The following is a 121,896-nucleotide window of genomic DNA, read 5'->3' as shown; positions in this document are numbered from 1 at the left end:
AGACTCGGGTCTGTCCCGGGGCATCGTCCCCCCGCGCCCCGCCTCGCCCCGTGTGAACGCGTTTCCCCAGCCGAGGGGCGCACACGGGGCTCTGACAGCCCGATCGCTGCAGCGGGAGCATCGCTCGGAAGCGCGGGGCCGCGAGCCGCGGTGCGGGCGTCTGTGTCCGGCCCCGCAAGTGGCGGGCCCCGGGTCTCTGGGAGCGGGGCGGGGCGGGGACGGGACAGCGGCATTGGAGAAGCGCAGGGGGGTGACCGGGCGCGCCCAGGGGGGAACTGGGGCCTGGCAGAGCTGCAGGCAGGAGCGGCTGCGGCTGGAGCGACAGTTCCGGGGATTTTAGCAAAACGCCCCCGCGGCCGCCGGGCCCCGCGCCCGTATCCCGGGGGTTCACCCGCTTCGGGGAGCTGGGGGCGCAGAGAGAATTCGTGTTTCCCGCCCCCCCGCACTCTGATTGGAGGAGAGCTCGCTCCGCCCCCGGCTTTCCCTTCCCTGCCGCTGAGAGCGGGTCCCGGTCAGGCAGCACCGGAGCGTCTCCTCTCCAGCCAGGTTGCGAGAGCCGCGCGCCAGGTGAGAGCGCCGGGGGAGAGTGCCCAGGTTGGCGGGGGTCTGAGCCATAACCGGGCTGCTCAGGCTGGGGTGGGAGCTGGGCCCGGACCCCGCCGGGCTGGGTCCGGGTCCGGGTCCCATGGAGCCCGCAGACAAGCAGAGCTCCCGGGACACGGGGGGATCCTCCTTCCTTCTGCTGCACCGGGCGCCCGCAGGTGGGGGGCTGGTGTGTGTGTTTGGGGGTGGGGGGAGGGAGCGATTTGGCCCGGATGCTGCGAGGGAGCCCCGTGTAGATGCAGACTGGAGAGCGGGTGGCGGGTGCATTCGGGCTGGAACTGGGGGCGTCGCTGCCCCCCCCCCCCTTGAAGTGGTTCCCATCCCAGCCAGGTATCAGGGGGTAGCCGTGTTAGTCTGTATCTACAAAAACAACAAGGAGTCTGGTAAAAAGCAACAGAGGGTCTTGTGGCACCTTTAAGACTAACAGATTTATTTGGGCATAAGCTTTCGTGTGTAAAAAGGTTTTTACCCACGAAAGCTTATGCTCCAATACATCTGTTAGTCTTAAAGGTGCCACAAGACCCTCTGTTGCTTTTTACCAGACTCCTTGTTGTTTTTATCCCAGCCAGGGTTTGCTGTTTGGTTCAATTGCTCTCAGTGCCCCTGGGCGGGTGGGGTTGGGAGATCACGGGGGCTCTCAGCTCTGAGGCTGGGGTCCCTGTGCAGTGAGGTGGGTTGCAGGGGTGCCATGAGGGACGGTATGGGGGATGGGAGAGCATCAACTTGGCAAGTGGCTGCCCTTAAGGGGGCCCCCCCCCAGGAGGTGGTGGGGACCTACTGAGTCATAGGGGGAGGGATAGCTCAGTGGTTTGAGCATTGGCCTGCTAAACCCAGGGTTGTGAGTTCAACCCTTGAGGGGGCCACTTGGGGATCTGGGGCAAAATCAGTACTTGGTCCTGCTAGTGAAGGCAGGGGGCTGGACTTGATGACCTTTCAAGGTCCCTTCCAGTTCTAGGAGATGGGATATCTCCATTAATTTAATTTAATTTATTTATTTATAGTGCGGATGCTCTGGGGTAGCCCCGGGTGAATCGGGTGTTGGGGGGGGGGGGTGAGTTGGTGAGACTGAGAGTCATGGCCTGGGGTCTGTGGGGAAACCACAAAGTGGTTTCAATAAAAAGTGTCCCAGACAAGCTTTGGCCCCCAATCTATTGTCAGGACAGACAACAAGGGAATCTTCTCCTCATCCCGCAGGAATAGTCTGCCCCTTGGCACAAAAATCCTGTATAAACCCTCATCCAGCACATGGACACTGCTGGGTCCAGATATCCCCCCCCCCTCCCCCTCCCTGACGCTATCATGTTAATAGAGAACAAGTGTTGTGCTGGTCTGAGACCATCAGAAAGGGGGTGGGGGAGGGGGAAGGGCGCAGAACATCACAAAAAGCAACATCCCCATAGCAGGATCCAGCCAACTTCTGGCCGTGACCCTCCTGCCAATTCTCCTGTCTCATGGGATAAGAAATATGACCACACGCAGTGCGCCCTCCAGCGCCAGACCCTGGCTCTCGTTGGCCGTATCCAGCTGTCTTATATTTCAACCACGTGTATGAGACTCCAAAGAGGCTGTTTGTTCTATTGCATTCAGTGGCAACAGGCTGGGGGGGGGGGGGGGAAGAGATCTTATTTAACAATAATAATACAAAGTGGTGGGGATTTTTTAATCCCAAACTAAAATTTACAATTGCAAATTTCCTTCTGGAAAGTTTTGTAAAAATGACACTTTCCTACCCCAACCCCCCCCCCCCCAAAAACAAAAATACATTAATTTTGGACCATTTCGATCATTTTTTGGCTGGGAAACACAGTGATCAAAAATATGTCAAGCCGTTCTACTGGAGTGGGTGTTTGGGCCAGTGGGCTGTGCATTGAGGGAAGTCGTCTCTGCAGCTGTCGTCTCTGGGTTGTGTTTTCCTGGGGGAGCGCTCCTTGCCCTAAGGGAAGGGCTGTCGGGGGGGGGGTGAGGGGGGTTGTGCATTTTGAAAGCAGCTTTTGAGTAAGCTAGTAAGGAGTTAAGAGAAGTCACTGCATGTGTGGCCTCTTTCCAGTTTATTTGCTCCCTTGTCTACACTGGCACTTACAGCGCTGCAACTTTCTGTGAAACCGCACCTCCCCGATGGATGCTATTCCCCTTGTGGAAGTGGGGTGTTTTTTTTTTTTATATATAGCACTGGGACACGTCTCTGCCAGGGTTGGTGCCACGACTACACAGCCACGTTAAAGCAAAAGATTGTTACTGCTCATAGAAAGTTCTCTTTTTAGAATCTGGCCACATATTTCCTTTCCAGTCCTGGGAATTGCAGCTGTGTAGAAGAACTTAATAGCTAGTTAGTGGATGGGAGGGGGGCATGAGATGAGAAGACTCAGTAGCATTGTTGAAGGCAATGTGTGTGTGTGTGGGGGAGGGGGCTGGGAATGCATGGGGGGGCGGGGGTTGTATGCAGGGGGCTCCCGTGTTGAAGAGAATAGGGCTGTGCACAGGGCAAGGGTCCGAAGTGGGGAGCTTAGTCCCACTACGCGGAGGCATGTTTAAAGGCTACATGACACACTGAGGCAGCACTGATGGGGAAACTGAGGCAGGAGTGCAAGGAAAGCCTGGTGCTTTGGGTCTGGTGTCCTTCCCTGCTGTGCCCCTTTCTGGGCACCAGGTCTCCCCAAAACAATCCTCCTAGCCCCAAAGCTCCCCCCACAGCCTCCCTTCCCTTTCCCACCAGAAGTGTGTGTGTGCGGGGAAGGAGAGAACTGGCTGTGTGAGGGCATGAGGGGAGGGAATATGAGGGGACTAGGGCAGGCCTGGTGGGGAGAAGGGCTGTGCTTGGAGAAAGTGCTGGGATACTATGCAAAGGGAGAATCTGCACCTGGGGAGCCCAGTTAAAGCCCCCATATGCTCCTGCCTCAGTTTCCCCTGCCAGTACGTCTGAGGCAGCCATGTCTTGGGGAGCAGTTTCAACCTAGCATGTGGCCTCAGAACCTTTTAAAGAGAGGGGAAAGTCCGGTCTAGTAATCTACCAATGGGAACTTCCCATGCCCCATGTCCCAGGTCTATAGCAGCGATGACTCCACGACCCACCTAGTGGATCCACAGAAACTGCCCTTTACATGTTCCGGCTGTTCCCTCTTGCATTGCAGAACAGCCAGGTTGGGAGCCAGGAATCTCTCCAGCCCACCAGGACTGAATCCGGTAGCGAGAAAGCGAGGAGTCCGGCGTGTGCCCACATGTCCCGTCGAGACGGGAGAAAGGAATGGATCCCGCTGGGTCTGTGGCTTCTCCTGATATCCCTGGAAACCCCGAGAGCAGAGCGGAGCCAGGTAACTGAAGCCTGGTTCTGACCACTTAAATGGTGTCTCTAGTGTCATCGTTTGTAAAGCCAAAAGGGACCAGTGTGATCACCGGTTCTGACACCCACCCTCTGCCCACCCCATCCCCACTGCCGCACAGCACAGGCCATTGAATCTCACCCACTGCATCCAGCCCACACCTGCTGGGGGGAAGTTAGCGCTTGTAAAAAAAAAAAAGTGCAAACCTCTGGCTCTGTACAGATGGGGCTCTGCAAATACCAAAGAGCGAGTGTAGGAGGAGTCTCACCTTTCAGAGACTGTAACACCTGTGGGGGTGGGGGAAATTGCTGGGCCATCTGCTTTGCATTAAACTCGACTGTGGAAAATGCTGGCTAAGGACATGTGGGGAGACTGAAACTGTTCTCTCAGCCCCAGAGGGCCTGGTGCCCTGGGTTTATTCCCTCTGGGTAAGCAGTTTGCCCAGATGCCAGGCCATCCAGCTCCCCCCAAATCAGGAGGTTGTTCAGGAGTGTGTGTGTGCGTGTAGGGTTAGGGGCATGGGGAGAGCAGGGTCCCTGGTGTCAGATGTGAGACCTTGCATCCACCCGCCCCATTGCAAGCCTTAAGAAGCTGGTCTGCCTCCAGCAAGCTACAGCTAGATGCTCATCAAACCCTCTCTTATCCCTTTCGACTTTAGCGACTTGCCAAAAATGTGGTGTCTTGCAGTTATGAGGAGAAACAGACAGTGGGGTCTGGTCCCCTTTCATATAGTCTGGCTTATTTACAAAGTACAAAGTTGTGTTACCCCAAAGATGGGAGGAGTCAAATGATGGGAGACAGTTTCCTTGCTCATAGTTCCCAGCCTCTTTCAGCCAGCACTGTGCCCAAAAGCGCTCTCAAGGTTTCTTCTCAGGATCCCATTGCCAGTGCTTCTGTGTCTGGCTTTCTGGCTGCCTGCTCCCTCAGCTTCTCTGGTGTTTTCTTTTTTCTGTCTTGTGCACACGTACACACACACATCTACTCACAAACAATACCCAGGCAAGCCCCTCTCCTACATAGCTCAAACTCCCGAGTAGCCCACGTGTGCCTCTGTGTTCGGATAGGGGCTTTGTAGTTTCATAAAGGAGCTTAGCTATAAGAAAGAATTATTGTAAAGGAAGGGTGGTGGTTACACCCAGCAGCTTCAACAACAACACAACAACCACCTATAACACGATAAAGTCTCTTTGGGAGTCTGCTGAGCCTACCAAGGCTGCTTGTTAGTGATGGTTGTCACAGGACAAGCCAGGCCCGTGTTGCCAAGGTGTTAGAAGAAGCCCGCCCCCAGGTGCCTGTCAGAGGTGGGTATGCCCCACCCAGGATGGGGTCACATGGGTTGAGCCCCTGTACTCCGTTACCGTTGCTGTCATTCCTGTTCCGGTGGCAGGTCGCTCTGTACGATGTCTCCAGGGTCAGCCTTGGTTTTTCCTTGATGCTTTTCAATTAGACTTATTATGGTTGGAGACAACATCTGTCACTCCCTGATATGTGGGACGTTGCAATGGAAAATAACCTGTGTCACATCTAGTTCACAGTCTCCCCACTCCAGGGAATCCGCTCAGGTTTGTGGAGGGGTGTGTGCTGTAGGGATAGGGTTGGGTTTTTGTTGTTGTGTTTTTCTGTTGGGGATTTTGTACCACACCCAAAGCCGTGGTCCCTGGTTTTTAGGATCTAAGGCATAAATTAGCAAAACAGGATGTTTTCACTGAGATAGGTGTGGAAATTGTCAGTTAAGCTGTTTTTTAACCTAAAATAACTGAAACAGTCATTGTATTTCCCACTTCACTAGCTCAAAGCTCGCATGAGTTATGTTTTCCAGTGGCACACAAACAGAGTTAGGTAACCAGGGTAGGTGGCAAGGAGACTAAGGTGTATTTTTTAGGGCTGGGCTGCATGGAAAACATATAGGGAATAACTTCCCACGTGGACATTCTTATTCTGCAGTAAGTGGCTTTTTTGGTTTAGCTTTAACTCCTTGATTTAAATTTCCCATATAGACAAGCCTTTATACTCCAGTGGATGGCGACCGGTGGTCTGAAGTTTGTGGCTGTCTCCCTGGGTAGGAAGAGTGGGGTAAAACTGGATTGGAGGAGACTTCTGGGTGTCAGACAAAATCTGCCCTCTGCGCTCCTAGTTGGCTTTAGATGAGCAGGCAAAGACCAGAGCCACCTAAGGGATGATCTGAAGCACCATGAAGGGGCCTGATGCTCATTAGGACTGGAATTTGGGAAAGAAATAAAAAGAACCTAAGACAATTGCCTGGGGAGGTTGTAGAATCTCCATCACTGGAGATTTTTAAGAGCAGGTTAGACAAACACCTGTCAGGGATGGTCTATATTGCTTAGTCCTGCCATGAGTGCAGGGGCCTGGACTAGATGATCTCTTGAGGTCCCTTCCAATCCTATTATTCTGTGAAAAGAGACAGACACCGCAAGCCACCAAAAAGCAAAGCCCAGCACCGCCCCTCTGGACCCTTTTGTGACTTGTACTCTCAGCCCACGCCCGGTTACTGGACTTGGCAGAGTTTTCCAGGCTCTTTTAGCCCAATCGTCTTAACTCAAAAATTCAACCACCTCAGGGAGCCTGAAATATGTCAACAACCTTTCAGTTTTCCCAGCATGCTTAGCGGGACTTGGGCTAAGTGACTTCAAGCCCCTCCTCCAAATTCCAAGCTAATACGCCATGTTCCAGAGGCCTCCAATCCATTGGGGTCTTTTTCACTCTCTCCTAGAGGCAGAAGCCACTGAAACAGAGGCTGTTCATGGTGATAATCCCCAGCTCTGACAGCACTTGTCATCAGGAGATCTCAGAGCACTTTACCAGGGGAAGCCAGTATCGCTCTCCCTGTGTCAGAGAGGGAAACTGAGTCCCAGAGAGGGGACATGACTTGCCCAAAGTCAGGCAGTAGCAGAGTTGAGAACAGAACCCAGACCCCCAGTATCCCAGGGCAGTGAGCCGACTTAAACAGGTTGCCCCTAGTGAAGCATGGGGGATGGGCGGGTGTAGGCCCCTGCCCACAGCCTAAGGGGAGGAGCACTGAACCCAGGCTTTCAGCTAGTCACTGGGGGATAACAAATGAAAAAACAGGGATGGGAGTGAGGGTCACAGATTGAAAATCAGGGATTCAGAGGGGGGCACCGAGAAAAGAACCCAGGACAGCGTCCATTGCTCCTCACTGGTGTCCTGGGACCCGGTGGACATGGTGCAGAGGAACTCTGTCCAGAGACATGGCTTCAGGAAGCAGCAGGTTGCAGGTGGGGTGACATGCTGAGATTTTAAAGGCCTGCCAGAGAGCTAGATTTCCTCCATTGTGCCCCCTCCCTACAATTCCCTTCTCCATTCCCCTCCCCCCTGACCGCTTTTTTCCTGCTCCACTCCATCCGCCCCCCCAATTCCATGCTCTCCCCCGGAGACCCCTCCAGAAGAGCAAACATCTGTGTGCACCTGAGCAGGGCTGCAGAAGTGGGGTGCAGGGGCTGGAAAGGGGCTCTAGTGGGGGGCAGCCAAGCAGGGAGCTGCCCTGAATTTCACCATCCAGCAGATGAAGCCAAAACCCACCTTTCACCACCTCACTGTCAAGTCAGGATCTGGGGTTTTTTTTAATTTTTTTTTTTTTAAGTTTCTAACTCGTGACAGTTGCCAAATAAAACTAACTCGAATGATTTGAATAGTAGTTTAAGAGGAGAGAGGAGGGGAATTTATTAGCTGCCCACTGATTGCAAATGTACTGTAAGTGCCCTATTCTGACTGACAGTAATCAGTGTTTGGGGTTTTTAATTGGGTTTTTTTAAGTGATTAATTTGCTAAATCAAAACAGGTCACTGCTCTTAACATGTAAACTAGGATGGTCACCACCCAGACTTGGCAGAGAGCCAACACAACGCGAGGGGGGAACTGAAAGCCACGTGGGTGCAAGTGTGCGTGTCGACCAGTCCCCGACTCTGCAAATGCCCCAGCTTCTGTTTAAGGGACTGTCCATGCTGCAGCCGGGGGCGTGTCTGCAGACCTGAGCCAGCTTTGCTTTAGTGAGTGGCACCAAAAACAGCAGCGGGGCAGTGGCCCGGCTTTCAGCCTGGGCGGTGTGAGCCCCTCCAACCCCCCACGTATGTACCAAAGCCTGCACTGACGCTGCTACGCTGCCAGTTTTTAGTGACGCTCGCTAGATCCAGGCTGGCTCGGGCACGTCCACCCGAGCTGCAGTCACAGCTGCCGACTGCAGTGTAGACGTCACCTGGTCCCCTCCACGCCGAGTTCCGGCTGATGCTGGAGGAGGGTGACTGAGCAGCGGGAGGGATGGAGGGCAGGGAGGATGCAGCGGCAGGTGGGGGAAGGGGTCAGCAGCCAGAGGATGAGCCATGGTTAGGACGGGAAGGGGTCAGCTGTGGGTGGGAGAAATGGAGGGCAGGAAGCGGCAGTGGTGGGAAGGGAGGGGAGGAAGCAGCGGGGTGAGACAGGAAACCAGCAGTAATGGGGAAGGGTGTATGGGAGGGGAAGGGGCCAGCAATGGGAGGGAGGGGGGATGATGGAGCCGCAGTGGTGGGGAGTGGGCTGTGGCTGTGGGGGAAGCAGGGGGCTGCAGTGCTCAGTGGAGGAGGATTCAGACCGTTAGCAGCCAGGAAGGGGATGTGGTAGGAACAGTAGTGTCGTAGTGTGTCGTAAATCCGCTGTCGTGCATGGAAAATGAGGGCAGCTGGCATTTGCCTCATGGAGACTCTGAACAGCGTCAATGCCGGCTGCTTCCTTTTGGCATTAAGTCTTTCCATGGCAGGCGGCTGAGTGACGCAGACTGGAAACCCCTGAGCAGCGTGACTGGCGTGTAAAGTGATCTCAGGATGTCACACGGTCCCCGGGGCCGATGTCCTACAGGAGCGTTGGAGCAGTTCCTCACTTCCGACTCAGTATTTGCAGCATCTCGGTCCCTGTGTGGATGTCGACGCAGGCGGCGGTTAGCTGGGCTCTGGGGCTGTGTCACTCGGACAGCCTGGGAAAGCAGGGAAGAGCTGAGATACGGCAGCCCCTTGACCGCCCTGGAGAGCCAGGCAGCGAAGGGGAACCGGCTCGCTGGAGCGTCCCTGGCTGGAGAGAGGCTGCGGCTTGCACAGGGGGGGTTGTATTTTCAGTGTTGGCTGTAAATGGACAGGCCCTGTGGGGGAGCAGCAGGGAGCTGATCACGGTTAGGAGCAGGGCAGCCGGTTTGCACTCGCAGCTGCTGTATCCTGTGCCTGCATCCGGGATCAAGGCCGTGCCCTGGGGGATGGGGGGACTTGGCAATAGCCCCTTGTCTCCCTTTATTCTCCTGCCTTCCCTGTCCTCTTCCTTCTGTTGGTGAGGGTGAGATTTCACAGGTGCATCCACCCCAATGGGCTCCTACAGGCCTGAACCACCAGCTGGGATTCTGACTGGGGTGTGTGTGGGGGGGGAGATATATCCTGGGGGGCCTCATACTGCACCCCCATTTGAAGATCTGCCCATCTCTCTCCCTTCACCACCTCATGTTCCTTTTTCCTGCTGTTCTTTGAGGCCAGTTTTTCCCTGTACGTGTGTGGACACAGATGGTCCTGCCTCAGGTTTCCCGTTCCCACATGTTACGAACCCCCCTGTGTGATCCCCACCATCCTGCACAGCTGCTGGGCTGGGACTGCAGCTCCCTCAGCTCAGTGCGCACACCTGAGTCTTTGTCGCTGTGACTCACATTGACTGGGGGGATTTTTCCCATTCACCCCGGCACTGACTGCTGGGGGAAGGGTGGTCTAGTGGTTTGGGGGCTAGGCCAGGCGTTGGAAGATCTGGGTTTGATTCCCTGTGTGACCCTGGACAAGTGTTAATCTCTCTCTGCCTCAGTTTCCCATCTGTACAATGGTCAGACCAGTAATTCCCTCTCTCACAAGGCTGCTGGGCGGGTAAATTCATTAACAGGCTGTGAGGTGTTCACATATTGTGGAGATGGGGGCCAGAGAAGATCTTACCTAGATAGGACAGGAGATTTTTTTTATATGTTGGGGGGCTGATCTACTTCCCCCAGACCTCAGGCCTCCTCTCCCCCAGGGGCTGCCTGGGTTCATTCCGTCCATATCTGAGATCATCATGAATCATCAGTGAGCAAAGATTCAAAAATCCTTCAGAGGAAATGAGTAAAGCTGGTGGGAACATTTTCCATCAAAATATGTAGCTTCATTGAAGCTAAAATGTTTTGCATAGTTGTATTGATTTTGATGGGAAGGTTTCTGAGGTCCACAGCTCTCTGGTCACTTCTGAAGAGAGAGAGGAGCATATGTCTACACTGCGGGGAAAAAGTGTATCCTCAACCCGGATTAGCTCACTTGGGTGAAAATAGCAGCGAAGACACAGCAACTCGGGCTAGCAGCTCACATTAAAGCCTGAAATGGAGTCTCGGGTTGAACTGGGGGGGGGGGAGGGGGGCTAACCCCAGTTGTCTTAAAGGTCTTTGCTGCCATTTTAATACAGAGTAGCCAACCCGACTTCAGAACATCCCTTTTTCTTTGCAGTGTGGACGTACACAGAAAAAGGCTCTTTTGAAAAATTTGTGGTTTGAACTAAAACATATGAGAACTAATTCCCAAACTGAGAAAACTATCACAAAAAGGAATTGGCATCAGCTCGCCAGCCTAAGATAGGTTTCTTGTGTGAAGAAAAATACTCATTACTGTCTCTAGAGTAGCCCAGCCTCTTGGGCATAGCTAGGCATGCAAGCTTAGTGTCTGGGAGAGGGCACAGGCTGGGTAGGGGGCACAGACTGCCAAGTGAGGGTGAGTCCCACACTCCTATCCCTTCTTCCATGTTAGCTTGGAGCCAGTCGCCCTTGGGACATTGTGTGTGTCAGCTCTGGGAGAGTCTGGGAAGGAGCAAAGAGTGGTATTAACAGCCCCATTCATCATGTGGCACAGGTCTGGCAGCTGGGTTAAGTAAGCCACCATCTCTGCAGTCATCCCTCATGCAATCAATGAAACTGTTCCATGCAAATTGAGAATACAGTAAGGATGGTGATTGGTTGAGTTACCTCTGACATCACAATAGTCTAGGCCAGGGGTTCGCGACCTTTTTCTTTCCGAGGCTGTGTCTACACTGCCCCTTTCGGCGCTAAAACTTCAGTCGTTCAGGGATGTGGAAAAAACAAACAAATCCTGAGCAACAAAAGTTTTAGTGCTGAAAAGTGCCAGTATAGACAGCGCTTTATTGTCAGGAGCCACGCCTCATTCAGGGTGGTTATTTTTTATCGCCAGGAGAGCTCGCCCCCCGGCGATAAAGTGTGACTACACTGCCCACACTGCAGCGCTGCCGCGGCCGTGCTCTAACACGGGCAGTGTAGACATGCCCTGAGGCCTCCCCAACATGCTATAAAAACTCCATGGCCCACAAGTGTTAAAGCCAGGGCTGGCGTTAGAGGGTAGCAAGCAGGGTGGCTGCCCGGGCCCCAAACCACAGGGGTCCCCTAGGCCACGTTGCTCAGGTTTCAGCTTCAGCCCCAGGTGGCAGGGCTCAGGGCCACAGGCCTCAGCCCTGCACAGCGGCGTTTCGGCTTTCGGCCCTGGGTCCCAGCAAGTGTAACACTGGCCATGCTTGGCGGACTCCTGAAACCTGCTTGCGCCTCCCAGGGGGCCCCGTACCATTGGTTGAGAACTGCTGGTCTAGGCTTTGAGCATGGCATAGATCTATCCCTTACTGTAGCTGCACACTGCATGGGTGTAAGCTGTAAAGTCTGAATGGCTGAGAACTTAAAAATTGGGCGGTAACAGGCCGGGGATGTCAGTGGTGAATGAACCTGGTGATATTCTGAACAAAAAGAGCTTTCGGCCATTTTAGTAGCTACTTCCATTGCTTCCCAGTGACTCTGCAGACATTGTAGGCTCCAGAGCGACACAGACAGACTGACACTGCTGGGGTCCTATTCCATAGATAGATAACGGCAGCTGTTCAGCACAATGCTCCTTGCACCAACGCAGCTCAGACCCTGGTGCAGCTACTGACTCTGGGTACCCCACTCTCAGGAGAATTAAGGGCTTTTTCTCTTTCAGGGAATGTCTCTAGCTGCAAGCTCAGGAAACATGCTGCATGTACAGTCGCAGTGAGCGTTGTACTTGTCATTCTGATTGTTGCTGTTGTTGTTCTGGCAGGTGAGTGGCTGATCCCAGTGTCTGTGTGTTCCATTTACATGGAGCTGGCCACGTTGCTCAGGGCTGTGAAAAATTCCGTGCCCGGAGCACCACAGTTAGGTCAACCCAACCCCCGGTGTAGACATGGCTGGATCGACAGAAGGGTCCTTCCATCGACCTAGCTACCGCCTCTCTGAGAGGTGGATTAACTACCGCGATGGGAAAAACCCTTCTGTTGATGTAGGAAGTTTCTACGCTCCGGCACTACTGTGGAATGGCTGCAGCAACATAGCAGTGCCATTGTCGTGCAGACATACCCAGAGTCACAGGCTGTCTCCTCTCGGGCATCAGCCGTGGGGGCCAGGAACACATCTCCAGGAGGGAGAGTCTGAAGTCTTGTTTGCAATGACAAAACTGGCCCTTTAAACTGTCTTCCTGGGCAAGTGTGTATCATTGCAATGAAAGGAAGAAACGTCAGTTCCTGAGATAATACAAACAGGAAAGGAATTTCTCCTCCAAAGAGCGTACAGTCTCGCGGATGTCTGCGCTACGGAGACTACACTGACATAGCTGTGTTGCTCTGGCTATGCCGGCATAACACCATAGTATAGACTCAGCCTACGCGGACAAAGATTTTTCCTTCGGTGTTGGAACACCGCCTCCCTGAGCAATGGTACCCACGTCAACACCAGCCTTCTTCCGTCAGCATAGCTGCGTCTAAACTAGAGGTTATGTCGGTTTGGCTATGTCACTCGGGTGTGTGTGTGTGTGTATTTTTTCATACCCCTGACCTATCTCTTAAGCATAGACCAACCCGCAGTAGACGAAACAAACTGTTACCGAGGGCAGGAGAAAGAGAAACAGTGAATAAAGTGGCCTTATGGAGACCGTTAGGTGGATGTGGCCAAAGCTCTTATAAGTTTTAATGCATACGGAAATGTGGCTCTGTAGATATTACTAAACATTGTACAACCACATCATAATAGTTAGTAGCTGTTATCCAGAGGAGCTGTATTTCTGCCAAATTCACCGTTGTGAAAAACACGTCACGGACTGTGAAATCTGGTCTTTTGTGTACTTTTACTCTATGCTTTAAAAGTACCCTATACTATATGGTAAAAGTATACAGAAGAACACAGCGTTTTTCAAACTGGGGGTCCCAAGCCAAAAGGAGGTTGTAAGCCTATTGTGGGGGGGTGGTCACGGAATTGCCACCCTTACTTCTGTGCTGCACCTGGCCAGCAGCCGCTGATCTCCGGCCACCCAGCTCTGAAGGCAGCGCAGAAGTAAGAGTGGCCAGTAGCATAATCTCCCTACAATAGCCTTGTTAACCCCTTTTGGGTCGGGACCAAGGCCGGCTCCAGCTTTTTTGCCGCTCCAAGCAGTGAAGAAAAAAGCCACACAAAAAAAAAGCCGCGATCGGCGGCAGCTCTACCGCGCCGCTTCATTCTTTGGTGGCAATTCGACGGCCGGTCCTTCTCTCCGAGAGGAACTGAGGGACCTGCCGCCGAAGACCCGGACGTGCTGCCCCTTCCCATTGGCCATTCCAAGCACCTGCTTCCTGCGCTGGTGCCTGGAGTCGGCCCCAGTTGGGAACCCCAGTTTGTGAAACGCTGAGTCTTAAGGACTTTACGTGTTTATATTTTGCCATTTTTAAATACATATTCATGTTTTGTTGCAACACCGTGAAATATAAGATTTAAATATCTGAAACCGTGAAATTCAAGATTTTTAAAATGCCGTGACCATGAAATTTAGGGAAATGAATTGTGAATTTGGTAGGGCCCTAATCATAACTGATACACATAAAAAGGAAGGAGCAGGAAACCAGGGTTAAGGTTGCACTTTGGAGCCTTTCCTCATTTCTGTCTGGTGGGTATTTGCATCTGCGGGAGCAGGGGAGGGAAAGGATGGGCTCTGACCCTTCTGTTGCTCTCTCAATTTCAGTGCTGGTACTTAAAGCACAGCCCCAATTCATGGCCTGGTGCCCGGACAGCTGGATCGGATACCGAGGGAAATGCTACTATTTCTCTGAGGCTGAAGAGAACTGGAACAACAGCCGGAGCAACTGCTCTGTACTTGGCGCTTCCCTGGCTGTGATTGACAGCGAGCAGGACCTGGTGAGAAGGAAAACAGACCCATTCTGGGGGCAATAGGCTATGCTAGAGTTATGGTCAAGGTCTTCAAGGCGCTCCGTGGCCTAGGCCCAGGGTGTCTATAAGAGCCTAAAGCTCCAGGATGAAGACCTTGGTTGACATCTCTGCTCCTCTGGCACCATTTAAGGGCAAAACTTCTCAGTGAGGGAGATGAAGTTTCCTTGGTGACTGGTCCTCGCTTGGGGAATGGACTGCCCCAGGAACTAAGGACTGTCCAGAACCTCACCACCTTCTGCTCCGAGAGTGAGGTGCACTTTGAGCAGTCTTCTCGGATATCCATGTAACCCACTGGTGAGCGTGTCACTGGTTACACTCTGTGCTCATCCACAGAGGATCTGTGCTGACTGGAGAGGGTTGCTCCGTTAGCTCCAGCTGGCGTGACTTGGGCTTTTTCATTATGGAGGTTCCTAGTGTGTCAGCCAAGATGGCCGCCTTCCCATAAACACGTAGCGTATGCACTTCAAATAACAAAACCCTACCAAAACAAACTGCTCCACTACACACACACGACTCTCCCCCTTGGGAGAGAGAACGAATCACATGTAACGGGTTAATCACGTCACTTAATTCATGAGTGGAAGATGCTCAACTACAAGGGTGATGGGGTAAGACCCCATGTAGAATAGTGTAGGCACATGCGATGATGCATATTGTTAAAATTGCCTACGCCACTGGTCCCCAAACTATGGGGTGTGGTCTCCCCCAGGGAGGCGCAGAGGAATGTTTGGGGGGGGGGGCGCGTCTGGCAGGGCCCGAGCCAGCCCCCATAGGGGGCAGGGAGGGAGCCACAGCCCAGCTCTGGCCCTAGCTGCAGCTCCTCTCCATCTACCAACCTAGCTCTGGCCCCCCAGCCACAGCTCTGCCCACCCCAGCTCCAGCCCCAGCTGCAGCACTGCCACCCCCTCCCTCAGGCCAGCTCCTCCCCCATCCCCAGCTCCGCCTTCCGCTCAAGCTCCTCTTCTGACCGATTCCGCTACTGGTAAGTGGGGACATGACAGGAAAAGTTTGGGCACCACTGGTCTGAGCATTTCCATTTTTCAGTTGCTTATAACTGTGCCCCGGGTTTTCCTTTTGTGTTCTTTGCAGGGGGTTTTCTCTGAACTTTACTCTCTCAAGGGGAGGTTTTTTCCTGAAAGTTTCAGCAAATCCACTTGATTATTTCTCTCGTGGTAGCACCTAGGAACTCCAGCCCAGAATTTTTCAGTGAATTTACAAGTTGCCAAAAACTTGCCCAGCTCTAACTGGAAATAAGTCAAAGTTCCCAAGTGCCACCTCAACTCTGGTTTTCCTTCTCCTTCCCTTTGGTGTGGATCAGTTATGATCCAATCTTTAGTTATGTGGCCCCCTGCTGTGTTTTCCGCAGGACCCCTGCCTCATTCAGCGCCCAAAGAATGGGGCAAGGCTGTGTGATGAATTCGTCTGGGGTCCGCAGCTTCCGGCCACGTTCGCTGCACTGGTTGTACGGGGCGCTGTGGCTGAGGCGGGGCTGAAGGGATGGTCTGAGGTTAAGGCACTAAAGTGGAACCCAGGAGCTGTAGTTTCAGTTCCACACTTTGCTTTAACTAACTCAGGAACATTTCTGTATAACATGACTCTGTCCTGCCCGGAGCCCTGTGAGCAGCGCACGGGGAATCGAACTCTTTCCTTTTTTTGTGTTACAGGTTTTCATGATGCGATACAAAGGCGCCTCCGAGCACTGGATCGGCCTCAGGAGAGAGCAGGAGGAACAGCCCTGGAAATGGGTGAATGGCTCTGATTTCAACAGCTTGTGAGTCCTTTTTCTGTCTGTTTCGGTTCTGAACACTAGGTTGTGGGACTGAATTCAGATGGAGCCAACGTTCACCATGTAAACCCCGAAATACTGGCGGGGAGTGAGGGAAATCTGTATTGTCTCCGGGATTTGGGGCTCACTCCCGCTGCTGAGACATGGATCAAGCGAAGCAAGGGATGCTGCGCTGTTAGGGGGATGGTAACACTCGGGTTGTTGAGAACTTTTCATTGAAACTGTTTATTGGTGGAAAATTGGGGTTTTGATAAGATTTTTTCATAAAATGTCTTTTAATGGAAAAATTTGACTTTTTTTAATCAAACCATCCCCTCCTCCCCCCACCCCCCAAAAAAACCCACAACGACCAAAAACTGAAATATTTCAGTCCAAAGTGCTGCCCATATACCTCATAGGAGTTGTTGTTTGGTTTCCTCATATTCCCAATCTCCCCCTTTATGGGCTGAGTTCCCCAACTGGACTACAACTCCCATGGTGCAGCATGGCCAAGGGACTCCATGATGCAACACCTCCCCTCGCCAAGCGAGATCTGGGGCACCATGGGAGATGTAGTTTGGACATGGAGCTCGGCCTATAGCAAAGAATGGGAGTATGAGGCAGTTGCACAGCATCTCCCATGATGTATTGCCTCCTCTTGACCAGTAGTGCGACCATAGTGCACTCTGGGAGATGTAGTTTGAATGGGGAACCTGGTCTCTAGAGGAAAAGGGGAGCACGAAGCACCATGGCAGTTTTTCCAAATTGAAATATTTTAAGTTGTGATTTTTTTGGAGGGGGGGTCAAACTTATCTGGGCCGAATCAACCCACCTCATCTCCTCTGACTCAGACTCCAGTCCCTGGGGAGCTGCAGGCCCGATGCCTTTGGGGAGTCGGAGGCTAGAGAAAAGGGGTGATACCTGGTCCGGGGCTGAACGTTTGACACCCATGTCTTAGACTGAGACAACGTCAAAAAGGGGGAACAGAGTTTGCATGTGTGTCAGCGGCCACCTGTCTCCACAGACAGCGGAGTCCTTTGAGATTCAAGGGAAAGCAAAAGGCACCACAGTGAGTCAGTTCCACCACAGCTAACAGACTTCACGGTTTGAGTTATTCACACAACAGCAACTGTCAGTATGAAAGGGGCCGCAGAGAAACCCTCGTGAGTGGAGACTGACTCCCCTGCTCACTGCCATCCGGGGCCACCTTCAGGAATTGGGTTCCTCAGTGCAGCCCGGCTAGGCCAGGTCCTACATGAGCCTGTCACGTAGCCAGGAGCACAGGAAGGCCCAGGCTGGTTCTGACCCAAGGTCCATCTAGACCCGTTGCCTGTCTTTGCCAGTGGCCAGTGCCAGCTGCACCAGAGGAAGGTGTAAGAACTAGAGCTGTCGGTATGAGCGATTTTGCCATTCGCTGGCTGAACTGAAAATTGGGAGCAGAAGAACCTGGATCAACCAGAAAGAAACATTTTCAGTTTTCTGGGCAAAACAAAAGAGCCAAAGTTTTTACTTTCACGTCAAATGAATTTTCTTTTGTTCAACCCGAAATGAAATGTTTCCTTTCAGTTTCAGGCATTTTTAAACTGCCGCTTTTTTTTTCTTTAAATTAAAAGCAAAGGAAATTTGTAAGCACCAGGCACAAACCCAATGGTGGTGTCCGTCCTCTGTCCCCTGACCCCCGTACTCCCTAGCCCCTGGTTAGGGCACTCGACCTGGGTCTCCTGTATCCCAAATCAAGTCCTCGCCCTGTCTGATTCGGAGTAGGGACTTGAACCTGCGCTTTCCTCATCCCAGATAAGCAGGCTAATGACCCGGTGGCTATCGGGTTTACCACTCCTCTTTCTCCAGTTTTGTGAAGGGCTCACAAGTCCCCTTGTCAGTCTGGCCTAAAGAAAAAATTAATTTAGGCCCAAATGTTTCAGGCGACCTAAAATTGCATTTTTCGGTGACTAAACTCTTCATCTGAAACACGTCCCCTGGCTCTAGTTAGAAAATCCTTCCCACACGCACCTGCAATAGTAGAGGTGAGCTCATTTGGCCCCCCTCACACATGAGGGAGAGATACAGTGATCCAGACTGGAGGTGTTAGATCAGCAGTTCCCAAACTGGGGGTCGCGCCATCAGCAGACGGGGTTGCAGTGACCCCTAGTGTGCAGAGGGTGCCACTTTGCTCCACCCGGCACCGCCTCACCTCTACGGTTCCTGTGAGGGCACCGTGCGCAGAGGACTCCATTTTGCTCTACAAAGTAGCATCCTCCACACGGCATGACTTTGCATGACCTAGGCATGAGGTCACGTTGTGGGGCGGATGCCATTTTGTAGAGCAAAATGGCGTCCTCTGTGTGGCATGACTCAAAATGGTGCACAGGAGACAACGCTCTGCCATAGATGCCGACTTACTTAGATCCCGGGGGTGCTCGACCACTGCTCTGCCCCAGGCCCTGCCCCCGCACACTCCTTGCTCCTCCCCCCAGCCCACCTCTTCCTGCCCTGCCCCATTCCAGCCCCTCCCATGCCTCTTCCTGCCACTGCTCTTCCCCCTCCCTCCAGTGCATCCTGCATGCTGATGAACAGCTGATCCGTGGTGGGTGGGAGGCGCGGGAGCTGATCTACGGGGTGGCCGGCGGGCAGGAGGCGCTGCAGGGGAGAGCGAGGTGCTGATCTGCAGGTGGCTGGTGGGGGCTGAGCACCCACTATTTTTTTTTTCCCCCCCATGTGTGCTCCAGCCCCAGAGCACCCACCGAGTCAGTGCCTATGCGCTGGGTGGAGGACGCCATTTTGCTCTACACAATGGCGCCCTCCTTGCTGCCTGGGGTCCTGGGAGGAAATAATTCATTAACATGGGGTCCTGCTGGCAAAGAGTTTGGGAGCCCCTGCGTCAGGCGCATTCTCCCACTGGCAGTAACAGGACAGGCCCAGCTGCTGGCTGACGATGGCTTTATCGTTTGTTGCAGGTTCCCGATAAGAGGAGGAGGTAACTGCGCGTACCTGAATGACCACGGCGTCAGCGCTTCAAGGTGCATCACCGAGAGACACTGGGTCTGCAACAAACCTGATGCGTATACAAGCCAGAAAAACGCGACGCAGAGGATAAGGAGCTGACAAAGGCTCACAACGGGCTACTAGAGAAACTGCCTCTTGCACAACTCATCTACAGCCAAGTTTATAAACAAGGGCTGAGGAATAAAATAGCAAAATTTGCACTGGACGCTGGATTATTAGGTTAATTAAACTGAAAAACAACAGGAGGAACTTCAGCAGGATCTGGCCACGTGAGAAGAACGGGCCACCCACCGGCAAATGAAACAGTGTGACAAATACACAGAGGGTCCAGTGGAGGAACAACTGAGGGTTGCTCAGCCATCTTCCTAGCTACTAACATCACCACAACAGCTCAGGAGAAGGAGCCAGGGTGACGTGCTGACCCCATTAAAATCTATGCACATTTTCCCATTCAATTCAGTGAGGCCAGCATCTCACCCAGGGGTGTCATCATAGATCACCCAGCGCTGACCTCGGCTGAGTGTGCAGCAGCTGATGACAAAGCAAACGAGATGTTGGGGTATATAAGGAACGCACGAGGTGACAATACAGAAAATGCTCGGATGTCATTATATGAATCAAAGGGACACCCTGATGGGGAACACTGTGTGCAGTACGGGTCACCCATCTCCAAAAGGACACTGCAGAACTAGAGGAGGTTCAGACACCGGTAAGAAGAATGATGGGAGACCAGGTGGGACTTTCGTCAGAGAATAAGGGGACGTGAACAAGGGAGATTAGGGTGCTGCTATTCAATCCATCTCTTGCTACAAGACCAATGGGGCCGCATAACAGAATTGAAAAATCAACAAATTTGAAACTGATCGAAGGACCATGTTTTCCCACAACGCACAGTTAGCCTGCGGAACTCACTGCTACAGGGTGTGATTGAAGCCAAGAGCTTGGCAGGATTTATTTTTAAAAGGACTGGGACATTGGATACTGTTGTTCACACAAGAGAGGAAATGGACAGGAGTTTGGGAAGGGATCCAAACCTTCCTTCTTCAGGGCATGAACCACCATCTAAGTAGTGAAGATCAGGAGGAACCTTCTTCTGAAGCTGCTGGGGCGGGCCCCAAACGCACTACAGCTCTGAATTAGTCTGGCAGTTACTATGTAAATTGCCTCTACCCAGTGACCTCATCCTTTGATAACCGATGGCACTTCCTGAGCCAAAGACGAGTCCTGCTGCTTTTAGAAATGAATTGAGCCTTAGTTTTGCTTCCTGGGGCAGGACCCGGCTGGGCCGTGTGGATTTTTGTCGAGCAGTGCGGCTGGATAGCAGCAGATCTCCAAGATGTCCTGAACCGACCTTCCAGCCCTGGGGCTCCTTTTCAGTGGAGCAATTTCCCAGCTGGAGCTGCCCAGTGCTTGGGAAGGAGCATTTAAGAGCGTGCTCCTAGGCTGTATGGAATTGTATCCACATGGAATTGCTTCGTTTGATCTCATTTATCTTATTTATTATTAGGATGACAGTTCTCAATAGCTGATAAGTCGGCTGCTAGCTGCTATTAAAACAACCTGCTCTCCTTCTCCAAAAGGGGGTGCGGACAGGGGGCTCTGACACTATTAATACAGCCCAAAGAAGTGGGAAACCGGCTTGACTGAACTCGGCCAGTTCTCTCCTGATCAGAGCTTAAATCCCTTGGACAAATGACCCAACCATGAAAACGCCATAGGTCGCAGTGTCAGGAATGTCTCCCAGCTGCGATGCTACTTTTACACCCGTCCTGACTGGGCCAGTTTGAAACTGATGTGAGGAGGATTAGACAAAGCAGAGCAGCTAAAGGACTAAGGGAACGATCTTGATTTAAAAATCCATTTAAACCCAGGCTCGGTAATTAAAAACATAACACGAATGCAGTCACAAAACCAAAACAGCCCCACACTCCACATCCAGCAACTTGTCAGGAAATCTTGTCACAGATTGAATCAGTCCCCGCCAGGGCCGCCCAGGGTGGGGGCAAGTGGGGCAATTTGCCCTGGGCCCCGTGAGCATCTCTTTCCTGGCTAGAGGCGCCTCACCCGGCGGCAGTCCAGGACTTCGGTGGCGGGGGGGGCCCTTCAATTGCTCCGGGTCTGCAGCAGCATTTTGGCTGCGGGGGGCCCTTCAGTGCTGCCGCAGACGCGGAGCGCCGCCCGGTGAGTACAAGCGCCGCAGTGGGTGGTGCCTTTTTTTAGGTCCGCTCCCCCGCTTTGCCCCAGGCCCCTGAATCCTCGGGGTGGCTCTGGTCCCCGCCACTCCTCACCTCCCTTAAAGCAGCTGTTCCCCTCCACCCCCAATGCCAGCTCACACCGATGGGGCTTTGCAGCATAGCCCAGTTTGATTCAGCCTATTTCACAGCTTGGGGGCGTGAAGGAGCGAATTCCAGACACAAAGGATGGAGGAATAGCTGGACTTGAAGCAGCCCTGACTGAGGCAGAAGTAGATGAGTGATCCTAAGAGCAATGGGGCTTAGGGGTTTTCCATGTACTGCTGTCGGCACTGGAGTAGGAAACTCCCCAAAGGCCTGTATGAAACTGCCACCCCCAAATTCTCCAAGTCCCCAGAAGGCACATGGTTTGGTAGCCTCCAAAATTCCCGCACTAGCACCACATCGACTAGTCTGGTGCGAATCCCATGGGCAAGAACCTGTTCCTTTTAAGACAGTTGAGTTACCAGAAGCCCAGTTCAGTCTCTGTTCTCATCTGGCCCTGATGCTTTAGTAGCTGAACGCCGCCCAGTCATTAAGGGATCTTCTCATCAGAGCAGGTGGGGAGTCAGGGGCTGGGACTAGATGACCTTTTGAGGTCCCTTCCAGGCCCACAATTCTATGACATGTTAATCTCAGTAACAAAGCACAAGGTGAATTAATTGACTTGCCTAAGATCACAGAGGAAATCTAAAACTGCGAATTGCATCCAAGTCTTCCTACTCCCCGTCTAATGCCCGTTCCACTAGACCATTCAGAATGAAGCAGTGACTGTGCCTTGCTAAGGGTCACAAGAGACCCCTACATTTTAAGATGCCCCATGACAATTGACAAGGCAGCGGGGAATCCTCAGACTGGCCCAGGGAACGACTTGTTACTCATGACCTAGAAGAGAACATAAACCAGCCACACAACAGTTTGCACATGGAGCAATGTACCAAGGCTCGTGGTGGATTCTCCATCACTGACAATTTTTAAATCAAGATTGGATGTTTTTTGAAAAGATTTGCTCTAGGGCTTGTGATGGGGGACGTTCTCTGGCCTATGTTATCCAGGAGGTCAGACAAGCTGATCACAATTGTCCCTTCTGGCCTTGCAATCTATGAACCTTAGTCCTGACTTAAAATCTGAACTCCAGAGAACCTGGCTGTCTAGAGCCACACAACACAACTGCATTAAACGTCTTAACGGTGGAATTTTTAAAAGCACCACAGTTACTTGAGTTGTGCTGGAAAATAGAGGTAGTTGGGTATTTTTCGACAAGCTGTTTTTCACTGAAAAATGCCAAGTTGTCAAAAATTAGATGGTTAGGAAAACAGGGTTGGTTTCACTGAATCTCTTGACTCCAAATTTATTGGAGGAAAAATATTTTCAAGTTTTTTTTAAACAAAATGTTTTGACATATTCAAACCAGAATGTTTTGGGGCTTTTGAGCCGGAACAACGTTTTCAGGAATGTTAAACGTGAAAAAAGTCACAATCAAAACATTTTTAAATTATCGAAGCCAACGGTTTCATTGGATGCAGAATGAATTTTTTGGTTCGGTTTATTGACTCTTGACAATTTTCTAGAGTTTGACTCTTCATCTTGATTTGGGACGGGATAAAATTTTGAAATCTCCCAAATTCTCATGGATGGGAAAGGAGTTTCCCACCTAGCTCCACTCCAAAGCCACACAGACGCTTTTGAAAATCACATCCTCTGGGCCCACTTGTGTAGAACGAAGCATCTCCAAGCTCTGCCTATACACCAGCTCAGCTGAGTCTCCAGGGTTGGCAACTCCTGCAATTTTTTGGCACTGGATTTGTTGCTTTTCGGCAAACCCCGGTTCTTGGAATGAGCTGATCTGAGATCCTCCGCTTTCTGCTGTGTTATTTTTTTAAGCAAGTTTCTAGCCCCCAGTTTCATGGCGTAAAGCTTAAAATTGTGACTCAAGTTCTCCTGAAAGACTCACAAACCAGAAGGCAACGAGAAAGAACCCAACATTTTTAAAACACATTTCATTTCTTTCATGATTTTTGTACATCTGGAGTTGACAGTAGTGGGTCTCGGGCTGTCATAGACTTGTAGATTCCAAGACCAGAAGGGATCTCTGTGAGAATCTCAGCTGACCTGTATAACACAAGCCGTAGGACTGCCCTGGATTAATCCCTGTTCGAACCAGAGCAGATCTTCTAGAAAAACATCCAATCTTGATATTAAAAATTGCCCGTGATGGAGAATCCACCACGACCCTTTGTAAATTGTTCCAATGGTTAATTATCCTCAGTTAGAAATTTACACTATTTCTAGACAGAGTCTGTTACCTGTTTACATGTATTTATTGCACTATCTACTCGTTTGATTACAAGGTGTAAGAAGTAGGTAACAAGCTTACTAGTATGCAAATGTTAGTTAGTGTTCATATCCTTTATCTGTAGTCCTACATGTGTCTTTGCCTCACTGTATATTCCTGGGTATTTCCATTAGTTGCCTCTTTGAAATTAAATACAATTTAATCCTCTTGTTCAAAATGGACTGGGGAGTTGTGAATAAAGCAGATTTCACTGTCACACTGACTCCACTTGGACTGCCTCTGCACCTCTGTCATTATCATAATTGGGCTGAACCATTTTTTGCCTTTGCTCAGACTTCACCAAAAAAAATTCACCTTTAGGCAAGAGCTCAGACATGACAGTTTTCAGCCCAAAAGGAAGAGTTCAGTAGGTGGTGAGCTCGAGGAGTCAGTGATCTTCTCATGAACTCCGTCAACAAAAATGAACTCTGCCCATTCTGCATGCCACAATGAGAAGCCACTCTCAGGAGCTGGTGCACATGTTCAAAAGGTGATGATGTCATGTATGGTCCCTGGATTTAGATAAAACAAGTTTATTATAGAAAACTATATTTTAAGTGATTACAAGTACTGAGGCATAAAAGTCAGAATTGGTTACAAAGAAAGTAAAAAGATAAACCACCTGCTAATACTTAACTCAACAAGCTAAATGAACTTAAAAGCAAAACATTTCTCTCACCATAAGCTTCCAGCAGTCTGGCTGGATTGCTTCAGCCAGGACCACCCACACTGTCCAATGATGCTTCCTTTGTCTTTCAAACATTGTAGCTGTGAGGAGGGGAGAGAAGTAATTTGTGTTGTGTGTGTTCTCTATTTTTTTTAAACAATTCTCCCTTCTTTGAGGATTATCTCCAGCTGGGGTTCAGGCGACAGCCAGTCTGTTTACACAGGACGTCCAGCTATTTCCGTTGCCAATATGTAAAGTTCTTGCTCACATCCTTCTTCCTGCCAAAGAGTGGCCGCTTAACTAGGTGATAGTCCATGATAGTTCATTTGATTATGCTGATATCTGCCTGGGGCACCAGTGTGTCTTTTTCTCTGAAGAACAGGTTTGGGCTGGATTTTCTAACTCTGGAATATGTCACAGCAATGCTATACAGTAGAATCTTATACATATACAAACAATGATACTGCAAATGTTTTACCCAGACAATAATGTTCAGCAGATTACGAGTTCTCAAATGATACCTCACAAGGCATACTTTGTACAAAAATTATCGTTAGCTTGTAAAAAGGATGAACATAGGGGTACAGTCTGTCCCACCCACGATTAAGCTGGCTGCACCAGATCAATAATCATCCTGTGACTCTCTCAGACTCCTGGAACAAAGCCATACACTGTGGTCATGGACATTCAGCACTATGGACCTCCGCCATCTAAATGTATTGTTGTTGTTGTCAATGTCTGCCTGGAAAATCCAGAGCCCAGCCAGCTTCCAGGTATTATTATGTATATTAGTATAAACCCAGAGACCCCAGTAAAGGGCTGGGTCCCATTGGGCCGGGCGCTGCACAGACACACAGTGAGACAATCCCTGCCCCAGCTGAGATCAGGGTTCCATTGTGCTGAGTTGCACAGACACATGGAGACACAACCACAGTCCCATCCTCCTGCATACGCACCCACATATGAGCTTTCTAATTCCCAAAAGGTTAACATGCTTTGAGCTGTAGATAACACAGAGCTGTGTTGCAATTGGACTTTATTTTCCCATTTAATGCTAGTTTATGGCATTACATTTTCCCATTTGTATAGAGAAAGGCAAGTCCTGTTGTGTTTGTGAGAGCAGTGACATCTGGTGGCTATGCCAGGTACTACAATGTATAAAATGCAGTAAAATAAGTTTTTATTTGCTAATTTGCTGCGTTGTGATGTAAAGGGCTTGGCAGTTAAAAAAATTTTTGTTTTGCTCTTTTAGATCAGTAATATCAATTTTTATAATTGTTAAGTTTTATTTGGTCAATATTTTTGAAAACGTAAGTTGGTTTGTTTGGGCATTTTTGACCAGAAAAATCCCCCTTTTCTCAACAGCAATATTTTTCATTTAGAATAATCTCTTTTTAAACTTTACCACTATTTTTACCGAATTTTCCCTTGAACATTTGTTGTTTATCGCTTTCCTTTTGTAAACTAATTTTTTAAAAAATATGAAATAATTAAATAAAAATGCACCATGTGACTAAGCTGCCAAAAAACATTAAAATATCCTTATTGTGAAAATGAAAGATGATAAACTGCACAAAATGACAATTGATTAAAAATGGGAAATGAAGAGCAGTGGTTAGGAATTACAAATGATGCAAAATTCACAAGAATACGAGAAATGCGTCGGCGTGGTTAGCAATGTTCTGATTTGTTTGGTCAGAAAAAGCCAACTCATTAAAATGGAAACTGTTCAAGAGCCATTGTCAGCTTTCATGAAACACCTGATTTGAAGAACATTGGGTTAAAAAAGTTCCAAGGTTGTCAAGGAGATGCTGAAGGAGGAATAGTCAGAAAAGCAGGAGAAGACCCGGGAGAGCAGAGGAGATGGCAGAGAGACCAGATCCAGGAGAACAAGGATGTGAAAGTGTCCCTCCCACTCAGCTAGGTGGAGAACAAGGGAACTGAAGTATTGGGCGAGAGAGGCAGAAAGCAGAAGGGGGAGGGGGGGGTGAAGAGAAGGGCGTGAAGGAGCCAGGGAATCAATGATGGTGGAAGGGGATACAGGGGGAGGAAGAGGCGTGTTCTTGCTGGACCAGAGTCAGTGATGCAGTGTTTACATCCATGAGATGTGCCTTTGCCCTTGGGCCTGATTTGCACATGCATTTACCCGAGTTGAAGACACAAATAGCTAGTTTGAGGATGCACGTATGTCTCCACAGGCACATCCGCTCCTGGAAGTCTGGCCCGAAGACTGAAACCCAAGGCAGTGTACTGGTCTGTTACAGGAATGAATGTCTCTAATGCCACTGTTTATAGCGACATGGCTTCCTTCTCGCAAATCCATTTGAATTCAGCACTGCAGGTTTCAGAGTGAATCCGATTCCCTTTTATCACCCCGCAGCTGTTCACGTCAGCAGGACCCGTTACTGGGAACCTGTAAAACAGGAGAAAGGAAGTCAATGAGCCAAATTCAGACCCTCAGTAACTCTGCTGAAATCAATGGAGTTGATTACATCAGGGACAAATTTGTCCTTAATGTGCTTAGATTAAATGAAAGGAACCTAGAGTAGTTGGGTCTTCGTTCTAATCCAATGGGCAGTTTGAATTCTTTCCTGAGCTCTGTGTAGCACATGCTAGCACAGGGTAGCTCTTTGTCCCCATCTAGTGGCTACACCATAGATAGAGGTTTATGAAGCTGCTACTGGAACTAAGCAAATACTTGATTTTTTTTCAGTTTTGGCGCTAAACTGACGAAAAAAATTGTTTGGTTCAAACCAAAACTGATTTTTTCCCCCTAGGTTTCTCTTTCTGGAATGAAAAACTAAACAGGAAAAAAAAACATTACGAGTCAAAAAACATCCCTACATTAAATGAAATGCATATATATATTATGTTTTGTTTTGGAAACTTTTACATCTTTTTTTAATACACCGCTAAATTTTGAAACAAAGCATCATTTCCAAATGAAAAGTTTCAACACTGCATTTCAAACAGTCAAGTAAACCATTTTATCTTTTTGGTGGGGAAAAATTGGCAGCCAAAATTATTTGCTAATTTGAGATGACTTCACAAATAGTTTAATTGCCCCCCAAAATACATTATTTTTTCCAATGAATTTACTGGTCACTGACAAAAATTCACCGTTGTAGTTGCCAGAGTCTCTGCATTCACAGAGCAGGCCCTGGAGCTGAAGCAATCTTGCAGTTTGGGTTGTTTAGATACACGGCTACATGTGTTCAAGGCCTATGAATAGCTAAACCAGAGGGGGCCATTACATATGCTTAAAAAAAAAAAAAAAAAAAAACAACCACCAGGCAACACTCACAGAGTTTGGTCTAACACGGAGCTGTCCACCCAGGTCCAGTTCTTCTCTGCAGATGTAACACTGAGCCCGAGCCAGACATGATATTTACCATGTGTGACGTTCTGTATGAACTCCTGTTGGGTGAAGACAAAGGGTGAGTACAACCTGCTAGACCTTGAGGATTCTTTGCTTCAGCCAGCAAACTTGACAGACTGTTCTCAAAACAGGCACTTGAGTATTTAGGACTTGTCTACACTAGAATTTCTTTTGTTCTTATAAAGTCCCAGCATTTCTACCATCTGTGTAGCAGCACCAGTGGGAGCGCTCATGTAAACGGGGCTCAGGGCTAGATGGCACAGGGTGGGAGTGCCAAGTGTCTAGGGGAATTAGGAGCAGAAGTAACAGTGACAGTCACTTGTCACCCCATTGACAGGGACTTATGCTCCTAACTCCCTTTTGAGCTTCTGAAAATCACACCCAGAGCGGTTAATATACCTCTCTGCCTCCTGCCCTGCTGTTCCTGTGCTGATGGGGAAGGGGCATCCATCAGCATGAGGCAGGAGGAGGAATAAGCAGAGGCAGTGGGGACAGACGGGGTCGGGGCTCTCCCGGCTTTCCCATCCCCCCCGTTGTTGGGGAACAAAGCGTGTGGGAGCTACGCCAGCCGTTATGCCGCATTAGCATCCTCAGGAAGAAATTTCCTTCACCTCTTCACATCTGGGACCATGTAAACAGTGACCCCCTCCAGCAGAAGTCTCACCCCCTCTGTTTTACTTTACCATCCCCTCCTGGTCTTGGATCACTAGCTTTCGAGAGCTCTTCGCGGAGCAGTCATCACAGCTCTCCTTCCAGTTTTTGCTGTCTTTGGAAAACCAGTAACACTTTCCCCTGTGTGACAGCCAGTCCATGGGGCAGAGTTTGCAGCCGGAGCCGTCTGGAGAGAGATGTGGCGAGACACAGCAGTAATGATTGTTTGCCCCAGGGAACGTGCTTACAACAGCTCAGAGAGGGAACAAATCCCACTGAGTCAGGCACTATCGGTGATCCCATCCGGAGCCTCTCTCAATGTTTAACAATGAGACCTGGTCAGAACATTTTCCTCAAAACTGTTCCAGTAGAAAAGCTGTTTCAACAAAATGCTCTCATGAAACTGTGTCAATTTTGACACATTCTCACAGAAAAAGAAGTTCCAGAATAATAAGGTTTTTTATTGTGGAAAATGTTCTGTTCCGAACATTTCAAAATTTCACTTTGAATTTTATTTTATGGATTCTTTGTATAGGATTGGTGTTATTTTTACATTGTTTCATGACGTGTCATAATACGTTGAAAGATTCTGTGGTTTAATTTTATAATTCATTAAGGGCAGTTGCTACTTGGTGCTGATCAAAACTAATGTTGATAAACTGCAGAGGGTTCAGAGAAGAGCCACGAGAATGATTGAAGGATTAGAAAACCTGTTGTACAGCGAGAGACTCAAAGCGCTAGAGCCATTTAGCTGAACAAAGAGAAGGATCAGGGGTGACTTGATCACAGTCTGTAATTATCTATGTGGGAAACAAATATTTCATAATGGGCTCTTTGGTCAAGCGGAGAAGTATAACGTGATCCAATGGCTGGAAGTTGAAGCTAGACAAATTCAGATTAGAAATAAGGTGTACATTTTTACCAGTGAGGGTACTTAACCATTGCAACAACTTACCAAGGGGCGTGGTGGATTCTCCATCACTGACAATTTTTAAATCAAGATGGGATGTTTTTTGGAAAGATCTGCTCTAGGAATTATTTTGGGCAGTTCTCTGGCCTGTGTCCTACAGGAGGTCAGACTAGCTCAGTGGTTCTCAAACTTCATTGCACTGCGACCCCCTTCTGACAACAAAAATTACTACACGACCCCAGGGGTGGGACCAAAGCCTGAGCCCTTCCCAGCCTCACTGCCCTTGGGGGTGGGGGCACAAAGCCTGAGACCCATCACCCAGGGCTGAAATCCTCAGGCTTTGGCCCCGGGCAGTGGGGTTTGGCCTTCGGCCCTGGGCCCCAGCAAGTCTAACGCCAGCCCTGGCAACCCCATTACAATGGGGTTGCGACCACTTCAGGGTTCGGACCCCCAGTTTGAGAACCGCTGGACTAGATGATGACAATGGTCCCTTCTGGCCTTGGAATCTACGAATCTATGCTTGAAACATCTGGTCGACTTTTCTTTTCTAGATCAACACGTCTCCGGTTTGTGTTGTAATGAAACAGTCTGGCACTTTGGGTCAAACTCTTTTCACTGCATGGCAAGGAGGAGACACTTTGATCTCTGTGTCAAACTCTTTCATTGTTTAATTATGACACAAAGTGGCACAGTTTCAACAGGAGAGATTTCCCCTACAGGACTCAATAGCCCAGGGTTGGGGGCACTCCCTTGTGAGAGCTGGGTGCAATCCCCAGGTCCAGATCAGGCAGAATTCAAGCCTGGATTTCCCACGTCTGGGCGGAGGGCTGTAGCTAGTGGGTATAATAGAGACGCGCTACCAGCCAAAATCCTGCTCTGTGCAGCCCCAGCTGTCCTTGATGTTAGACGCCTACAGAGTTAAGTGGCCGCTGGGAGGGGGTGCTGAGGATCCCAGCAGTATCGAAACATTGGACTTAGGCTCCTCAAGTGGCAGTTAATCATCCAAGTCCCTTTGTGGATCTAGCCCCAGGGTCCTCACTCAGCGTCACCCACTGTCACTATCGCTGCATCCTCGAGCGTCACCCAGAACCACCCAGGCATTGTCAGCCACAGGCATCAGCCAGAACTAGCTCGGCACACCCAGCCTCAGCCATACACGGCTACCTCCGTGCTGCCCCTGATCTCCGCTCCTCCCGCAGGCCAGAGCAAAACCGGCATGACGCCCTCAGCCTGACAAAACAGAGCCACTTGCTTCCCAAACGCACGGGCCGTGTGACAGGCAGACGTGCTGCTGGTGTTACAAGAGAGCGTCTGAGGTCACTGCTCAGGTTTCTGTGTGAGAGTTGGGTGAAGTTGGATGCCTAGTGCTTCCTGGTACCCGTTGGAGGTGGGAGTGAAGGCCTTAGAGAGCACTGGAGTGTGTTACTGACAGTGCCGTAGCAACATGACTGTGCCTTTGGGGGGATGGCTACGGGGTACCCTGATGAAATCTGAACTATCACTAAATAGGGTCTTTGGGGAGTTCATTGAACTAGTATCTTAGACCAACCTGACCTGCTCACTAGAGCCCGGGGGGAATTCAGCACATAGTAAATTTGCCAAATAATGCATTATTTTGCACTCAAGCTGTTCAAAATTTTGGGTTGAATTCCACAAATCGTTTTGGCCCCAACTTTGGGTTTTTTTCTGGAAAAAGACAAAATGGTTCATTTCAGCCATAACAAAAGGTGTCATTTCGACTTCTCATTTTGAAACAGTATTTCAACTTCCAGTCTGGCTTTTCTAAAAATAAATTTTAAAAGGGAAAAATACCCCTGAAAAATGTAAAAAAAAAAAGTTTTAGGTTGTCAAAATGAAGCCACAATGAAGGTTTTTCATTTTTTTCAATACATTGAAAATTTTCCAAAAATAAAATAAAATATCCAGTTTTGGTTTGAACTGAACTGTATTTTTTCTCCCCCCTGCCTCCCTTAATCCTTTTTTTTGGTTCAGCCCCTGAAATGAAAAATCAATTATTTGCTCAGCTATTCCCTCACCCTGACAATTGCCCAGACTGACCACTGGAGGTCACTGTGCCCCACAATCCCCACAGAGACGTGTCTGCCATTGGTGCTAGTTGGCCAGCAAATATTGTCCAAATAAGATCACAAACGTATTTGCTTGTCTGTCTGTAGCCAGCACTTCCTCCCTTCCCCTGATGCCACCAGACTAGGAATTCAGGCACCCAATGTCTGCCCTACCTCCAGCCGCTGCTAGGACTGGGGAGGCTTGGAAAGAAATTTCCTTCCTCTGAGCCTACTTGGATGGGGCAGGTTGGATATGGCCGTGTCTCCTACCCCTGGCCAGAGCTTTCTCTGATGGCCTGGCCTCTGCTGGGATCTGGTGCCAAATGCTAATATCCATGTTTCTGCTCCACCTCCATGATCCACCTCTGGCCTCCCTCCCATTGGTGGGGATGGGGAAAAATGCCCCAGGCTCATCTTCTCCTGGCCTGAGGTTGGAGGAAAGACTCTCCCAGCAGCACCACTTCTCACAGACTCATAGAAATGTCGGACTGGACGGGACCTTGAGAGGTCATAAAGTCCAGTCTCCTGCGCTGAGCACGACCACGTAAACCTAAACCGTGCCTGACAGGTGTTTGTCCAAACTGATCTTAAAAACCTCCAATGACGGGGACTCCACAATCTTCCTTGGAAGCCTGTTCCAGAGCTCAGTTACCCTCAGAGTTAGAAAGTTCTTCCCAATATCTAACCTGAATCTCCCTTGCTGCAGATGAAGCCCGTTACTTCTTGTCCTGCCTTCAGTGGCCATGGAGAACAACTGATCCCCGTTGTCTTTATAACAGTCCTTAACGTATTTGTTATGCTTGGAGGAAATATGGGAGAAGATCCCCTTCTTGCCTCCCCCATTCACAGTGCCCCCCCTCTGTCCTCACTGAGTGAGAGAAAATCTCCAGGGCCCCCCCGAGGACTGGAATGGGAGGAGGAAAGAGGCTAGCAGGCTGATCTGCCCATGGCCTGCCTCCTTCAAACAGGCTCCCCTCTGCCTGTGCGGTGCATGGAACATGCCGAGGGGCTCAGAGCCACAGTGAGATGCGGTTACCTGCTGAGGGGCTCTGGGCTGAGTGACACAGACCCTGCTTCAGGCGAGACACCAAGTCCTCCAGGCTCCTGTTGCATTCTCTGCCGGGGGAGTGTCTCTGGGCAACACTGCCATTCTCGGGGACCGATGAGACTGCGCCAGTGTCCGTCTGAAGGGAGCGGCCCTGGAAAACTTCCAAGCAGCAGACAAGTGAGTGGTTGTTACTGTTATGGCTTCAGGAGCTCGGGTTGTGCACTTTAGGGGTCACTAATGTAGAAGCTCCCAGGGGCCCCTGGGGTCCCAGGGCTTTCCCAAGGTCCTTTGTGCTGCACAGCAGCTGCCCCTAAGGAGGGCTAATGGCCAGGGCACCTGTCCAGACCATACAGTCCTAGGGGAGCGGCTTGGACTATGGGGGTTTCCCTAGGGCCAAAGCAGGAACAAGGAACAGGGTGAGAGTGCAAGAGCCACAGAGGATACCTGCTTCTTGGTGACTGGCACTGGGGCTTCTGCAAGGGGGTGTTGCCAGGGAGCAGTTTATGACCAGGAACCAAGATATCTATCTACAGTATCCCCATGCACACCCTCCCTACCCATCTATCTATCCCCACGCACACCCTCCCTCCCTTATCTATCTATCCCCATCCACCCTATCTATCATCTAGTAAATAAACAAATTGCACTAGAAAATACCCTGGGATCTGCATTACCAATCTCTCCTCCACACAGGAAACTGACCTGCCAGACCCTGAAATCTGCCAGCGGCCAGCAAAGGGGTAAGGAATTGGAATGATCACCACTATTTAGGGATCTGAACAGTGAGAATGTGATGATGTGAAAAATCACCAAGGAGCATCTGTTGACCCTGGTAGGGACAGAGGTGATGGGAGTGTGGCAGGAAGGAAGGAAGAGCTTTGTTCCTGATGAATATTCTAATCCATTCCATGTTTTCCTTCATATTGTGATGTTGAAAGTTCTCATCCAGGGGGTGTTTGACCCAAGGACAATCACTGCCTAATGAAAGCCAGTGGGAGCCAAGCAACCTCCTTTAACCTCAACAAAAGGAGCAATTAAGCCCCCTTATATGGCAGAGACAGCTGCAGACAGCGGAGGTTACCACCCACTGCAACAGGCCACGTGGCAGATCAGAGCTAAGCCAGGTGAGTGGAGAGGTTTCCTGGTTGGAAACACAGGGGCTAGGTTATTGGTTGTAGCCTGTGTGTGTTGGAGGGAAGAAGCCAGGAGAAGCAGTTGTGAGCATGAGAGGAAGCACAGGGACAGAACTTCTTGGGCACAGCACTCAGTGGGGAGGCAGGCTTGGGGATTTCTGAGCAAGAAGACTTCCTGCTGTTTGTTTCTCCTGTGATCAGAGAAACAGGACTTTGTGCATGTTTTTTGTAAATAAACAAGATGACACTAAGAACAGACCTGACTCATACTGATTTCTCCGAATGGCAACAGCCCTGCAAGGCCATGAACAGCAGCGAACCATTCGGACCAAAGGGGCAATGATATTTGACAAAGATGACGTTTCCACCCAACTGGATGACCTGAGTTTCAGGAACCAACTCAGACTGGACAACACTTTGCCCTGGCCATGATGATGCATCCAGTCATCTGCTGCCAAGTGGAGCAAAATTTCGAGGGAACTATGCCGGGACAGGAGAATTGGGGCTACGTCACTGAAGAGTTAGTTAGCGAACGGATTCTCCATTTCCAACATTTAGACATTTGTTTTCATTCTGAATTGGAATGAAAAGTCAAAATTTTGACCTTTCCCACAAAATGAAAACTCTAGAAAAAAAAATTCTGTTCAAAAACATTGAACCAGTTGTTTCGATAATGTCAAAAGGTTTCACTGTGATAAGGTAAAGAGGCATTTCGTTACGACAAGTCAAAACATTTTCATATCATATTCAATGTGATGTTAAATGTGTAACATTCGGAACTATAAATATATCATTAACATTTTGCTTTTTATAGACTATAAATGTAGAAACAAAATGAATCAAAATGGGAAAGTCAAAACAAAACTTTGTACCTTGTCAAAATGAAACATTTTGACCTTACTGAAACAAAATAAGTCAAAACGAAACACGTTTACCTCATCAAAACAAAACATTTTAACATTATTGAAACTCAATGAGAAAATTTGAAGATTTGTTTGGATGTTTTTCTGGTGACAATTGTATAGACAGTGACACATTCCCCCGAAACTTTCTTTCTGATGAAACTGCATTTTCCAATGGAAAACCGTCCCGTTGAAAATTTCCCAACCAGCTGCAGTCACTAGGGACCCGTTCCAATGAACAGCAGGCCTTGAGCTACTCACCCTGAATGCCCAGTGCAATTATCGCTGTAGCCAGGATCACGTTGCCAGCCAAAGCAATCCACAGAATGGACCCGTGCCGGCGTGCAAATCCCCGGAGATCTGTGAGATGCAATATTTAGTGAAGCGCTTTCTGTAGCTACTTCAGGACGTGTTAAACAAAGAGGCATATGTGCTTATCTACACTGCAAACAAAAACACGCAGTGCCCAATCGCAGAGCCTGAATCGATTGACTCGGGGTCATGGGGCTTGGGCTGCGGGATCAAAAACAACAGTGTAGATGCTCTGGCTGGAACTCAGGCTCTGAGACCCTCACAGGATTTCAGAGCCTGGGGTCCAGTCCAAATCTGGACGTCTACACTGCAATTTTTAGACCTGCAGCCTGAATCACTTGGTCTGGGCTCTGACACTCAGTGCCAGTGGTGTTTCTTTGCAGTGTAGACATACTCCTGACATTAAAAGGCAGTGTGCTACTGGAGCCAGTTGTAAAGCTGTCAGATAGGGATACACTAGTCTTAGGAGTTCCCCATTGACTGGCTGGCCAGAGTGTTCAACTGTTATTTCTGGAGCAATGTGAAACTATTGAAAAAGTAGATCAGATTTGAGCAGTGATTTTAATCTTTCTGTCCCTGCTGCAGTCCTGTCCAATCAGCCCATGAGAAAAGCCGCCAGCCCCAGGAGTGATTGGGGGCTATAGACCAAATGGACATATAATGGGTCATTTGAATTGTATCTAAACATACTGTTCCTGTCTTGTGCTCAGCGTCCTGCTTGTTGGCTTAGCCCCTGCTTTCAGCGCTGGGCCACGAAGCAGAACCCTTCAACATCTGTTCAGACCCCTCGTGTCCTTCTCTTTGCTATGTGCTGGCGTGACTTGCGAACGCTGGTGATGTTGAACATCACTTGGTTCAGAGGTGAGATCTGTGCTGGCAAGTATGATAGGTACCCCTCGGGCTGCGCCTCCTACACAGTCATCGGGGTAAATTCGTTGTGAGGTTTTGACAGTTTCTGGTGGTGTGAACCCTGATGGAAATTCTGCTGTGGGAACAGGTGGCAGCTGCACAAAACATCCTCCCCCACCAATGCGAAGGGTTGAGTATGTACACACACACACACACACACACACACACACACAATGGGCTTAGCTGGCAGGGAGAGATACACTTTAGAATTCCCTGCACCAACAGTGATGAATTTGGCCCATTGTTTGCCCTATAATTAACGTGCTCCGGATTTTCTTTGAGCCTTTGAGTTGGGAGACCTAAACAGTTTCTAAATCCAGTGACATTTCACTTGCTAGTAAAAGGGAAGAGAAACATTTCTCGTCAGCCGGTTCAGCTGTGAACACATCTAATGGCAGCCACTGGGATAACCTCACTTTGTCCTTCTGTCCCTTCCACCCTTCTATACAACTTCCATCCATCCCCGCCCCCGTCGGCCTCCCTAGCTAGTTTCATTTGCAGCCCCAAAGCCTGTCTCTGCTGCGCTCGCCCTGCATCACCTTGTTCTGGCTTCTGATTCTCATCTCCGTGGCACTCCCAGAATTCAGAACGAGAAGTGAGAGCAGAACCTGGGCCTGAGTCCGAAAACTGCAGTGGGGTCACCGGGTTTACACTGGGCTCACCAACATCAGGAACTGGGCTCCTCCCTCCAAATCCAATAATCAAATGCTGCTCACTGAGTCTCCCAGGGTGTTCGTGCTCTATTGCCACCCTGAACTTACCCCTTCCTTCTTTTCTCACTCCCAGCTAATGTGAATCAGCCAGAGCTCCATGGGAGTCAGTGGGCCAGATCCCCAGCGGTGGTATCACTGTAACTTACTGAAATCCCCCAGAAGATGGATAAAAGCTGCTATTACATTTTACTGCCCTGGCATGTGAGTGTAAAGGTTGTTCCCAGCTGCAAAGATTCCAGTAATATTTATACACTCATGGGGCTGTAAAGAGAAACCAAGTGTTCTGTGTTATGCCAAAGACTGGCAGATACTGGGACAAGCTTTTCCTAGGGCGCTGAGCGGCGCCTGGTAGCTAGAGAATTGTTCGCTGAACTCTGCCAGCTAAACTTTAACAAATACATGTGTGGAAAGCGGAATCCCAAAATTAGGGGGAGAATAAAATCAAATACACTTACCGTGGTGCTTAAGGGGAGAGGGTTGGCTGGTGGGGGACCCGTCTTCCAGAACGTTTATATCAGCGTAGATAATTTCCTCAGTCATGGTCCAGACAGCAAAAGAAGGCAGCACCCAGCAAGGGACGCTGTGTGGAAGGGCAGCCGCTGAGATGTACGTGCAATCCAAAGCGAGCAGTGCCTCCAAAATCAGGAAGTAGCACCTGTCAGGGGCTAGTGAATTTCCTTCCTATCTCAGCGCTGGGGTTTTCCTTCATTAGCAGGTCTCACATCCTTACCCAAGAGCAATTGACACCAGAGGCAGGGGCAGTCCAAGCACCTCTGGGGCGCTGACAGAAAGCTGTCCTGTTGGGCAGCGAGCCCCTGACATGAGAAATTCTGCCTTCAAAATGGCCGGGACAATAAAGCGTTCAACGGTTCAGTGGCAGTTTCCTGCTGGAGTCGGCCATCTTGAATCCAGACACGTTGCCCTTTCTTTCTTATCCAACTACAGAAGCAGTTTCTCCTCCCTTGGTGTTCACACCTCAACTGCTAGCAGAGCACCTCACCCTCCCTGCTTGAACTAATCTCGTTATCTCCATACTGATTTATACCTGCCTCTGGAGATTTCCATTACTTGCATCTGAAGAAGTGAGGTTCTTACCCACGAAAGCTTATGCTCCCAATACTTCTGTTAGTCTCAAAGGTGCCACAGGACCCTCTGTTGCTTTTTACAGATTCAGACTAACATGGCTACCCCTCTGATACTTTCTTTCCCAAGGAGTTTGGCCTGGCCAGGCCCATGCGTTGATGCTCCCACGTCTACACAACTGGTGCGGTCGATGGACGCTGGGCGTGAATCCCCCTTTCACGGGAGCGGTTGCTCTGCTGCAGCGAGGTGAACTTGAGTGTGAGTCACAGCCGTGTAGAAGCAGGTGTTAAATCACCGGGTTCCCACAAGCAGCGGGGGCTGAGTTTTGAGGGGTCCTTCTCGCCTTTATACGCCCCCGAGGGCCCTGCAGCCGTCCCCGCTCATGTCAGCATTGTGACAGGCGACTCGATGGCCACCCAAAAACAGCGGGGGTGGAAGTTCAAGTTAAGTTTCTGTTACACCCAACCCAGCCACCGCTCTGCTGCCGCTGGGCCAAAGTGTGGCTTGGACGTGAAGAGGCCAACGACTGGGCCCGTCCTGTGGGGAGAACAATCGTTATTTCATTTCCCCCCCCCCCGAGCCCTGGCACTTGGCGCTCTCCAGAAACGAGCCAGGCCCCTGCCTGCCAGCACTGGCCTCGTACGCTCAGCTCTGAGACACCAAGTGAGGGTCGCCCACAGGCCCAGGCAAGAGGAAGGATGAGGGTAACACTAACAGGTTCTCACGGTTGTTCAGTGTATGTGTGAAGGTCGTTGCTTATGCAGATGACAGCCCAGTGAGCTGTTAGGAAGGCTTAGAATGAGGCATGGGTGGCGACCTAGTGACAGGGTTTGGCAACCATGCCCCAGGCATAAGGGGCAGCATGGGAGATGGTATATTTGGGGCCACTCACCTCCCTGCTAACTCAGTGTCCCAAATTTACCCTGCTGTGGGAGCGGCTCATGTTCACAACTACGGGCCTCGGCCAACCCCTTCTCTGCTCAGCTCCTGGACCTGCCCGCACCCGGGTGCTGCTGGAGACCCCTCCACAGCTCTCGAGGAGAGGGGAGTGTGGACGAAACGAGCAAGAAAAGACAAGAAGGATGGAAAGGCAGGAAGGAGAGAGAGCAAAGACGACTCCAGACTCATTGGTGATCCGCTGTTCCGTTTCCAGCCTGCAGGGGAGCCCCAGTTTGCGACAAGCGTGCTTGGGAAGGGGGTGCCCCAGAAATGGGAGTGTCCCGGAACAAGAAGAACTCTGGAGCGCAGCACAAGCTCATCAATCCGTGCAGACCGCGTTCGCTCCACAGGGGTAGGTAACTCCCTGGGAAAGAAAACTACGCGCAGAACATGAATGGCGTCACCAGCTCTCCCAGTGGCAGGACCGGACTGAGGCGCACTGGCAGAAATGTGGGTGAGATGACCCAAGGCTGAGGCATCGGGGGCCCTGTGCATTGGGATTGATGGGCGTGGCAAAGCTACATTTGTATGGGAGAAGCTAGCGTGGCATCTGCCAGCTCCCTAGACTTGGCTCTACTCAGGCCCTGAGTGAATTCACTCACATGAACATTTTAAGAATAAAATGCAGATTCTTTCAGAGGCAGCACTGCCAGTCACTGGCCAACAGGAACTGTGGCATCGACAGCCCTGATTCTCTCGCTTATCAGCCAAAACTCATTCTGCTTTCCATGGGAGGAAAGGCGCTGATCCAGGACACAAGGGATCGAGGTACCCACCTCTGCCACAGGCTCTCTTTGTGCCCTTGGGTGAGACACTTAAAGTGGGCTGTTTCCCTTTAAGAACATAAGAACGACCATCTGGGTCAAACCAAAGGTCCATCTGGCCCAGTATCCGGTCTTCCGACAGTGGCCAATGCCAGGTGCCCCAGAGGGAATGGGCAGAACAGGTAATCAAGTGATCCATCCCCTGTCGCCCATTTCCAGCTTCTGGCAAACAGAGGCTAGGGACAGCATCCCTGCCCTTTGATGGGCCTATCCTCCATGAACTTATTTAGTTCTTTTTTGAACTTGTTATAGACTTGGCCTTCTCAACATCCTCTGGCAAGGAGTTCCATGGGTTGACTCTGGCAGCATCAGAAAAAACCCCACAACCTTCGTGCCTCAGTTTCTCTTCTGTAGACTGGTCCTCCTGTTGAGAGAAAGTGTGGCCTGGTGGCTACTGGAGAGGGAATCAGGAGGCCTCAGTTCTGCCAGCTGGGTGACGTTGGGCGCCGCTCTGTGACTCAGTTTCCCCATCTGTAAAATATGGATAACAACACTGGCGTTCCTTTGTGAAGCGCTTGGTGCTCTATGGATGAAAAGTGCTAGCTAGGAGCTAGGGATTATCATCAGTCTATCTGAGGGGCTCAGATAGTACAGTGAGGAGGGACTGAGTCTGTTCTTGCACCTTTGGCCTGGCAATATGCCTCCATACTAGTCATTTACCTAGTGCTAAAATCAGGCAGTATTTTTAGAACAGACTCAACTACTCTGCTTCAAGGCCTGTTTCTATGCAGGTATTGGTCAGTGAGAGCTGCAATCTGACTGGAAATTACCTTACCACACATGTTGCACAACAGCGATCAACCCCGGCTAACCCACAAATAACCTTATGGGTTTGCTTTTTTAACTCCTGTGTGGGCTCTGCGCACCATTCTTCTGCTTGCCATAGGTGATGAAAGATGTTGTCTCTCAGATCTAGCTTGTGATGGCAGCCCCCTGTCTTGCACCCTCTTGATATGTGGACCCGCCTCAGAATGTTGTTACACAGTGTCCTCACTCGACAGCCGCCCCTAGGGGTGAAGACTGGTGCTGGAAAATGGTTTTCTTTTTCCTCTGTGGAAACGTCAGGTTGGTGAAAAAAAAAAAAAAAAAAATCAAACCCCGAAATATTTAAGAGAGTCCCAAATGTCACTGCAGTGCCTCAAGGGGCCTGTAGTTCCCCAAACTTCATTGATTGCAAAACCAGAAGGGACCACTGATCATCTATACCTCAGGTATAGCAAACACCATGGAACTTCCCCACAATCATTCTGATCTGAACTAGAACAGGTCTTTTAGGACTAGTCTACACTAGAAGCACTACAGCAGTGCAGCTGTATGTATGCTCTCCCGTCGGCATAATAAAACCACCTCCACGAGAGGCAGTAGCTATGCCGGTGGGAGAAGCACTGTCATACACGGGTGCTTAGGGCTGGTGTAATTTACATCATTCGGGGCGGGGGGGTGGCTTATTCACAGCCCTGAGCAACATAAATTATACTGACATAACCTGTAGTGTAGACAAGCCCTTAGAAAAACATCCAATCTTGATTTAAAAATTGGTAGTGATGGAGAATCCACCACAGTCCGTGCTAAATTGTTCCAATGATTAATTACACTCACTGTTAAATATCTTGCACCTTATTTCCAGTCTGAATTTGTCTAGCTTCAACTTCCAACCACGGGATCTTGTTAGATCTTTTTGCCTGCTAGATTGAAAAGCCCATCATCAAATATTTTCCCCCAGGTAGATACTCACAACCTTCTATTTGTTAAGCTAAATAGATTGACCTCCTTAATATGACCCAGTTGCAACTATGTGGATGAAACCAGACAGACAATCACTACGTTCTTCAATGAACTCACAGGAAAAATGATAAAAAACAAAACACCCTGTCACCTGTGAATGAACACTTTTCACAGAAGAATCACTCCATATCTGACCTCTCAGTGCTCCTCCTCAAAGGAATCCTGCACAACACCTTCAAAAACTGAGCCTAGGAGCTTAAATTCATTGCTCTGCTAGGCTATGTCTACACTACCGCAGTAAGCTGACCTAAATTATGCTACTCCAGCTATGTGAATAATGTAGCTGGAGTCGACGTAGCTTAGGTTGACTTACTGTGGTGTCTACACCGCACTGGGTAGACGGGAGACATTCTCTCATTGATTTACCTTATTCTTCTCATTCGGGGTGGAGTACTGGGGTCAACTGTAGAGCGATCTGCAGTCGATTTGGCGGGTCTTCACTAGACCTGCTAACTCGACCCCTGGTGCATCGATCACCAAAGCGTCGATCTGGCTGTAGTGTAGACATAGCCTAGACGCTAAAAATCCTGGACTGAACAGAGACAGCGGATTTATGATTTATTACAACAATCGGTAACCCGCTAACCCCACAACTGCCTTTTTGTCCTGTGACTGCAGAGGTGTTAATGGGCCATTCCACCTTGAATGGTCCCTTTCAATGTGTGCTAACTAGTTATGCTACTTACAGGCAACAAAATGACAGATGAAATTCAATGTTGGTAAATGCAAAGTAATGCCTATTGGGAAACATAATCCCAACTATACATACAAAATTATGGGGTCTAAATGAGCTGTTACCACTCAAGAAAGATCTTGGAGTCATTGTGGATAGGTCTCTGAAAACAGCCACTCAATGTGCAGCGGCAGTCAAAAAAGCTAACAGAATGTTTGGAATCCTTAGGAAAGAAATAGAGAATAAGACAGAAAATATCACATTGCCTCTATATAAATCCATGGTATGCCCATATCTTGAATACTGTGCAGATCTGGTCACCCCATCTCAAAAAGATATACTGGAATTGGAAAAGGTTCAGAAAATGGCAGCAAAAATTATCAGGCGCATGGAACAGCTTCCATATAAGGAGAGATTAATAAGATTGGGACTTTTCAGCTTGGAAAAGAGACGACTAAGAGAGGATATGATAGAAGTCTATAAAATCATGACTGGTGGAGAAAGTAAATAAGGAAGTTTTATATGCTCCTTCTCATAACACAAGAACTAGGGGTCACCAAATGAAATTAATAGGCAGCAGGCTTAAAACAAACAAACAAAAGAAACACTATTTCACTAGGAGGGTGGTGAAGCACTCGAATGCGTTACCTAGGGAGGTGGTGGAGTCTCCTTCCTTGGAGATTTTTAAGGCCCGGCTTGACAAAGCCCTTCCTGGGATGATTTAGTTGGGAATTGGTCCTGCTTTGAGCAGGGGGTTGGACTAGATGACCTCTTGAGGTCCCTTCCAACCCTGATATTCTATGATTCTATGATTCTAAATATTTCTTCACACAACACACAGTTGACCTGTGTTAGTCTTTGCCGGAAGATGTTGTGAAGGCCAGTAGCGTAGCTAGGGGGGTTCAGGGGAAGCAGCCGCTTCCCCTCAGTACATTTTTCAAAAGCGGTGCCTGCCGGGCTGCTGCTGGGCTCCTGCAGGCAAGGGTGGGGGGCAGCACAGTTGGACTCCGGAGGAGCCATGGCGGGGGGGGGGGGGGGAGGCGGGCGCCGCCAGAGGAGCGAACGAGCCGGCTCCTCGGCCATCGCACCCCACACTCAGCGCGGCCCCAACATCGCCGCCGCGGCCACCTCCTGCGGCGGCTCAGGGCTCGGCGGCCGAGCGCTCCGCAGCTGGTGGGCAGATCCCCTCTCCCTGGCAGCTTCCGGGCCGAGGGAAGCAGGAAGCTGCCGGGGAGAGGGGATCTGCCCACCAGCTGTGGAGCGCTCGGCTGCCGAGCCCTGAACCGCCGCAGGAGGCGGCCGCGCTGAGAGTGGGGTGCAGCTGAACCGCCGCTCCTTCGGCCACGCCCGCCGCCCCCCCAAATGGCTCCTCTGGAGTCTGGCCATGCTGCCCCCCACCCTTGCCTGCAGGAGCCCAGCGGCGGCCCAGCAGCTCCACTTTTGAAAAGAAATGCTGGGCTGCCCGGGTGAGGGAACTAGGAAGCTGCCGGGGAGAGGGGATTTGCCCACCAGCTGCTGCCTGCCCCACTGCTCCGCTCCCCCCAGCCCCAGGGAGAAGCGAGCAGCGCCCACCCGCCACCCCTTCCCCTGCACCCCCCCCCCATGAGCCCCTCCGAGGGGGCGCAGCATGGCCGCAGCATGGCTGGAGGAGCCAAGGGGGGGGGCACAGAGCGGCCGGAGGAGGAGCCAAGGGGGGGCGCCTTTTTTATGGTTGCTCCCCCTGCACTGAGAAGCTGGATATGCCACTGGTGAAGGCCCAGACTATAACAGGGTTCAAAAAGGAACTAGATAAGTTCATGGAGGATGGGTCCATCAATGGCTATTAGCCTGGATAGGCAGGGATGCAAAACCCTGCTCTGAAGTGTCGCTGGCCTCTTTTTGCCAGAAACTGGGAATGAGTGACAGAGGATGGATCACTTGATGATTCCCTGTTCTGTTCATTCCCTCTAAAGCAACCTGGCATTGGCCACTGTCAGAAGACAGGATACTGAGCTAGATGGACCTTTGGTCTGACCCAGTATGGCCACTCTTACGTTCTTAATCTGTTGCATCGTGCGTTTTGCTGGGAGAACCTCTCCTAGCCCTGAAGAAGGGGTGCCTCAAAAGCTTGTCTCTCCCCCACCAGAAGTTGTTCCAATAAAAAATATCAGCTCACCCAGCTTGTCTCTGTCACTCTCAGGCAGGTTTTCTAATCCTTTAATCTTTCTTCTGAATCTTCTCTGACCCCTCTGCAAGGTATCAACGCCCTTCGGGAATTGTGGGCGCCAGCACTGGACACAGGATTCCAGCAGCAACAGCACCAGTGCCGAATCCAGAGGTAAAACCATCTTCTACTCCTACTCACGATTCCCCTGTTTATGCATCCAGGCATCACAGCGGGAGCTCGCATTCAGCTCCCCAGGACTTTTTCAGAGTTCCAGGCTAGAGCCCCCAGCCTATCGGCATGGCCTGATTTCTTTGTTCCTACCCGGATGGCTTTACATTTTTGAAGCATCATCATTAAGGGATTGAGCGGCAGGTTGGAATAGGACATTCCCTTTGATCTCTAAGCCCTGTGGTACGTGGGCAGTGTTAATATTAGCACTACAGGCAGCCTGTAAATTGTATCAGCATTTGAATATAGGCTAGATGCAGGAAGCAGTGGGTGTATCACTACTGCTACCGCTGCCTGTCATACTAACTAATATTGTCTCATTTTCTTGTAAACCTCCCCCCTCCCCCAATCTGTCTGTATCCCCCTCTTATCGCTTGTCTTAGAATCAGAAGGGACCCCAAGGGTTATCTAGTCCAGCGGCTCTCAACCTTTCCCGACTACTGTACCCCCTGTCCGGAGACTGATTTGTCTTGTGTGCCCCCAAGTTTCACCTCACTCAAAAACAACTTGCTTACAAAACCAGCCAAAACAATACAAAAAAGTGTCACAGCCACTGTGACTGAAAAATTGCTGCCGTTCTCATTTTTACCATGTAGAATGATAAAATAAATCGATTGGAATATAAATATTGTACTGACATTTCAATGTGTAGCCTATAGAGCAGTATAAACAAGTCATGGTGTGAAATTTTAGTTTGTACGGACGTTGCTGGTGCTTTTTATGTAGCCTGTTGTAAAAGTAGGCAAATATCTAGAGGAGTTGATGTGCCCCCTGGAAGACCTCTGCGTACCCCCAGGGGTATGTGTACCCCTATGTGGCAATGCGGAACTCACCCCTGCAGCACCTCCTGCTGGTCTCTTCCAGGGATTAGCTCTGCCAGCCTTGGAGCGCCCTCTGCAGGCCGGTGTCTCCCTACTGCTTGGCCCCCCATGTCCCTTCCTGGACTCCGGTGCCCCATTATCTGGGGTGTTGCTCTCTGCCATACACCCCTCAGTCTCAAGGTCTCCCCTCCCCAGGGAACCCCCACCCCCTATCCCCACCCCACCTCAGTGGTAGGTTACTGCCAGTCACTAACTAGCCCCCTCTCCCTGGGGCAGACTGCAGTATAAGCCACTCATCACAGGCAAGGGGCGTTTGGATCTGCTGCCTTTCTCCACAACCCAGTACCTCTATGGGGCCTTGGACAAGGCCCTGCAGCTTGGGGAGTTGCCAGCCTGGAGCTCTCCAGCCCCTCTGGCCTTTCCCCAGCCCTGCCTTACTCTAGGTACCCTGAGCTTCCCAGCAGCCAGGCCCAGGCCCAGGCCCAGGCCCCTGCCCCTCGCTCTCTCTCTGAAAGCAGAAAGAAACTGTATGTCTGTTTGTGGCTTCCCTGGCCTTTATAGGGCCAGCTGGGTCCGGTTGCGGTATGGCCACAGCTGAGGCTGCCTCCCCAATCAGCCCAGCCTAAGGCTCCCAGCCCCAGTCCTCTCCAAGGGCTGTTGTTAACCCTTCCAGGCAGGAGTGGGTGACCACCCTGCTACACCCTAGTTGAGACCCACTGAACTAGTCCTGCCAAGAAAGCTGCAGGATTTGTTGTGTCTATTCCATCCAAGACGGATTGTCAGCTTTTGGGGGCAGGGACTGTCTTTTCACTCTTCATTTGTACAGAGTTTAGTACAACAGTGTCCTGGGACATGTCCCTACGATGATGCTAAATAATAATAACAAATCTCTGGCAGTGGAGCCTAGTGGGTCAAGCACAGGACTGGGACTCAGGAGACCTGGGTTCCATTCCCTGCTCTGCCACTGGCCTGCTGGGTGACCTTGGGCACGTCACACCTCTCTGTGCCTCAGTTTCTTCATCTGTAAAATAAGGATACTGCCTGCGTTTGTAAAGTGCTTTGAGCTCTGCTGCTGCAACGCACTAGAGAAGAGTGAGGTGTTATTCTCCAGGAGGTCTGACTCAGTACTGCCAACCTCAAACGTCCAAAAATCCTGAGTCAGACACTAAAACAATCTCAGGAGATCGGTTACGATTCGTTAATAAAGTCGCCGCGTTCATCTCGCCCAAAGCAGGAGTCCAGACTCTTAGCTGGCAGCGTTTGCTTTGATTAAAGACAGGCAGCAGGGCTGGAAGATCAAGGGAAGTTGCTCTCAGGGCTTGTTTACACAGTGAGATGATACGCGCTTACGGGGGTGTGACTTCTGAAGCTCACTAAATCGCTAACTAGTCCACGTAGGCCCTGCAGGTGCACGCTAGTTTCCGTGGTGTGTTTTAAGGTTGTGTTGACTACATTAAAGCACACTAGGGAACCTTTAATGCACCAGCCGGGCCTACACAGATCAGTTAGTGCGTTACACGTTAGCAGGGGCGGCGGGCATCACAGGCCGGGGGAGGCTGAGCTTCCCCAACCAGCACACGAGGCCCCGCCCATGCTCCACCCCCTGGCCCCATCTTCCCTGCTTCTAGTTCCCGCTCTTCCCCCGTGGCCAGGCCAGGGCTGGGGGCAGAGCTGGGGCAGACTGGCCTGCAGTCAGGACTCTGGGCGGCTGGTGCTGGTGCTTGCATCCCCTGGCGATGGGGGCTGCATCACCCTCCTGGCACTCTGTGCTGGGGCGTACCGCCCTCCTGGTGCTCCGGGACTGCGCCACCTGCCCGGCGCTGTGGGGTTAGGGGGGCTGGGTCTGGAATCGCACCACCTGCCCAGGGCTGGGGCCTCGCCGACCACCTGGTGCTCCAGGACTGGGGGTGCTCATTTTGATATTTCGATTTGAAATGACTTTTTGTTTAAAAATGTCTCAGTGTTATAAAAATAATGTGAAACCCCCTTAAAATAGCTCAGAATCAAAACAATTGTTTTCATTATTATTATTATTTGGAACTGTCCCAGAACCCAAAACTCAGTTATTCCCCCAGCTCTATTCCTAGGTCACTTAGGTGCTTCTTGAAAATTCCACCCACTTAATAAAGATCTAGTCAGGGCTTAATTTGTAATGAAAGAGGTGCCGGGGCTCAAGCAATTTTTTTACATCCATAACTGATGCAGCAAGTCCAGAGGTGCCGGGCTCTGAACTGCCGAGCCTAGAGGTGCCGGGCTCCAAACTGCCAGGCCCAGAGGTGCCGGGCTCCGAACTGCCAAGCCCAGAGGTGCCGGGCTCTGAACTTCCAGGCCCAGAGGTGCCGGGCTCTGAACTTCCAGGCCCAGAGGTGCCGGGCTCTGAACTGCCAAGCCCAGAGGCGCCGGGGCTATGGACTGCCAAGCCCAGAGGTGCCGGGCTCCGAACTGCCAGGCCCAGAGGTGCCGGGGCTATGGACTGCCAGGCCCGGAGGTGCCGGGCTCCGAACTGCCAAGCCCAGAGGCGCCGGGGCTATGGACTGCCGAGCCTAGAGGTGCTGGGCTCCGAATTGCCAAGCCCAGAGGTGCTGGGCTATGAACTGCTTGGCCCAGAGGCGCCGGGGCTATGGACTGCCGAGCCTAGAGGTGCCGGGGCTCTGAACTGCCAAGCCCAGAGGTGCCGGGGCTCTGAACTGCCGAGCCTGGAGGTGCCGGGCTCTGAACTGCCAGGCCCAGAGGCGCCGGGGCTATGAACTGCCAGGCCCAGAGATGCCAGGGCTCAGCCCTGGCACAAATTAAGCCCTGGTTTTAGGGTCATTTTTGTCCTGCAGTCAATCTTTCAATTCATTTTTGTCTTCCACCTCACAAAACCAACTCTACTCCATTTTACAGAGCTGAGAGGTCCAGTTTAACAGCAGTAGCTCTCGCTCTTTCTGTCACCCTACGTGTGTGGCCATCCTTTGAGCTTCCTGTGTGGTTTCAGTCAGAACCTTTGAGGAGCTCTGTGGGCTCCAGCCCTAAACCGAACCAGGCATGTGACCAGTCGGAGCTGTTTGCTTTTCCTGTTCTTAAATCTTTTAGAAAAGAAAAGAAAAGAAAAGAAAAGAAAAGAAAAGAAAAGAAAAGAAAAGAAAAGAAAAGAAAAGACAAGACTCTGGGTGAGCTTTGGATGGTGCAGGATGAAGAACGATTCATGGTGATGAATTTCTGATGGATGAGGAAGAACCCAAAACACCTGTCTCAAGGTGAGACCCTAGGGCAGAGGTCCCCAAACTGTGGGGCAAGGCCCCCTAGGGAGGTGGGGAGGAACGTTCCAGGGGGTGGTGGCAGGGCCTAGGCCAGCACCCACAGGGGGCAGGGAGGGAGCAGCACCCACCCCTGCTCCACTCCCGCCTCTGCTCCGGCCCTGCCCCCAGCCACATGCCTGGCCCTGCGTCCAGCCTCAGCCCTTGAACCGCAGCCCGGCCATGCCCTTGGCTCCAGCCCCACCCCTAGCCTCGGCCCTTAGCCACGGCTCTGTTCCCAGCCCCAGGCCTGCCCCCAGATGTGGCCCCAGCCTCAGACCCCTTATCCCTGTCTGTGTCTCCCCCACCCCAGGAGCTGCAGCCCCGCTCGGGGGAGTGGGGCACAGACAGGGGTAAGGGGAGGGTGCAACCCTGGAAAATGTGGGGACCACTGCCCTAAGGACTAATTTCAACCCACTTCACGGTGTTTTTAGTAGCAGTGCAGGAACGTTCTGAAGGGGTGTGGAAATCTTTCTCTGAGGGTATGTCTACACTACAGCTGGACGTGTAAATCCAGTTCAAGTAGACATACCTGAGCTAGCATCAATCAAGCTAGGGCACTAAAAGTAGAAGTTGTAATAACTGTGACCACACATTTAGCCTAATTTATCCACAGCTGTAAAAAGTTTATAAAATGTCACAATAACCTGTAACAACAAATGATGGGTAAAGGTACACAAGAGGAAAAGAAAGCCTAAATTAGTCCAAACAAAAAGGCCTCCTGATATAATTCAAGGCATAGACACAGACTTCCCCTCTACCTAGGGGATGCTTGACCCCCTCCCCAGACCCTGCCCCCACTCTACCCCTTCCCTGAAGACCCCACCCTGCCTGTTTCCGCCCCAGGCCCTGCCCCCACTCCACCCCTTCCCCCAAATCCCAACACTCGCCTCTTCCCATCCAGATCCGTCCCTCCCCCGATCACACCCCATCCCCGCTCCTTCCCCTCGCCCGCAGAGAGAGGGAGCCAGGGGACATGACAACCTTCACCAGCTCTGGCTAAATCCTGAATACCACCTGGGATACAAGACTTTGTCATCCCCTTTTCCCCCTGTGCCCTTTTCCTTCCTTACCTTTTTTCTTTCCTCTCCCCTCCCTCTTCTGTTGCTTTCTGTGTAAGATCCCCCAGCTGGTGTCAATTGGCCGTAGCTTCATTGGGGTCAATGTGGCCAGATCCCCCAGCTGGTGTCAACTGTCCGTAGCTGCGTTGGACTCAATGGGGCCAGATCCAGCTGGTATGAATCAATGAAGCTTCGTTGACTTCAGAAGAGCTATACCAATTTCCACCACCAGGGGACTGGGCCCGTGACGTTGTTTATTGCATGTTTAGAGATGTGTTTCTTATCGCTGAGAGGCGCAGCAGGGCGTGGGGATGGACTCAAGAATAACCCCCCAGTGCCTTGGCTGTTCTCGATCCTGCCTGTAGCTTGCAACTTCCCTGCGACTTATTTCAGGGCAGGAGGTTCAGTTTTGCCCTGTGATTGCTCCCTTTACGTGCTCCCCCACATAGCGTTATGTTCTGAGCCACATTCTAATCCTCTTGCCCTTTCACAGTGCCAGGCCCTGCAGCTCGCTAGCAGGTTGGCCGGCCTCTTGCATCTGAGTCACCTCTGTGGTTTGACAGCTCGAGGTGGGGCTAGCGCTTCCTCTGCAGCCTTGAGCCCGCAGTCAGACAGGGTGAGTCTGTGGAGGGTCGTTGGTTTCTTCTCTTCTCATCATTTTCTGGGCAAGCCTGGAAGATGGAGGATGAAGAAGGTTACACGGTATTAAACTTCCGACGCCAGGAGAAAACCACCACCAGCCCGTCACCCGGGAGGATCCAAGGTATGGACGTTAGAAAGTTTTGCTTCATGAGCATGTCGCAGGGAGAGAATGAGTGAAGAGCACAAGTGCAGAGCACCATTATTCTGATGTGTCAGACAGGCTTTTCTTTGACCCCGTGACCAGACCTTCCCTGTTCCTGTTCAGAAATGGATATTTGCACTTGAAGGTTGAGATTTTCAACGCTGCCTAAGAGATGTGGACACCCAGATGGAATCAAAATCAATGGGATTTGGACATTCAATTCCCATAGGCTCTGTTTTCAAAGGTCTCTACATTTGAGCACCCAGAATCACCTGTCCCTTTTTAAAATCTTATTTTTAGGGCTGGCTGGAAACAGGAATTCCATTTTGTGAAAAATGTAGCTGTCTCGACATTTGTTTTAATTCTGCAGCAGAACAAAAATAAGATCCTTGGATATAGCAGGGACATGAGCCTGGCTCCCCTACATCCCAGGGGAAATGCCATAACCACCCCTGAACCTGAACAAACTTTGCTGGAACTGATACACTTCCATGAGAAGTTTTGATGAATCGGCATTTTCCAACAAAAACAGTTTTGTAGACAAATTCCCGACCAGCTGAACGTGAGCTCCCAGTGTGGGGCTCCAACCGAACGCTAATGTGATTCTTGGAGCCATAAACAGGAGAATATTGAGTAGGAGTAGAGTGGGGTTTTTTACCTCTGTATGTGGCATTGATGTGACTGCTGCTAGAATACTGTGTCCAGTTCCGATATCTACAATTCAAGAAGGATCTTGATAAACTGCAGAGAGTTCAGCGGGCGGGAGCTCAGTGCTTTCTGAAAATCAGGCCCCTTTAAGGTCTCTAAATTTGAGCACCCAGAATCACTTGCCACTTTTGAAAATCTTCACCCATAACTTGAAAAATTGCTGCAGCATTTTCTTCACTTGACTTTAGTAGATTTCATTGAGGCTTAAAAAAAAAAAAAAAAAAAAAAATCAAGCCAAGACTGGCTATCATAGATTTAATCATAGAGTCAGAAGGACCTCAGGAGGTCATCTAGTCCAATCCCCTACTCAAAGCAGGACCAATCCCCAAATAGATTTTTGCCCCAGATCCCTAAACGGCCCCCTCATGGATTGAGCTCACCATCCTGGGTTTAGTAGGCCAATGCTCAAACCATTGAGCTATCCCTCCCCCCTATGCAACTTTACTGTAAATTACCACATGTAGGGATGGATAAGAAAGTTCAGTTTGTATTGCATTATGGATATTATCTAACAATGCCTAATGACATAACATGAGAACAGATTTTAAAAGGCAAAGATAAGGTTGAAGGAGTCTCACCAAACTTTGCGTGTTTTACAGATTCTCCTTTGAGTTCCCAGCGCTGTAAACACATGCTAGGGATTTTGGGAGCTGTTTGCATCATTCTGACAGTAGCCGTGATCATTCTGACTATCCTGGGTAAGTGTCTGGATCCCGTCTGTTTTGTAAATACGCAGGTGGTGAAATTTCTTATGCCTTAGTAATTCAGCTTAGCTATTTTCTATTTATTGACCGGGATTCTCAATTTTTTCCATTGCACAGTCCGCCTGTGAAGATCCATCTACATTGCACACTCTTTTTGGCAGTGTGCAGAGCACATACACCATATGTCCCCCCCAACTTGGGTGTAAATGGCAGTGTAGATGGTGAGGCCCTGCTTACGTGAATAGGGTTAAGATACACTGAACACTGTGGGTACGTACTCAGATATGCACCCTACACAGCTCTCTACTCACCCAAGCAGTGTCTCTCCCAGCTACACTTCTATTTTACAGTGTAGTGTCCCACTGCCAGAGTCTTTCCCCGCCAAAGGGGAAGCTTCAGAAGTGAGGAAAGACTCTGGCAATGGGAAGTCAGCGGTGAAAGGCTCCAGCAGCTCCCTGCATTGGAGCCTTTACCCGTTGCAGGGAAAGACTCCAGCAGTGGGGAAAGTCTCTGGCAATTCCCTGTTACCGAGCCTCACCTCACTGCCTCTCCCGGCCAGAACCTTTCCCTGACACATGTAGCTGTGCACCACAGCGTGGACCAGTGGTGGGCAACCTGCAGCCCACGGGCCATACGCAGCCCATCAGGGTAATCTGCTGGTGGGCCGCGAGACAGTTAGTTTACATTGGCCACGTCTACACTACCCGCCAGATTGGCGGGTAGTAATCAATCTATCGGGGATCGATTTATCACGTCTCATCTAGACGCGATAAATCGATCCCCGAATCGACGCCCGTACTCCACCTCGGCAGGAGGAGTAAATGGAGTCGACGGGGGAGCCGTGGCGATCGACTTGCCACCGTGAGGACGGCCAGATAAGTTGAACTAAGATACTTGGACTTCAGCTACGCAAATAGCTATGTGGCCAGCTTTTACTACCAACAAGTGCTCTCTGGTTCATCATGGGTTACAGTTTGAGAACTGCTGTCCTATACTCAGATACCACAGCATTAGTAACGTCAGGAAGAAAAGGCCCCTGAGCAGGAAATGGACAGGCCCCAGTTCAGGTAAACACATATGTTCGTTTTTAAAATTAAGGATGTGCTTCAGTGGTTTCCTGATTAGGGTCCTTAAAGAGACCATCACCGTTAAATCTAGTCAATTTAAAAACAGAAAAACAAGCTAAAAGTATCACTGCTACTGGGTTCTCTTGACTGTCAGATCATTTACAATTAAAGCTGGTCAAAATCCACTGTGTAGATTTTGATTGGCGCAGGTTGTAATATGTTGGCACAAGGTGTTTTTAATCTGACTCCTTGATACAATGAATGTGCTGGTCAATTCTTGATACTCTCCTGTTGTGTCTCACACAAGAGGCTCTGTGGTTTTCAAAACCCAGGAAAAATGTATAAAACAAAATATGTCTAGTGTGAAAACAGATAGTTTTTATATTTTTGAAATTTTTAATAAAAAAGAAAATTTTCGACCAGCTCTATTTACAATCCCATTTTCCTACATTTTTAAGAGTGTTTTTCCTCCCCTGTGAGGCCCTAGACCACACTTTTCAGAAGTAATTAGTGAATTTGGGCAATGGAGTGGAGCGTCTGCTGATAAATTTTGCAGATGACACCACACTGAGAGGGGTTGAAAGCACTTTGGAGACAGCATCAGAATTCAAAACGACCTTGACAAATTGGAGAATTGGTCTGAAATTGACATGATGAAATTCAGTAAAGACAAGTTTCAGAGTAGCAGCCGTGTTAGTCTGTATCCGCAAAAAGAACAGGAGTACTTGTGGCACCTTAGAGACTTATGCTTATGCTCAAATTTGTTAGTCTCTAAGGTACCACACGTACTCCTGTTCTTTTTAGTAAAGACAAGTGCACATTGCTTTATTTAGGAAGAAAAAATCAAATGCACAGCTACAAACTGGGGAATAAGTATCAAGTCCAGCCCTCTGCAATGAGGCAGGACCAAATACACCTAGACCATCCCTGACAGGTGTTTATCCAACCCAGGGCCGGCTCCAGCATTTCTGCCGCCCCAAGCAAAAAAAAAAAAAAAAAAAGCCGCGATCGGCGGCGGCAGTTCAGCGGCAGGTCCTTCGCTCCTAGAGGGAGTGAGGGACCGGCCGCCCCCGAATTGCCGCAGGTGCCGCCCTTCTCCCTTGGCCACCCCGAGCACCTGCTTGTTAAGCTGGTGCTTGGAGCCGGTCCTGATCCAACCTGTCCTTAAACTCCTCCAGTGATGAGGATTTCACAACCTCTCTTGGAAGCCTGGTCCAGAGTTTAATTTCTCTCACAGTTAGAAAGTTCTTCCTAATATTGAACCCGAATCGCCCTTGCTACAGATTCAGCCCATTACTTCTCCTCCTGCCTTCAGTGGATATGGAGAACAATTGATCACCCTCCCAGGGGTTTTCCTAGACCCCCCGTGAATTTCCCCAACACTCGTCCCCCCCACCCTTACATGCAGTGTTGCCAATTTAGTTGTTGGTTGGAAATTTTAATTGAAATTCAAACATTAATACTCACTTTAAAAGTTACACAGTATATGAGAAAACATTTGTACCTGAGAAAGCACAATGGGTTTGAAAAGTCTGAACAAAGACCAGCTTCCTCACACAGCTGTTATTTATGACAATGTCGGCACATTCGTTTTGGCTATATAGGCCTACCTTATAATTTAAAATGATGATTTGGAAGCAAGGTCTGACTGAGCTCTCCCCTGACAGCTAGTGATGAGCCGGGGAGGGGTGAAGGCTTCAGACCAGATTGTATTTACATGAACACACCTACTCTGCCGAGGTATCCAGCAGACAGAGCTGTGCTGCACAAGCGATCGATTTTGGCTGGTGTTGGGTTACAAATCACTTGAAGTATTAAATGTGGGGTCATGAAATGTTGTTCTCCTGATTGTCTGAGTAAAGGGCAGCAGAACTTTACTTAGCCTGACTGAATGAGGGGGTCTCCCTCAGTGCTTAATTTGTGCTGCGCCCCGGCACCTCCAGGCTCGGCATTTCAGAGCCCTGGAACCTCTGGGCTGGTCACATCAGTTATGATAGTAACAAACTTGCTTGAGCACCAGCACCACTTTCGTTACAAATTAAGCTCTGGTCACTCTCAACTGAACTGCATTCGCTAAGCAGGAGGTTTGGATGCCAGATCCTAGCACAGAGAGAGAGGGTGGGGCACAGGTGTTTTGCTTGGTGCTGTGGGCTCTGCCTAAGAGTCAGGGGCACTATTTGACCTGCCCCTCTCTCCTGTTTAGAGAGAGATGATTAGGCTTCATAGTGAGTTTTTTGGTTTGTTAAGTGACCACTAGAGCTGAAATCACTGATAACCAGGTCCAAGTGCTTAGACCTGCTGCAGGACAGCACTTCTGTGGAAGAGACGGCCCAGCCTGCACTAACACCGAGGTTCCCCCACTGAGAGCTGAAATCACTGAGTACTGGTGGAACCTCGAGGGACCGACTCAGAGGTCACAATGGCAGGTGGCAGCAGAAGATGACAGTGCAGGGCCATTGGAGACGGAGCGGTAGAGTGAACGGCGGCACAACAAACAACAACAGCCAGAGCATTGGATTATGTTTTAGTAACTTTGCTCCAGGATGCTAGATTTGTGACTGGGAAACTTAGATAAATATACATTTCCTAGTAGGCCAAGATTTTGAAATGCATTATTTGCCAAGGTCATTATCTCACTTAGTCGCTATCTCAAGAGGTCATTATCTTGAAGAGTTTATGTACTAAACTTTTTGATTATTATAATTATTTTTTATATAAGAATGGCATATTGGGTCAGACCAATGGTCCATTTATCCCAGTATCCTGTCTTCCGACAGTGACGATTCCATGTGCTGCAGTGGGAATGAACAGAACAGGGAATCATCGAGCGATCCATCCCCTGTTGTCCACTCCCAGCTTCTGGCGAACAGAGACTAGGGACACTCAGAGCATGATGTTGCATCCCTGCCCATCCTGGCTACTAGCCATTGATGGACCCATCCTCCATGAACTTATCTAGTTCTTTTTTGAACCCTGTTATAATTTTGGCTTTCACAACATCCCTGGCAAAAAGTTCCACGGGTGACTGTGCGTTGTGTAGAGAAATATTTGCTGCCTATTCATTTCATTGGGTGACCCCTGCTTCTTGTGTTAAATGTGAAGGGGTAAATAACACTTCCTTATTCATTTTCTCCACAATGGCCAAGATTTTATAAGCCTCTAGCATATCCCCTCTTAGTCGGCTCTTTTCAAAAGCTGAAAAGTCCCAGTCTTTTTAATCTCTCCTCATATGGAATCTGTTCCATGCCCCTAAGCATTTTTGTTGCCCTTCTCTGAACCTTTTCCAATTCCAATATATCTTTTTTGAGATGAGGTGACCAGAACTGCACGCAGTATTCGAGATGTGGGCATGTCATGGATTTATATAGTAAAAGTGGAGGCGCTTGGTTTGCCAGACTGATTAGCTAAGCCAATACTGACAACCTATATGAAAAGGCTGCAAAACACCCTGCCTCTGGACTGCGTCAGCATGCAGAAAGCTTTATAAGCCAGTCACTGGCAAAGCCAATTTTAGAAGAACTTAATGAGGCTGTTAAGAATGCTGGAGACATAACTCAGTTTATGTGAACCAACATGGCTATTGCACCATATTTTCTATTTAAGTGTAAGCAGAGTCAGGATGAGCTCTCCCTGACATCTGGTGGTGAATTATGGCGAGTGTGGAAAAGAACTCCAGGGGCTGATCTTGTTTGCATAGGCACACCCACTCGCCTGGCATGAAACAACAGCAACTGAAAGTGGTTACTTTGGATGGGGTGGGATCCCCAGTTTCTCTGTTATTGGGGCAGGAGGAATAAAGTGTTGTTACCCTGATTATGTGAATCAAGGACAATGAAACTGTTTTATGACAGAGGGTCTCACCATCACCTAAATAGCTCTCGCTAGACAAGGGACATGGGTTCCACAACCCAGTAAATTGAGAGAAGTTGGGGACAAGTATTTGTACCTGGGGTCCCTCCCTCTTTGAGAGCCTGAAACACCAATTGCTCCTCTCTCTCCACTGTTGAATGTCAGAGCTAACTTCGGCCCTGGGGAAACCCCCATAGTCCAAGCTGCTCCCCTAGGACTGCATGGTCTGGACAGGTGTCCTGGCCATTAGCCCTCCTTAGGGGCAGCTGCTGTGCAGCACAAGGGACCTCAGAAAAGCCCTGGGACCTTATACATCAGTGACTCCTAAAGTGCACAACCCAAGCTCCTGTGGCCATAACAGTAACAACAACTCACTTGTCTGCTGCTTGGAAGTTTTCCAGGGCCGCTCCCTGCAGATGGACACTGGCGCAGTCTCATCGGTCCCTGAGAGCAGTGGTGTCTCCCAGAGACACTCCCCCGGCAGAGAATGCAACAGGAGCCTGGAGGACTTGGTGTCTCGCCTGAAGCAGAGTCTGTGTCACTCAGCCCAGAGCCCCTCAGCAGGTAACCGCATCTCGCTGTGGCTCTGAGCCCCTCAGTATGTTCCATGCATCGCACAGGCGGAGTGGGGCCTGTTTGAAGAAGGCAGGCCATGGGCAGACCAGCCTGCTAGCCTCTTTCCTCCTCCCATTCCAGTCCTCGGGGGGGGGCCTGGAGATTTTCTCTCACTCAGTGAGGACAGAGGCCGGGCACTGTGGATGGGGGAGGCAAGAAGGGGATCTTCTCCCATATTTCCTCCAAGGATAACAAATACGTTAAGGGCTGTTATAAAGACAATGGGGATCAGTTGTTCTCCATGGCCACTGAAGGCAGGACGAGAAGTAACAGGCTTCATCTGCAGCAAGGGAGATTCAGGTTAGATATTGGGAAGAACTTTCTAACTCTGAGGGTAATTGAGCTCTGGAACAGGCTTCCAAGGAAGATTGTGGAATCCCGTCATTGGAGGTTTTTAAGATCAGTTTGGACAAACACCTGTCAGGCACGGTTTAGGTTTACTTGGTCCTGCCTCAGCGAAGGGGGCTGGGCTTTATGACCTCTCAAGGTCCCGTCCAGCCCGACATTTCTATGAGTCTGTGAGAAGTGGTGCTGCTGAGAGAGTCTCCTTCCTCCAACCTCAGGCTAGGAGAAGATGAACCTGGGGCATCTTTCCCCATCCCCACCAATGGGAGGGAGGCCGGGGGGGATCAGGAAGGTTGAGCAGAAACATGGATATGGATATTAGCATCTGGGACCAGATCCCAGCAGAGGCCAGGCCATCAGAGAAAGCCCTGGCCAGGGGTAGGAGACACGGCCATATCCGACCTCCCCCATCCAAGTGGGCTCAGAGGAAGGAAATTTCTTTCCAAGCCTCCCCAGTCCTAGCAGTGGCTGGAGGAAGGGCAGACATTGGGTGCTTGAATTCCTAGTCTGGTGGCATCAGGGGAAGGGGGGAAGTGCTGGCTACGGACAGAAAAACAAATACTTTTGTGATCTAACTTGGACAATGTTTGCCGGCCAACTAGCACCAATGGCAGACACGTCTCCATGGGGATTGTGGGGCACAGTGACCTCCAGTGGTCAGTGAGGGCAATTGAGCAGAATTGCTGAGCGAATAATGGATTTTTTGGTTCAGGCGTTGAACCAAAAAAAGGGGCAAAGGGAGGCGGGGGGAGAAAAAATAAACAACAGTTCAGTTCAAACCAAAACTGGATTTTTTTGGAAAATTTTCAATGTATTGGAAAAAATGAAAAACTTCATTTTGGCTTCATTTTGTCAACCTAAAACTTTTTTTTTTTTTTACATTTTTCAGAGGTCTTTCACCCTTTTAAAATGTATTTATTTTTATAATAGCCAGACTGGAAGTTGAAATACTGTTTCAAAAATGAGAGATCAAAATGACACATTTTGATATGGCTGAAATGAACCATTTTGTCTTTTTCCAGGGAAAAAAAACAAAGTTGGGGCCAAAACGATATGTGGAATTCAACCCAATATTGTGAATAGCTTGAGTGCAAAAAAAATGTATTTTTTGGCAAATTTACTATGTGCTGAATTCCCCCCGGGCTCTAGTGAGCAGGTCAGGTTGGTCTAAGATACTAGTTCAATGAACTCCCCAAAGACCGTATTTAGTGATAGTTCAAATTTCATCAGGGTACCCCGTAGCCATCCCCCCAAAGGCACAGTCATGTTGCTACGGCACTGTCAGTAACACACTCCAGTGCTCTCTAAGGCCTTCACTCCCACCTCCAACGGGTACCAGAAAGCACTAGGCATCCAACTTCACCCAACTCTCACACAGAAACCTGAGCAGTGACCTCAGACACTCTCTGGTAACACCAGCAGCACGTCTGCCTGTCACACGGCCCGTGCGTTTGGGAAGCAAGTGGCTCTGTTTTGTCAGGCTGAGGGCGTCATGCTGGTTTTGCTCTGGCCTGCGGGAGAAGCGGAGATCAGGGGCAGCGCGGAGGTAGCTGTGTATGGCTGAGTGTGCCGAGCTAGTTCTGGCTGATGCCTGTGGCTGACAATGCCCGGGTGGTTCTGGGTGACGCTCGAGGGTGCAGCGATAGTGACAGTGGGTGACGCTGAGTGAGGACCCTGGGGCTAGATCCACAAAGGGACTTGGATGATTAACTGCCACTTGAGGAGCCTAAGTCCAACATTTCGATACTGCTGGATAAGAATCCATAAAATAAAATTCAAAGTGAAATTTTGAAAATAAAAAACAATAAAAAAACTTGTTATTCTGGAACTTCTTTTTCTGTGAGAATATGTGTCAAAACTGACACGGTTTTATAAGAACATTTTGTTGAAACAGCTTTTCTACTGGAAAACAGTTTTGAAGAAAATGTTCTGACCAGATCTCCTTGTTAAACATAGAGAAAAGCTCCGGATGGGATCACCGATAGTGCTGATATAAAATTATTCTACTTAACTGCCAGGGGGCAAATTTGTCACGTACACACAGGGTCAGCTATAGGTTGTGTCCGTCTCTCCTTATTCCTCAGCTGGAACGGACAGGAATTTCTACGACAGTGCCTAACCCTCTCTGAGCTGTTGTAAGCACGTTCCCTGGGACCAAGAATCATTACTGCTGTGTCTCGCCACATCTCTCTCCAGACGGCTCCGGCTGCAAATTCTGCCCTATGGACTGGCTGTCACACAGGGGAAAGTGTTACTGGTTTTCCAAAGACAGCAAAAACTGGAAGGAGAGCTGTGATGACTGCTCCGCGAAGAGCTCTCGAAAGCTAGTGATCCAAGACCAGGAGGAGATGGTAAAGTAAAACAGAGGGGGCGAGACTTCTGCTGGAGGGGGTCACTGCTTACATGGTCCCAGATGTGAAGAGGCGAAGGACATTTCTTCCTGAGGATGCTAATGCGGCATAACGGCTGGCGTTGCTCCCACACGCTTTGCTCCCCATCAACAGGGGGATGGGAGAGCCCCAACCCCATCTGTCCCCACTGCCTCTGCTTATTCCTCCTCCTGCCTCATGCTGATGGATGCCCCTTCCCCATCAGCATCCAAGCACGGGAACAGCCGGGCAGGAGGCAGAGAGGTATATTAACCGCTCTGGGTGTGATTTTCAGAAGCTCAAAAGGGAGTTAGGAGCATAAGTCCCTGTCAATGGGGTGACAAGTGACTGTCACTGTTGCTTCTGCTCCTAATTCCCCTAGACACTTGGCACTCCCACCCTGTGTCATCTAGCCCTAGCAGGTTGTACTCACCCTCTGTCTTCACCCCACAGGAGTTCATACAGAACGTCACACATGGTAAATATCATGTCTGGCTCGGGCTCAGTGTTACATCTGCAGAGAAGAACTGGATGTGGGTGGACAGCTCCGTGTTAGACCAAACTCTGTGAGTGTTGCCTGGTGGTTGCTATTTTTTTTTAAGCATATGTCATGGCCCCCTCTGGTTTAGCTATTCATAGGCCTTGAACACATGTAGCCGTGTATCTAAACAACCCAAACAGCAAGATTGCTTCAGCTCCAGGCCCTGCTCTGTGAATGCAGAGACTCTAGCAACTACAACGGTGAATTTTTGTCAGTGACCAGTAAATTCATTGGAAAAAATAATGTATTTTGGGGGGCAATTAAACTATTTGTGAAGTCATCTCAAATTAGCAAATAGTTTTGGCTGCCAATTTTTCCCCACCAAAAAGATAAAATGGTTTGCCTGACTGTTTGAAATGCAGTGTTGAAACTTTTCATTTGGAAATGATGCTTTGTTTCAAAATTTAGCGGTGTATTAAAAAAGATGTAAAAATTCCCAAAACAAAACATAATATATATATGCATTTCATTTAATGTAGGGATGTTTTTTGTCTCGTAATGTTTTTTTTTCCTGTTTAGTTTTTCATTCCAGAAAGAGAAACCTAGGGGAAAAAATCAGTTTTGGTTTGAACCAAACAATTTTTTTCGTCAGTTTAGCGCCAAAACTGAAAAAAAATCAAGTATTTGCTTAGCTCCAGTAGCAGCTTCATAAACCTCTATCTATGGTGTAGCCACTAGATGGGGACAAAGAGCTACCCTGTGCTAGCATGTGTTACACAGAGCTCAGGAAAGAATTCAAACTGCCCATTGGATTAGAACGAAGACCCAACTACTCTAGGTTCCTTTCATTTAATCTAAGCACATTAAGGACAAATTTGTCCCTGATGTAATCAACTCCATTGATTTCAGCAGAGTTACTGAGGGTCTGAATTTGGCTCATTGACTTCCTTTCTCCTGTTTTACAGGTTCCCAGTAACGGGTCCTGCTGACGTGTACAGCTGCGGGGTGATAAAAGGGAATCGGATTCACTCTGAAACCTGCAGTGCTGAATTCAAATGGATTTGCGAGAAGGAAGCCATGCCGCTATAAACAGTGGCATTAGAGACACTCATTCCTGTAACAGACCAGTACACTGCCTTGGGTTTCAGTCTTCGGGCCAGACTTCCAGGAGCGGATGTGCCTGTGGAGACGTACGTGCATCCTCAAACTAGCTATTTGTGTCTTCAACTTGGGTAAATGCATGTGCAAATCAGGCCCAAGGGCAAAGGCACATCTCATGGATGTAAACACTGCATCACTGACTCGGGTCCAGCAAGAACACACCTCTTCCTCCCCCTGTATCCCCTTCCACCATCATTGATTCCCTGGCTCCTTCACGCCCTTCTCTTCACACCCCCCCCCCACCTTCTGTTTTCTGCCTCTCACGCCCAATACTTCAGTTCCCTTGTTCTCCACCTAGCTGAGTGGGAGGGACACTTTCACATCCTTGTTCTCCTGGATCTGGTCTCTCTGCCATCTCCTCTGCTCTCCCGGGTCTTCTCCTGCTTTTCTGACTATTCCTCCTTCAGCATCTCCTTGACAACCTTGGAACTTTTTTAACCCAATGTTCTTCAAATCAGGTGGTTCATGAAAGCTGACAATGGCTCTTGAACAGTTTCCGTTTTAATGAGTTGGCTTTTTCTGACCAAACAAATCAGAACATTGCTAACCACGCCGACGCGGTTCTCGTATTCTTGTGACTTTTGCATCATTTGTGATTTCGAACCACTGCTCTTCATTTCCCTTTTTTAATCAATTGTCATTTTGTGCAGTTTATCATCTTTCATTTTCACAATAAGGATATTTTAATGTTTTTGGCAGCTTAGTCACATGGTGCATTTTTATTTAATTATTTCATATTTTTTAAAAAATTAGTTTACAAAAGGAAAGTGATAAACAACAAATGTTCAAGGGAAAATTTGCTAACAATAATGGTAAAGTTTAAAAAGAAATTTTAAATGAAAAATACTGATGTTGAGAAAAGGGCAATTTGATCAAAAATATTCCCCAAACAAACCAACTTATGTTTTCAAAAATATTGACCAAATAAAACTTGTTAAAAGTATAAAAATTGATATTATTGATCTAAGAAGGGGAGGGGGAGAGACTGCCAAGCCCTTTACACCACAAAGCAGCAAATTAGCAAATAAAAAAGACTTATTTTACTGCATTTTCTATAGTGTAGTACCTGGCATGGCCACCGGATGTCACTGCTCTCACAAACACAACAGGACTTGCATTTCTCTATACAAATGGGAAAATGTATTGCCATAAACTAGCATTACATGGGAAAATAAAGTCCAATTGCAACACAGCTCTGTGTTATCTACAGCTCAAAGCATGTTAACCTTTTGGGAATTAGAAAGCTCATATGTGGGTGCTGTATGCAGGAGGATGGGACTGTGGTTGTGTCTTCGTGTGTCTGTGCAACCCAGCACAATGGGACCCTGATCTCAGCTGGGGCAGGAACTGTCTCACTGTGTGTCTGTGCAGCGCCCGGCACAATGGGACCCTGATCTCAGCTGGAGCAGGGACTGTCTCACTGTGTGTCTGTGCAGCGCCCGGCACAATGGGACCCAGACCTTTACTGGGGTCTGTGGGTTTATACTAATATACATAATAATACCTGGAAGCTGGCTGGGCTCTGGATTTTCCAGGCAGACACTGATCACAACAACAATACATTTAGATGGCGGAGGTCCATAGTGCTGAATGTCCATGACCACAGTGTATGGCTTTGTTCCAGGAGTCTGAGAGAGTCACAGGATGATTATTGATCTGGTGCAGCCAGATAGGACAGACTGTACCCCTATGTTCATCCTTTCTACAAGCTAATGATAATTTTTGTACAAAGTATGCCTTGTAAGGTATCATTTGAGAACTCGTAATCTGCTGAACATTATTGTCTGGGTAAAATATTTGCAGTATCATTGTTTGTATATGTATAAGATTCTACTGTATAGCATTGCTGTGACATATTCCAGAGTTAGAAAATCCAGCCCAAACCTGTTCTTCAGACAGAAAGACACACTGGTGCCCCAGGCAGATATCAGCATAATCAAATGAACTATCATGGACTATCACCTAGTTAAGCGGCCACTCTTTGGCAGGAAGAAGGATGTGAGCAAGAACTTTACATATTGGCAACGGAAACAGTTGGACGTCCTGTGTAAACAGACTGGCTGTCCTCTGAACCCCAGCTGGAGATAATCCTCAAAGAAGGGAGAATTGTTTAAAAATAGAGAACGCACCCAACACAAATTACTTCTCTCCCCTCCTCACAGCTACAATGTTTGAAAGACAAAGGAAGCATCATTGAACAGTGTGGGAGGTCCTGGCTGAAGCAATCCAGCCAGACTGCTGGAAGCTTATGGTGAGAGAAATGTTTTTGCTTTTAAGTTCATTTAGCTTGTTGAGTTAAGTATTAGCAGGTGGTTTATCTTTTTACTTTCTTTGTAACCAATGCTGACTTTTATGCCTCATTACTTGTAATCACTTAAAATATAGTTTTCTATAATAAACTTGTTTTATCTAAACCCAGGGATCATGCATGACATGATCACCTTTTGAACATGTGCACCAGCTCCTGAGAGTGGCTTCTCATTCTGGCACGCGGAATGGGCAGAGTTCATTTTTGTTGACGGAGTTCATGAGAAGATCACTGACTCCTCGAGCTCATCACCTACTGAACTCTTCCTTTATGGGCTGAAAACTGTCATGTCTGAGCTCTTGCCTAAAGGTGAATTTTGTTTTGGTGAAGTCTAAGCAAAGGCAAAAAATGGTTCAGCCCAATTATGATAATGACAGAGGTGCAGAGGCAGTCCAAGTGGAGTCAGTCTGACAGTGAAATCTGCTTTATTCACAACTCCTCAGTCCATTTTGAACAAGAGGATTAAATTGTATTTAATTTCAAAGAGGCAACTAATGGAAATACCCATGAACATACAGTGCGGCAAAGACACATGTAGGACTACAGATAAAGGATATGAACAGTAACTAACATTTGCATACTAGTAAGCTTGTTACCTACTTCTTATACCTTGTAATCAAACGAGTATATAGTGCAATAAATACGTGTAAACAGGTAACAGACTGTCTAGAAATAGTGTAAATTTCTAACTGAGGATAATTAAGCATTGGAACAATTTACAAAGGGTCGTGGTGGATTCTCCATCACGGGCAATTTTTAATATCAAGATTGGATGTTTTTCTAGAAGATCTGCTCTGGTTCGAACAGGGATTAATGCAGGGCAGTCCTACGGCTTGTGTTATACAGGTCAGCTGAGATTCTCACAGAGATCCCTTCTGGTCTTGGAATCTACAAGTCTATGACAGCCCGAGACCCACTACTGTCAACTCCAGATGTACAAAAATCATGAAAGAAATGAAATGTGCTTAAAAAATGTTGGGTTCTTTCTTGTTGCCCTCTGGTTTGTGAGTCTTTCGGGAGAACTTGAGTCACAATTTTAAGCTTTACGCCATGAAACGGTGGGCTAGAAACTTGCTTATAAAAATATCACAGCAGAAAGCTGAGGATCTCAGATCAGCTCATTCAAAGAACTGGGGTTTGCCGAAAAGCAACAAATCCAGTGCCAAAAAATTGCAGGAGTTGCCAACCCTGGAGACTCAGCTGAGCTGGTGTATAGGCAGAGCTTGGAGATGCTTCGTTCTACACAAGTGGGCCCAGAGGATGTGATTTTCAAAAGCGTCTGGGTGGCTTTGGAGTGGAGCTAGGTGGGAAACTCCTTTCCCATCCATGACAATTTGGGAGATTTCAAAATTTTATCCCATCCCAAATCAAGATGAAGAGTCAAACTCTAGAAAATTGTCAAGAGTCAATAAACCAAACCAAAAATTCATTCTGCATCCAATGAAACCGTTGGCTTCAATAATTTCAAAATGTTTTGATTGTGACTTTTTTCACGTTTAACACATTCCTGAAAACGTTGTTCCGGCTCAAAAGCCCCAAAACGTTCTGGTTTGAATGTGTCAAAACATTTTGTTTAAAAAATTTGAAAATATTTTTCCTCCAATAAATTTGGAGTCAAGAGATTCACTGAAACCAACCCTGTTTTCCTAACTGTCTAATTTTTGACAACTTGGCATTTTTCAGTGAAAAACAGCTTGTCGAAAAATACCCACCTACCTCTATGTTCCAGCACAACTCAAGTAACTGTGGTGCTTTTAAAAATTCCACCATTAAGACGTTTAATGCAGGTCGTTCCCTGGGCCAGTCTGAGGATTCCCCGATGCCTTGTCAATTGTCTAGGGGCATCTTAAAATGTAGGGGTCTCTTGTGACCCTTAGTAAGGCACAGTCACTGCTTCATTCTGAATGGTCTAGTGGAACGGGCATTAGACGGGGAATAGGAAGACTTGGGTGCAATTCGCAGTTTTAGATTTCCTCTGTGATCTTAGGCAAGTCAATTAATTCACCTTGTGCTTTGTTACCGAGATTAACATGTCATAGAATTGTGGGCCTGGAAGAGACCTCAAAAGGTCATCTAGTCCCAGCCCCTGACTCCCCACCTGCTCTGATGAGAAGATCCCTTAATGACTGGGCGGCGTTCAGCTACTAAAGCGTCAGGGCCAGATGCGAACATAGACTCAACTGGGCTTCTGGTAACTCAACTGTCTTAAAAGAAACAGCTTCTCGCCCATGGGATTCGCACCAGACTAGTTGATGTGGTGCTAGTGTGGGAATTTTGGAGGCTACCAAACCATGTGTCTTCTGGGGACTTGGAGAATTTGGGGGTGGCAGTTTCATACAGGCCTTTGGGGAGTTTCCTACTCCAGTGCCAACAGCAGTACTTGGAAAACCCCTAAGCCCCATTGCTCTTAGGATCACTCATCTACTTCTGCCTCAGTCAGGGCTGCTTCAAGTCCAGCTATTCCTCCATCCTTTGTGTCTGGAATTCGCTCCTTCCTGCCCCCAAGCTGTGAAATAGGCTGAATCAAACTCGGGCTATGCTGCAAAGCCCCATCGGTGTGAGCTGGCATTGAGGGTGGAGAGGAACAGCTGATTTAAGGGAGGTGAGGAGTGGCGGGGACCAGAGCCGCCCCGAGGATTCAGGGGGCCTGGGGCAAAGCGGGGGAGCGGACCTAAAAAAAGGTGCCACCCACTGCGGCGCTTGTACTCACCGGGCGGCGCTCCGCATCTTCGGCAGCACTGAAGGGCCCCCCTGCAGCCAAAATGCTGCCGCAGACCCGGAGCAATTGAAGGGCCCCCCCCCGCCACCGAAGTCCTGGACTGCCACCGGGTGAGGCGCCTCTAGCCAGGAAAGAGATGCTCGCGGGGCCCAGGGCAAATTGCCCCACTTGCCCCACCTCTGGGCAGCCCTGGCGGGGACTGATTCAATCTGTGACAGGATTTCCTGACGAGTTGCTGGATGTGGAGTGTGGGGCTGTTTTGGTTTTGTGACTGCATTCGTGTTATGTTTTTAATTACCGAGCCTGGGTTTAAATGGATTTTTACATTAAGTTCGTTCCCTTAGTCCTTTAGCTGCTCTGCTTTGTCTAATCCTCCTCATCAGTTTCAAACTGGCCCAGTCAGGACGGGTGTAAAAGTAGCATCGCAGCTGGGAGACATTCCTGACACTGCGACCTATGGCGTTTTCATGGTTGGGTCATTTGTCCAAGGGATTTAAGCTCTGATCAGGAGAGAACTGGCCGAGTTCAGTCAAGCCGGTTTCCCAGTTCTCTGGGCTGTATTAATAGTGTCAGAGCCCCCTTTCCATACCGCCTTTTGGAGAAGGAGAGCAGGAGAGAAGGTTGTTTTAATAGCAGCTAGCAGCCGACTTATCAGCTATTGAGAACTGTCATCCTAATAATAAATAAGATAAATGAGATCAAACGAAGCAATTCCATACAGCCTAGGAGCGCTCTCTTAAATGCTCCTTCCCAAGCACTGGGCAGCTCGAGCAGGGAAATTGCTCCACTGAAAAGGAGCCCCAGGGCTGGAAGGTCGGTTCAGGACATCTTGGAGATCTGCTGCTATCCAGCCGCACTGCTCGGCAAAAATCCACACGGCCCAGCCGGGTCCTGCCCCAGGAAGCAAAACTAAGGCTGAATTCATTTCTAAAAGCAGCAGGACTCGTCTTTGGCTCAGGAAGAGCCATCGGTTATCAAAGGACGAGGTCACTGGGTAGAGGCAATTTACATAGTAACTGCCAGACTAATTCAGAGCTGTAGTGCGTTTGGGGCCCGCCCCAGCAGCTTCAGAAGACAGGTCAAGAGACATCTTAGTGGACAGTGTCGGAATAACCAACCAAATGGAGAAATTTCCTCCTGATCTTCATTACTTAGATGGTGGTTCATGCCCTGAAGAAGGAAGGTTTGGATCCCTTCCCAAACTCCTGTCCATTTCCTCTCTTGTGTGAACAACAGTATCCAATGTCCCAGTCCTTTTAAAAACAAATCCTGCCAAGCTCTTGGCTTCAATGACACCCTGTAGCAGTGAGTTCCGCAGGCTAACTGTGTGTTGTAGGAAAACATGGTCCTTCGATCAGTTTCAAATTTGCTGATTTTTTCAATTCTGTTATGCGGCCCCATTGGTCTTGTAGCAAGAGATGGATTGAAAAGCAGCTCCCCAATCTACCTTCCCCCTCCCAGTTTTGTTTTTCTCCCCTTGTTCACGTCCCCTTATTCTCTGACAAGAACAGCTCCAATCTCGGCACACAAAAGTCCCACGTGACCTCCCATCATTCTTGTTACCAGTCTCTGAATCTCCTCTAGTTCTGCAGCGTCCTTTGAGATGGGTGACTGTACTGCACACGGTGTTCCCCATCAGGGTGTCCCTTTGATTCATATGACATCAGAGAATTTTCTGTATTATCACCCTGTACATTCCTTATATACCCCAACATCTCGTTTGCTTTGTCATCAGCTGCTGCACACTCAGCCGAGGTCAGCGCTGGGTGATCTACAATGACACCCCTGGGGGAGATGCTGGCCTCACTGAATTGAATGGGAAAATGTGCATAGATTTTAATGGGGTCAGCACGTCACCCCGGCTCCTTCTCCTGAGCTGTTGTGGTGATGTTAGTAGCTAGGAAGATGGCTGAGCAACCCTCAGTTGTTCCTCCACTGGACCCTCTGTGTATTTGTCACACTGTTTCATTTGCCGGTGAGTGGCCTGTTCCTCTCACGTGGCCAGATCCTGCTGAAGTTCCTCCTGTTGTTTTTCAGTTTAATTAACCTAATAATCCAGCGTCCAGTGCAAATTTTGCTATTTTATTCCTCAGCCCTTGTTTATAAACTTGGCTGTAGACGAGTTGTGCAAGAGGCAGTTTCTCTAGTAGCCCGTTGTGAGCCTTTGTCAGCTCCTTATCCTCTGCGTCGCGTTTTTCTGGCTTGTATACGCATCAGGTTTGTTGCAGACCCAGTTTCTCTCGGTGATGCACCTTGAAGCGCTGACGCTGTTGTCATTCAGGTACGCGCAGTTACCTCCTCCTCTTATCGGGAACCTGCAACAAACGATAAAGCCATCGTCAGCCAGCAGCTGGGCCTGTCCTGTTACTGCCAGTGGGAGAATGCGCCTGACGCAGGGGCTCCCAAACTCTTTGCCAGCAGGACCCCATGTTAATGAATTATTTCCTCCCAGGACCCCAGGCAGCATGGAGGGCGCCATTGTGTAGAGCAAAATGGCGTCCTCCACCCAGCGCATAGGCACTGACTCGGTGGGTGCTCTGGGGCTGGAGCACACATGGGGGGGGGGGAAATAGTGGGTGCTCAGCCCCCACCAGCCACCTGCAGATCAGCACCTCGCTCTCCCCTGCAGCGCCTCCTGCCCGCCGGTGCCCCGTGGATCAGCTCCAGCGCCTCCCACCCACCACGGATCAGCTGTTCATCAGCATGCAGGATGCACTGGAGGGAGGGGGAAGAGCAGTGGCAGGAAGAGGTAGGGGAGGGGCTGGAATGGGGCAGGGCACGAAGAGGCAGGCTGGGGGTTTGGGGGAAGGGTTGAGCAGGGCCAGGGCCAGGGCGTGGGGCACAGCAGGGGCAGGAAGAAATATGGGTGGGGAGAGTTGGAGGCAGGGGAGGAGCGGGGGCAGGGCCTGGGGCAAAGCAGTGGTCGAGCACCCCCGGGATCTAAGTAAGTCGGCATCTATGGCGGAGCGTGGTCTCCTGTGCACCATTTTGTGCAGAGTCACGCCGCACAGAGGACGCCATTTTGCTCTACAAAATGGCATCCGCCCCACAACGTGACCTCATGCCTAGGTCATGCAAAGTCATGCTGTGTGGAGGATGCTACTTTGTTGAGCAAAATGGAGTCCTCCGCACACGGTGCCCTCGCGGGAACCGTACATGCGAGGTGGTGCCAGGTGGAGCAAAGTGGCACCCTCTGCACACTAGGGGTGACTGCCACCCCGTCTGTTGATGGTGCGACCCCCAGTTTGGGAACAGCTGATCTAACACCTCCAGTCTGGATCACTGTATCTCTCCCTCATGTGTGAGGGGGGCCAAATGAGCTCACCTCTACTATTGCAGGTGCGTGTGGGAAGGATTTTCTAGCTAGAGCCAGGGGACGTGTTTCAGATGAAGAGTTTAGTCACCGAAAAATGCAATTTTAGGTCGCCTGAAACATTTGGGCCTAAATTAATTTTTTCTTCAGGCTAGACTGACAAGGGGACTTGGGTGCCCTTCACAAAACTGGAGAAAGAGGAGTGGTAAACCCGATAGCCACCGGGTCATTAGCCTGCTTATCTGGGATGAGGAAAGCGCAGGTTCAAGTCCCTACTCCTAATCAGGCAGGGTGAGGACTTGATTTGGGATACAGGAGACCCAGGTTGAGTGCCCTAACCAGGGGCTAGGGAGTACGGGGGTCAGGGGACGGAGGACGGACACCACCATTGGGTTTGTGCCTGGTGCTTACAAATTTCCTTTGCTTTTAATTAAAAAAAAAAAAAAGAAGAAGAAGCAAAAAGTGGTTTAAAAATGCCTGAAACTGAAAGGAAACATTTTGTTTCGGGTTGAACAAAAATGTTTCATTTGACGTGAAAGTAAAAATGTTGGCTCTTTGTTTTGACCAGAAAACTGAAAATGTTTCATTTCTGGTTGACCACTCTCAATTTTCAGTTCAGCCAGCGAACGGCAATATCGCTCATTCCGACAGCTCTAGTTCTTACACCTTCCTCTGGGGCAGCTGGCGCTGGCCACTGGCAGAGACAAGAGATTGGGCCAAATGGACCTTAGGTCAGAACCAGCCTGGGCCTTCCTATGCTCCTGGGTATGTGACAAGCTCATGTAGGACCTGGCCTAGCTGGGCTGCACCGAGGAACCCAATTCCTGAAGGTGGCCCCATGTGGCAGTGAGCAGGGGAGTCAGTCTCCACTCAGGAGGGTTTGTCTGTGGCCCCTTTCGTACTGACTCTCACTGCGGTGTGAATAACTCAAACCGTGAGGTCTGTTAGGGTTACCATATTTCCACAAACAAAAAAGAGGACACTGGGGGGTGGAGGGGGAAGCCCCGCCCTAGCCCCGCCCCGCCCCATCCACTCCCTCCCACTTCCCACCCCCTGACTGCTCCCCTCAGAACCCCAACCCCCCCTGCTTCTTGTCCCCTGACTGCCCCCTGCTGAGAACCCCCTACCCTAACTGCCCCCCAGGACCCTACCTGTCCCCTGACTGCCCTGACCCTTATCCACTCGCATGGGTGGCAGGGTTGTAGAAATTTTGGTGGTGCCCAGAACCCCCCACCCCACCTGCCTAAGGCTCTGGGAGGGGGGTTGGGTGGGGGGGGAGGAGGTCTGGGTTCAGGTCCTGGGCTGGGGATTAGGGTGCAGGAGGGGTGCAGGTTCTGGGATAGAGTTTGAGTGCTGGGTGCAGGCTCCGGGCTGGGGCAGGGGGTGGGTGTGCAGGAGGGGGTGAGGGGTGCAGGCTCTGGGATGGAGTTTGGGGGTGAGAGGCGGTGCAAAGGGAGGGGGTGCAGGCTTTAGGAGGAAGTTTGAGGGCAGGAGGGGGTGTGTGGGAAGAGGGAGGGGGATTGGGAGGGAGTTTGGGGATAGGAGGGGATGCAGGGGTGAGGGCTGTGGGTCTGGGGATGAGGGGTTCATGATGCAGGAGGGGGCTCAGGGATGGAGCAGAGGATTAGGGTGTGTGGGGATGAGGGCTGGGGCTGGGGGGTTTGGGGTGTTGGAGAGGCTCAGGGCTAGGGTGGAAGGGCAGGGTAAGGGCAGCCTGTCTTCCCATTAATGGATGGGGGCACTAGGACCCGGGGGCAGCAGACAGCAGTTGCTGCTGGCTCTGGCAGTACACGCAGACAAGGGAGAGGCAGACAGGGAGGGGGAACCCGCGGAGGGGGGGTGGCAGGTGGAGGCTGGGGACCCATGCAACACTGCCCCGCTCCCTGACTGCCCCCCCGGACTCCTCTTACCATTCTGGCTCCACGTGGGTCGGTTTGTGTGTTACACAGGACTACAGACAGAGGGAGGGGGGAGCAGGGGAGGGCTCTGGCTGCTGGAGGCCAATGGGAGTGGGTCAATCGGCCTAGCCGCCCAATCAGCAGCCACACTCTGCATGGAAGGGAGGGAGGGAGGCGAGGGAGAAAAAAAACCTGGACATTTTAACCTTGTTACCAATTCCTCCCGGACGGCTATTTAGAGACGCAAAAGCCGGACATGTCCGGGGAAATACGGACGGATAGTAACCCTAGGTCTGTTAGCTGTGGTGGAACTGACACACTCTGGTGCCTTTTGCTTTCCCTTGAATCTCAAAGGACTCCACCATCTGTGGAGACTTTGTATTCAGTCATCCTGACGCACATGTAAACTCTGCTCCTTCTTTTTGATGTTGTTTCAGTCTAAGACATGGGTGATAAACGTACAGCCCCGGACCAGGTATCACCCCTTTCCTTCAGCCTCCAACTCCCTCTAGACTCTCCAAAGCAACTGGCCTGCAGCTCTCCAGGGACTGGAGTCTGAGTGGGAGGAGCTGAGGTGAGTGGATTCGGCCCGGACAAGTTTGACAACAAAAAAATCACAACTTAAAATATTCAATTTGGAAAGGCTGCCGTGGGGCCTCATGTGAGCTGTAGTTCAGGTGCCTTGTGCTCCCCTTCTCTTCTATAGACCAGGTTCCCCGTTCAGACTACATATCACAGAGTGCACCATGGTCTCACTACTGGTCAAGAAGAGGCAATACATCATGGGAGATGCAGTGGAACTGCCTCATACTCCCATTCTTCTCTATAAGCCGAGCTCCATGTTCAAACTACATTTCCCATGGTGCCCCGTATCTCTACTGGTGAGGGGAGGTGGTGCATCATGGAGTCCCTTGGCCATCCTGCACCATGGGACATGTAGTCCGGTTCAGGAGCCCAGCCCATAAAGGGGAAGATTGGGGATCTGAGGAAACCAAGCTACAACTCCCATGAGGTATATGGGCAGCATTTTGGGCTGAAATATTTCAGTTTTCGGTGGTGTGAGGGGCTTGGGGGGGGGAAGAGGTTGATAAAAAAGTCAAAATTTTCCATGAAAAGACATTTTGTGAGAAGATTTTAATCAAAACCCCAATTTTCCATGATAAAACAGCTTCAATGGAAAGTTCTCAACAACCCTAGTGTTAGCATCCCCCTAACAGCGCAGCATCCCTTGCTTCGCTTGATCCATGTCTCAGCAGTGGGAGTGAGCCCCAAATCCCGGAGACAATACAGATTTCCCTCACTCCCCGCCAGTATTTCGGGGTTTACATGGTGAACGTTGGCTCCATCTGAATTCAGTCCCACAACCTAGTGTTCAGAACCGAAACAGACAGAAAAAGGACTCACAAGTTGTTGAAAACAGAGCCATTCACCCATTTCCAGCGCTGTCCCTCCTGCTCTCTCCTGAGGCCGATCCAGTGCTCGGAGATGCCTTTGTATCGCAGCATGAAAGCCTGTAACAGAGAAAAAGGAAAGAGTTTGATTCCACGTGTGCTGCTCACAGGGCTCCGGGCAGCACAGAGTCACGTTATACAGACATGTTCCTGAGTTAGTTAAAGCAGAGGCTGTAATTTAAACTACAGCTCCTGGGTTCCACTTCAGTGCCTTAACCTCAGACCATCCCTTCAGCCCCGCCTCAGTCACAGCGCCCCGTACAACCAGTGCAGCGAACGTGGCCGGAAGCTGCGGACCCCAGAGGAATTCATCACACACCCCTGCCCCATTCTCTTGGCGCTGAATGAGGCAGGGGTCCTGCGGAAAACACAGCAGGGGGCCACAGAACTAAAGATTGGATCATAACTGATCCACACCAAAGGGAAGGAGAAGGAAAACCAGAGTTAAGGTGGCACTTGGGAGCTTTGACTTATTTCCAGTTAGAGCTGGGCAAGTTTTTGGCAACTTGTAAATTCACTGAAAATTTCTGGGCTGGAGATCCTAGGTGCTACCACGAGAGAAATAATCAAGTGGATTTGCTGAAACTTTCAGGAAAAAACCTCCCCTTGAGAGAGTAAAGTTTAGACAACCCCTCCCTCCCTCCCCTGAAAGAACACAAAAGGAAAACCTGGGGGCAGTTATGAGCAACTGAAAAATGGAAATGCTCAGACCAGTGGTGCCCAAACGTTTCCTGTCGTGTCCCCACTTACCAGTAACGGAATCGGTCAGAAGAGGAGCTTGAGCGGAAGGCGGAGCTGGGGCTGGGGGAGAAGCTGGGGCTAGAGGCAGAGTTGGGGGAGGGGTGGAGCTGCAGATGGGACCGAAGCTGGGCTGGGGGTGGAGCTGGCCTGGGGGCGGAGAGGGAATGAGGGCAGAGCTAGGCTGAGGGCAGAGCTGCATCTGGGGCTGGAGCAGGGGGTGGGACACAGCTGGGGCTGTGGGGTCCGAACTAGGGTGGGAGGCACAGAGGAGCTGCGGCTGGGGCCAGAGCTGAGCTGTGGGTGGGGCTCCCTCCCCACCCCCTATGGGGGCTGGCTCGGACCCCGCCATATGCCCCTCCCCAATTGTTCCTCCGCGCCTCCCTAGGGGAGGCCACACCCCATAGTTTGGGGACCAATGGCTTAGGCAATTTTAACAATATGCATCATCGCATGTGCCTACATTATCCTACGTGGGGTCTTACCCCATCCCCCTTGTAGTTGAGCATCTTCCACTCATGAATTAAGTGACGTGATTAACCCGTTACATGTGATTCGTTCTCTCTCCCAAGGGGGAGAGTCATGTGTGTGTAGTGGAGCAGTTTGTTTTGGTAGGGTTTTGTTATTTGAAGTGCATACACTACATGTTTATGGGAAGGCGGCCATCTTGGCTGACACACTGGGAACCTCCATAATGAAAAAGCCCAAGTCACGCCAGCTGGAGCTAATGAAGCAACCCTCTCCAGTCAGCACAGATCCTCTGTGGACGAGCACAGAGTGTAACCAGTGACATGCTCACCAGTTGTTTACACTGATATCCAGTGGTGAGCTGGAGCCGGTTCCCACCAGTTCGCAGGAACTGGTTGTAAATTTAGAAGTCCTTTTAGAACCGGTTGTCCCGCACAGGGCAACTGATTCTAAAAGGGCTTTTAAATTTAACAACTGGCAAAGCTCCGGCATCTGTCCGCCCCTGGCCCCAGCTCACCTCCCCCTCCTCCCCTGAACGCTCCGCCCCCTTCTCCTCCCCCTCCCCTGCTTCCCGCGAATCAGATGTTCACGCGGGAAGCCTGGAAACAAGCAGCGGGAGGTAAGCTGGGGCAGGGCGGCGGCGCAAGGAGGGCTCCAGGGAGGCGCGGCGTGGCCCAGTCCGGCTCCGGCCAAGCGGCTCCCTCCGGCCTGGCCCCGCGGCTCCCTCTGGCACGGCCCCGCGGCTCCCTCTGGCCCGGCCCCGCGGCTCCAGCCCGGGCGGCGTGGCTCCGACCCGGGCCCGGGCCCCGACTCTGGCTGGGCGGTGTGGCTCTGGTGGGGGTAAGCGGCATGGTAAGAGTCCGGGGCTGGGGGGGGATTGGATAAGGCAGGGGCAGGGAGTCCCAGGGACAGAGAGTGGGTGGGGGGGGTTAGATCGGGCAGAGGTTCTGGGGGGGCAGTCAGGGGATGGGGAATGGGGTGGTGGTTGGGTAGGCATGGCAGTTCCGGGGGTCTGTCGGGGTGGTGGTGGATGGGGTCAGGGCAGTCAGGGGACAGGGAGCAGGGCAAGTTGGGTAGGGAGTGGGGTCCTGCGAGGCACTTAGGGTGGGGGGTCTTGGGAAGGAGCGGTCAGGGGACAAGGAGCGGGATGGTAGTGATGGGTTAAGGTTTCTGAGGAGGGCAGTCAGGGGCAGGACATGGGTGGGGGTTGGATGCGGGGGTGAGAGATGTACTCACCGGGTGGTTCCGTACCGGGTCTTCGGCGGCGGGTCCTTCACCCACCGGAGCCGTGCCACTGAAGACCCGGTAGGGAACTGGTTCCTAAGATTTTGGCAGCTCATCACTGCTGATATTCGAGAAGACTGCTCAAAGTGCACCTCACTCTTGGAGCAGAAGGTGGTGAGGTTTTGGACGGGCCTTAGTTCCTGGGAGAGTCCATTCCCCAAGCTAGGACCAGCCAACGAGGAAGCTGCATCTCCCTCACTGAGAAGTTTTGCCCTTAAATGGTGCTAGGGGAGCAGATATGTCAACCAAGGTCTTCATCCTGGAGCCTTAGGCTCTTTTAGACACCCAGGGCCTATGCCACGGAGCGCCTAGAAGACCTTGAGCATAACTCTAGAATAGCCTATTGCCCCCAGAATGGGTCCGTTTTTCTTCTCACCAGGTCCTGCTCGCTGTCAATCATAGCCAGGGAGGCGCTGAGTGCAGAGCAGAGTCTCTGGCTGTTGTTCCAGTTCTCTTGAGCCTCGGAGAAATAGTAGCATTTCCCTCGGTATCCGATCCAACCGTCTGGGCACCAGGCCATGCACTGGGGCTGTGCTTTAAGTACCTGCACTGAAATTGAGAGAGCAACAGAAGGGTCAGAGCCCATCCTTTCCCTCCCCTGCTCCCCCAGATGCAAATACCCACCAGATGAAAATGAGGAAAGGCTCCAAAGTGCGACCTTAACCTGTGGTTTGTCCCATGCTTGGGGGTTACCAGAAATACAGCTCCTCTGGATGACTACAAGTAACTAACTATTATGATGTGGTTGTACAATGTTTAGTAATATCTACAGAGCCACATTTCCGTATGCGTTAAAACGTGTAAGAGCTTTGGACACATCCAGCTAATCATCTCCGTAAGGCCACTTTATTCACTGTTTCTCTTTCTCCTGCCCTCGGTCTCAGTTTGTTTAGTCTATTGAGGGTTGGTCTACACTTAAGAGTTAGGTTGACATAGCTACCTCGGTCAGGGGTGTGAAAAAACACACACACACCCCCCGAGTGACATAGCTAAACCGACATAACCTCTAGTGTAGACGCAGCTATGCTGACGGAAGAAGGCTGGTGTTGACGTGGGTAACATTGCTCAGGGAGGTGGTGTTCCAACACCGAAGGAAAAATCTTTGTCAGCGTAGGCTGCGTCTATACTATGGCGTTATGCCAGCATAGCCAGAGTGACGCAGCTATGCCAGTGTAGTCTCCGTAGCGCAGACATCCCCGAGACTGTACGCTCTTTGGAGGAGAAATTCCTTTCCTGTTGGTATTATCTCAGGAACTGACGTTTCTTCCTTTCATTACAATGATACATACTTACCCAGGAAGACAGTTTAAAGGGCCAGTTTTGTCATCACAAACAAGGCTCAAGAAGGGAGCAGGAGGGAGAGTCTGAAGATGTGTTCCTGGCCCCCACGGCTGATAACCAAGAGGAGACAGCCTGTGACTCTGGGTATGTCTGCACGACAATGGCACTGCTACACAGCTACAGCCGTGCCATGATAGTGCTGGAGCGTAGAAACTTCCTACATCAACAGAAGGGTTTTTCCCATCGCTGTAGTTAATCCACCTCTCCGAGAGGCGGTAGCTAGGTCGATGGAAGGACCCTTCTGTTGATCCAGCCGGGGGCTGGGTTGACCTAACTGTGGTGCTCCGGGCATGGAATTTTTCACAGCCCTGAGCAGCGTGGCCAGCTCCATGTAAATGGAACACACAGACACTGGGATCAGCCACTCACCTGCCAGAACAACAACAGCAACAATCAGAATGACAAGTACAACGCTCACTGCGACTGTACATGCAGCATGTTTCCTGAGCCTGCAGCTATGGCCGTTACCTGAAAGAGAAAAAGCCCTTAATTCTCCTGAGAGTGGGGTACCCAGAGTCAGTAGCTGCACCAGGGTCTGAGCTGCGTTGGTGCAAGAAGCATTGTGCTGAATGGCTGCCGTTATCTATCTATGGAATAGGACCCCAGCAGTGTCAGTCTGTCTGTGTCGCTCTGGAGCCTACAATGTCTGCAGAGTCACTGGGAAGCAATGGAAGTAGCTACTAATATGGCCGAAAGCTCTTTTTGTTCGGAATATCACCAGGTTCATTCACCACTGACATCCCCGGCCTGTTACCGCCCAATTTTTAAGTTCTCAGCCATTCAGACTTTACAGATTACACCCATGCAGTGTGCAGCTACAGTAAGGGATAGATCTATGCCATGCCCAGAGCCTAGACCAGCGGTTCTCAACCAGGGATACGGGGCCCCTGGGGGACACAAGCAGGTTTCAGGGGTCCGCCAAGCACGGCCAGTGTTACACTTGCTGGGACCCAGGGCAGAAAGCCGAAACGCCGCTGTGCAGGGCTGAGGCCTGTGGCCCTGAGCCCTGCCACCTGGGGCTGAAGCTGAAACCTGAGCAACGTGGCCTGGGGGACCCCTGTGGTTTGGGGCCCGGGCAGCCACCCTGCTTGCTACCCTCTAACGCCAGCCCTGGCTTTTATATGCAGAAAAACAGTTGTTGTGGCACTGGTGGGCCATGGAGTTTTTATAGCATGTTGTGGGGGGGGGCCTCAGGGAATGTCTAAACTGCCCACGTTAGAGCTGTCTATACTGGCACTTTTCAGCACTAATATTTTTGTCACTTGGGGGGGGGGGGGGGTTTCACACCTCTGAATGACTAAAGTTTTAGCGCTGAAAGGGGCAGTGTAGACACAGCCTCCGAAAGAAAAAGGTTGAGAACCCCTGGCCTAGACCATTGTGATGTCAGAGGTAACGCAGCCAATCAACATCTTTACTCTAGACCCAATTTGCATGCAACAATTTCATTGGTTGCATGAGGGATGACTGCACAGATAGTGGCTTACTTAGCCCAGCTGCCAGACCTGTGCCACATGATGAATGGGGCTGTTTAATTCCACTCTTTGCTCCTTACCAGACTCTCCCAGAGCTGGCACACAGAATGTCCCAAGGGTGACTGGCTCCAAGCTAACATGGAAGAAGGGAAAGGAGTGTGGGACTCACCCTCACTTGGCAGTCTGTGCCCCCTGCCCAGCCTGTGCCCTCTCCCAGACACTAAGTCTGCATGCCTAGCTATGCCCAAGAGACTGGGCTGTTCCAGAGTATCTGTCTTCACACACACAAGAAACCTACCCACAAATTTTTCTAAAGTACTTTTTTTTTTCTCCCCAGTGTAGACCTACAGAGGAAAAAAAAGGGTGTTCTGAACTCAGGACAGCTAACCTGTATTAGCTAACTTGGGTTAAAAAGGCAGTAAAGACCTTTAAAGCAACTGGGGTTAGTCCCCCAAGTTAGGCTTTAATGTGAGCTGCTAGCCCGAGTTGCCGAGTCTTCACTGCTATTTTCACGCAAGAGAGCTAATGCGGGTCACCCACCCCAGTTGAGAACACACCTTTTCCCGCAGTGTAGACATATGTTCCCCTCTCTCTCTTCAGAAGTGACCAGAGAGTCGTGGACCTCAGAAACCTTCCTGTCAAAATTGATACAACTGCGCAAAACATTTTCGCTGATATGAAACCACATACTGTGATGGAAAATGTTCCCACCAGCTTTCCTCATTTCCTCTGAAGGATTTTTGAATCTTCGCTCACTAATGATTCATGATGATCTCAGATATGGACGGAATGAACCCAGCAGCCCATGGGGGAGAGGAGTCCTGTGGTCTGGGGGAACTAGATCAGCCCCCAACATAAAAGAATCTCCTGTCCTATCTAGGTAAGGTCTTTTCTGGCCCCCATCTCCACAATATGTGAACACCTCACAGCCTGTTAATGAATTTACCCGCCCAGCAGCCTTGTGAGAGAGGGAATTACTGGTCTCACCATTGTACAGATGGGAAACTGAGGCAAAGAGAGATTAACACTTGCCCAGGGTCACACAGGGACTCAAACCCAGATCTTCCAACGCCTGGCCTAGCCCCCAAACCACTAGACCACCCTTCCCCCCAGCAGTCAGTGCCGGGGTGAATGGGAAAAATCCCCCCAGTCAATGTGACTCACAGCGACAAAGACTCAGGTGTGTGCACTGAGCTGAGGGAGCTGCAGTCCCACCCAGCAGCTGGGCAGGACGGTGGGGTTCACACAGGGGGGTTCATAACACGTGGGAACCGGAAACCTGAGGCAGGACCATCTGTGTCCACACACGTACAGGGAAAAACTGGCCCCAAAGAACAGCAGGAAAAAGGAACATGAGGTGGTGAAGGGAGAGAGACAGGGCAGATCTTCAAATGGGGGTGCAGTATGAGTCCCCCCCAGGATATATCTCCCCCCCCCACACACACCACAGTCAGAATCCCAGCTGGTGGTTCAAGCCTGTAGGAGCCCATTGGGGTGGATGCACCTGTGAAATCTCACCCTCACCAACAGAAGGAAGGGGACAGGGAAGGCAGGAGAATAAAGGGAGACAAGGGGCTATTGTCATCTCCCAGGACACGGCCTTGATCCCGGATGCAGGCACAGGATACAGCAGCTGCGAGTGCAAACCGGCTGCCCTGCTCATAACCGTGATCAGCTCCCTGCTGCTCCCCCACAGGGTCTGGCCATTTACAGCCAACACTGAAAATACAACCCCCCCTGTGCAAGCCGCAGCCTCTCTCCAGCCAGGGACGCTCCAGCGAGCCGGTTCCCCTTCGCTGCCTGGCTCTCCAGGGCGGTCAAGGGGCTGCCGTATCTCAGCTCTTCCCCGCTTTCCCAGGCTGTCCGAGTGACACAGCCCCAGAGCCCAGCTAACCGCCGCCTGCGTCAACATCCACACAGGGACCGAGATGCTGCAAATACTGAGTCGGAAGCGAGGAACTCGTCAAACGCTCCTGTAGGACATCGGCCCCGGGGACCGTGTGACAACCTGTGATCACTTTACATACCAGTGATGCTGCTCAGGGGTTCCCAGACTCTATTGCTCACAGGTTGAGAGCGCCGGAAGGAAGCAAAAGGAAGCAGCCGGCATCGACGCTGTTCAGAGTCTCCATAAAGCGAATGCCGGCTGCCCTCATTTTCCATGCATGACAGCGGATTTACGACACACTGCAACGCTACTGTTCTTACCACATCCCCTTCCTGGCTGCTCACGGTCTGAATCCTCCTCCACTGAGCACTGCAGCCCCCTGCTTTCCCCACAGCCACAGCCCACTCCCCACCACTGCGGCTCCATCATCCCCCCCCCCATTGCTGGCCCCTTCCCCTCCCATACACCCTTCCCCGTTACTGCTGGTTTCCTGTCTCACCCCGCTGCTTCCTCCCCTCCCTTCCCACCGCTGCCGCTTCCTGCCCTCCATTTCTCCCACCCACAGCTGACCCCTTCCCGTCCTAATCATGGCTCATCCTCTGGCTGCTGACCCCTTCCCCCACCTGCCGCTGCATCCTCCCTGCCCTCCATCCCTCCCGCTGCTCAGTCACCCTCCTCCAGCGTCAGCCGGAACTCGGCGTGGAGGGGACCAGGTGACGTCTACACTGCAGTCAGCAGCTGTGACTGCAGCTCGGGTGGACGTGCCCGAGCCAGCCTGGATCTAGCGAGCGTCACTAAAAACTGGCAGCGAAGCAGTGTCAGTGCAGGCTTTGGTACATACGTGGGGGGTCGGAGGGGCTCACACCGCCCAGGCTGAAAGCCGGGCCACTGCCCCGCTACTGTTTTTAGTGCCACTCACTAAAGCAAAGCTGGCTCAGGTCTGCAGACACGCCCCCGGCTGCAGCATGGACAGTCCCTTAAACAGAAGCTGGGGCATTTGCAGAGTCGGGGACTGGTCGACACGCACACTTGCACCCACGTGGCTTTCAGTCCCCCCCCTCCCCACCCGCGTTGTGTTGGCTCTCTGCCAAGTCTGGGCGGTGACCATCCTAGTGTAGATGTTAAGAGCAGTGACCTGTTTCAATTTAGCAAATTAATCACTTAAAAAGAACCCCCAAACACTGATTACCGTCAGTCAGAATAGGGCACTTACAGTACATTTGCAATCAGCGGGCGGGTAATCAATTCCCCTCCTCTCTCCTCTTAAACTACTATTCAAATCATTCAAATTAGTTTTATTTGGCGACGGTCACGAGTTAGAAACTTTAAAAAAAAAAATTAAAAAAATCGCAGATCCTGACTTGACAGTGAGGTGGTGAAAGGTCGGTTTTGGCTTCATCTGCTAGATGGTGAAATTCAGGGCAACTCCCTGCTTGGCTGCCCCCCACTAGAGCCCCTTTCCAGCCCCTGCACCCCACTTCTGCAGTCCTGCTCAGGCGCACACAGATGTTTGCTCTTCTGGAGGGGTCTGCAGAGGAGAGCATGGAATTGGGGGGGTGGATGGAGTGGAGCAGGAAAAAAGCGGTCAGAGGGGGAGGGGAATGGAGAAGGGAATTGTAGGGACGGGGCACAATGGAGGAAATCTAGCTCTCTGGCAGGCCTTTAAAATCTCAGCATGTCACCCCACCTGCAACCTGCTCCCTCCTGAAGCCACGTCTCTGGACAGAGACCCTCTGTGCCGTGTCCACTGGCTCCCAGGACACCAGTGAGGAGCAACGGACGCTGTCCTGGGTATTTTTCTCGGTGCCCCCCTCTGAATCCCTGATTTTCAATCTGTGACCCTCACTCCCATCCCTGTTTTTTCATTTGTTGTCCCCCAGTGACTAGCTGAAAGCCTGGGTTCAGTGCTCCTCCCCTTAGGCTGTGGGCAGGGGCCTACACCCGCCCATCCCCCATGCTTCACTAGGGGCAACCTGTTTAAGTCGGCTCACTGCCCTGGGATACTGGGGTCCTGGGTTCTGTTCTCAACTCTGCTACTGCCTGACTTTGGGCAAGTCATGTCCCCTCTCTGGGACTCAGTTTCCCTCTCTGACATAGGGAGAGCGATACTGGCTTCCCCTGGTAAAGTGCTCTGAGATCTCCTGAGGACAAGTGCTGTCAGAGCTGGGGATTATCACCATGAACAGCCTCTGTTTCAGTGGCTCCTGCCTCTAGGAGAGAGTGAAAAAGACCCCAATGGATTGGAGGCCTCTGGAACATGGCGTATTAGCGTGGAATTTGGAGGAGGGGCTTGAAGTCACTTAGCCCAAGTCCCGCTAAGCATGCTGGGAAAACTGAAAGGCTGTTGACATATTTCAGGCTCCCTGAGGTGGTTGAATTTTCGAGTTAAGACAATTGGGCTAAAAGAGCCTGGTAAACTCTGCCAAGTCCAGTAACCGGGCGTGGGCTGAGAGTACAAGTCACAAAAGAGTCCAGAGGGGCGGTGCTGGGCTTTGCTTTTTGGTGGCTTGCGGTGTCTGTCTCTTTTCACAGAATAATAGGATTGGAAGGGACCTCAAGAGATCATCTAGTCCAGGCCCCTGCACTCATGGCAGGACTAAGCAATATAGACCATCCCTGACAGGTGTTTGTCTAACCTGCTCTTAAAAATCTCCAGTGACGGAGATTCTACAACCTCCCCAGGCAATTGTCTTAGGTTCTTTTTATTTCTTTCCCAAATTCCAGTCCTAATGAGCATCAGGCCCCTTCATGGTGCTTCAGATCATCCCTTAGGTGGCTCTGGTCTTTGCCTGCTCATCTAAAGCCAACTAGGAGCGCAGAGGGCAGATTTTGTCTGACACCCAGAAGTCTCCTCCAATCCGGTTTTACCCCACTCTTCCTACCCAGGGAGACAGCCACAAACTTCAGACCACCGGTCGCCATCCACTGGAGTATAAAGGCTTGTCTATATGGGAAAGTGATCCCAGTATAAGCCCAGGTGGAAATTTAAACCAAGGAGTTAAAGCTAAACCAAAAAAGCCACTTACTGCAGAATAAGAATGTCCACGTGGGAAGTTATTCCCTGTATGTTTCCCATGCATACCAGCCCTAAAAAACACACCTTAGTCTCCTTGCCACCTACCCTGGTTACCTAACTCTGTCTGTGTGCCACTGGAAAACATAACTCATGCGAGCTTTGAGATAGTGAAGTGGGAAATACAATGACTGTTTCAGTCATTTTAAGTTAAAAAACAGCTTAACTGACAATTTCCACACCTATTCTTAGTGAAAACATCCTGTTTTGCTAATTTACACCTTAGATCCTAAAAACCATGGACCACGACTCTGGGTGTGGTACAAAATCCCCAACAGAAAAACACAACAACAAAAACCTAACCCTATCCCTACAGCACACACCCCTCCACAAACCTGAGCGGGTTCCCTGGAGTGCTGTATAGAGAGGGGAGACTGTGGACTAGATGTGACACAGGTTATTTTCCATTGCAACGTCCCACATATCAGGGAGTGACAGACGTTGTCTCCAACCATAATAAGTCTCATTGAAAAGCATCAAGGAAAAACCAAGGCTGACCCTGGAGACATCGTACAGAGTGACCTGCCACCGGAACAGGAATGACAGCAACGGTAACGGGGTACAGGGGGTCAAGCCCAAATGCTGCATGTGAACCCGTCCTGGGTGGGGCATACCTGCCTCTGACAGACACCTGGGGACGGGCTTCTTCTAACACCTTGGCAACACGGGCCTGGCTTGTCCTGTGACAACCATCACTAACAAGCAGCCTTGGTAGGCTCAGCAGACTCCCAAAGAGACTTTATCGTGTTGTAGGTGGTTGTTGTGTTGTTGTTGAAGCTGCTGGGTGTAACCATCACCCTTCCTTTACAATAATTCTTTCTTATAGCTAAGCTCCTTTATGAAACTACAAAGCCCCTATCCGAACACAGAGGCACACGTGGGCTACTCGGGAGTTTGAGCTATGTAGGAGAGGGGCTTGCCTGGGTGGTGTGTGTGTGTGTGTGTGTGTGCGTGCAAGACAGAGAAGAAAAAACACCAGAGAAGCTGAGGGAGCAGGCAGCCAGAAAGCCAGACACAGAAGCACTGGCAATGGAATCCTGAGAAGAAACCTGGAGAGCGCTTTTGGGCACAGTGCTGGCTGAAAGAGGCTGGGAACTATGAGCAAGGAAACTGTCTCCCATCATTTGACTCCTCCCGTCTTTGGGGTAACACAACTTTGTACTTTGTAAATAAGCCAGACTATATGAAAGGGGACCAGACCCCACTGTCTGTTTCTCCTCGTAACTGCAAGACACCACATTTTTGGCAAGTCGCTCAAGTCGAAAGGGATAAGAGAGGGTTTGATGAGCATCTAGCTGTAGCTTGCTGGGGGCAGACCAGTTTCTTAAGGCTTGCAATGGGGCGGGTGGATGCAAGGTCTCACATCTGACACCAGGGACCCTGCTCTCCCCATGCCCCTAACCCCACATGCACACACACACTCCTGAACAACCTCCTGATCTGGGGGGAGCTGGATGGCCTGGCATCCGGGCAAACTGCTTATCCTCGGGGAATAAACCCAGGCCACCAGGCCCTCTGGGGCTGAGAGAACGGTTTCTGTCTCCCCACGTGTCCTTAGCCAGCATTTTCCACAGTCCTGTTTAAGGCACAGCCAACACCCCAGCAATCTCCCCACCCCCACTGGTATTACAGTCACAGGCACTGAAAGGTGAGACTCCTCCTACACTCGCTCTTTGGTATTTGCAGAGCCCCATCTGTACAGAGCCAGAGGTTTGCACTTTTTTTTTTTTTTTTTTTTTTACAAGCGCTAACTTCCCCCCAGCAGGTGTGGGCTGGAAGCAGGGGGCAGTGGGTGAGATTCAATGGCCTGTGCTGTGCAGCAGTGGGGATGGGGTGGACGGAGGGTGGGTGTCAGAACAGGTGATCACACTGGTCCCTTTTGGCTTTACAAACGATGACACTAGAGACACCATTTAAGTGCTCAGAACCAGGCTTCAGTTACCTGGCTCCGCTCCGCTCTCGGGGTTTCCAGGGATATCAGGAGAAGCCACAGACCCAGCGGGATCCATTCTTTTCTCTCGTCTCAGCGGGACACGTGGGCACACGCCGGACTCCTCGCTTTCTCGCTACCGGATTCAGCCCTGGTGGGCTGGAGAGATTCCTGGCTCCCGACGTGGCTGTTCTGCAATACAAGAGGGAAGAGCCGAAACACGTAAAGGGCAGTTTCTGTGGATCCACTAGGTGGGTCGTGGAGTCATCGCTGCTATAGACCTGGGACATGGGAAGTTCCCATTGGTAGATTACTAGACCTGACTTTCCCCGCTCTTTAAAAGGTTCTGAGGCCACATGCTAGGTTGAAACTGCTCCCCAAGACACGGCTGCCTCAGACACACTGGCAGGGGAAACTGAGGCAGGAGCATATGGGGGGCTTTAACTGGGCTCCCCAGGTGCAGATTCTCCCTTTGCATAGTATCCCAGCACTTTCTCCAAGCACAGCCCTTCTCCCCACCAGGCCTGCCCTAGCCCCCTCATATTCCCTCCCCTCATGCCCTCACACAGCCAGTTCTCTCCTTCCCCCCCCCACACACACTTCTGGTGGGAAAGGGAAGGAAGGCTGTGGGGGGGGGGAGCTTTGGGGCTAGGAGGATTGTTTTGGGGAGACCTGGTGCCCAGAAAGGGGCACAGCAGGGAAGGACACCAGACCCAAAGCACCAGGCTTTCCTTGCACTCCTGCCACAGTTTCCCCATCAGTGCTGCCTCAGTGTGTCATGTAGCCTTTAAGCATGCCTCCGCGTAGTGGGACTAAGCTCCCCACTTCGGACCCTTGCCCTGTGCACAGCCCTATTCTCTTCAACACGGGAGCCGCCTGCACACAACCCCCGCCCCCCCATGCATTCCCAGCCCCCTCCCCCACACACACACATTGCCTTCAACAATGCTACTGAGTCTTCTCATCTCATGCCCCCCTCCCATCCACTAACTAGCTATTAAGTTCTTCTACACAGCTGCAATTCCCAGGACTGGAAAGGAAATATGTGGCCAGATTCTAAAAAGAGAATCTTCTATGAGCAGTAACAATCTTTTGCTTTAATGTGGCTGTGTAGTCGTGGCACCAACCCTGGCAGAGACGTGTCCCAGTGCTATCTATCTCTCTCTATATATATATTAAAAAAAAAACACTTCCACAAGGGGAATAGCATCCATCGGGGAGGTGCGTTTTCACAGAAAGTTGCAGCGCTGTAAGTGCCAGTGTAGACAAGGGAGCAAATAAACTGGAAAGAGGCCACACATGCAGTGACTTCTCTTAACTCCTTACTGGCTTACTCAAAAGCTACTTTCAAAATGCACAACCCCCCTCACCCGCCCCCCGACAGCCCTTCCCTTAGGGCAAGGAGAGCTCCCCCAGGAAAACACAACCCAGAGACGACAGCTGCAGAGACGACTTCCCTCAATGCACAGCCCACTGGCCCAAACACCCACTCCAGTAGAACGGCTTGACATATTTTTGATCACTGTGTTTCCCAGCCAAAAAATGATCGAAATGGTCCAAAATTAATGTATTTTTGTTTTTTGGGGGGGGGGGGGGTTGGGGTAGGAAAGTGTCATTTTTACAAAACTTTCCAGAAGGAAATTTGCAATTGTAAATTTTAGTTTGGGATTAAAAAATCACCACCACTTTGTATTATTATTGTTAAATAAGATCTCTTCCCCCCCCCCCCCCCCCCGCATTTGTTGCCACTGAATGCAATAGAACAAACAGCCTCTTTGGAGTCTCATACACGTGGTTGAAATATAAGACAGCTGGATACAGCCAACGAGAGCCAGGGTCTGGCGCTGGAGGGTGCACTGCGTGCGGTCATATTTCTTATCCCATGAGACAGGAGAATTGGCAGGAGGTTCACGGCCAGAAGTTGGCTGGATCCTGCTATGGGGATGTTGCTTTTTGTGATGTTCTGCGCCCTTCCCCCTCCCCCACCCCCTTTCTGATGGTCTCAGACCAGCACAACACTTGTTCTCTATTAACAGGATAGCGTCAGGGAGGGGGATGTGGGGATCTGGACCCAGCAGTGTCCATGTGCTGGATGAGGGTTTATACAGGATTTTTGTGCCAAGAGGCAGACTATTCCTGCGGGATGAGGAGAAGATTCCCTTGTTGTCGGTCCTGACAATAGATTGGGGGCCAAAGCTTGTCTGGGACACTTTTTATTGAAACCACTTTGTGGTTTCCCCGCAGACCCCAGGCCATGACTCACAGTCTCACCAACTCACCCCCCCACAACACCCGCTACCCCAGAGCATCCGCACTATGACTCAGTAGGTCCCCACCACCTCCTGGGGGGCCCCCTTAAGGGCAGCCACTTGCCAAGTCGATGCTCTCCCGTCCCCCATACTGTCCCTCATGGCACCCCTGCAACCCACCTCACTGCACAGGGACCCCAGCCTCAGAGTTGAGAGCCCCGTGATCTCCCCACCCCACCCGCCCAGGGGCGCTGAGAGCAATTGAACCAAACAGCAAACCCTGGCTGGGATAAAAACAACAAGGAGTCTGGTAAAAAGCAACAGAGGGTCTTGTGGCACCTTTAAGACTAACAGATGTATTGGAGCATAAGCTTTCCTGGGTAAAAACCTTTTTACACACGAAAGCTTACGCCCAAATAAATCTGTTAGTCTTTAAGGTGCCACCAGACTCCTTGTTGTTTTTGTAGATACAGACTAACACGGCTACCCCCCACCCCATACCTGGCTGGGATGGGAACCACTTCAAGGGCGGGGGGGGGGGCCAGCGGCGCACCCAGTTCCAGCCCGAATGCACCCGCCACCCACTCTCCAGTCTGCATCTACACGGGGCTCCCTCGCAGCATCCGGGCCAAATCGCTCCCTCCCCCCACCCCCAAACACACACACCAGCCCCCCACCTGCGGGCGCCCGGTGCAGCAGAAGGAAGGAGGATCCCCCCCGTGTCCCGGGAGCTCTGCTTGTCCGCAGGCTCCATGAGACCCGGCCCCAGCCCGGCGGGGTCCTGGCCCTAGCTGCCTGCCCCCAGCCTGAGCAGCCCGGTTATGGCTCAGACCCCCGCCAACCTGGGCACTCTCCCCCGGCGCTCTCACCTGGCGCGCGGCTCTCGCAACCTGGCTGGAGAGGAGACGCTCCGGTGCTGCCTGACCGGGACCCGCTCTCAGCGGCAGGGAAGGGAAAGCCGGGGGGCGGAGCGAGCTCTCCTCCAATCAGAGTGCGGGGGGCGGGAAACACGAATTCTCTCTGCGCCCCCAGCTCCCCGAAGCGGGTGAACCCCCGGGATACGGGCGCGGGGCCCGGCGGCCGCGGGGGCGTTTTGCTAAAATCCCCGGAACTGTCGCTCCAGCCGCAGCCGCTCCTGCCTGCAGCTCTGCCAGGCCCCAGTTCCCCCCTGGGCGCGCCCGGTCACCCCCCTGCGCTTCTCCAATGCCGCTGTCCCGTCCCCGCCCCGCTCCCAGAGACCCGGGGCCCGCCACTTGCGGGGCCGGACACAGACGCCCGCACCGCGGCTCGCGGCCCCGCGCTTCCGAGCGATGCTCCCGCTGCAGCGATCGGGCTGTCAGAGCCCCGTGTGCGCCCCTCGGCTGGGGAAACGCGTTCACACGGGGCGAGGGGGGCGCGGGGGGACGATGCCCCGGGACAGACCCGAGTCTCACGGCCACTGATCGGAAAGCCCTGGGGGCGGGACTGTGGTTTTGTTCTGGGTTCGGGCAGTGCCTAGGAGGGTTCACACAGATGAGATGTTTGCAGCGAGACCCATTACAATGAGACACTAGAGCTGGTTACAAGGTATTTACCTGCCAGAAACGCTAAACATCCGTGTGCCCCTTTGTGCTTCGGGTTAACCCCCGCTCGGTTTCGTTCGCAGCTCAGCACGAGTGGAAGGAATTTAACCCAAACCGGCTTTAGAATCCCTTTGAAATTGCCTCTGTGTGCAGATAATAACGCGTATCCGGATTAGGGTGACCAGATGTCCCGATTTTATAGGGACAGTCCTGATATTTGGGGCTTAGTCTTATATAGCTGCCAATTACCCCCCACCCCCTGTCTTGATTTTTCACACTTGCTATCTAGTCACACTAATCCGGATTCACTCTCAACCAATCGTGTGGCCCAGCTCCGAGGTGGGTTGGGAATAAGAGAACAATTGCTGCCGATGTGACAAGCAGGGAAATTCTGCCACCCTCAGGCGGTGTGGGCGGCTCGATCCTAAATTTGTCACTCGGACCCATCCACATTGTAGTGACTAGGCTGGGGGAGGAAAGGGGAGCGCATGTGCCGATCTCTAACAAACTGACATCATAAATCCCGCGCGCTGCCCTCGCTCCTTTCAACAGAAAAGCCCCGTCCAAAAAATCCAGGCTCCTTTGATTCTAATTTCAGATTCCTGCTTTGTTTCTATGTAACCCTTCGTCACGTGGCGCTCTCAGCTCACATCCGCCCAGCCCCTGCCCAGCAATTAATCCTACCCACCAACCTACAAATCAACCCGCTCCTCCCAGCTCCCTATCAGTTCTGCCCCGAGATCAGTGCAGCTCCCTCGCCCCCAACATTTGCCGTGCCCCCAAATCTATCCTGCCCCCCACATCCACCCTGCCCCTTCAGCCCCTAGATCAGTGCTGCCCCCTCATCTGCCCTGCCCCCCAAGATCAGTGCTGCCTCCCCTGCATATGCCCTGCCCCCACAGCCCCTAGATTAGTGCTGCCCCTCACATATGCCCGGCCCCACCCATCCCAACCTCTGCTTCTCCTACACCTCCTGGAGTTCTTCATACACACCCAGGCAGGTGGGGGGACTGCAACAGGGTCCCCATCCCCGGCCCCAGTCTGGGTGCTGCAGAGGGGAACAGGGAGGACTGTGGACATTAGAGAGGGAAGGGAGGAAACCTAGTGGAGAGGGTGTAGGAAAAGGCTGAGGAAAGGGCAGCAAGGTTTAAGATGGTGCACACCTCCTTGCTGCTGATTAGAGGTTCCCTGAGCTGGAATCTGGAGGAGAGGGTGGGTCCGGGTTCCCCTGCCTGCCACTGGGGAAGTGGCACTGCCTGGGCAATGAATTAGAAGGCTCCAGAGCAAAAGTGGGCAAACTATGGCCCGGGGGCCACATCCGGCCCTTCAGACATTTTAATCCGGCCCTCAAGCTCCAGCCAGGGAGCAGGGTGGGGGCTTGCCCTGGTTCACGCATGCTGGGGCTCCACATGGCTCCCGGAAGCAGCGGCACATCCCCCCTCTGTCTCCTACGGGGAGGGGCAGCTGGGGGCTCCACACACTGCCCCCTCAGCTCCCATTGGCCGGCAACCGCAGCCAATGGGTGCTGCAGGGGCAGCGCACGTGGACGGGGCAGCACGCAGAGCCTTCTGGCCTTGCCTCTGCATAGGAGCCGGAGGGAGGACATGCCACTGCTTCCAGGAGCTGTTTGAGGTAAGCGCAGCCCACCCCCTCCTGCGCCCCAACCCCCTGCCCCAGCCCTGCTCCCACGCCCACCCTCTGAACCCCTCAGTCCCAGCCCGGAGCAGCCTCCTGCACCCCAACCCCTCATCCTCAACCCCACCCCAGAGCCTGCACCCCCAGCTGAAGCCCTCGCCCCCTCCCACACCCCAACCCCCAATTTTGTGAGCATTCATGGCCCGCCATACAATTTCCATACCCAGGTGTGGCCCACCCCAGCTCCATAGGAACTATCTCAGGCAAAGACTTCGATGTCCCGGGAACAGTGCCCTGGCCGGAGGGCCGAGCCAGGAAGGGAGAGCACCCGGTATCTCAGAGAGTGAGGGAGAGAGGGGGCAAGGTGCACAAGCAGCGGCAGAAGGGAACATCGGACCTGGAAAGAGCTAATCCCCAGAGCAGCCAGGAGGAAGCCCCTTAGCAGTAATTAACCTGACAATCGCTGACTATTTAGAACAGAAATCAGAACCCCCACAACGCACACTGACCTGCCAGATGTGTGTAACATGGGCAACATCAAAAAAGAAACCCGGCAGCCACCACATGCAAAACAGGACCCTGGAGACAGAGTCACAATGTACAGAAAACCCACCAATGAAAGCAGCAGAGATCCAAATTCCAGGGGTCCTGCCCTGTGAGAACACAAGCCAGAATCGGCTCCAGAGGCTGACTGCTTGTCTGTATTCCAGGGCTTTGGAGCTGTGCTCCGGCTCCGCTCCAGCTCCAGGCAAAAACTTGCAGCTCCACTGCTCTGGAGCTGCTCCAGGCTCCGCTCCAAAGCCCTCCTATGTTCTGAGTTGCACAGATGTAACTAAATCCTTGCCTACATGAGACAGGGTACGTCTACACTGCAGTGGTGCAGCTGCTGTATTGGCACTATAGCAATGGAAGTGGTTCTTCTGTAGCTGTAGAGAATCCACCTCCCCGAGAGGTGGTAGCTAGGGTATTCTCCTGTTGACATAGGGCTGTCTACACCTGAAGTAAGGTTGGCTTAACTACGTATCTCTGGGGGGTGAATTTTTCACACCTCTGAGCGAAATAGCTACATCGACTTAATTCTCTAGTGGAGACCAACCCAAAGTTGCACCTATCTTAAATCGCTTTTTAAACTGATTTGGTTAACACACAACTCCAACCCCACCCCACATGGACACTGGTTTGGAGTTTAAGGACAGTTCATTCCGGTTTAGCTTAAATTTATTCCTAACTGACCTGAGACAAACTGGAACAAGCCACTCAAACTCTAAAAAGAGCAAGTAAAAACGTGTTTTAGTTTAGTTAACCTGGAGTCATTTTTAATCCGATTTCAGTTGAACTTTCTCACGTAGATAAGCCCCACGGCATCTTTATTATTATTTAAATTGCAGCAGCAGGTAGGAGTCGCAGCCATGGACCAAGATCCCCTTGTGCCAGGTGCTGGACAAACACAGAACAAGGATGGTCCATGTTTCTAATTTAAGTATGAAACAAGACAATGGGCGGGTGCAGGCAGACGGCCGGGGAGTACAAAGGAAAAGTGAAACAATACTAGTCATTTACTGCTGTGCATCTAGTCATCTCTGTACCGCTATTACACAGCTCTGTAACCTGCTTCTAGCATTTACTCATAATTTATTAACCGTTTATAGATAGAATCATTAGCTAAGAAGTGTGACTGTTTCATGTACCTCCTCCAACCCGAAACAACACTGGGGATAAAGCGGCTTCAAATCCCCCCTTTCAACACACACCTGGAGATGTCACAACCCACCCAAGAGACAGGCTCTATGTTCTACCCTCTCGGCCAGCAGCACCGCTCACAGAGACTCTCTTCTCTATTAGCCATGAGACCAGCCGTTAATTTCGGATCGTATCTCTCACCTACTCATGGAGAGAGACCGGAATGACCGATCCATCTCCTACAGACCAGAGACTCCCTGTCCGTCAATTAGACACGATCCCAGCAGCAAGCTCAGGATGAAACTCAACCAGTCTCTGGTACGAAGCGTCCCGCTCAGGCATTGCCACATCCCTGCCCTGGGAAAGCTACACAGCTCCGGGCATCTGGAAGCAGGAGGTTCTGATGGCAACTGGTTTGTAAGTTTAACTACAGCAGCTGCTCCTGCTACCACCCCCAAACCCCAGGGATGATGCTGAAGGGAGCTCACTCACCAGGTTATCTTCTGCTGGGACCAACAGAGCCTGCCTCTGAGCCGAGCCTCAAGAGAAAGACGAAACATCCTCTAAAGAATCAATGGGACTGAACTGTGGGGGTTGGGTCAGTTTCACTGGGAAAATGGGATAATTATCTAAGTCAGAGTCACACTCCGTCAGGCAGCCAAGCCACACGGGCTGGGAATTGTCTAAAAAGAACAGCGATAGAGAGGAAAGACCCTGACTAGTCAGGACATTGTTACTAATCTCTGTCAATCCCCCATCCCAGCTGTGCTAATAGCCCCTCAATCTCCCTACTGTCCCAGCCCTGGACTTTCCCTCGGTCAGTGCCCTTCAACCCCGACCCATAGTCCCCCTCCCCCCACCGCTATCCCAGCCCTGGGCTTTCCCCACCACCACCCCACAGCTCTGCTGGTGCCCCACAGTCCCCTGTTATGCCAGCTCTGGGATCTCCCTCTGTCAATGCCCCTCAATCCTGACCCAGAGCCGTCCTGTTACCCCAGCCCTGGGTTTGCCCTCCTCCTCCTCCCCCCAACTTTGTCAATGCCCTTCAATCCCAAACCCATAGCCCGGCCCCCTCTGCCAATGCCCTGTAATCCCGACCCGCTGTCCCCTGCTCTGCCAACTCCGCGATCCCCCCCCCCAAGGAGGGGGACTTCACGCACACACCCAGCTCTGCCTCAGTAGATCAATTCATCCTGATAATCCCATTCCTCAGCTTGTAGCCAGCATCAGACACAGCAGCGAGGACTGGGTGGAGTTAGAGGGGAACCCCTCCCCCCAAGACCCCATCGAGAGGAGCGGTTCTCAAATGTCTGTGATCGCACCCCCATTCCGTGTGTCTGGAGTAGTTTGTGTCCCCTCCGTGACGTCACACACGTACCTATACCGACACAAACACACAACTCTCCTTAGGGTATGTCTACACTACGAAATTAGTTCGAATTTATAGAAGCCGGTTTTATTGAAATCGGTTGTATACAGCCGATTGTGTATGTCCACACAATAAAATGCTCTAGGTGCTCTAGTCGGCAGACCGCGTCCACAGTACGAGGCTAGCGTCGACTTCCGGAGCATTGCACTATGGGTAGCTATCCCACAGCTATCCCACAGTTCCCGCAGTCTCCGCCGCCCCTTGGAATTCTGGGTTGAGATCCCAATGCCCGGATGATGCAAAACAGTGTCGCGGGCGGTTCTGGGTACATGTCGTCAGGCCCCTCCCTCCCCCGTCACAGCAACGGCAGACAATAGATTCGCGCCTTTTTACCTGGGTTACCTGGGTTACCTGTGCAGACAACATGGAGCCCGCTCAGCACAGCTGAGCTCACCGTCACCATATGTCCTCTGGGTGCCGGCAGACGTGGGACTGCATTGCTACACAGCAGCAGCTGCTAACTGCCTTTTGGCGGTAGACGGTGCAGTAGACTGGTAGCCTTCATCGGCGATCTGGGTGCTGGCAGCCGTGGGGCTTGCCTTTTGGCAGTAGATGGTGTATTACGACTGTTAACCGGCCTATTACAAGTCGGGTCATCGTACGTTAGCAGAGTCTTCCCTGAGCAGCAGCTCGTGCAATAGGCCTGAAGACCATCGTCATACACCGCCCCGTATTTGCTGCCAAGCACCCAGAAAGATGCCGAGGGCTATCAGTCACGCTGCACCGTCGTCTTAAGATGTAAAAAATAGATTTGCTCTGTATTCATTTGCTTCCCCCTCCCTCCGTCAAATCAACGGCCTGCTAAACCCAGGGTTTTCAGTTTAATCTTTGGGGGGGACCAGTCTGTGACAGTTGTTTGTGTCTCTCCCTGATGCACAGCCACCGTTCTTTATTTTAATTCCCTGTGCCTGTACGCCATGTCGTCACTCGGCCCCCCTCCCTCCTTCCCCTAGGCCGTCAGATACTACGTTTGCGCCACAGCTCGAGCCGAGAAGCGGTTCGCACCTTTTCTTTGAATTCTGGGTTGAGATCCCAATGCCCGGATGATGCAAAACAGTGTCGCGGGCGGTTCTGGGTACATGTCGTCAGGCCCCTCCCCCCTCCGTCAGAGCAACGGCAGACAATAGATTCGCGCCTTTTTACCTGGGTTACCTGTGCAGACAACATACCACGGCAAGCATGGAGCCCGCTCAGCTCAGCTGAGCTCACCGTCACCATATGTCCTCTGGGTGCCGGCAGACGTGGGACTGCATTGCTACACAGCAGCAGCTGCTAACTGCCTTTTGGCGGTAGGCGGTGTAGCATGAGTGATAGCCGTGGGGCTGGCAGCCGTAGGGCTGCATTGCACCAGCCCCTTGCAGGCGATGGTATATTATGACTGGTACCCGTCGTCGTCGTACTGGAGTGGCTGTCAATCATGGCCACCTGGGCAGACATGCTACTGTCTCGATGATGACGGTTACCAGTCATAATATACTATTTTCTGCCAATTGCCCAATATTGTCTGCTAAGCACCCAGAAGAGGCCGAGGGCGATGCTGGGTGCTGGCGGACGTGGGGCTGGCAGACGTGGGGCTGCATTGCTACACAGCAGCAGCCCCTTGCCTTTTGGCAGATGATGGCATATTATGATTGGTATCCATCATCATCGTACTGGTATGGCTGTCACTCATGCTGCAGCGTCGGCTGCCACCTTAAGATGTAAAAAATAGATTTGTTCTGTGTTCATTTGCTTCCCCTTCCTCCGTGAAATCAACGGCCTGCTAAGCCCAGGGTTTCCAGTTTAATCTTTGGGGGGACCATTCTGTGTGACAGTTGTTTGTGTTTCTCCCTGTTCCTGTACCTGTACGCCATGTCGTCACTCGGCCCTCCCTCCGTCCCGCCCTCCTTCTCCTGGTCCATCAGATACTACTTTCGCGCCTTTTTTCTGACCAGGCGCCATAGCTAGCACTGGGATCATGGAGCCCACTCAGATCACCGCGGCAATTATGAGCACTATGAACACCACGCGCATTGTCCTGGAGTATATGCAGAGCCAGAACATGCCAAGGCGAAACCCGGACCAGGCGAGGAGGCGATTGCAGCGCGGCGACGAGAGTGATGAGGAAATTGACATGGCCATAGACCTCTCACAAGGCACAGGCCCCAGCAATGTGGAAATCATGGTGTTACTGGGGCAGGTTGATACCGTGGAACGCCGATTCTGGGCCCGGGAAACAAGCACAGACTGGTGGGACCGCATCGTGCTGCAGGTATGGGATGATTCCCAGTGGCTGCGAAACTTTCGCATGCGTAAGGGCACTTTCATGGAACTTTGTGACTTGCTTTCCCCTGCCCTGAAACGCCAGGATACCAAGATGAGAGCAGCCCTCACAGTTGAGAAGCGAGTGGCTATAGCCCTGTGGAAGCTTGCAACGCCAGACAGCTACCGGTCAGTCGGGAATCAATTTGGAGTGGGCAAATCTACTGTGGGGGCTGCTGTGATCCAATTTGCCAGGGCAATGAAAGACCTGGTGATAGCAAGGGTAGTGACTCTGGGCAACGTGCAGTCAATAGTGGATGGTTTTGCTGAAATGGGATTCCCAAACTGTGGCGGGGCCATAGACGGAACCCATATCCCTATCTTGTCACCGGAGCACCAAGCCACCGACTACGTAAACCGCAAGGGGTACTTTTCAATGCTGCTGCAAGCCCTGGTGGATCACAAGGGACGTTTCACCAACATCAACGTGGGATGGCCGGGAAAGGTACATGATGCTCGCGTCTTCAGGAACTCTGCTCTGTTTCGAAAGCTGGAGGAAGGGACTTTCTTCCCGGACCAGAAAGTGACCATTGGGGATGTTGAAATGCCTATCGTGATCCTTGGGGACCCAGCCTACCCCTTAATGCCATGGCTCATGAAGCCATACACAGGCAGCCTGGACAGGAGTCAGGACCTGTTCAACTACAGGCTGAGCAAGTGCCGAATGGTGGTGGAATGTGCATTTGGACGTTTAAAAGCGCGCTGGCGCAGCTTACTGACTCGCTCAGACCTCAGCGAAAAGAATATCCCCATTGTTATTGCTGCTTGCTGTGCGCTCCACAATATCTGTGAGAGTAAGGGGGAGACATTTATGGCGGGGTGGGAGGTTGAGGCAACTCGCCTGGCCGCTGATTACGCGCAGCCAGACACCAGGGCGGTTAGAGGAGCACAGCAGGGCGCGGTGCGCATCAGAGAAGCTTTGAAAACGAGTTTTGTGACTGGCCAGGCTACTGTGTGAAACTTCTGTTTGTTTCTCCTTGATGAACCCTCCAACCCCCCCCCCCGACCCGGTTCACTCTACTTCCCTGTAAACCAACCAACCCACCCCACCCCACCCTCCCCTCCCCTCCCGCTTGCAGAGGCAATAAAGTCATTGTTTTTTCACATTCATGCATTCTTTATTAGTTCCTTACAGAGGTAGGGGGATAATTGCCAAGGTAGCTGGGATGGGTGGGGGAGGAGGGATGGAAAAGGACACACTGCATTTTAAAACTTTAACTCTTATTGAAGCCCAGCCTTCTGATGCTTGGGCGATCATCTGGGGTGGAGTGACTGGGTGGACGGAGGCCCCCCCACCGTGTTCTTGGGCGTCTGGGTGAGGAGGCTATGGAACTTGGGGAGGAGGGCTGTTGGTTACACAGGGGCTGTAGCGGCGGTCTCTGCTCCTGCTGCCTTTCCTGCAACTCAACCATACGCTCGAGCTCCTGCTGCCTTTCCTGCAACTCAACCATACGCTCGAGCATATCACTTTGATGCTCCAGCAGACGGAGCATTGCCTCTTGCCGTCTGTCTGCAAGCTGACGCCACCTATCGTCTTCAGCCCGCCACCTCTCCTCTCGTTCATGTTGGGCTTTTCTCATCTCCGACATTGACTGCCTCCACGCATTCTGCTGTGCTCTATCAGCGTGGGAGGACATCTGCAGCTCCGTGAACATCTCGTCCCTCGTCTTACGTTTTCTCTTTCTAATGTTCACAAGCCTCTGCGAAGGAGAAACATTTGCAGCTGGTGGAGGAGAAGGGAGAGGTGGTTAAAAAAGACACATTTTAGGGAACAATGGGTACACTCTTTCATTACAAGGTCGCATATTTCGGCTTGCAGGCAGCCATCGTAGGCCACAGTGTTTTGGCTTATTTAACCTTCTTAACATGCGGGAAAGGTTGCAAACAGCAGCGCATTTCCCATATCAAGGATGAATTGGGTTGTCCATTTAAAATGGGGTTTCAATGTAAAAGGAGGGGGCTGCGGTTTCCCGGTTAACATGCGGCACAAACACAAGTAAACCCCCCCCTCCCCCCCCACACACACACACGATTCTCTGGGATGATCACTTCACCCCCCCCCCCCCCCCCACCGCGTGGTTAACAGCGGGGAACATTTCTGGTCCGAATAGCAGGAACGGGCGCCTCTGAATGTCCCCCTTAATAAAATCACCCCATTTCAACCAGGAGAGCTTTCTGGAGATGTCCCTGGAGGATTTCCGCTCCATCCCCATACACGTTAACAGACTTGCTTGCTTTTTTTTTGTAATGTTTACAAATATTTACAAAGTTACACTCACCAGAGGTCTCCTGTGTGCCCTGAGGGTCTTGGGTGAGTTCGGGGGTTACTGGTTCCAGGTCCAGTGTCACAAACATATCCTGGCTGTTGGGGAAACCGGTTTCTCCGCTTCCTTGCTGCTGTGAGCTACCTACAGTACCTCCATCGTCATCTTCCTCGTTCCCCGAACCGTCTTCCCTGTGTATTTCTCCAGTGAGAGAGTCATAGCACACGGTTGGGGTAGTGGTGGCTGCACCCCCTAGGATCGCATGCAGCTCCGCGTAGTAGCGGCAAGTTTGCGGCTCTGCCCCGGACCTTCCGTTTGCTTCTCTGGCTTTGTGGTAGGCTTGCCGTAGCTCCTTAATTTTCACGCGGCACTGCTGTGTGTCCCTGTTATGGCCTCGGTCCTTCATGGCCTTGGAGATCTTTTCTAATACTTTTCCATTTCTTTTACTGCTACGGAGTTCAGCTATCACTGCTTCATCTCCCCATATGGCGAGCAGATCTCGTACCTCCCGTTCGGTCCATGCTGGAGCTCTTTTGCGATCCTGGGAGGACTCCATGACGGTTACCTGTGCTGATGAGCTCTGCGTGGTCACCTGTGCTCTCCACGCTGGGCAAACAGGAAATGAAATTCAAACCTTCGCGGGTCTTTTCCTGTCTACCTGGTCAGTGCATCTGAGTTGAGAGCACTGTCCAGAGCGGTCACAATGAAGCACTGTGGGATAGCTCCCGGAGGCCAATAACATCGAATTCCGTCCACACTACCCCAATTCCGACCCGCAAAGGCCGGTTTTATCGCTAATCCCCTCGTCGGAGGTGGTGTAAAGAAACCGGTTTAAAGGGCCCTTTAAGTCGAAAGAAAGGGCCTCGTTGTGTGGACGTGTCCAGGCTTAATTCGGTTTAACGCTGCTAAAGTCGACCTAAACCCGTAGTGTAGACCTGGCCTTAGAGTCAAACGGGCCGCGGCTGCATCGCAGCACAGGGATTACTGTCCAGACGGCCGGGGCCATGTATAACGCTCTGCAAACGGGACAGAAATCCATCCCAATGCACAGCGCCGTCAGAGTCACACGGACCGCGCCACCGGAGGAGCTGACACGTCTGGAGGAATCAGCTTTGCTAGTTTTTCCCTGCTGGGGATAACATGTGCGCGATACGTCCCTCCCCCCCTTCTCTCGCCCTCCCGCTCCATACATTCTGCACCCCCCAGTTTGAGAACCTCTGGTCTAGAGAACAAGGCAAGATGACTCCTCATGGTCCTTCCCCCCCCCGGGCTTCATCCTGGGAAAAGTTTAATCCTTCCAGGTCCCTGCCAGTTTGCTGCATCCCTTGGAGGGGAGGGAAATGAGGCTCCCGCACCTAGACTATCAAAGGGACACAGGGGAGGAGGGGAGTCAAATGGGGGGAGGGAGGAACATGAGAACTACACGTGAGCAAAAGAATATAGTGGGGGGTGGATGGCAGGAGGGGTTCTTATAACAATCCACTCCCGAGCTTCTCCCCCACACCTACCCATCTCCATTCCCAAATAGCCACGCTACCCTCCACATACCTGATCTCCAACCCCCAATAGCCATAAACTAACACACACACACACAAATCCCTATCTACCTAATCTCCACCCCCAAATAGCTACACTACCCTCCACACACACCCCTAATCTCCATGCCCAGATAGCCACATTACCACCCACACACCCACACTAAATCAGTTCTCACCTGCATCCCAGGGCCAGCAGCCGCAGTGCAGGTGGGGGCAAAGCACCTGCTCTCCCATGACTGCTGCAGCCTTTCCCTTCTTTACTGTCTGTGCAGCGCTGGGTGTTTGAAGCCAACAGTTCCCATTGGCTGCCCAGCTGAGAAGGAAACATCCCAGGAGCTCTTTGGCTGGCTGGCTTTGAGGGGACGACTTGCTTTCCTCCTGCCCCTTAGCTTTGGGCACTGGGAGCCTCACAGAGACTCTCGTGTTTCTCAACCCCTGTGTCCCATTTGGGATGTTGCAAAACTTCCGCCTGTGATCCTCTGTTGCCCACTTGTTGCATTTTCACACAAACCCCTCGAGGCTTTCCCCCACCTTTGGGAGGAGCTCAGCGCTTAGCCCTGGCACGTCCTCTGCCCGTGGCGTGCAAGGCATGACCTCGCACGTCTGGCGTGTGCGAGCTCACACTTGGCAGAGGGCACCATCATCAACTGCTTCAGCACCCAGTCCCTCTTCTTTTAACAAACGAAGCCCTAGAAGAGCTCCCTGTAAAAATCTGCAAAACGAACTCAGTATCCACCTTCAAGTCTCTCCTTCAAACTCTCTTGTGCCGTGATGCCCACAGCAAACTTGACAATGGTCAGTCTGCTGGTGTGCTGCGACCACGGTCGAGCGTGCTGACCACTCTTGTGTCACTGTTTCCTTGTGCTCCCCCGGCGATCTGTATCTATCTATTGTCTCTGAGATTGTCAGCTCTCTGGGGCAGAGACCCTAGAGCCCGTCTAGCCAAGTTTTTATATTTTCCTTTAAATTGGAATACAGGTCTGTCTCATCTTACGCTGGGGTTACTTTCCGCAGTCAGCGCCTAAAGCGAAAATCGCGTATAGTCAAAATTACATTGAGTGTAATGGCGGGCGGAATCGCCCGCACTACAGAAACAGTATTTAAATTGTTATTTTTCTCTCTCTTTTTTTTTTTTTTTTTTGGTTTTGTTTTTGCCGACCGCGTAAAGCTGAAATCGCGCATGTTAAATGCGCCTAAGATGCGACAGACCTGTAAATACAAGATACCGAAATAGAGATCACCAAAATCCATGGGGAAAAATGCAAATCCAGGGGTCAGAGTGAAGGGTGTCGTGATGCAATATGCATTTCTCTGTTCTTTGTAACAGCAACGTCTCTGTTATGTGGGCAAGTTAGGATTGGCAGGGTCCTTAACTATTCATTTCCTTGATTTCAAGGGCTGGGGTAGACGGCAATGGTATGATTGCTTAGCTGGTTTTGAATGAAGTTTAAGACAAAAAAAATAATAATCAATGAGTTTTCTGGGCAGTTTGGCACCAAATTCTCCACTTCTAGCCTCATGCAAGGCAATGACCTGCAGGACTATTGGTGACTGTTGGCCAAGAAATAACAATAGTGGGGGGAAAGAGTGTACACAGAACGCCTGGCAGAGGGAAGAAGGGGGCCCTGCTATGGAAGAGAAGGGGGAATGAAGGGCGTACACAGGTTCTGGCCTGGGGGGTTGGGTGGCAGGCAGAGCCCCTGGCATGGGGAGGAGAATTGGGGATGCTGGAGAATAGAGGGAAAATGCGGGGGCAGTGCTGGCATGGGGTGTGGGAGGGAATGAGGGAGAACACAGAGTCCCTTTGTGATGCGGAGTAGACCCCCTTGGCAGAAGGCAGGGGGGTGCACAGAGTATGGGGGAGGGGAGAATGGGGGGCACACAGAGACCCTGACTTTGGGGAAGGTTTCAGGGAGTCCTGAAGTAGAGGAAGTAGGAGGATGGCTCACAAGGGATGCACCGCGCTCCGTCCAGAGGAATGACACAGTGTCACTTGCCGTACAAAATGTTGAAACAAGAGATTCTTCTTAGAACATCCTCACGTCCTACGGTTTTTAGAATATCCTTATGTCCCGCAGTTCTAGGCCTGGTATTTATTGGCCTTCCCTGCAGAACCTACTAGAAACTCTGTCACAGGAGCCTCAGCAACAGAGTGACCACATCCTGCGCCTACCCCTGTTTCCTCCCTGCAGAGACTCGAACTCTCGTCATGCTGTGGTTCTAACGGGGGCAAAGACACTGCCCGAGCCACTTCAGAGCCACGGTCCCCTTTTCCAAAGTGACCCAGGAGCCTGCAAGTCAACGGGATGGAGGGGGCAGATTTCCAAAGGGGTTTAGATACTTAAAGATGCAGAGAGGGGCCTAGTGAGGTTTTCAAAAGTATCTAAATCCATTAGGTACTCCTGACCCACAGCTCTCCCCCATGCCATCTCAGCCCTGGGCTCACCCCCCCCCCCCGTCCCCAGCTCTGCTGGTGCCCCTCAGTCTCGATCCACAACCCCCCTGTTATCCCACCCATCAGCTCCCCCCACAGCTCTGCCAATGCCCCCATTCCCAGCCCACAACCCCCTACTGCTCCAGCCCTGGGATTCCCTCCATGCCCAGCTCTGTCAGAGCCCCTCAATTGTAACCTCCAGTCTCCTGCTACCGCAGCCCTGGGCCTCCCTTATGCACACAGCTCTGCCGGTGCCCCTCCGCCTGACCAACGCGGAAGCAGAGCTGTAACTTTGAATTTTAGCACCCTGGGTGAGGAAGCATATTTGCACCCCTACCATTTCCCCCCCATCATTTTTCCACCCCAATTTTCCATCCTTGCAGCTTTGTGCCCTGGGTGGCCGCTCTGTTTGCCCCAGATACAGCCCTGCATGGAAGCATTATCTGAACATTATGGTTGCAATATTCAAACCCATCAAGGGTTTTAAACACATTCTAGGCAACTTTGAAAAACTCACCCAATGCATGTAGCCAGTGGTTAGGTTACTAATACACCACACGAAAGATAGATCAGTCATTTAGCAAAGTCTTCCCCATCCAAAACCCAAAATGAACTTTGGCAAGATACATAGTGTCCGGGAATCGTACCGATCTTTTCAAATCCACTGCGCAATTGTAGGAAACGCAACGTTCCTTAAGAGGCCCCAGTCCTGCAAACGTTTATGCACGTGGCTAACTTTAAGCACATAACTAGCCCTACTGACTCTTTGCGTTATGGCCCAGTCATAATCTGGCTCCATTGTGTTGGGTGCTGTCCAAAGAAACATCAGTAGAAGACAGCCACAAAGAGCTCACAGTCCAAGCAGTCACGGCAAACAACTCACATGTGCTAAGCAAATGCTTCCGTGTTTGCAAGATCAGGGTCTAACACCGTCACGTTCATCACTGTGTTTTCAAACCAACATTTCTGGGGGGCAGATCCCCCAGCTGGTGTCAATCGGCTGTATCTCCATTGGACTCAATGGGGCCAGAACCCCCAGCTGGGGTGAATCAGTGAAGCTTCGTTAACTTCAGAAGAGCTATACCAATTTCCACCACCAGGGGACTGGGCCTGTGACATTGTTTATTGCATGTTTAGAGATGTGTTTCTTATCACTGATGGGCACAGCAGGGCGTGGGGACGGACTGAAGAATAACCCCTCAGTGCCTTGTCTGCTCTCGGTTCTGCCTGCAGCTTGCAAATTCCCTGCGCCTTATTTCAGAGCATTGAGTCCAGTTTTGCCCTGTGATTGCTCCCTTTACATGCTCCTCTACTGAGTGTTATGTTCTGACCCAGGCTCTAATCCTCTTGCCTTTTCAAAGTGCCAAGCTGTGCAGCTCGCTAGCAGGTTGGCCGGCCTCTTGCATCTGAGCAGATCTTGTGGTTTGACAGCTCGAGGTGGGGCTAGCGCTTCCTCTGCAGCCTTGAGACCTCAGTTGGACAGGGCGAGTCTGTGGAGGGTCATTTGTTTCTTCTCTTCTCGTCGTTTTCTGGGCAAGCCTGGAAGATGCAGGATGAAGAAGGTTACATGGTATTAAACCGCCGACGCCAGGAGAAAACCACCACCCGCCCGTCACCTGGGAGGATCCAAGGTACGGACGTTAGAAAGTTTTGCTTCATGAGCATGTCGCAGGGAGAGAATGAGTGAAGAGCACAAGTGCAGAGCGCCATTATTCTGATGTGTCAGACAGGCTTTTCTTTGACCCCGTGACCAGACCTTCCCTGTTCCTGTTCAGAAATGGATATTTGCACTTGAAGGTTGAGATTTTCAATGCTGCCTAAGAGATTTGGACACCCAAATCAAATCAAAATAAATGGGATTTGGACATTCAATTCCCATAGGCTCTGATTTTCAAAGGTCTCTACATTTGAGCACCCAGAATCACTTGTCGCTTTTGAAAATCTTATTTTTAGGGCTGGCTGGACAACAGGAATTCCATTTTTTGAAAAATGTAGCTGTCTCGACAATTGTTTTAATTCTGCAGCAGAACAAAAATAAGATCCCTGGATATAGCAGGGACATGAGCCTGGCTCCCCTACATACCAGGGGAAATGCCATAAGCACCCCTGAACCTGAACAAACTTTGCTGGAACTGATACACTTCCATGAGAAGTTTTGATGAATCGGCATTTTCCAACAAAAACATGTTTGTTGGCAAATTCCCGACCAGCTGAACGTGAGCTCACAGTGTGGGGCTGCAACCGAACACGAAGGTGATTCTTGGAGCCATAAACAGGAGAATATTGAGTAGGAGTAGAGAGGGTTTTTTTACCTCTGTATGTGGCATTGATGTGACTGCTGCTAGAATACTGTTCTGGTATCTACAATTCAAGAAGGATCTTGATAAACTGCAGAGAGTTCAGCGGGCGGGAGCTCAGTGCTTTCTGAAAATCAGGCCCTTTTAAGGTCTCTAAATTTGAGCACCCAGAATCACTTGCCACTTTTGAAAATCTTCACCCATAACTTGAAAAATTTCTGCAGCATTTTCTTCATTTGACATTAGTAGATTTCATTGAGGCTTAAAAAAAAATCAAGTCAAGACTGGCTGTGCAACTGTGCTGTAAATTACTGCACGTAGGGTTGGATGAGAAAGTTCAGTTTGTATTGCATTATGGATATTATCTAACAATGCCTAATGACATCACGTGAGACCAGATTTTAAAAGGCAAAGATAAGGTTGAAGGCGTCTCACCAAACTTTGCATGTTTTACAGATTCTCCTTTGAGTTCCCAGCGCTGTAAACTCATGCTAGGGATTTGGGGGGCTGTTTGCATCATTCTGACATTAGCCGTGATCATTCTGACTATCCTGGGTAAGTGTCTGGATCCCGTCTGTTTTGTCAATACGCAGGTGGTGAAGTTTCTTATGCCTTAGGAATTCAGCTTAGCTATTTCCTATTCATCGACCGGGGATTCTCAAATTTTCCCATGGCGCAGTCTGCCTGTGAAGGTCCATCTACACTGCACACCCTTTTTGGCCGTGTTCAGAGCACATACACTACATGCCCCCCCAACTTGGGTATAAGTGGCAGTGTAGATGGTGAGGCCCTGCTTAGGGGAACAGAGTTAAGATACACTGAACCCTGTGGGTACGCACTCAGATATGCACCCTACACAGCTCTCTACTCACCCAAGCAGTGTCTCTCCCATCTACACTTCTGTTTTACAGTGTAGTGTCCCACTGCCAGAGTCTTTCCCCGCCAAAGGGGAAGATTCAGAAGTGGGGAAAGACGCTGGCAATGGGAAGTCAGCGGTGAAAGGCTCCGTCAGCTCCCTGCTGTGGTGTCTTTCCCGTTGCAGAGGGAGACTCCAGCAGTGGGGAGTCTCTGGCAATTCCCTGCTACCGAGCCCCATACGACCGCTTCCTCCCTGCCAGAACCGTTCCCCGACACATGTAGCTGTGCACCACAGCATGGACCAGTGGTGGGCAACCTGCAGCCCACGGGCCGCGCGGCCCATCAGGGTAATCTGCTCGTTGGCCGCGAGACAGTTTGTTTACATTGACCGTCTGCAGGCACGGCCGCCCGCAGCTCCCTGTGGCCACGGTTCGCCGTTCCCAGCCAATGGAAGCTGCGGGAAGCGGGGATTACAGATTCCCTGGTGCACACAACATAATCTCTTACAATCTTATAATCTCTTATAATCCCTGTGCCAATGACAGCTATTGCTTGCGTGGAAAGAGTAACATTAGGAAAATAATGTAATTGTTGCTATTGTATAAAGTAATTTAGCAGGTAAAAGCAAAGAGATTTAGCCCTATGTGGCCAGCTTTTACTACCACCAAGTGCTCTCTGGTTCATCATGGGTTACAGTTTGAGAACTGCTGTCCTATATTCATATACCACAGCATTAGTAACGTCAGGAAGAAATGGCCCCCGAGCAGGAAATGGGCAGGCCCCAGTTCACGTAAGCAGATAGGGACACTTTTAAAATTAAAGATGTGCTTCAGTGGTTTCCTGATTAGGTTCCTTAAAGAGACCATCACCATTAAAACTAGTCAATTTAAAAAAAAGAAAAACAAGCTAAAAGTATCACTGCTACTGGGTTCTCTTGACTGTCAGATCATTTACAATTAAAGCTGGTCGAAAGTTTGTGAACAATTTTTTTCATTCAAAAAAAAATCTTGTATATCTGGAAACAATTTTTTGGTTCCGACAACTTGTCAGTCGTACAAACAATTTCACTGAAAAATTTTCAGTGCTTTGTTCTATTTGTGAAAAAATTGTTGGGCTTTTTTCCATTTGTCAAAATTATTTCAGTTTTCAGTTTGCCACTGGGTAGATTTTGATTGTCGCAGGTTGTAATATGTTGGTACAAGATGTTTTTAATCCGACTCCTTGATACGATGAATGTGCCTGTCAATTCCTGATACTGTCCCATTGTGTCTCACACAAGAGGCTCTGTGGTTTCCAAACACCAGGACAAATTTTATAAAACAAAATATGTCTAGTGTGAAAACAGATAGTTTTTATATTTTTGAAATTTTTAATAAAAAAGAAAATTTTCAACCAGCTCTATTTACAATCCCATTTTCCTACAGTTTGAAGAGTGGTTTTCCTCCCCTGGGAGACCCTAGACCACACTTTTCAGAAGTAATTAGCGACTCTGGACAATGGAGTGAACAGTGAGCTTATAAATTTTGCAGATGACACCACGCTGAGAGGGGTTGCCAGCACTTTGGAGTTCAGGATCAGAATTCAAAACGACCTTCAGAAATTGGAGAATTGGTCTGAAATCGACATGATGAAATTCAATAAAGACAAGTGCACATTGCTTTACTTAGGAAGAAAAAAATCAAATGCACAGCTACAAACTGGGGAATAAGCGTCATCAAGTCCAGCCCTCTGCAATGAGGCAGGACCAAATACACCCAGACCATCCCTGACAGGCGTTTGTCCAACCTGTCCTTAAACACCTCCAGTGATGAGGACTCCACAACCTCTCTTGGAAGCCTGGTCCAGAGTTTAACTTCTCTCACAGTTAGAAAGTTCTTCCTAATATTGAACCCGAATCACCAGATTCAGCCCATTACTTCTCCTCCTGCCTTCAGTGGTCATGGAGAACAATTGACCACTCTCCTCTTTATAACAGTCCTGAACATATTTGAAGACTGTTGTCAGGTCCCTGCTCAGTCTTCTTTTCCCAGGGTTAAGCAGGCCCAGGTTTTTTAGCCTTACCTCTCAGGTCAGATTTTCTAAATCATTGATCATTTTTGTTGCTCTCCTCTGGGCTCTCTCCAATTTGTCCACATTATCCACATGTGTCCTAAAGTGTGGCACCCAGAATTGGACACAGTCTTCCAGGTGAGGCCTCACCAGTGCCGAATAGAGCGGGACAATCACCTCCTGTATTGTACATACGACACTCCTGTTAATACACCCCAGGATGATAGTAGCCTTTCTTGCAACTGCATCACATTGTTGACTCATATTCCATTTATGATCCACTGTAACTGCCACCTAGCCTCTTATTCCCCATTCCTACACTCTATTCCCTAGTTATTCTCCTCCCCTCACTGCAGCAGTCCCTGCTTCTGGTCCTATTGGCTGGAGTCTCTTCGAAATACCATCTTCCTTCTCCTTTCTCACATGCGATGTTGCACAGTGAAACAGCTAACAATGTTGACATTTAAAGTATCATAATTAGTATACAAATTCTGTGGACTGCAATGTGTAGGAGGCCAGACTAGATGACCATGATGGTCCCTTCTGGCCTGAGACTCATAGACTGTATGTCAGCATCTGTTAAAACGGATGGGGCAGTTCACATACCAGGGCTATTGTTTCAGGCTCTCTGCAGACTCAGGCAGAAGTTGCTGGATCAGTTACACTTTGGTCAACATTTTTAGGGTTGCCCCCACAACAATAATAGCTAGACACTGACTTAGAAGAAGCTCTGGAGACCAACTCAGTGGTCTGTCCATGTCCCCCATTTTTGGAAAAAACTGCCTTAAGTCTTTACAATGTTCTTATGCTGAACGCTACAGACGACAATAGTTATGGATGAACAAACTGACCTAATAGACCATATTCCCAGAACTGGGCTGCTATCGCTGATAATTAGAGTTGGCTGGAAATTGTAATTTTGGTTCTGTGGGAAATTCTGACAATTTGAAATTTGTATTCATTCTAAATTGGAATGAAAAGCCAAAATTTTGAAATTTCCCACTGGATAAAAATTCCTATTTTTTTTGGCTGGGAATTATCAAGTTGGTTTGATTATGTTGAAACATTATAATAATAATAATAACAACAGATACAATACACTGGATATTAAATATAAAATGTAATATATGAAAATTAATATTTACTACAATATAAAAGTTGGAATGAAATGAATAAATGAAATGATAAAGTCACAATAATTTTTTTACCTTAGTGAAACATTTTGAAACAAAATGAGAATGTCAAAACAATTCATTTAGAGTTTTTTCCTCATCAAAAATTGTCAAAACAGACAAATTCCTGCAAAATGTTTCCATTTTGATAAAACCGCATTTTCCCACAGAAAACTGTTCCGTCAGGTTTTTCAGACCCGTTCTACTGATAACATAAGCAAAGATGTTGATGCCAAAGAAAGAAACGAATGAGGCAGAGGCAAATTGAGCCCAGGGAAAATCATTCAAAATAAAAGAACTACAGGACCAGCTGGAAATAGACAAAAGCAGGCAAGAGAAATGTGAAAGCGCTGAGAGATTACTACATGTAATAGGAAATGGGGGTGTACAAATTGATACATGCCTGTTTCACTTTTGTATTTAAATAGGAACAGAATAGAATTTGCCTCTGGATTTTTAACAGTTCAGTTTCTTTCTCCTAAATGACTGGCTGGGATCCATATTACTCAGTACTTTATTACACACAGATGCTAGACAGTTCTCTAACCTCTGTTCACACGGATGCTGTGTGGGGAAGTTTTCCAGGGCGGCTCTCACGAAGGCCAGACGGGAACACCCCCAAACACCCCTGCGGACCGTGATTCCGGGCGGAGCAGCTTAAACAGCGCAGAAGGCCGCAGCAGCAGCCCAGCGGACGTCCTCGCTCATCTGAGACAGAATCTGTGCGAGCTGCAAACACCCAGCAGCGCAGGTAACCGCAGCTCCTTCCCTGCCTGAGCTGTCCGCCTGTCTAGCTCCTTAGCCTGCTCTTGTGCATCTATCAGAGCTCCTGCTAGAAAAGTCCCTTCCTGCTCCTCCGCCCACATGTACCACCACCCACCCACCTGTCCTCCAGAGCTTCTCTGCACTAGGTACCAGGAGTGCTGTTAACCACAGCATTTCAGATGGGGCTATGGGGAGCAGCAGTGACACCTAGTGGCCAGTCAGGGTAGCTCTCGGTATATATAGTATCACGGGGGGAAAGCACAAGAGAGTGAGAGGGGAAGGGATGGGCTAGAACAGAGTGAGGAAGAAGGCAGAGGCTGTGCTGGGACATGGCATGAAGGAACATCAGGTGTCTACCCATCATGCCACACACCCAGAGAGTGACAGTCCCTGCCCCAGCTGAGATCAGGGCCCCATTGTGCCAGGTGCTGCACAGACACACAGCAAGAGACAGTTCCTGCCGCAGATGAGATCAGGACCCCATTGTGCCGGGCGCTGCACAGACACACAGCAAGAGACAGTCCCTGCCGCAGATGAGATCAGGGCCTCATTGTGCCGGGCACTGCACAGACACACAGGGAGAGACAGTCCCTGCCCCAGCTGAGATCAGGGCCCGTTGTGCCGGGCGCTGCACAGACACACAGGGAGAGACATATTCATAACATAACTGTCTCTCCCTGATGCCAAAGAAAGAAACGAATGAGGCAGAGGCAAATTGAGCCCAGGGAAAATCATTCAAAATAAAAGAACTACAGGGCCAGCTAGAAATAGACAAAAGCAAGCAAGAGAAATGTGAAAGCGCTAAGAGATTACTACATGTAATAGGAAAGCGGGATGTAAAGCATGCATCCGAAGAAGTGGGCTGTAGTCCACGAAAGCTTATGCTCTAATAAATTTGTTAGTTTCTAAGGTGCCACAAGTACTCCTGTTCTTTTTGCGGATACAGACTAACACGGCTGCTACTCTGAAACCTGTCAGTATATACAGTACCACGGGGGTGAAAAAAGCACAGAAGAGAGTGACGGACAGTCCCTGCCCCAGCTGAGATCAGGGCCCCGTTGTGCCAAGAGCTACACAGACACACAGGGAGAGACAGTCCCTGCCCCAGCTGAGATCAGGGCCCCGTTGTGCCAAGAGCTACACAGACACACAGGGAGAGACAGTCCCTGCCCCAGCTGAGATCAGGCCCCGTTGTGACGGGTGCTGCACAGACACACAGCGAGAGATAGTCCCATTGACTTTTCCTTGCTATTTGTTCCTGTTTGTATTGTGGGCTGTTTCTTCTTCAGGATACATCATCCATTTGAATGGACCATATTTTCCTGTAGTTATTTTAAAAAGACTCGACAAACAATATTTTTATTTTAAAAAATATTTATTTTAAATAAATAAAAAAGACTTAAAGAAATCGCTTTAGAAAACAACTCCCTTTGTCATATAATTATAATAAATAATAATACCCAGCTCCTATATGGCTAATCTCAAAGCTAAGGGACCCAACAAGGACATCCATGAGTCATTCTTAAACTAACTACCACTCTGAGCCTGTGATCGGAATGTTAAATTAGGGCCAAACCCCACTGAAATCATGGTGTGAGAGGGTCTTTTGGAGGAAAAGTTCATCTAATTTCCCTTCTTTACTGTCTCCAGTAGTTGCCGAATGCTGACCCCATAGGACATTACTGGGAGAGGGCTGGAGATGCTCACCTTCATGGGAGACATTAATCCCTCCCCCATAGTCATTGCTGGATACCCAGTACTGTTACAGAAACTGCCCTTTGAAAGAAACCTTACACTGGGCTCCCTTCTGCCCTATGTGTGTTGTGGTGAGGGATGCATTTGAGTGTTGTGTAACTATGTTGTGGAGCATTCCTTTGTGGGGTGAGGGGCGGAGCAGTACTTTAAAGTCATGTTTTAGACCTCCTGAAGTGTGATTTACAATATGGAATAATTAAGGAGATGCCTCAGAAGAGTCCGTTGAGGAAGAAATCTCAGCAGGAAACTGGCTACAATCCACTGTCAGCTCCTGTCAAGGAAGCAAAAACATCTGTTCAGTGAGTGGTATGTTTTTATAGCTATACAGAAAGAGCAATCTGAAACTTTGTGCCTGGATTACATTAAAAGAAATGATAAAAATAAGAACTAAATAAAGTCTCTAGGAGAGAGCACAGTGTGTGTGTGTCTCTCTCTCTGTAACAGTCTGCGACATCTCTGAGAACCAAAGTGGCAGTTTGCGGCATGAGGTGCATAGCCATTTAAAAGTTTCAGTGCACAGAAAATAAAATTATCCATGGGTTTATTACAATGAACAAGTAGTTAAAGCGAAGCTGCAACTGAGAATTAAAAGGTGCTATCAATTTGAAAAGCACATTTCCATATGGAAATTTGGTGTTTATTAGTATTACAAGTAATCTTTAAAGCCACGTCTACACTCAGATTTCTGCCTCTTCCTCCCAAGGCCTGCCACTCACATGGGTGGAGGGGAGGGAGGGGTGGAGAGGAGCGAGTGGGGGCATGGCCTCAGGGCAGAGCACAGGTGGGAACAGGGGCCACAGTCAGGGCACCGGGGCCCCTTCTGATTGTGGGCCTGGCCCCAGTGGCGCCATTGTAAACCTGGTGCTGGACACACCCCCTCTCACTGGCATCTCTCATTGGCTAGTTCAGGCGAGGAGACCCCCTAGCCGGCTGGCTATTGTGGATACCAGGTGCCTATCTCTCCCCATTCACCTAGGACCACATGGCATAAAAAAGTGGCCAGGCCATTAACATCTTTTGTGCAGCTATTCTGCAGCTGAAAGGAACCTTAGAAAGGTTCATCTGCCCCTGGGAGAGGGATTTAACCCATCACAATTATCTGAGTTTGCTGTGTCCTCTTTCTATGAAGACTTTCTTCTTGCATGCTCATGTACAAGTGACTCACCATTGCCATAACAACGGCCAATAAAAACCTCCTGACATGCCTTGATGCTGTGATTGGATGAAATTCATCTGGTGGTTTTCTTGATATGTTCGTGTTCTGACTCCCAGCTGGTCTTGGGAATGTCGCTCTCAATTGGAAGAGTTTAGGACAGTTACCCTGTGGGGGTGACACTGACGCTTTTTTGGGCCCTTCACACTCCTCTCTGCTGAGCAGCTCTGAGCTCCCAGGTAAGACGTGACTCTTGTATCATGCAGAGGTATTGAATTAGTGCCATAGTCAGAGGATATTGCAGAGATGGGTAACAAGATCAAACCCTAAGATAGATAATATGGTGGAGCACTGTGAGGAGGAAAGAAATGGGAGTGCGTGACTCTACTCTCTCTCTCTATTTCTTTCTCCATTCTGTATCAGGGAAGTACGTTAGGCCTCAGTTCTGAAATGTAACATGTGGGATTTCCCACACGGAGCAGGGGAGAGGGCATTGAAGGGGTGTGTGTGTAATTTAGATTGCAAGATTTTTGGAGACTTTAATTTTTCTGTAAAGTCCCATGTACATCTGTCTAAGCAACCAGACTAATCGATACAAGCCCTTTTCAAGGTAAGGTTGCCTACATCAGTGGTTCTCAACCAGGGGTACGCAGACCCCTGGGGGTACGCAGGGATCTTCCAGGGGGTACATCAGCTCATGTAGGTATTTGCCTCGTTTTACAACAGGCTCCATAAAAAGCACTAGCGAAGTCAGTACAAACTAACATTTCAAACAGACGTTGACTTGTTTATACTGCTCTATAGACTATCTGCTGAAATCGAAGTGCAATATTTATATTCCAGTTGATTTCTTTTATAATTCTATAGTAACAATGAGAAAGGCAGCAATTTTTCAGTCATAGTGGCTGTGCCACTTTTGTATTTTTATGTCTGCTTTTGTAAGCAAATGGATTTTAAGTGAAGTGAAACATGGGGGTACGCAAGACAAATCAGACTCCTGAAGGGGGTTCAGCAGTCTGGAAAGCTTGAGATCTACTGGCCTACATCATGTTGGTGATTAGGGAGAGGGGGAGGGTGGTGAAAGAAAATAAAAATGAAAGGGAAATCATAGAAGCCTAGAAGATTAGGGTTGGAAGAGACTTCAGGAGGTCATCTAGTCCAACCCCCTGCTCAAAGCAGGACCAATCTCCAACTAAACCATCCCAGCTTTGTCAAACCAGGCCTTAAAAACCTCTGTCATAGAAATTCCTGTCCGTTCCAGCTGAGGACTAAGGAGAGACGGACACAGCTAGCCACGCAAGGAGCCCCGGGAGGGGCGATCTGTTTATTTCAATTGCAATTGGGTTCGAGCTCATAAGTCAGCAAGAACAAAGAAAACACTTACACCAAAGCATTCTATGCAGTTGCTTATGATAATCTGTCGCTCTATGATTGGCCAAAATTTGCCATCATTACCATACATAATTAGCAAGCTACATGTATCTGCCCCTCATATGACCCCTTATTGTTCATCTACTTGCCCCCTCCTTGCGTTATTTTGCAAACCAAGCAGTTAGTTATGTACAGGACGCAGGCACAGAAAGGTCCATTGTCTGCAGGTTTGGAGTTTGGCTACATTTCCTCTCGAAGGAACTTCCTGAGTGAAGATATAGCTGACGCTGCATGTTTCACATGTGTAGGTGAAAAATTTGCCCCCTGGCAGTTAAGTAGAATAATTTTATATCACCTCTAAGGATGGAGATTCCACCACCTCCCTAGGTGGCCCATATGACACGTTATCCTGGGTGTCCTTGTCAAGTGGACGCATGATGTTGCGTCAGCTTGGAGGAAGGAAAGAGAATGCGGCCAAGAGGAGAGATGTGTCCAAAAGGAATCTGTATCCTCCAGCAGATCCCCTAGCCAGCCAAGTTGAAGCGTGCATGTGTGTTCCTTGCACATTTCAATTTCCCTTCTGTGACTGCTCCTCTCTTTCCCTCAATTTTTCATTTCTCCTCCCCATGATTAACCTTTCTTTCCCCTCCCTCTCTCTGAGTCTCCCCCTTCTCCTCCTCTCCTTTCCAACCCTTTCTATCCCCAACGCACCTTTCTCAACCTGTCTCCAGTTTCACCATGTGCTCCCCACTCCCCTCGCTCACCAGAGGAGGAGTAAAAATGCGCCTTGTGGCTCAGCGTGGCTGAGAGCAGGGATTGAAATGGATTGAAACAGGAGAGGGGAGCCCCTCAGCACACCAGCCTCAGAGGAGAGGCGGCTGTGAAGGGGCCCACACACTCTGCCTTGGAAAACAACCAGCCTGTGAAATCTACCGATCAGAACCCCCAACACCAAGGCAACTGTCTTGAACTCATCCACGGAAATGGATCTCGGGCTGTAGCATCCCTGCCATCACAACTACCTCCTGCCTACACGGCTCCGGAACTGACTCTCCCATCGCATTAGAATCTGGGAGGGGCCTGCACCGCTCGAAATGGACGACATTTTTCTTCCTTTCGGAGAAAAGTGCAGATTCAGCAACACCAAAATGGTTTATGAATGATGATTAACAATAATAATAACATTAATAATGAATGGGGCGCATGTAGGCTTCTTTTATTCTCCTTTCACACACACACCTCCAAATGTTAATCCACTTTTGCTCCAAATTTGGAAAAATTTACCCTGAGCCAGCCCTGATGTGGAAAAGTTGAGACGGACGGTGAAAGTCTCAGACAGTGATTTAACAGGTGATTATAATGGAAACACTTAGGCAGCCTTAATCGCAGCTATTGCCGGTGCTGTGCTGTCGCAAACCGACGGGAGATCCTGACTATGGGAGAAAGCTCAGGGCCAGCATTGCATACACCTGTCTCTTATGACGCGGGTGTACAATACTTAGGTTGTTAGGATGCTGATCTCAGTCATTGCCTGTAGGTGGTACTATAAGACACTCGATAACAGAAGCTAGCTCTGCCCCCTTTGAATAATGTACACTTCCTTGCAGCAAGTCGATACTGATTGCAGCCAGAAGATACAGGAAAACAATGTGCCCCACTTGCTACATGGATCAATCAGAGAATGGAGGAGAGACAGCTAAGGCACTTCCTAACCCTGCAGGCTCACAGACAAAAACCAGACCAGGTAAGTGAAGCTTCGCTCACATTGGACAAATGGAAGAATCATAAAGAATTATGGAAAGAATTGCTGTGTTTACAAGCTTACCAATGCGCCTTTAATCGAAAGGTTCACAGCGTTCCGGTACTTCTGATCATTGTACTTTTATCAGGCGTACCAGAACGCTGTTCTCCTCCCAACAAAAGTACCAGAACTGGTGTGACTCGGGCCCTGTTCTTGTCGGATCCTATTTATTAACCATCGGAGGTTGTGGGAGGACAAGAAAGAGCTACACAGATGCTCAGTAGTGTGTCTCCTTCACACTTCTTAGAAGACAGTGTAAATTACCACACTAATTGTTACATAACATAACATTACAGGCCAGCCCTATGTACTCTGTGGTGAACTGGATTTAAATTTTGCTTCGGTGTTCCTGGATTCTGTTGCATCTGGTGGAAATTCTCTGGTGGCGTCAGATAAATTAAAAATGTGAGCTCTTATGAGATTAAATATGAAAAAGATAATGCCATCAGTCAATGGTGGATTACCACATGGGCCCACGGGGCTGGAGAAGCGCTTGCTCCGCACCATGGCCCCAGGGCAACATCAGGGGCACAGAGCTTCTCCAGTCTCATGGCCACAGTGGGGGCACAGAAAGGAGCAAGGAGGGGGCGGGGCCACGGAGAAAGGAGTGGAATGAGGTGGTGCCATGGGCGGTGTGGAAGGGATGAGCGGGTCCGTGGCTCTGGTGCCGGGGCCCCTGCACTTGCTCCAGCCTAGGGCCCAGGAGACCTTAATCTGCCTCTGCAATCAGTGCAGCATCTCCTGTGCTATTTAATCTGACTAGCTCTGGTCAATTTTTTTAAATAAAACTTTTATTGAAGTTTTTAGCAAACATTTTAATTTAATGTTTTTCATCTTAGGGAGGGCATTTCAAACCCTGCAAATTGAAAACAATTTCACAACTGTTGTGAAATTATTCATTTTCCAATCAGCTCTAATTATAATAAATTAAGCTTATTTTACTCTGTTCTTACATTTTCTGTACATGTTACATTATGATGTATAGGTTTCAGAGTTAACACCCCATAGTGATGAATTGGGTAGTTGCCCTCTCTCAGAGCTCTTGTTTCAGGCTCTCTCAGACTCAGGCAGATACTGCTGCATCAGTTGCACTCACGTCACCATTTCAAGCTGTTCTTTGCAATCACAAGGACTAGAAACATGTATTTTTAAATTAAAAGTCAGCTTCTGTAGCACAATTATGCAGCAAGGTATGAATCCTGCAGCCATAGAATTGTAGAATACACAGGGCTCTGGCTACAGTGCACAATATTACATTCCCCAGGATTTACTAGCAAGTACAGTTTATAACAGATAGTGATTGCAAAACAATACTTGGCCACTGGGGGCTTGGCTGCAGGACATTGTTGATAAATGTGGTTCCTCTTTCTCTCCTAAAGCAGCCTCAAGAACATGAATGTGTTTTTCTTTTTCAGATGAATCTCACTTCTGGCTTTTCCGTATCCTCCGGAAATACAGATTAATCACGGTCCTGTTTCTGGTTTTTCTCATTATTGCTATTATTGTTTTGGCAGGTGAGATGACAGCAATTCCTAATTGAGTTTTTGGTGTTTGTTTTCCCTTCACAGCCAGAATCATGGAAGATGCACAATCCAGCCTCCCCAACCTTTGTAGTTCTGCTGGTGTTGAACCAGCATGCGATAGGAAAGCAAAGAGCCCGAAGTCTGACATTTCTGCTTTGCTTTATCCCTCTGGCTGAAACTAGTTGTTTCACCCCCATCAAAATAATTCTTACAGCCTTCTGGCTGAGAATCTCTAGGGCCTCTCTGCTTTGGAGTGGGGACTTGAAATTTGACAGGGGAGTTGGCTTTAGGTATGTCTACACAGCACAAATAACCCAGGTGATTGGCCCCCAGGTCGGAACACCCAGGCTAGCTTTGCCCAGGTGCAGGCGTCCCCACAGCAAAGCCCTACCTGAGTTACTGTGTCCTCACTAGTTGTGTGCTTCCCATGTCTCCCTAGGACTTCTCATGGTTCTTTGTGCTGAGACCCTCTGGGATTCCTTCCCAGTCACTTGTGGGAGAACTTCTCTGTCCTTCAGGGGGCGTTGTGGGGAAGGCCTTGGACGACAATCAGCACTTGAATGATTTTTATAGATTCATTCACTTGAGCGATTTAGCCTGCGTCCTCCCTACAAAGTTGGTGGGTTCCAGCCGGAGTTAAACCGGAGCCTAGATCCTAACCCATACCCCAGCCAGGTCAGCCAGTGTGCGCTTAAATCACCTCCAAACACGTCATTGTTTTTTCCTGCATGGACGGGAGCTAAAATCTGGGGAAGAGCCTGGGTTAACAGTTCGGTAAAGACATACCCTTTGTGTCAAGGGCGTGCCGCTGGCGGGTCCCATGAAAAGCCACCCACATTTGGGGAAGTTATAAGCCTTTGAGAAAATTCCATTCATACGTGCTCAATAGAGATTTGTTAGCAGCTGGGATTTTGAGTGGCCTCCTGGCCTTAACTTTTGAGTGTTGGACTTTGCAAATGTAACCTTCTTTCCATGTCGTTTTTTGTCTGTATTAGACTGTAGATTCCTCTGGGAAACAGCCGGGTCTTAATTCTTACATGTTACATTCCATGCACACCTCCGTCCATATCTAACTAATCATAAATGGGGCATGACAATGGAGATTTTCCTAGAACGTGTAAAATTGATAGTGGTTTAGGGGCATTTTCCATCCCTGAATAGTCACATTTGCGGATAGGAAGGCCGGAGCCCTGGGTGCAAAAATCCATGCCTCTGTCTGCACTTCCCATAACTGCGCATATAAATAGGTTCTCAGCACCTGAGATCGTCGTTTAGATGCCTACCTGGCATTTAGGATGCAGATATCTCACGTGAAGTCTAAATGTGATTTCAGGCCACCTCATAGCAGCCTCTGTTGGTCAAACAACACTCCCAGCCTCAGTTTCCCTCCCCAAGGTGGGCGTTCTTAGTTTGCCAGACACCAGTCAGTGCTGGAAATGTGGCTGGTCCCTCCGGCTAAGTTACAAACAAACATAACCCCCTTCCAGGGTAACAAAAGTCCAGCTAAAATTCCCACCCTCCAGGGTGAGTTCCCAGTTCCTTCTGGGTTACCTTTCCGTCTCTCTGAGATGGAGCACTTGCCCGCCCAGGCTGAAGTAACAGCCTCCTGCAGACCCCTGGCTCAGAGCCTTCCACAGGCTCCTACCCACTCTCTGTGGTTCCACTCTCGACTGATTTATTTCAGCCCCCTTAGTCCCACCCCCTCTGGCTGGGAAGCACAGAATTACATATGGCACAGATCAGGCAGGCCCCATCTCTCCTTAAAGGCCTAGTCCCCTGGTGACGATATTATTCCACAGTATTGGCATGCCCGTTTCATAAAACCCTGCCATCAGCCTGAGGTTCTTGTGTCTGATTGCCAGCTTCCAGCTACGTTGCACATTAAGCTGTTCACCTCCATTGCTTGCTAATGTGTTATGACGGAATTTATACTGGGGGTCTGGGGCCTGACTTTGCTCCCGTTGACATCAACGGCAAAGCTTCTGTAGCCTTTCATGATGCAGCATCAAAGCTTCATGGCAGAGCTATTCTGGTTAAACTCCGGTGTCGATCTCATAGCTAACAATATAAGCACCCCGCTGCAGGTGGGATATTTGAACCTGCCAATAGTTCCGAGTAAAATACAAAGAAGGGCAATAAAAATGATCAGGGGAATAGAACAGCTTCCTTATGAGGAGAGATTAACAAGACTGGGACTATATAGCTTAGAAAAGAGACAACTACATGGGGAGATGATAGAGGTCTATAAAATCATGAATGGCATGGAGCAAGTGAATAGGGAAGTGTTATTTACTTCTTCCCATAACACACGCACTAGGGGTCACCCAATGAAATTAACAGGCAGCAGGTTTAAAACAAACAAAAGGAAGTACTTCTTCACCCAACGCACAGTCAACCTGTGGAACTCCTTGCCAGAGGATGTTGTGAAGGCCATAAGTATAACCGGGTTCAAAAAAGAATTAGATAAGTTCAAGGAGGATGGGTCCATCGATGGCTATTAGCCAAGAGGGTCAGGGATGCATCCCCATGCTCTGGGTTTCCTCCAGCTGCTAGAAGCTGGATCACTCAATAATTGCCCTGTTCTGTTCATTCCCTCTGAAGCATCTGGCAGCAGCCACTGTCAGAGACAGGACACTGAGCTACATGGATCATTGTTCTGACCCACTATGGCTGTTCTTATGTTCTTGTCACCCAAGTGTAGACTCGGCACACAACCTTTGGGCCACTTACGTCCTATTTTGAGAACTTAAGTGGGTGGCGGGTATAATCCTTGTACGCAGGCTCTCAGCCCAAGGTGGAATATCACTCTTTGACTCTGAATCCTGTACAGAGAGGGGATGGGAAAGATCCTCACTGTTGTGTTAATTTTGTTTTCAGTGGTTAGCAGTAGGCCCTGCCCAAATCATGCCCCTACCACATGTCCAGTCGATTGGATTGGGTCCCAAGGGAAAACATACCCATGGAAATGCTACTATTTCTCAAAAGTCGATGGGGATTGGAACACCAGCCAGAGAAACTGCTCTTTGCTCGGTGCCTCCCTGGCTACAGTTGACACCCGGGAGGAAAAGGTGAGAAACTCTGCGATCCGAATAGTCCGGGCTTGGCAATAAGTGCAGAGCTGCTGCGCGGAACTTTGTAGTTAAACCTGAGGAATATTTTATGCTAGGGCTCCGCAACTCTAGAACGAGGAGATGCCTCGGTACCAAGTCTCATGATGAGAAGCCAAAATAAGGCCCTGATCTGACAGTGCGCTCCAGGCAGATAGATTCCTGCACTCCCAGAGGCAGGGGGCTGCCCAAGCTGTGTCTATTCTAGTCCAGTCTACAGAGATTCTTATGCCACACTGATCGCTGTAGTATCTGAGCAGAATGATGGGCTTAATAATATTCTTATTAATATAGTCTTAATAATATAATAATAGCCTTTTTTGCCCACAGGATCACACTGTTGACTCATTTTAATTTGTGCTCAACTGTTTAGCCTCTTATGAGCTCAGTGGTTTGAGCATTGGCCTGCTAAACCGAGGGTTGTGAGTTCAGGCCTTGAGAGGGCCACTTAGGGATCTGGGGCAAAATCAGTACTTGGTCCTGCTAGTGAAAGCAGCGGGCTGGACTCAATGATTTTTTGGGATCCCTTCCAGTTCTATGAGACAGGTATGTCTCCATATATTATGGGATCAGGGCCTAAATATATATTTTTCAATGAGTACATCTGGGGCTAATTGGCATGTTAAAATTGTTCACGTGGCCTTACGTTCCAAGTATAAAAAAAGCGATTGGATTTTTTCCCCCAATCTTTGATATGTATTATTGGATAGGCTGGTCCTGTACACTAGTTACACGTGTGGAATGTGATGCAGACCTTTGTGTCTTTATTGCATCGTCTCCATTAGTGTCTCAGTAACATGCAATACACAATATTTGTTTTCACTTTTTTTTAATAAGGAGTTTATGCTGCACTATAAGGGACGCTCAGAAACCTGGATTGGCCTTACCAGGGAACAAGCAGACAAGCCCTGGAAATGGGTAAATGACACCCCATTCAATGACCAGTAAGTCCCTTTCGTTACATTCCCTTTCTATCATGGTCTAAGGTGACTAACGTGCGGGGAGATATTTTCAGCTGGGGTGCATTGGAATAGCTCCATTGACTTCTGCAACTTAAGTGGAGTTATATGACTTACGCCAGCTGGGAATCTGCCCCACTGACGCCAACGGGGTTGTTTGTTTTTTAAATCCCATGGCCTTTGTGTTGCAGGTTTCCAATAAGGGGAGGAGGTGAATGCGCGTATCTGAACGACGACAAAGGTATCAGCAGCTCAAGGTGCAGCACAGGGAGACGCTGGGTCTGCAGCAGGCCAGCCTGATGCACAAAGCCACGGCAAAAGGCAATGCAAGGCCTTTGGAATGAGGGAGAATGATTAGTCATCATTTGGCTTTCTGAACTGGAGATATTGATCACTGTCGACTCACTGAGGACTGGTTCAAACCTGTGTTTCGATGGAAAACTGGGCTGGGAAATGTAGTTCTCATAGATTCTGAGGCCAGAAGGGACCACTGTGATCCCCACTCCTAGATGGGAGACTGCGGTGCATTGTGGGAGACATAGTCTGACCGAGAGGCCTGGCATGTAGAGGAGAATGGGAGCATGAGGAAACAGAACTACATCTCCCATGAGGTACCACAGCAACATTTCCAAATCAAAATATTTCAGTTTTGGCTAAAAAAATGGAAGTTTTCTACACAAACCCCCTCCCCTATATTCTGACCAGCTCTGGTCTCAACTAATGTTCCAAAGTGTCAGCATTAGGGCCTTCAGTAACGTAAAAGTTATTTTTCTGAATATTAATATAGTTTTCCATATGACCAGCTACAAAACCCATCAAAGAAAACACTATGTTCTTCCCTTCCTCTTGAAGCAATACCTCTCCTACCGGCTTCTCAACCTGGATGTGGCAAACAAGCTGTTACCAAAGGGCTGTAATCACGCTGCCTTTCCTGTAGTGTTCAATGAGAAGTCGGTCTTGATGTGGAAAAGATTGAGACCCC

At 50.1% G+C, this 121,896-nt stretch overlaps 5 protein-coding genes across 6 annotated transcripts in view; 3 read left to right on the top strand and 2 right to left on the bottom strand.

Moving 5' to 3' along the window:
* Positions 1-494: 494 nt before the first annotated feature.
* On the top strand, positions 495-23,735 carry LOC128848464 (C-type lectin domain family 2 member D-like). Its single transcript, XM_054048482.1, has 6 exons — positions 495-567; positions 3,732-3,911; positions 11,954-12,052; positions 13,979-14,151; positions 15,849-15,955; positions 18,904-23,735. The coding sequence occupies exons 2-6, from the start codon at positions 3,845-3,847 to the stop codon at positions 19,049-19,051; spliced, it is 594 nt and encodes a 197-aa protein (XP_053904457.1). The 5' UTR covers positions 495-567; positions 3,732-3,844; the 3' UTR covers positions 19,052-23,735.
* Positions 23,736-26,474: 2,739 nt separating this feature from the next.
* LOC128848453 (killer cell lectin-like receptor subfamily F member 1) lies at positions 26,475-36,748 on the bottom strand. Its single transcript, XM_054048463.1, has 6 exons — positions 36,664-36,748; positions 34,536-34,634; positions 32,228-32,398; positions 28,248-28,402; positions 27,490-27,602; positions 26,475-26,598 (listed from the first exon to the last, which is right to left on the bottom strand). The coding sequence occupies exons 1-6, from the start codon at positions 36,746-36,748 to the stop codon at positions 26,475-26,477; spliced, it is 747 nt and encodes a 248-aa protein (XP_053904438.1).
* A 12,976-nt stretch (positions 36,749-49,724) lies between these two features.
* On the top strand, positions 49,725-61,253 carry LOC128848452 (killer cell lectin-like receptor subfamily F member 1). Its single transcript, XM_054048462.1, has 6 exons — positions 49,725-49,809; positions 51,138-51,236; positions 56,552-56,722; positions 59,315-59,469; positions 59,941-60,053; positions 60,934-61,253. Exons 1-6 carry the CDS (start codon positions 49,725-49,727, stop codon positions 61,055-61,057), a joined length of 747 nt encoding a protein of 248 aa, XP_053904437.1. The 3' UTR covers positions 61,058-61,253.
* Positions 61,254-66,897: 5,644 nt separating this feature from the next.
* On the bottom strand, positions 66,898-85,091 carry LOC128848050 (C-type lectin domain family 2 member D-like). Its single transcript, XM_054047786.1, has 5 exons — positions 85,025-85,091; positions 77,019-77,117; positions 75,685-75,857; positions 72,772-72,878; positions 66,898-68,471 (listed from the first exon to the last, which is right to left on the bottom strand). Exons 1-5 carry the CDS (start codon positions 85,089-85,091, stop codon positions 68,324-68,326), a joined length of 594 nt encoding a protein of 197 aa, XP_053903761.1. The 3' UTR covers positions 66,898-68,323.
* A 26,696-nt stretch (positions 85,092-111,787) lies between these two features.
* LOC128848079 (C-type lectin domain family 2 member D-like) overlaps positions 111,788-121,896 on the top strand; it is a 10,183-nt gene continuing 74 nt past the window's right edge. Inside the window, exons 1-6 of one of the 2 annotated variants that reach the window (XM_054047839.1) lie at positions 111,788-112,392; positions 115,132-115,268; positions 116,741-116,839; positions 119,726-119,916; positions 120,793-120,899; positions 121,106-121,896. The exon at positions 121,106-121,896 is cut by the window's right edge and continues 74 nt beyond it. In XM_054047839.1, coding sequence (XP_053903814.1) covers positions 115,172-115,268; positions 116,741-116,839; positions 119,726-119,916; positions 120,793-120,899; positions 121,106-121,214 — 603 coding nt within the window. In that variant the 5' untranslated portion in view covers positions 111,788-112,392; positions 115,132-115,171 and the 3' untranslated portion in view covers positions 121,215-121,896. Of the gene's footprint in view, positions 112,393-114,726; positions 115,269-116,740; positions 116,840-119,725; positions 119,917-120,792; positions 120,900-121,105 lie in introns of those variants that run through there. The other variant, XM_054047838.1, reaches the window with a different exon arrangement.

The sequence above is a fragment of the Malaclemys terrapin genome, chromosome 13, assembly GCF_027887155.1.
Source record: "Malaclemys terrapin pileata isolate rMalTer1 chromosome 13, rMalTer1.hap1, whole genome shotgun sequence".
Classification (NCBI taxonomy): domain Eukaryota; kingdom Metazoa; phylum Chordata; order Testudines; family Emydidae; genus Malaclemys; species Malaclemys terrapin.
This window is presented reverse-complemented; position numbering and strand designations above follow the sequence as displayed.

What these genes read in the sequence shown, in the direction of transcription:
- LOC128848452 (XM_054048462.1), top strand. Translation starts at nt 49,725, where the DNA reads ATGGAGGATGAAGAAGGTTACACGGTATTAAACTTCCGACGCCAGGAG. An exon ending in GTCACCCGGGAGGATCCAAG is followed by an intron (nt 49,810 to 51,137) that starts GTATGGACGTTA and finishes CGTGTTTTACAG; the next exon opens with ATTCTCCTTTGAGTTCCCAG. An exon ending in GATCATTCTGACTATCCTGG is followed by an intron (nt 51,237 to 56,551) that starts GTAAGTGTCTGG and finishes GCTGCTTGGAAG; the next exon opens with TTTTCCAGGGCCGCTCCCTG.
- LOC128848050 (XM_054047786.1), bottom strand. Translation starts at nt 85,091, where the DNA reads ATGGATCCCGCTGGGTCTGTGGCTTCTCCTGATATCCCTGGAAACCCC. An exon ending in TGCTGTTGTTGTTCTGGCAG is followed by an intron (nt 75,858 to 77,018) that starts GTGAGTGGCTGA and finishes TCTCAATTTCAG; the next exon opens with TGCAGGTACTTAAAGCACAG. An exon ending in GGCTCTGTTTTCAACAACTT is followed by an intron (nt 68,472 to 72,771) that starts GTGAGTCCTTTT and finishes CGTTTGTTGCAG; the next exon opens with GTTCCCGATAAGAGGAGGAG.
- LOC128848453 (XM_054048463.1), bottom strand. Translation starts at nt 36,748, where the DNA reads ATGACTGAGGAAATTATCTACGCTGATATAAACGTTCTGGAAGACGGG. An exon ending in AGCCCAGAGCCCCTCAGCAG is followed by an intron (nt 28,403 to 32,227) that starts GTAACCGCATCT and finishes ATCTCTCTCCAG; the next exon opens with ACGGCTCCGGCTGCAAACTC. An exon ending in TCCAAGACCAGGAGGGGATG is followed by an intron (nt 27,603 to 28,247) that starts GTAAAGTAAAAC and finishes TTCACCCAACAG; the next exon opens with GAGTTCATACAGAACGTCAC.
- LOC128848464 (XM_054048482.1), top strand. Translation starts at nt 3,845, where the DNA reads ATGGATCCCGCTGGGTCTGTGGCTTCTCCTGATATCCCTGGAAACCCC. An exon ending in TGCTGTTGTTGTTCTGGCAG is followed by an intron (nt 12,053 to 13,978) that starts GTGAGTGGCTGA and finishes TCTCAATTTCAG; the next exon opens with TGCTGGTACTTAAAGCACAG. An exon ending in GGCTCTGATTTCAACAGCTT is followed by an intron (nt 15,956 to 18,903) that starts GTGAGTCCTTTT and finishes CGTTTGTTGCAG; the next exon opens with GTTCCCGATAAGAGGAGGAG.